This window comes from Lissotriton helveticus, chromosome 4_1 (genome assembly GCF_964261635.1).
Source record: "Lissotriton helveticus chromosome 4_1, aLisHel1.1, whole genome shotgun sequence".
Classification (NCBI taxonomy): domain Eukaryota; kingdom Metazoa; phylum Chordata; class Amphibia; order Caudata; family Salamandridae; genus Lissotriton; species Lissotriton helveticus.
In genome coordinates, this window is record NC_136063.1 from 2,140,201,604 (window position 1) to 2,140,345,782 (window position 144,179).

The window sequence follows — 144,179 nt, forward strand, 5'->3', positions numbered from 1 at the left end:
GAAGCTTTTTTTAATTTCTAGTTGTGAGAGATTGTTGAAGTGAAACAAGCGCAGAAGTATCTGCTTCCAGTATGACAGATAGTTAGCCAGAGCAAAATGTAGTTGGAACATTTTTATAGTTTATGGTCAAGTTGGGATATGTTTGGCTCATCCGTAAATAACATTAGCTACAGACATTTAACTATTCTCTGTTTTCAATTTCCAATATGTTGTACAGTGTTTAGTTGTGTTTCGCACACAGGAAAACATGACATATGGAATCCAACCCAGGTTTCTCTTCTCCTTCATTTTTTCAGTTTTGCAATATGAAATATGTACAGATTAGAAATCATTTCTGGTACCTACGGATGCAAACGTCAGTGCCATAAAACAAAATTCAGTGAACTCCTACACAATAAGGGGGGACATTTCCGAGTTTCCCACTACCTGGACTGTAGCTGCCCAACTTCCATCACACAACTTTCATCCTCCTGTTTAAGAACTCCTCGCCCCTAGACTCATCAGTTTTATTAATAATCAACTTGGAAAAAGTTGTTCACAAATGCTAGTAGTGGATTTTTTAGATTCATTGACTCAGTGTCAGGGTTCAAACTTATCAATCAATCAATCAATCACAGCATTTATATAGCGCACTACTCACCCGGAGGGTCTCAAGGCGCTGGGGGGGGGGGGGGGGGGGGGGGGGGGTCCGCTACTGCTCGAACAGCCAGGTCTTGAGCTGCTTCCTGAAGGCGAGGTGGTCTTGGGTCAGGCGGAGGTGGCTCGGAAGGGAGTTCCAGGTCTTGGCGGCCAGGTGGGATCACTTTACCAGCAGTTATTCTGACCATCACCGTAATAAATGCTTTGGAAAATTTTCCACAGATTTTAAAGCCAATTTCTTAGTCAGTATTGGTTATATTTTGATATGATGTCACTTGTATTGTGGATTTAGTGGTTCCTGACATGGACATAATTTTAAATTTAGTGGCAGTGGTGAATTTTAATAGTGCACAAGTAATATTTAAAGGCCACTGAACAAGAGATTTTGTGTTGTCTTCACATTGCCCCGGTAAAGCAGATGTTGTCAGGTTCCACATTGTTCTTATGAGAAAGTATCACCCAGTTTTCACAGCCTCTATTTATTATTTTTTATTTATTTATAAGTTTTGTATAGCGCGAACATGACCCAAGTGGGTATCAGAGCACTTTACATAAGTTTAAGAAGAAATAGACACACAGCTCAAAGAGACAAGGCAAGGTACAGGTAGGACAATGTACAACAAGAGCAAACATTACATTATGGAGGGAAATAGGGAGAAGGCTATGGTAACAAGAAGATAAGGAAAATAACCATCAAGAACAAAAGGGACATTGTGGCAGGAAACAATAAGTTGCAACAGAGGACATGCAATAGTTAGGATATCCAAAAAGTCTCGAGGTAAGAGAAGCAAAGTTTCTAGATCAGAGTATTGTTCATTAGTAGTGCTTTCACTTCCCTTTTGAAGGTAAAAGTGGATGGAATAAGCCTAATCTCCACTGGCACGGTGTTCCAGATTCTTCTGGCAGTGCCCGAGAATTTACGATTGTAGGTTTTAAGCTTATTGAATCTCTTTGACTTGAGCAGCAAGGTGCCGGTGCTCCTTGTGGGCCGGGAGCCCCCAGAAAGTTCTAGCTTATTTGCCAGGTGGAGTGTAGATCTCTATGAGTCATACAAGCAATCTTTAATTGGCTCCTTGCCACAAAAGGAAGCCAGTTGAGTGATTTCAGGTCCGGCGAGATGTGGTTATTCTTCTTGGAACCCGTGATGAGTCTCGTAGCCGCATTTAGTGAAGCTCTGATGGGGGCTAAGCTTAGTTTCGGTAGTCCGCATAAAGTAGCACTGCCATATTCTAGTCTGGAGATGACCAGTGCTTGCACTGCCGATTTGAAGTCCTCATGGGGCAGATAGGGTTTGAGTTTTCTTAGGATGCACAGCTGGAAATTTGCTCCTTTGGTAGATGCTCTGATGTGATCTTGCATGGTAAGGTTTTTATCAATCAGAATTCCCAGTGATTTTGTGGAGTCAATGAGGTGTGGTGTGCAGTCGAGCGTGGTGAGATTAGAGAGATATTTCACAACAGTGGGGGTTTGCCTAGCCGGTGCAATGAGGAGGAATTCCGTCTTGAGGGCGTTTAGTTTGAAGTGGTTGGAGGTAAGCCAGTTTAGGGTTTTGAGCAGGGCTCCGTTGAGAGCATTGATGTCTTCTGGGGAGGAAATTTTCATGTATAGTTCGGTGTCATCGGCGTACATGTGATATTGAATGTCGGAGGCTTTAAGAATTACCGTCAGTGATTCCAGGAAAAGGTTAAAAAGCGTGGGGGAGAGTGAGGACCCTTGTGGAACACCCAGCATGCAGGGACTGGGGTTGGATAGAGTCTGATTGGATTTGACTCTTTGAGTTCTATTGTTGAGGAAAGCGGCAAACCATTTAAGGACCGTGCCAGATAGTCCCATTCTGCATTCAAGGAGTTGGAGAAGATTGTCATGCTTGACAGTGTTGAATGCAGATGAGAGATCGAGAAGAATTAATAGGCAGGATTCATTCTGGTCCAGTAAATTGAGAGCGTCATCCACTATGTGAGTGATGGCCGTTTCGGTACTGTGGACAGTGCCGAAACCATATTGGAATTGGTTGTGGAGCTGGAATTGTTCAATGTGTCTGCGCAGTTGTTCATGCACACATTTCTCCAGTAGTTTAGCCAGGGTAGGAATCTTTGTGATTGGTCTGTAATTATTCAGGTCTTCTGGGTCAGCCTTTTCTACACTGTCCATTAAACAGTTGTTTTTTTTCGCATAGTTTTTATTGATCTTTATCATAGCGTAGATTTCCATCTTAATCACATATAGGTATGACTAATTTATCAATAACTTCCCCCACCCTGACTGCTCTCTGCATTTGCCTGTGTATTGCTCTATGCTCCGCCATGACCAAACCCTGTCTTTATTGAGGGCTGCCCCTTACACCCAGCGTATGTGCATAACACCCCCACCTACTCAAGTTCATAAGTCGTTGAACTGGGCAGAATCCAGCCTGTTCCTCTCCCCTTGTGATTTTAGACATTCTATCTGTCCCATCCTGTGCTGTTCAGCTGTTACATCTTCAAGGTGGCTGTGAGTTGGGGGGGGGGAGGGTCCCTTATTGCATCCATCATGCTTGTAATTCATCCTCCACCTTGTTGTCACTTCTGGTCTATTTCATATGGACTTCCTCCACCACCGCTCACTCCAATTTGTCCCTGAGCCACTCTCCTACACTGGGAAGGTCACGTGCCAACCACCTTATGGCGACTTGCTGTTTAGCCAATAATAGCCCCAAGAGTAGAAACCTCCTACTGAGTTTCCTTCGTTTCCTATTGATTTGATGTCAAGCTGTAGGTTCCACCCAGTGGCCCCATTAAGCCTATCCATGATTTCCTGCCAGGATGGATCCAGGGATCTACAAGAACAAGCAACATGTATGAAATCTGCCTCCCACTCACCGCACTGCGAACTCGCCTCCCTTGCTGAAAGTATAATACGATGTCTCTTGGGTGTAAGGTATACTTGCTGGTTGTAACTGCATTGTATCTGCTTGAAACTTGCATTGGAGGAAACTGTCCTCGCTCTTCCATGCACCTTGTCCCAGCCTGCCTCCATAAGTGATTCAGCTAATGCTTCCACCCACCTCACCTGAAGTTTAAACAGCGACTTGAGACGATCATCACGCACTGCCATATACAGGTGGGATATCAGCTTTCTACACCCCGCTAGTGCCAGGAGTGCTCCCAGGGTCTGTGACTGAAGTGGGTTTTCCAGAAAACTGGGCAACAATCCTCGTGCTGTGGCTGATAGTTTCACACACTGGAGGTATTGTCCCTGTCCCAACATAGAAGTCTTCGTCACCTCCTGTCTCATGTGGAATCGTCCGCCTGTTTACATATGCCCCAGGGTGTTACCGCTTCTCCGCTGTCTCTTCTCCATGGCCATATCCACAGCCATATTTCCACCTGGGCATGTCTTGTGCATGGCGCACCCTCTTTATCACCCTTTTTACTGCCCTTTCCCACAGTCTTCATGTGTGCCTCACCACATATGGCGTCTCTAGTGGCACTGCAGTCCCCTTCATCAGAGCATGGGCAGTTACTCCACGTTGCAGGAGCCCCTTAGCAGTGCCATCTCTCATTTGTCATTGGGATCCAGTCAGTGTACTTCATATTGGAAGTGAGCCACTGTAAAGTATGCTTCCATATCCGGCAGTTTAAGTCCTCCCGGGTTCAAGTCCATTTGAGGGTACTAAGCCCAACCCTCTCACACTTCCCGGCCCACAGCAATTCTATAGTTAGTTTGTCAATCTCCGTGAAGTAATGTTGAGGGAATTCATACAGTGAGCCTTGCAGCATGTAGAGCATCTCGGCTACAGCACCATTTTTAACAGGGCAACTCTCTGCCCATCAGGGACATAGGCAGTGTCTTCCAAAATCAAATAGTCGAGTCCAGGCTGTCTACCACCCTTTCCACGTTCAAGGATGTGGATTTTAATTCTGTTTGTCCAACTATAATTCCCAAATACCTCACACTTACAGTTTCCCAAGGGAGACTTGTTGATGGAAGCCTTTCCAGAGCTCTCCTTCTAATCTCCCTCAGCGGAAAGAGAGCGGACATGGCATGATTTACACAGAGGCCTGAGATATTACCAGATTTGCGCATTGCCCCCAGAAGGATGGGCACTAAATATTCCGTCTGTCTAAATATAACAAGGCGTCATTGGGTGGAAGAAGTTTTGTGGTTGGTGCAGCCAAGGCATGGAATTTATTTATTTATTTTAGGGTTTGTATAGCGCCAGAATTGACTCCGGGGAGTATCTATGTGCTTTGGACGCGTATCAATTACATATGCGGAAACTGTAAATCTTAAAAACAGAACAAAATGGTTTTAAGTAATTTTTTTAAAAGAAGGTGGTTCGAACATTCTCTTAAATGTAAGGGAAGTTCATTCCAGTATTGCGGGCCGAGATATGGGAGAGCTTTCCCTCCTAATCTTGCTCTCCTGATTCTGGGGACCTTCAACAAGTGTTTAGTACTAGAACGTAAGGCTCTTGAGGGATGAAAGAGGGTAAACTTTTCTGACACGTAGCTGGGGCCAAGATTAAACAATGCCTTGTGGATAGTGCAACAGATTTTAAATTTTATCCATTGACGTATGGGTAACCAGTGAAGTTTTAAAAGAAGAGGGCGGGAAGCTGATCTGGGAGGCATGTTCAGGACCAATTGTGCCACCGTATTCCGTATTCTGAACCACTTGAAGTTTACTAATCGAGGTTTCATTGGCAGAAAGCAGCAGACCATTACAATAGTCGAGGCCTGAGTCAGAGTTCTTGGAACAGAGTCTGGGAGCAAAGGAAAGACTTGTCAAAGTAGGCCAAGAGTATGGAAACATGTGCCAACTGTCTGGCCAATACATTCCTTAAAAGTAAGGGCATGGTCTAAACGAACTCCTAAGTTCTTAACGGAGGTTTTAGGGATGGGAGGCTTCCCAAGATTAATGGGCCACCAATTAGGGGACCATAGTATAGGAGCTTCTCCAAAAAGTAAAAGCTCAGTTTTCCCAACATTACATTGGAGCAAGTTATTCCTCATCCATTGTGAGATTGAATTCATGCCCAAAGAGTAGGTCTCCTGGACAGTGGGAGTGAGTTCATTGAAAGGAAAAAGTAGCTTTGTATCGTCGGCATATGTTGTTGGAATAAATCCATATTTTCTTAGAACATAGGCCAAGAGAGCCACATAGATATTAAATAAAGTAGGGCTCAGACAAGAGCCCTGTGGGACTCCCTTGGAGAGTTCCATGGGTGCTGAACGATATGGGCCTGGATTAACCATCTTAGATCGACCAGATAGGAAACTTGACATCCACTGAAAAGCGGAGTCTCTTAGTCCCATTTCCCTCAGCCTTCTGAGCAATATTTGATGGGAAACCGTGTCGAATGCGGCAGATAGGTCAAATAAAACCAGAATCATACAATGGCCCTTGTCTAGTGTCATTCTGATGTTATCTGTGTGTACTAGCAGGGTTGATTCGGTGCTATATTTAGGCCAAAGCCTGACTGAGAGGAGTCTAGGCAGCCTGAATGTTCGACATGGTTTGAGAGATGTTTGTTGACGTGTCTCTCTATTGATTTACTCAGACATGGTAAGAGCGAAATGGGACGAAGATTGGTCAGATCAGTCAGAGGGGCCTTAGTGTTCTTACGAACAAAACCTTCCTCTATTGACAGATTAAGAAGATATTCAATCAATGGAGATAGTTGAAGAATAAGGGTACTGGATACTCTAGCAGGAATCAAATCGCAAGGTGATCCGGACTTCACTTGATGCATTAGGGCCTCTACGTCTGCTGAAGTTAGTGGGGGAAAATTCTCAAGCAGTGTAGAAGGAATTGATTCTGATATGTCCGTAGTCATAGGCATCTGATGTGGGTTTCCTGAAGAGACAATTTTTTCATAAATTGATTCGATTTTTTGTGAGAAATGTAATGCAATATCATTGCATAATATTTTTGAGGGTGCTTCAACATTCTCACAGGCCTTAGGTTTTATAAATGACTGAAGAATGCTGTATAAAACCTTTGGAGCATTACCAGCCAGTATAAGTTGAGTGGAAATGTGATTTTTTCCTGCAATCTTAAAGCTACTATGATAACTTGACAAAAAAGTTAAAAACGGAGTTTTGTCACTTTCCTTATGGGTAATACGCCTTTTCCCCTAGCATTTTCTACATAGTTTTTTGTGTGTATGAAACTGGGGGAAAACCAGGCCGCTTGCGGGCTTTTAGGGTGGATGGGAGAACGTTTCAAAGGTGCAAGGCGGACAATGGTCGGGGTTAGTGTCACATTGTAGTTGGTTAGAGCTTCTTCTAAGTTGGCTGAGGGTTTATTTCATGGTACTTCTAGAGAAGCATGGAAATCCTCTGGAGAGACCTTTTGCAATGGCCTCCCGATGCCTCTTAGAACCTTGCCAAGCCTGCTTGCCTTTAGAAAGGCTTTGAAGACTTGGCTCTTTTCTGTCTAGTCTGAGGTTTTGGTTTTCACCCGTTTTCGCTCAGGACCCCTGTAGGACTTCATGTAGCGCCAGGAAACGTTCGGGTAGTAGTTTGCGCTTTTAGAGATGTCAATAACATTAACATAACATTAACATTGGCGTACAGTGAAATTACATGCCCTGTCTCACCCACCCGGATACCACCGGGTCTCATTACCCTCCTAAGGGTACTCACCATAGGCTCCATCGTAAGTGCAAAAAGGAGTTGCGAAAGTGGCCAGCCCTGTCTCTTCCCCTATGCAAATTGAATCTCTCCGATACCATCCCCCTGTCCTGACTCTCGTCCATGGTTCGTTGTACAGAAGCTTTACCCTGCCTATATACTTGTTACCCAGCCTGGCCTTGTTGAGTACCATCTCTAAGTATTCCTAATCCACCAAATCAAACGCCTGTTCAATATCCAGGAATGCCAGGGCATAGGCATCGTTGCCCAGGTGTGGGGCATGGTAGAGTGCACCAGACATTTGATATTGCAAAGTGTGTTTCGTTTTGGGATTAATCTGCACTGGTGTGAGTGGATCAGTGAGGTAATGTGGCCCAGAAGGTGTGCCCCCAGCACTCTACTATATTTATTTACATCAATGTTCAACATGGATAATGGGTAATATGATGATGTCTTAGTGAGGTCTTTACCCTGCTTTTGGCAGCATCACCACCAGTGCCTCCCGCATTGAGTCTGGCAGACGCCCCTTAATGATGGTATAGACTTCCAACAAATTGTCCGCTAGTACTCCTGCATACCTCTGGTAAAATTCTACTGGTAGTCCGTCCCCTCCTGGCGCCTTCACTGTTTTGAGGCTGCGTATTTCCATTAGTATCTCTTCTCTAGCTAGTGGTGCCTCCAGTCATTCCCTATCTTCCACCTCTAGTCTGTTCATCTGTACTCCCAACAGACAGACTCACCCTCAACATTCCCAGGCTGTGGTTGATAGATTTTTTGAAGTTGGGCCACAAAATGTGGCATTGATGGCCATTTCGGTGAAGACTAGTTTTCTTCCCTCATCCTTTACAGATAGCAGTGTGGTTTGACACACCTCTTGTTTGATCAACTGAGCCAACAGCACTCCCGCTTTATCACCCCCATGTGTATCTTATTCTAGTGGGTACCTTGCACCAGTCTAAACGACCCTTATTGATGGTGGTTGTAAAGTCAACCTTATAGACAAGCTATCCTAGTGGTAGCATGGACCAGCAGTCTTAGGCTAAAACTTCAGAGAGCATGTGAAGCCAGCTGTTTTACCATATATAATCCCTTGAATACCAAATGAAAGGACACCACACAAGGTAAATATCAAATATATATGTATTTATTACTAACACCCCTCTGCACTGTTTATGAGGTCAGAGTTCGAGATACGTTACAAGTTACTCATTACGCATACTATAAGTTGCACAAGTACAATTCTGCCCTAGGGGCCTCACGAACCATATACTAAGTAAGTGGTATAAGAACCACTTCAGGAATAGCGAATAGGCCTAGGGCCTACGGAATCGCTGTGGCTACACTACAGAACCAAAGGTTAGGAAGTAGGAAACCCACGGGAGACGCGTGCAGTGTGGGAACACAGTCGCAAGCTACCATTGACTTACAATGGGGAACGAAGTCACAAAGTTACTGATTAAGGACACTTCCGGGTGGACTACTGTGAAACCCCTTTTAACTAGGACACTTGAAGAGTCAATTGTTATTGTTATTGTTATTTGGGTCTTATATAGCGCCAAATCACCGGCAGGTCTCTAGGCGCTTATGACAAATACAATAAAAAATTAGTAAAAAGGCGAAAGTACCAGCATAACACCGGCCTAGATGGAACAGAAGGCTTCCCTAAATAAGAGCGTTTTCAAAGATTTTCTAAAAGGGAGGAGATTGATTTCTCTGCAATACCCACGGGAGCACCGGAGAACTCCGGAGAACTCGAGTTACATCACCCAGGGAAGCCGGGTGTAGAGGTGTCTTTTCGTGTCGAGTTTCGTCAATGCTTTCAATGGAGACCTGCAAAAGAAGTGCTGCAGGCAGCGGAAGGAAGAGTGTCCGGGTGGATCCAAAGGTGGATCGAGGAGCTGAAGAACCTGAAAGCAGAGGGGACAGAGTCTGGGTCACTAGCCAGTGACGAGGAAGGAACCAGGATGGAACCAGGTGATGTCGCGATGCAAACATGTGAAGAGGTGAAGCTTTTCTCTGCAGGCACGAGGACCAGGAGGCGTCGACGATGACCAGGAGCTGGATTCGAGCTGTCCAACAAAGGATCTAGTTGACTGTGGTTTCGGTATCCGGATTGGACACAACAAGCCTTGGCAACTGCAACCCATGCAGGAAGTGAAGATTGACTTCAGGTCAGACCAGCAAGGTCTGAGTAGCTTCTACTTTGCAGGTAAGCTGAAGCAAGCCTGGAGCAACCAGGAAAGCAAGATGATTTCAAAGGTTCACCTTCAGGGGGCTCACTAGCCAACAGGCTAGCAACCGGCAAGAAGCATTGAGCTGAAATGCAGGAACGGGCCCCACGCGGCACTCGTGGAGTGAGGGGGGCTGAGCTTCGGTGCAAATGGTGCTCGGGTCTGGGGCTTCTCGTGCCCCAATGCACAACTGCGAGTTACCTCAGGAGTCGATGCAGTTAGCAATTTGCAGGATGTCCAGGGAGTCTGTTCCCACGTCTCTCGTGTCTGCCATGGGTCTCAGCTTTGCTGTGGATGTGAGGTGGAGTCCAAGAAGTCTGGAAGTCCAGTCCTGAGTAGCTGAGTCTTCGGGTTCCGTCGGGAGTGTCGACAAAGCCCGACACGAAAAGACACCTATGCACCCGGCTTCCCTTGGTGATGTAACTCGAGTTCTCCGGTGCTCCCATGGGTATTGATTCTTCAAGTGTCCTAGTTAAAAGGGGTTTCACCGTAGTCCACCCGGAAGTGTCCTTAATGAGAAACTTTGTGACTTCTTCGTTCCCCATTGTAAGTCAATGGTAGCTCGCGACTGTGTTCCCACACTGCATGCGTCTCCCGTGGGTCTCCTACTTGTTATGTTAAGGGGGTATTTATAGAGCGCACTATCACCGTGGGTATCATGGCGCTGAAAGGGTACATGAGGAGGAACAGAAGGAATTTAGCTAGGTTGTGGGAAGAGCCAGGTTTTTAGAGATTTGCGAAATTGGATGAGAGAACCAGAAATCCTAACTGGGAGAGGGAGGGAGTTCCAGAGTTTGGGGCCGAGGAAGGCAAATCTTCGACCACCAGATCTACAGAGTTTAAAGGAAGGGACCACCAAGAGATGTAGGTGAAGGGATCTGAGGTTACGTGAAGGACAGTAGGGTCGAATAAGAGATTTCAGGAAAGCGGGGCAAGAACAAGAGAGAGACTTAAAAACGAGACAGCCAAGCTTAAAGGCGGCCCTTAGGCTGACAGGGAGCCAATGCAGCTTGGCAAGGAGGGGTTTGGCAGACTGCCACTTCGGTATCCCGAGGGCCAATCTCGCCGCCTGGTTCTGAATGATTTGCAGCCTGTAGATGGAACATTTGGGCAAACCATGATAGATGGAGTTCGAAAAATCCAGGCGGGAGAGGACGAGGGCCATAATGACTTGTAGCAGGGCATCGGGGGTAAGGAGGTAAGCCACCTTCCTAATCCTGCGTAGCTGGAACATGCAGGAGGAAACCACCGTCCCCACCTGCTGCCCGAGAGAGAGCCCAGCGTCAATAGTGACCCCGAGGCTTTTCACCGAGGCTACCGGGGTGGAGGGGGAGCCAAGCTCTGCCAGCCAGAAGTGTGGACCCCAGTGGACGGGGCTCTTACCCGGCAGGAGGAGCTCCGTCTTTCCTGGGTTCAATTTCAGCTGGTTCTGACACATCCACTGAAAGATATGGGACATAACTGCCTGGAAAGTGGGAATAGCAGAGGGAGAGTTTAGAGGGAAAATGAGTTGTAGGTCGTCCGCGTAGTTAAAGACGGTGACGTCCCACTGCCTCAAAGAAAAAAGAAGGGGGCGAAGATAAAGATTAAAGAGAAGAGGGGATAGAGAGGAGCCCTGGGGGACCCCACAAGGCATGTATTCCCTAGGTGCCCTAAATGTGCCTAGGCTGAGAGACTGGGATCTCCCAGTGAGGAATGATTTAACCCATGCCAGCGCCAGGCCCTGGATGCCGGCCTGTTCGACACGGTGGAGGAGGATGTTATGGTCCACCGTGTCGAAGGCGGCCGACAGATCTAATAATACCAGGGCCTGGGAGGTACCCTTGTCAGCTCCACCTCTCAAGGTATACAGAACCGCCAGGATCACAGTCTCTGTAGAATGGCCAGGGCGGAAACCGGCCTGGTTGGCCTCGAGGAAGGTGGAACTCTCGATGAACCTCGAGAGGCAGGCAGTGACATGGGCCTCCAAGATTTTAGAAAGAAAAGGTAGGAGAGAGATGGGGCGATAGTTCGCCGGGACTTCCTAACCTTTGGTTCTGGAGTGTAGCCCCAGCGATTCCCTAGGCCCTAAGCCTATTCGCTATTCCTGAAGTGGTTCTTATACCACTTACTTAGTATATGGTACATGAGGCCCCTTGGGCAGAATTGTATTTGTGCAACTTATAGTATGCTTAATGAGTAACTTGTAATGTATCTCAAACTCTGACCTCATAAAGAGTGCTGAGGGGTTGTGTTAGTAATAAATACATATATATTTGATATATACCTTGTGTGGTGTCCTTTCATTTGGTATTCAAGGGATTATATATGGTAAAACAGCTGACTTCACATGCTCCTTGAAGTTTTAGCCTAAGACTGCTGGTCCATGCTACCACTAGGATAGCTAGTCCATAAGGTTGACTTTACAACCACCATCAATAAGGGTCGTTTAGACTGGTGTAAGGTGCCCACTAGAATAGTGGACATCATATGCCAGGCTAACTTCTCACATTGGTGTGCAGCGGATGGGATAAGAGCTTGCTGTTGTTTTACCATTTAATCTTAAGATATCATTCGAAAGATCACATTAAGGTACCTGAAGGTGCATATAAATCAAGTTCTTATCATACTTAAGTTCTACTGAACTTAGTTGTTGTAGAGCAAAGGGCTTAGCACACCCTGACTACAACTCCTAGAGAGGTTCCAGTAGATAACACTTAGTGTAGGTAGGTGCACACACCACACCTCACTAGAAAATGTCCTTAAGAGGAGAGCCTAGTGTGTCTCTCCCCACAGAAGTTGACCCTCCCAGGGCACCTTCTAGATATGACACATTTACTTTTCATGAGCTGAGAAGTTTATGTACAGCCAGAAGTCTGGGACAAGGACCAACCCCCACTCTTAAGCACCTGATAGAGATACTAGTGGAATATGATGTGGAAAAAGCATCACACCCAAATCAAACAGGTAATGGAGAGGGGGAGGGGGGGGCAACCCTCAACAGAAGATTCCCATGATGACAATCTAGGGGGTGCTGATGATGAAGAGGATGATGATCAGGTCCAAGTTGGAGAACTGAACCAGGTCAACCTAAGGCTACATGGGGCTGGAGGGGAGACAATCCAAGCCAGACCCCCAAGTAGGCTTAACACGGAGCCCAGAAGGAGAAGATCACTTTCCAGTGGTTCCAACCATTCTAAGGACTCAAAAGGGTCTCATGCCTCAGCTCTAGGGAGAATGACTTCCCCTGAGAGAAGAGAACATAAGGCTAGGATGAGAGCAACCAATCTTAGAATCAGGAGGCAAGAAATTGGCCTTGAGAAAGAGACCCTGGCTCTTGAGAGAGAGAGAAAATTGTGTGGACTAGAGTCCACTGGTGGCAGCAACATCTCTAGAGATAGGGAAAGGTTATATGACCATAGAAACCTAAGTAAGATTGTCCCTCCCTACAAAAGTGGGGATGATATCCACAAATGGATAACTGCTTTGGAGAGGGCCTGTAAAGTACAACAGGTGCCCCAGAGTCATTGGGCAGCTATACTATGGCTCTCCTTTTCAGATAAAGGCAGAGATAAGCTCATCACAGTTAGTGATAAGGATGCTGATAACTACACTGTCCTGAAGAGTGCTCTGATAGATGGGGTTGGCTTAAAGACTGAGCAGTAAAAGGTTGCTGTTCAGAGACACCCAGAAGACACTGACTCAGGACTGGACTGATTTTGTATATTGTGCTACTAAGGCTCTGAAGGGCTGGTTACTGGGCAGCAAAGTACATGACTATACAGGATTGTATAATTTGATTATGAGGGAGCAGATCCTTAATAATTGTCATAACCAGCTTTTACACCAGCACCTGGTGGACTCTTATCTGACCTCAAGAATTTGGTAAGGAAGCAGACAAATGGGTCAGAACCAGGATGAGGCCTAAAAATCAGGGTGGTGACCAGAAGAAAGATTCTACAAAGCCTCAAGAGAAAGGTGGGGATACATCTAAGGACAAATCCACTACAGGGCCCTAAAACTCCTCTGAGGGGGGTGGGTCCCAAACTCCTTCCTCTAATGTTAAGAAACCTTATTGTCATATATGTAAGCAACCTGGCCATTGGAAAACTGACAGCAGTTGCCCAAAAGCCAACAATAAGGAAAATATTCCTCCAAGTAATACTCCAAAACCTCCTGTTACTGTATTAATCCCCCAGGTAATGGGAGTGCCCCAAAACTGTGAATGGGTATACTTGGGGACCTCAGGTGGACTCTGGCCTAACCAGGTCCCCTACTACAGAAACTCTAGTCTGTGAGAATGGCATGGGGTTTGCCAACTTCACTGCTTGTCCCAATGCCTTGGGCAAGTACAGACAGGGGCCCCTCATCAATGGTCAGAAAGCTGAGTCCTATAGGGACACAGGGGCTAGCATCACTATGGTAACTGAGAGACTAGTCCCCTCAAAACAGCTTTTATCTGGGTTCACATACCAGGTGATCAATATTGATCAATATTGATGGAGTGCAGAAAGATCATGCCATGGCAGTAGTACATCTTAGCATAGGGAGGTGTCACTGGCCCAAAGAGAGTGGCAGTGTCTACAAACTTGCCTGTGGATTGCTTACTGGGCAATGATCTAGAGATCTCAGCCTGGGCTGAGACAGAAAAAGAAATCCGTTCCACGATGGTAGGCCTTCCTGAAAAGGTTGGTAGGGCTGTGATGGTCACAGCCCAAACTCAAACAGATTTTTGTGTTGTTAAGCCTGAAACTATGGATCACTCCACTCAGACAGGAGTATTGGGGAGGAAGAAAAGTCTCCCTCCCACCAGACATTAGGTGAGGGTCAGCCTCCTCAGGGAACTGACCCCACCCCTTGTGAAAGAACTGCCCCAGAGGTAGTCAGGCCTGGCCTGGCAGAGCCCCTGATGTCAGTGGACCCTTCCAAGGTGGGACCCAGTCTGGAGCAGGTAACCTGCCCCTCTCTACCCTGCCTCAGTCAGCCCAGGACTGCAGAGGTCAGGGTGGCCAGTGGACCTCAGAGGAACCCCGCCATCAGCAGATTAGGGGCCCCCAGTCTAGCAGCCCTGGAAAGGTAACAATTCCTAAAACCTCTGAGGGATCTCCCTTACCCTTAAGTAGGAACCTCCCCCAGATGGACTCTGTTGGGCACAGGCAAACCTGGGACCTAGTGGCCCCAAACCTGACCTGTCCCTCCAAGGGTCCAACAAAAGGGACCCAGCCTCCAGCTGTAGGTAGCCAGAGGTTGACCCTGAGAGCACAGTGCAACTCAGTCATGGAAAGAAAGGCATACATGGTAGATAGTGATTGGAGGAAGCTGAGCCCTACATTAGTGGAGCCTCACTTCAGTACTCCATCTCAGCACCAGCCTTTTACTTTGCCAAAACACACCACAAGTAGAGATTCCCTATGGTGGAGACCCTCTGATACCCTTAGGGTGAGGGATTTCTCAGTGTACCATGAGACAGGGGGTAACCATGCTAGTGCAGGTACTTCCTTATATGGCCACTTAGGCAATATAGGCGTACCTGGTCAAGGATAGCCTTATCTCCTTTCGTTTGGGGGGGGGGGGGGTGTAGGAAGGTGGATATCTGACTATATGGTTACCCCAGCTTTTTGCCTAGTGTTTAGCTGTTTTTTTAACTTAGTTGGCCTGGGATCCTGCTATTCAGGGCCCCAGGCTATCTGCTCTCCCTGTAAAATGGACTCCATGTACTTTTGGTACATACCTAATTGGGTATTGGGTCACCTTTGTGAGCCCCTGTATAGTGTACCATAGGTACCCAGGGCATAGGTGCATCCAAGGCTTACAAGGGGCTGCAGCATGTATTATGCCACCCCTGGCTAGCCATCCAAACTGACACCACAGGCTGATCACTCAGCTTAGGTAAGGTGGTGTAATCACTTACTTAGATATAGTATATCTATATCTACCTTATATATAGACACATATGCACCTATAAGTCACTCCTATGGCAGGCCTTAACAATCCTGGAGGCAGAGTGCTTGGTTTTATGTGAGAGGGTGCCCTAGCATGAGCTGGGCCCCTCTGCAGCTTTCGGAACCATGTCCTTAAAGCTGTTCTACTATACTCTTAAGTGCATTATAATCCTCGTGGTTAATGCTAACTTTGGTTTGGCTTTATCAAAACATTTCGTGTAAGGTGTCAAACACTTTGGAATACTACCCCCCCCGCCAGTCCTGGTGGCGGGGGTAGCATTCCACCCTTCTAGAGGGAGAAGACAAGTAGTTACTGCGTTAATCGTTTAAAGTTAAACAGAGCCTCAGCATCACAAAATGGATTCTGCTGCCACAGATACGAGTCTGACCTGCAGCTGGACGAAACTCCGGCAAGGGAGGCCTGGACAATAGGTTTCCTGTCGAGGGAGGTGCTAGCACCTCCCCAGACAGCCTGTAGTGTATTGGGGCAGGGTGGGTTGAATGGAAAGATGCTTTTCCAAACACTGCCCAGGGCACACAAGGTGCTCCATGCATAGCCCGGTTCAAACCAGTTGCTGCGGCACTCCAGCCCCGCTCTGGCGTGAAACTGGACAAAGAGAAAGGGGTGTAACCACCCCCTTCTCAGGGTCCACCCATAGGAGGGACCTAGCAGGTAATCCAGCCCCTTAGATTAGTATAAAGATATGAGCTGTGTCTAGAGGCATAGATTATCCTGGAACGAAACTCTGAAATGAAACTTTTGGACCTTCGACTTTCTATACCGACTAGAAGACAGGAGACATCTCCCTTGTGGTCAAGGAGTGACCACCCTGTTCAAACAGGCACCACCAGTAACTTGCCGGTTTGGTTTGTCGACGCTTCCAACGGCACCCGAAGACTCAGCTACTCAGGGCTGGACTTCCAGACTTCTTGGACTCCGACCCACATCCACAGCAAAGCTGAGACCTGTGGCTGACACAAGAGACGTGGGACCAGACTCCCTACACATCCTGCAAGTTGCTAACTGCATCGACTCATGAGGCAACTCGCAGTTGTGCATTGGGGCACAAGAAGCCCCAGACCCGAGAACCATTAGCACCGAAGCTTAGCCCCCCTCACTCCGCGAGTGCCGCGTGGGGCCCGTTCCTGCATTTCAGCTCGACGTGTCTTCCCGGTTGCTAGCCCGTTGGCTAGTGAGCCCCCTGAAGGCAAACCTTTGAAATCATCTTGCTTTCCTGGTTGCTCCAGGCTTCAATCAATCAATCAATCAATGACATTTATAAAGCGCGCTACATACCCGTAGGGTCTCAAGGCGCTGGGGGGGGGGAAGGGGGAAGGCTTGCTCCAGCTTCCCTGCAAAGGAGAAGCTCCTCAGACCTTGCTGGTCTGACCTGAAGCCAATCTTCACTTCCTGCGTGGGTTGCAGTTGCCAAGGCTTGTTGGGTCCAATCCGGATATTGACATCGCAGTCAACTAGATCCTTTGTGGGACAGCTCGAATCCAGCTCCTGGTCATCGTCGATGCCTCCTGGTCCTCGTGCCTGCAGAGACAAGCTTCACCTCTTCACCTGTTTGCATCGTGACATCACCTGGTTCCATCCTGGTTCCTTCCTGGTCACTGGCTAGTGACCCAGACTCTGTCCTCTCTGCTTTCAGGTTCTGCAGCTCCCTGATCCACCCTTGGATCCACCTGGACACTCTTCCTTCGGCCGCCTGCAGCACTTCTTTTGCAGGTCTCCATTGAAAGCATCGACGAAACCCGACACGAAAAGACACCTATGCACCCGGATTCCCTGGGTGAGGTAACTCAAGTACTCCAGTGCTCCCATGGGTATTGACTCTTCAAGTGTCCTAGTTAAAAGGGGTTTCATTGTAGTCCACCCGGAAGTGTCCTTAATCAGTAACTTTGTGACTTCTTCGTTCCCCATTGTAAGTCAAAGGTAGATCGCGACTGTGTTCCCACACTGCACGCGTCTCCCATGGGTCTCCTACTTCCTAACCTTTGCTTCTGTAGTGTAGCCACAGCGATTCCCTAGGTCCTAGGCCTATTCACTATTTCTGAAGTGGTTCTTATACCACTTACTTAGTATATGGTTCGTGAGGCCCCTAGGGCAGAATTGTATTTGTGCAACTTATAGTATGCTTAATGAGTAACTTGTAACGTATCTCGAACTCTGACCTCATAAAGAGTTCAGAGGGGTTGTGTTAGTAATAAATACATATATATATTTGATATATACCTTGTGTGTTGTCCTTTCATTTGGTATTCAAGGGATTATATATGGTAAAACAGCTGGCTTCACATGCTCTCTGAAGTTTTAGCCTAAGACTGCTGGTCCAAGCTACCACTGGGATAGCTTGTCTATAAGGTTAACTTTACAACCACCATCAATAAGGTTCGTATAGACTGGTGCACATCATATGCCAGGCTAACTTCTCACAGCCTCCCAGTCAATTACTCTACTACCCGCACTGCCCCAGTTCTCATCAAAACAATGAGTCACTGACCATGGATGAAAAAATGGGGTCAGTCAATGCCTCTGCTCTAAGTCTCCACAGCGGTATTGGCTGTCTCCCCTGCCCAATGTGTATTCCCATCAGTATGGTGGCATGGTTAGATATATATCTGCTATTTGAAAAACAGGGGACCCCTACACATTCTAAGTTTGCTATACTTAGGGAAAGGTTATTAATAGAAAAGCAAAGAACTGTAGCAAACACTCAATCAATAAATGCCAGCTCTCTTTTAAGGTGAGACAAGACAAAGTTGCGACTTTAAATTTACAACTAAAGATATAGAATCAGATATTTTTTATATAAAAAACATTTTTATTTCATATAAATATTTTGTTTCAAAAACTTTTTTTCTCATAAATATTTCATTTTTCTTTTTCTTTTTAGATTAATCATGAAAATAGTTCTATATTCAAATTCATTTTCAGCAATTTACCTATATATATAACATACAAACATTACAGCAAAACACAATAAACCGGTCGATATTCTATTGAAGTAGGCAAAGCGGTGGATTTGACTACGCGCGTTTCGGCATTCTGCCTTCATCAGGTGACCGTCATTCGCAAACACAAGTTACACGACATACACTAAAGAGAAAATATATACAAAACATTATTATATACATTAGTCGCACATTGTTGATATACAAAATATATTAACAAGTATCACCAAGAGAGACTAGGTCAATATTTACATTTAAAAATACATAAAATCACATTATACCATTTACACACACAGCCCATTTAGCATGTTTCTCTATAACTGCAAAATTCGCCAAATGCATTTGCTTATTTTTGTAGGTAGTTACATATTTTGTAGCACATGCTCTAGTTTTACTAAATTTGGGTCGACTTGTATTTAAGAGGCATCTATTTCATATGCATGAACCTCATTTAACATAGCTGGTTATGCCTAACATGCTGCGGCTATTGCAGTATCTCATATAGAGATTTTCATTTTATTCCAGGAGTGTCCATAATTTGTTAAGAGAGAATCTTTTGTCTAACTGAAAATAGAGGTATATAGACATAGCGAAGAGAATAGAAAAAGGGATAGAAATAAGTGCTTTGGAGAGAACTTGTTCTCTTATAGAAAAGAAGAAGAGAGACTTCCAGCAATTTTTATAGTCCTAACTAGCAATTGTCATGACCTAATTCCATCATTTACCCTTTCTGTAATTCTGTATCACGTATAGCAACAGATAGGATTGTTATACTTACTGAAATTTTTAAGAAATCAATTCTAGCTACAAATATAGACAGCAGGACTTTATTATTTCTAGGTATCTCTGCAGGGCTTCTATTCTTGTCGCTTCTTGTTTGAAAGTAGATGACCTTTGGCAAGAAAGAATAAACAGAGAAAAAGCTAATTTGGCGTGAGATCTTGTTTAGTGGAGCTTACCCTCAATTTTGTCACCATACTGGCGTATTTCCTATTTGTATCGCCTAATTTTGCAGATTAGCTCTTCCCAGCTTGCACGCTTATATGTGGTAAATAGGATTTATGATTCACTCATGTTTTGGATAGTATTCTAGTCTTTTAGACACAATAGTACCGTATATTCTATTAGAATCGACTCCTTTAGTTCATTAACGCAAAGCTTTCTATTCCAGGGCAGTAGATAGTATATTTACCAATTCGTCACACTTTTCATTCAGGAACAGTATTCTATATCTGATGTCAATGTTCAGTTGCTTCAATTGCAGGTAATTGGGTACTCTTATATTTGTTCTCAAAAAAACGCACCTGGAGTAAGAATGGAATTCAAAAATATACGCGGTTCAGAAGGTTAATCTAACTGGAGGGTAGAGAATGTTATGTGGTATCGTGTTTAATTTTACCTTAATACGGTCCACACATTTCCTATTCAGATTGTGGATCGCGAAAAGCTTCTATGTTCTATTTAATGATATATGCCAAAGTTCTCATTTCGGAGGCGGTGGCTTCCTAGTATAATATCTAAATCAAAGAGTATGTAACCTTAAATCTCTTTTGGACAAATATTGGTATGCAATCGCTTTGCTATTCACGTATCAAGGTAAAAATAAAAAATAAAATGTACCTTTAAATAGCGTATTATTTCCGATGTTTGTGGGTCTATAGACTGATATTTCGGGGTTACTTCGGGCAGTGTCTTTTAATCTGGAATATAAGCAAGAACATTTACTGGTCCTATTTACACGACCAGGGAATTTTAACAAGGTATCTAGGTCCTTGGGTCGGGAGGCCTACCTTCGCATCTACAGATTGGTTCCTCTCTCGGGGGTTCTTTCTCGCCATACACGCTGGATACTCCGAATAATTGAAGAGAAAGAATTGTGGATCTATTTCCGTTTATATATACTTGGTACTCCCGCGTTTCCATTCGAAATCGCTAACACCTGTGTATGTATAAACGGCGCACTCATATTGTTGTCATTTCCGGCGCGCCCATTCCAATCTCAAGGGCATAAAGATAAACAACGGACTTCCATAGGGTGTCAAACGACGAACTGCAAAAATTGCAGATAACGTATTATATTTATTTATGGGTGCAGCTATAAACTTAAAAGGCCAAAAAGGTCTTTATCTAGAGATAATTGCTCAAAGCTAAGGCCTTCCTCTGGTACAAGGTTTAGAATTTCTTTAGAATAGATATGAAGTTAATCTAAATATATTCTCATTGAGCTCTGCGTAAATGTATAAGGCATGTGCTATCAAAAGGCTGCCAGGACCACTACATCCAATAACCTATATAATTGCTTGCTCCCATGGTATTTCTAAATTCAAGCCTTTACGAACAGTATCGAGAGTAAAAATCCAGAAGACCTTGCGTTTTCTGCGGACTTTATCAGTACATAGACCTTCTCTGGCCTCGATTTTTTTCTAGGATCATCCAACGGATGTCCTCGGGTCTGTGGTTGTTCTCTACATAATGGGCTACCAAGGGCGCATTCATTTTCAGTGTCCGTATCGCTGATTTATGTTCAGTCACTCTCGTGGATAGGGACCTTGATGATTCGCCAACATAGCCCTTTTCACAAGGGCATATCAATAGGTAAACTATGTTTTTTGTTTTGCAATTAGTCATACTCTTAGTCTGTATCCTGATCCCATTATGTAGAAATTCTTTTGTCTCAGTTGCTTGAGGACATACTTCGCATATTTATATTAGATATATATCTGGCCAGGTACATCACGTCCTGTACATTTTGTACCATTGTCCCAGAGACAAAGCAATAGTCTATCCTGCTATGTGTGCACACCGCAGGTGTATAACAGGGGTAGGTCCTCTCCTGGGGGGGTCTTTGCTGCCAGACATTCGCCAAGCCCGGTCCTGTCAATGTGTCCCTCAGTGCCCCTGTCAGTGCTGGTTTCATGTGAACTCTGGGTAGATCTTGATCCAGGAATTTGTTTAAAACACAGTTACAGTCACCTGCCAACACCAATTCCGCCAACAGATACTCAGTGGCATCTGCTAATAGCCTACCATAAAAGTGTGGACAATCCAGAATGTGGTTCATAAACATTGACACACATCCCTGTTCTCCAGGGCACCGAACAAAATCCACATACTCTCCCTCCAAATCACATTTATGGCATTTGTAACTAAATGGGACCCTCGGGCCACCCAGATCAGTGCTCCCCTTGCAAATCCGGAATAGGAGGTGGAATAGAGGTAATCCATCCATGCCTGTATGCATTCTCACCATAAATGTGTCTGCTGCAGAAAAGCTATTGAAATCAAATAACACTTCATGTATGCATAGACTCTCCGTCTCTTTTGCACCCAACCGAACCCTCTTACGGAGAACGACCTTACAACGCGGTCATTACACTGCAATAGCTTTACAACTTGGTCATTACAACGCAAGTCGTTACAGCGACTTTCGCCGGATGGTTTTCTACACTAAGGAATAGTATGAGTGACTATTCCAACACCTTCCCTACTGTTCCACACACTGGAGTTGGAATAGTAAATCATACTATTCCTAAGTCCTTGCGTTGTAACGAATGCAATGTAAACTACTGCGTTGTGAATGTACGCGATGTAACGTCATACATTCCCCTTACATTCCATGTCAGTATTTTGGTGATGTTACCTGCCATTGCTAGACTGACCTCCGTCAGCTGTAATCCCACTTCTGACTCCTGCATGACTCCCCCAGACCCCCATCTCTTCTTGCCATTTCAGACACAAGGGTGCAATCATACATGAGCAGCATAATTCCCTTAAACAGAACTCGAACCCAATGCTGCATTCAGCCAGTCCCACCCCCTCTCTAGTGCAGTTCACATACCCCTGCAACTGGCAGTTTGTGACAACTCGACCCACCGCCACAAAAATAGGGAACCCTTCACGGATTTGCGTGGCACCCTTGCGCAGGGGCCATTCTAATCTTCTCTGTATCGTTTCAGTTTTATTATATGTGCTGCCGAAGTGAGCACATCCATTTAACAGTTGTCAGTCTCCACACTGCACATTATACCAATTAAATATTGCCAGTGCTCAGTAAAGAAAATATTGACAGTTCCCATAATGGCACGGGGCAATATATATTTATGCCCAATAAGCAGATATTTCCAAATTCATTAATAATCATTAGGAAATTGCTAAGAGTTTCCAAAAGGAGTACAATGGAGCAGATGCTTTACTTTTTCACTTTTCCTGAAGATCATACACAGAGGGAGTTTACAATACCCATTAATTTGACAGGTTCCACAATAGCCTTTAAGGTGACATTGGCAGTTTCTACAGTAGTAGGTAAACAGATATTTCCAGTTACTAATATATCCCGTAAGGATATAATAACAGTTTTCACAATACCTTTGAGAAAAATATTATTTTGCACAATGCAAGGCACAAGGCAGATACTGGCAGTTTTCACATTTCCCCAGTGAAGCAGAATGTTTTATTTTCCGTACTACCACAGAAATAAAGATGTTACTGGTTTGCAGATGTCTAAATATGCAGCCATTAGAATATTTCTTCTAAAGCAGACATTGCATATTTCAGGTAAAGAATATTTTGGTAGTTTTATCATTTCCCTGGTTACATATATTGTCAGTTTCTGTGATACTCAAATAAAGTAGAGTTTCCTTTCTCAATAATAATACCTGTAAAGCATATTTCCTATTACATGCCCCATAGCTGTCTGCTGAAATTAATGTTATTTTCTTATGTCTCTGACTTAGAAGCGAATAAAAACGGCGCATCTGTATCATCTAAAAGCTTCAGCCCAATCTTGCTTTATTATTATCACCACTGAACTAGTGTTTACCACCTAAGAGCCGAATCCGATGTCATTCGGAAAAGCTGCGAATGGGATTTGGTATTGCAGAATCCGATTCGGAACCCATGTTTCAGAAACAAATCATACACATTTCCCAACGACTGATTACAATGCCCAGAAACCATTCGGGCAGTCCGAATCGGTTCCAAAAGGTATTCGGACAGCCCGAGTCGGGGCAGAATCGTACAGCTCTATGGACACGGTTTCTGAACGAGCGATTATGATGACCGATTCGGACAGTCGTTCCGTTTCGGTCTGCCTGACACAAAAATGGCTGTAAGAGTCTATGGTGGGCCGTTGCGGGCCCCCCTTGACCCGGAGAAGTCCAATTAGGGCCCGTGGGTGTACCCAAGTGACCCCTCTTCCCAACCATGCACAATGTGGTAGGCACCATTGAGTGCCTGCCACACGGGTAAAGTTTTTCTCCAATCACCCCTTTTTTCAATGGGAGCCTGTGTTCTCGCTCGGAACACAGCCTCCCATTGAAGTCAATACAAGTCCGACCTAACGATGTTAGGAACATTGTAATCGGTCGATCAGGACTTGCAGGACCCGATTCGTTCGGAAACGATTCAGAGACTGATTCGTTCAGAACAGTTTCCGAACGACATCGAAATTGACCACTAGTGTTTACTCAGTCCTACCTCTATATTTAAATCCAATAGACACCAAGACTTTCAAAAATGCGCACATCAACCACTAAGCTTATTATGATGTGATTGCCTCGTTTATTTTGCACACATTAAAATACTGTGACTGCAACAGAACTCTGCAATCTTCCTCTGCACCTCTAATCTGTCTTCAAAGATTGATGCACAGAATGAGTGGCATATGATTTTGCGCTTAAGCAATGACAACAAGAATTGGCTAAGCTAATGCATGTTGTCTTGCCCATTTTTTATCCCAACAAACATGGCAGAGAGAGGAAAGCCTCGTTCTGAGACTGTGCCTCCCCTACCAATTAAAAGTCATTGTACAAGTTGTAGGAACATCAAATTGGGATGACCACCCTGCGAAACGACCACCCGATAGCTAATTGAGCAGGAGAGTCCAGTGGACAGAAGGAAGAATATGGATCAATACTTCACATCATGTAGCTATGACCTTGAAGACAGCCACATCTCTTCCACATAATCCTGTAATCCGTGGCTACAATGCCATTGAAGCCAACACGACACATGCCTACCTGAGGAGGTAACCTGACTTCCTTAGTAAGGTTATTCATCCAGCCAGATTTCCAACTTATTCTTCATTCAATGGGAAACTGCAAGAAGTGTATCTGCAATCTCTCATAACTTCATTTGTAAATTAAATCATCCAATTCTCTTTTAAACGTTGGGAGGTCTATTTCCAAATCTGCCTGAGGGAAATCCATTTTAATATCTGCCATTAATAATTCAAACCCACTGAATATAATTGAATATTAATCTACAACATATAAAGCTGTGGCTTGTTTAGAGATCACGTCTGCTTTCTTGGCATAAAGATATGAATATGCATTCATGGGTGGAAAAAACACAAATGAGGCAATGCTAGGCAGTTGGGCGAAAGTTTTACACACTCCCTTAACTCCTAACACAGGAACACATATGAACAGGCAGGGACAACTTAGTCCATTTGCATTCAATGTGCAGTACAATGTCTATTAATATTTTAAACTTCACAGCAACAGGCTCGCGGCATGACTACACTCAGACTACATCCATTAGAGGCTGCATAGGATGAGAACGGATAGCATTTTAAATCCAGGTTTCCTCATCAGAACATAGATTTTTTGGGGTATATACGCATTTTAAAACAAGCTTATAGTGCCAGAGCCCGTGGATCAAATACCACTGTCCAGCAGAAAAATAAAATACAAAGGTTTCAAAGCATCAAGCATTGGCTAAGTCAATAAGTCTGGCATTGGCAAAGGTGCAATGTTGTTTTAAGTATGAAAGTAATACATTATAAAAATCCTGCAATTTACAGATGGCATAAAAAAACAAAGTGTTGGATGAAATGCTTGAATTAATCTCAGCCACTGTCGTATGCTTGGGCTGCATCCCAATCCATATTTTTTCGCCACCATGCCAAATCAGTTTGGACCGAGCCATATGCAAATCAGCCTCCACCCTGCTCCAAAGGGAACAGTTCAGCCCGACTGCCAAGCTAGGTCCTCCCTGAACCAGAACACAAGCAATCCAGAACTGGTTTCGCCCTTACTAAGCATTCCATCCATCACCTTGTGGTTTTTGCATGTTGATTTTGCATCTACAGATGGCATGCACATGTTTGCAAAGAAATAGGTGAAAATTACCCATTACAAAAATACATTAAACATAAACTAAAGCAGAAATAAAAGCAAAGATTTACCCACCAGCCTTGATACTGAAGTTGACAATTGTTTAGGCAGATGACACACTTGCACAGCAAAATGCCATCACTTGAAGTGAAGAAGCCTAGTGGATGATAGGATCTGACCCATTGCTGCAAGCTCTTTGCTTTGGTGGGAGAAAATATGAAAAAGAAAAATGTGAATAAGACTTGAACAGGGCAATGAATGAAGATGGCAAACCGATTATCATGTACTATATACTATGTCTATGTATATTGTTTTTGGAAAACATGATGCTTGCGAGACAGCTAAAGCTGTCTGTAGACCAGACCTAAAACATCTCAGAGTACACCTATAGGAAATCTGCCTATTCTGCATGTTTACCCTGGATTTTCCCCTTTTGCTTGACCCTATATTTTTGCTGAATTTAAAACTCTGTGCACTTTAACCCTGCTAACCAGTGGTAAAGTGCCAGTGCTGCCCCATCAAACATGGTTGAATTGATTAATCCAAACTGGTATATTTAACTTGCCTAGAAGCCCCAAGTATGTAGTACACAATGTACCTAGAGACTAGGAAGTAAATGCCATTAGTGAACATCAGCAATTATTGTGCAAGCTATTAAGGTGGCAGTGCAAACATGGCTTTAGGCCTACCATTTTAGCCTGACTATAGCAGCTTAAACACTTTAGTTTAGCCTGTCAAAATAAACTTGTTTGACAGGTCAAAACATACCTTTTAAATATCAGTAAGTCACCCCTATGTAAACTTGTAGCTCACAAGGTAAGGTACATGTTATTTAAAAGTAAGACATATAAAAGGTTAATGTCAAATATGTCCTTACAATGACAAGACATCAAGAGCGATTTACACTGTAACAGGGTTAGCTGTCCTATGTAGTAACCAAAATACAGATTAAAATCCTAATACTGTGTCTCGGTAATGGGACTAGTTAGAAAACAAATGAAACACCTATTTCTTATACTTAATAAACCTTCAGTGCAATGGTGAAGTTTCTCGAGGCTAATTTGCATTTGCTCTGCAACTTCTCCCAGCCAGCGATTAGCATTTGAATAGGTGTGAAACATTCCTCCCAGGAGCTACACAAGAGGTGACTGTGGCTGTCAGAAAGACTTGAATGGGCAGGGATGACTCTTTTTAGCTCACCAGAAGGGTGAGGGCTGTGAGCATCATATTTGGCAAATCCTGCCTGAGTGTCAAATTCTGATTTACAGGTCTGCTGGGTTCACACATACCACCTGGGGCATTCTTGAAAGTAAGGAAGATGATGCCAAGACATTTCTCGTGTATCAACCGTCTGGTTGCTGAAGAATTATTCTTTTGTCCTAACAGACTCCTGTCTTTGGGTTTATTGGGGTACTGTTGCTGCTTCATATTAGATTTAGGTGTTAAATGTAGGAGTGGACTACGATTGCCATTCAGCACTCCCCACACACACCCTCAGCCCTGAGAGCCCAAGTTTAGTGTGGTCGAAGAAGTTTGTTTACCTCATTGGTTAAGGTGTACCCAGAAGTCATTACCACCCACTAGCTTGAGTCCAAGGGTCATAAGGATGACCTCCTGCTTAAACTACAGGAATACAGTAACTACAAGAGACCTGTAACAATCTGAAGAAACGCTTGCCAAAAAAAGAAAAAGGTTAAAAACGGCATCTGTTGATCAGATCAAATGGCAACAATGCAAGTACACTTGTACAAAGTCAATCACTGCTAAACTAGGCAACCCAGTTTGCATCCCAATGAAATATGATGTTCTCATTCGGCTGTTAGACTGCTGTCTTTTGTACAATGCATTTGCAGTTGTGTGCATAGGGAGGTGGAATTGAAATTTAGTTTGTGGGATGGACACATTTGCAATGACATTTATTTAATTCTGTACCAACATTGCTAAAGGAAGCATGAGAAGCCCTCCAATACATACCCCATGCCAAACTGGTACATTGAAAGGACAGTCGTTGATAAAATGCTCCGTGAAGCCTCATGCCCTCAAACCTCTATGGACTAGACTCAAGGTAGTGCTGTGTCCTTTGTGTGGCACTGTATAACACCTGCATTTACTTTAAAGTTTAGGATGTGGAATTTAAAATATACACCAAAACAAGAGAGATAGATTTTTAAAACAATATATTTCAGGAATGTATAATTAAGAATCATAAGTATACATCACAACAATCTTTATATTACCATATAAAGCAAATAAGCTACAATTCAGTACACAATAAGGGGACTGTTCATAAAGGTACATTTGGTTATAACTTTACCTTTAAAAATTATGGGGCGCAATTCTTGGCTCGATTTCCAGTGAACAAGCTGACTTCTCAGAGTGTTGGGGGGGCGGGTTCTCTCAGACTCACTTGCACTCAGTCTTGTTCACTTGCATTCAACTTACTTTTATTCACATTTGCACTCACTTTTACTTATTCTGACTTACTCAGTCTCACTGACTCATGCAGTCTCACCCAGGCCCACTCCATTTTACTCGGTCCCACTCATTCCCACTCAGTCCCACTCATTCTCACTCATTCCTATACACTGAATCTTACTCTAACTCACACAGACCTCCTCAGTCTCACTTGTTCTTGTTCAGTCCCATCCCAGTCACAAGGACTCATTTTTACTAATTTAATCTGACTGTGACTCACTCAATGTCACTCAATCTCATTCTGACTCATTCTTTCTCACTTAATCTGACTGTGACTCGCTGATTCACACTCAATCTCATTCTGACTTGCTCAGTCTCACTCTAACTCACTCAGTCTCACTCATGTAGTATCAATCATTCGCACTAAATCTTACTCATTCTCAATCAATCTACATCTGACTCACTTAGTCTCACTCAGTCTTGCTCATTCTCATTCAGTCCCACTCATTATCAATCAATCTAACTGACTAAGCCTCACCTAGCCTCACTATGTCCCACTCATATTCACTCAGTGTTCTAATTCTCACTCATTCTTAGGCACTCAATCTCACTCTAACTCAATATCATTCATTCTAACTCACTGAATCTGACTGCGACTCACTCATTCTCACTCATCCTGACTCAGTCTCATTCTGACTCACTCAGTCTCACTCTGACTCACTTAATTTCCCCAGTCTCATTCTGACCCACTCTGACTTACTCAGTTTCACTCATTCTCACTTATTTCACTCAGTCTCACTCCGACTCACTTGGTCTCGCTCAGTCTCACTGACTCAGTCTCACTCATGCAGTGGCACTCATTCTCAACCAGTTGCACTCTGTCTCACCCATTCTAACTTTGTCTCACACGATCTAACTCATTCTCACTCATTTCCACTCATTCTCACTCATTCTCAATCAGTCTGCCTGATTCATCTAGTGTCACTCAGTATTGCTCATTCAGTCAACTCATCCTCAATCATTCTTGCTTAGTCCTGCTCATTCTCACTCATTTTGATCCACGAAGCCTCACTAAATCACACTCATTCCTACTCATTCTCACTTTGTCCCACTCATTCTCACTTATTCCCCCTTAGTCCAACTCATGCTGACTCACTCTGACTCATATTGACCCCAGTCTCACTGATTCTCTCTCACTGAGTCTCACGCATTCTCTGACTCACTCAGACTCTGACTCGCTCAGTTGAATCCTATCTCACTCAGTCACAATCTAACTCACTCAGGCGCACACACAGTAATACTCAGATACATTCACTGTCATTCTCCCTCCCTCACACATATTCAGTTTTCACTCACACTCGCGCTTCCTGTCACTTATTCTCACTCACTGCTTCGCTCGATTTCAGTCATACACACACACATAGCCACATAGACATGCTCACTAATACACATGCTCTCTAACAGAGACTCACACTGTAACTCATGCACACCCAACATTTCAAAGCTTCTTTTAGTTCTCTTGTTGCCTCTGCAGGTGCAGTTTGAACTCCTGCTGTTCATTTATCCTTGGACCACAGGGTTGAGATACCTGACTGTTTTGTTACCGGCATGGGCAGTATTTTAATATCCTGGCTAAATAAATTAGGAAACCCCCTAAAGCCAGTATATGTTCCTCTTTTCGGTACATAATTTGCACAGTAAGTATAAGAAGAAAGCCATTTAAAGGGTTCTAGAGCTGCCTTTATCATTCCTGACTGATACTTAAAGTAAACAAAGACAGAAAGGCCATGTTAAGAATGAATACAGATGATTTTCTAATAAGTTTTATTTAGGTATCATGTCCTTTGCACAATCCTAAATGTGAACAGATGGGCAGTATTTCTGTTGTTGATACCAGGTTTCAGTTTCTGCTTTTTCACCTCACCCTTTCACAACGAAGTGGGAAAGCATTGGGTAACTGGCTGGCATGTGGCACCAACACTGCAGGGCTTTATCACTTTACAGATCCGGAGGCACTGGGGGTGGGCAGGGCCCTGAAGCCAGGGCAGAGTTTTCTCCAGCCCTGGACTGTCTCTCTGATGGCTGTTGTCTTCATGCACGTATTTATAAACCCTAAAATGTAGTTGTAATCCACATTAACATTCGAAGAACTGCAAATTTGAAACAATGTAAATTCTGAATTTTGATTCAAATTGTGGTATTCAATATTCCCAATCAGACCCATTGACATTTTAAATACCAGTTGGGCATTTAGCAATGCAGCCTGTTTATAGCAATTACACATATAATGGACGTTTTCAGATTTTGTTAAATTAAATTAAGTGATTTTTATAATGTTTACCTATTTTTTAAAGTCGGTGTGGGGGAGTAGACAAGTTACAGCATCCCCAGATGTTTAAAGCATGGACTTTTTTTTCTTAGATAGGATGTATTTGATTTCCAACACTTGTTAATTTTCTTAAGATTTTCCAGGTTCTGCCTTTTTATCTTTTCAGGTATTTCATCCAGCTAATGTTTGTATTGTAACACTTCTTGCTTTGCATATTTTCATTTGTATGGAAGCAGCTAAGATGTATTTTCCAGTACTGCTCTTTAAGTGTCTTCTAAAATGTGAAGTCCTCTCTTTCGCCTTCAGGTATTTTTAAGTTCAGTATACTTTTGTACATCCTCTTTTATTCTGAGTGCTACTACTAGGCTTCTATTTGTTGAATGGGTATGCGGTCAGTCCATTTGTCTGAATTATTTTGCCCATATGTCTATTTATAAAAAAGTAGGAGCATGCTCTAAAATGCTATTGCTGCTACTACCATATGTTCTGGTACTCATGTATACACTGGAATGATTATGCCAGTAATCTATCCCAAAATAAACTTATATGGGGTAAGAATGAAATTAAGCATATACGGGCACATGCATCAACGATAATTGCATTCGCAAACGGTGCGAATCGCAATTTTCGACCGTTTGCGAATGCAATTATCAAAATTGCAATGCATCATGTATTTCTCAATTTTAGGAATCGCAATCATGTTGCGATTTCTAAAATTGCGTTTGCATTTCAGAAATCGCAATTTCAGATTTCTGAAATGCAATGCATGAACATTTTTAAATTGCGAATTTTCAATTTGGAAGGGGTAAATTAGCATGAGGTTGAACCTCGTGCTAATTTACCGAAAACCTTCAAACATGCAAAAAAAAGCATTTTTGAAAGATGCACTTTACACACACACATGTCCTTGGGACATGTGTGTGTGTGTAAATTGCAGTTAAGTTTAATTTCAGGGGTGCAGGGAGGGGTTCTTTGGACCCCCCCCTGCAGCCTTGAAATTGCATTTTCAAATTGCGATTCGCAATTTCAAAATCGCAAATTGAAAATGCCTTCCCATTGATTCCTATGGGCCTCTTGGCCCATAGGAATCAATGGGAAGGGTTTTCCTTAATTGCGATTTGCAAATTGTGAATCGCAATTAAGGAAAATTACTGAATCGCTAAAAAAAGCGAATTATTCATGCATTGCCGTTTGCGAATCCTTAATTGCGATTCCTTAATTTTCGCAATTAAGGATTCGCAAACGGCAACATTGATGCATGTGGCCGATAGTTCAATAATATACATTTCTTATCAATAATCACTGTATTCTAATTCGGTTGGCGTCTGTAATTGTCCTTTATAGTGTGCTGTAGGAACCTTTGTCCCTAGACAAAAATACATTATTTAATTAAATGTATCTTGTTCTATAAATTTGACAACTACTGGAAGAAAGTGCTTAAAGAATTCTTATTGGCCAGAATTTGAGGAATAAGGCGAATTGATAGTTATCCGCAGTCATGTCTTTCCTGTTTATTCTTGTTTTGTTTGTAAAGTGTGCACTGCACACTTCAGTTGTGCTAGGTAAGTGAAGAGTGAGAAGATCTACAACATAATTAGATGCTTTCTGAGATGACTGTTAAGTTGCTTATGGTAGAAGTTGTTTCATGATTTCATCAGTTAATGTCTTTGTCCTGTTGCATGTGTTATGTTCCTCATGTTTACAGATTTGTACCATGGTGGCTTTGTAATCTCTTGAATTTTCTCAGATTTTCTCTAGGTGCTTTAGTTCCATAGGGAGGGAGGAGGGATGGAACTCAGGAAATAACCCTTGTCTGTTCATTATTAACCTATTTGTTGCTTTACTGTGCCTTGAAACTTCTTGAGTCTAGAGTGGATTGGTTGAAAAGATGAGTTGGCCCCAAAGTCAATTAGGTTTGGCACTCTGCAAAGGCTGGTAAGGAAGTATGTCTAAAGGAGAGGGCACATGACTGACATTTGCAGTTTGTTATGGGAGTAGTTTGGATGGTAGCTTGGGAAGATAGGGCTTCTTGTTTGGTAACATGCAATATTTTTCCTACTGATAGGCCAGATGCATCAGATTGTAATGTGGATTCTGGCGTGACCTGGCAACCACTGTATGTTTCTGAGGGTGTGTCTGATTTTTGTTCTTGCATACCAAACATTAGGCGTTCGGCTGCGTTCTGGCTTTTAAAGTCTTTTTTTATTTGGTATATGGGAAGGCATGCCTATTTGGTGTTACTGTAGTCTAAGCAGGATTTGACTAGGCTGCCTTACTACGATTGGGGTTATTAATATGAATGCTTGAAGGGCAGGGTGATTTTGCATACTTGAGTAATATCAAGATTTGTGAGTTAAGACTTAGGTCAGCATGTTGTATTATTTATAGGTTGCTGCTCTTGAATGCGTGATTTTCATAGTGGTCCATATTCATAAATGTAAACTTACACATGTAGATTTACTCCTGGGCCAGAATGTAAGTTGCCATTTTTTTGCTATTTAATAGTAGACAGTTCTAGGGGTGAAGGTATCCTGGACTGGATTTACAAGTGTAAAGTCACTACTAGTAATTTGGCACATGTTGTGGGAAAAGTTTAGGGAAAACAAATATGGTTTATTGTTATTTTTTTAACAATTCTAAATATTTTAATGTAAAATATAAATGTAAAATTAAAAAATAATTATTTTTTATCTTAAGCTAATAAAATAAAATGCTAGAGTGCATTTTCAGGCACTCCCTCAGTCCATACCACATTTACTATAAAAATGTGTTCCTAGGTGAGCGGATATTTCTGCCTTATTGACGGAGATCTTCACCCTGAATAGATAGAAGAGACAAAGGTCCCTGCACATAGGTTTGTGAATAGCATTTTCTAGGACATGAGTACTTCTACCGCAGTATTACTTTATGTACTGCAAAATACAGTTTATGAATAAGCCCCGGTGCGTTGAGTTGTTTGAGGAGGTGGAATTGTCTTTCGAACAATATCTTAGTTTCTAGCCTGTTCATTATTAAGCTGTTTTGCCCTGTCCAGATTTTAATTGCTTTGAGACTTGTTTTGCAAATTTGCCTTTTTAGGTCTGAAGTGCGACAACAAATGCACAGCATGCACTCTCTCTAGCAAGAGACATTTATGCATCAAGGAATTTGGAGCTCAGCCATTGCTTACCTTTTGTTAATAATAATCCACATTTGTAAAGCGCGAACAATCACCCGTAAGGGTCTCTAGGTGCTGGGGGCTATTGGGAAGATTAAGCAAGCTATTGCCCAGAGTCACATGGTGCTAGGCTAATCTGCCGCCGGCCCCAGGGATCAAACCGTGATCCCCAGATTCCAGCGTCAGTTGCCCTGGCCTCGGCGCCACACCTCTCCCCCTTTGTTGACTTCATTGTCACTCATTTTCTGGCTCCTAAGTGAGCAGCGCTGGCAAATTCACTTCCTGTTCTTTCCTCGGGTGAATAGACCAAGTAAAGATTGATTGTCTTTGATTACTGTCCTTCCACGGCTACTTGTGTTGGGATTGAGGATTTTTATTTCTTATTCCCCTATCGTTGCTTGTCGGTTGTTAATTGCCCCGTTGTCCATGTTGCTGTTTTAACCACCCAACCTCCGTTGCCAGTGGAGCATTTTGCTTCTCCCAACCCCATTGTTCATGTTCCTTTTACCTCTCCCACCCCTGTTGTCCATGGTGCTTACACCTCTTCCCAACCATTTTGTCCATGTTGCTTTTACGCCCACCAACCCCTCTTGTCTGTGTTGCTTTTACCTCTCCCCCCCTCCACTGACTGTGTTGCTTTTACCCCTTCCATCCCTAATTGCCAGTGTTGTTGTTTTTACCTCCTCTTGCCTGTATTGCTTTTCCCCCTCCTACCCAACGTTTTTCATGTTGCTTTTACCTGCTCCCACTCCCCGTTGTCCGTGCTGCTTTTACCCCTCCCATCCCTGTTGTCCATGTTGGGTGTTCCTCTTTCCACCCCCCATTGTCCATATGGCATTTACCCCCTGCCACCCCTATGTCTGTATTACTTTCCCCCAACCCGCCCCTCCCTCTGCGTTGAAAATTACCTCGCCCACCCCTTGGTCCTTGTTGCAAATACTCTTTCTCACCCACCTTTGCTTGTGTTGGAAGTTCTCCACTCCCACCTCCCATCCAAGTTGTAAATTACCCCTCCCACACCCCCTTTGTTTGTTTAGCCCCACCCGCCCTAAGAAAAAAAAGTGCCATGTCACATCGCTTTTTTCTAACTTTACTTTTAGCCATGCTCCTATACAAAATGGCTAGATGAGGCTTATTGGCTTTGCCTGTACTTGTCGAGGCTTGTTTTAAGCTGCAATTGTTTGTCTGTTCCCATGCGTCAAGCAGGAAAATATGCATATGCCGAAAAGTCCATTTTGAACTTTAATGTGATTTCACACATGAATTATGAATAATATTTCTGTGATACAAATGGGTGTGTGAGAAACATGATTTACTTTAGTAAAAAAAACCTTATTAGAGCAAAGAAATATCAGACGGAGATATTTGTCCTCATCTTGTTTTTGTATATTTTCCTTATAACTACTTCAAATACATAATTCATTAAGTACTTTGGAAAGTCTGTGTAGTATACTGAAATAGTGAGTGTATTTTTCTGGAAGTGCCAAAATGAAAATTTGGTTTGGCTCGTGTTTATTTTTATGCAGCCTTTCTTTCTGGGGCTTGATAGCTGTACATTATTGGGTAAAAACATATATTGTGGTAACATGACCTCATTAGAATACGACGAGTTGAATCTGTAATTTAAAGATACGCTTTCGTTTTCAATACAACTAAAAGATGCTTTTTGACTGCATGAATTTAATGCTACGTTCGTAATAAAGATCCTGTTCAACTTTTCGGTTGAATTGAAACACGCTTAGAGAAGTATTGACAGTCCTTTTAAAAAATGTTCAATATGGGGAAGGAGCTTCGCGCGCATCCGAGATGGACGCGTGAGCACAGGGCTCCCGGGACCGTCGCCGCCCTCCGCATATATCCTGTAAGATATCCTGATTATGAAGACGGGTTATTGGAGATGAAACTCAGCTGATATCTTAGTTGCTTTCAAAAATTGATTTGGACTTCGGGAACCATCACAACAACGAATTGAACTTTTGAGGCCCACCCTACGGCCACACCTGGGGCTCGAGTCACTGAGACGCCCGGGAAGTAGTTGAACAAAAACGGCCCAAGGGGTTCTGCTCATTGCCCTGGAGTTAACTTTCGGTTTCGTTTTGTGTGTCTTTGGCCTCGTTCGATCACCAGACTGATTCAATTGCCCGAGGTCCAGTCAAACTCAGCAGGTCCATCGTGTGCCACTGATCGCGAGTGTCTGTGTGCTGAGCTACGCTGCCGCTACTGCCACTGGCACCCGTTTTTGAAGACTCTGGCGGGTTGACCGCGAACGGCCATTTTCACCAGGTCTCACGGGCCCCTCGGGGGCACACTGCCCAATATGGCAGGCAGGCCCGACAACGAGAAGCGGAAAACCAACACGCATCTTCGGGGGGAACTGGCCAAACGAATGTCATGGATCGATATACCCATCCCAAGGGGTCCCCCGGAGGTATGAGTAGGACCCTGGAAGAGGCTAAGGAAGACCCAGCCGCGCCGATCGACTTGACTCTACAAGACGTCATGGGCGCCATTGCCAATATGAAGACCTCCATTGGCCAGCAATATGAGGCTCTCGCCCTTAAACTCGACACTGTAGCCATTGATGTCACTTTGATTAGAGCGGACTTATCGAAGACTAATGAGAAGGTCAAATCGTTAGATCTGAAGACCTGAAGACCTACAGCCTCACGGCCGATGTGTCCGACTTGCAGACGGAGGTCGGCAACCTGCGATCCTCCAATGATCTCATGGCTCGTCGACTGGAGTAGTTGGAAAATAGGGCCCGACGCAATAACGTACGTATTATCGGGGTCCCTGAAAACTCGGAAAATCCTACTGCAGATCTCCTTGTGGAGGACCTCATCCTAAATCATCTTGCCCCCACGGGACTGAGTAAATTCTTTGCTGTGGAGCGTGCGCACCGAGTGCCGGGTGGGACACCGAAGCCGGTGCCCCTCCGAGACCGATCATAGCCAAAATTTTTAACTTCCGAGATAGAGACGCTATCCTGCAGGCATCAAGGGTGGGCGGCCCCGTAAAGTTCGAAAACACAACGGTGAGCTTTTACCCGGACTTCATCCAGTTCGTTCAGAGACAAAGGATGGGGTTCCAGGGGGTGAAGCGAAGGTTGAGAGACATGGACTTAAAATATGCGATGCTATTTCCAACTAGGCTTCGTGTCGAATATGAGGACCGGACATTTTTCTTTGATCGTCCCCAGAAAGTGAGTGACTGCTAGATACATTACCAAAGCGGAGCAACTGAACGGGGCACTTGGGTGGAGCTGAGGGTGGCGTGTCGGAACAAGAATGACAATATGGTTCCCGACTTCCGAACAATTAACAATCCGTACAGCTGGGTTCGATGACTTTCGTACTAATCTGATTTATTGTTGCATACCCGTGGGTGGCGGGGGGCGTGGGACTCTTTCCTCCTCCGGATTTCTTTTTGTAGACTAGTTTAATGTCAGGGCGACAGGCACACTGCAAGTTGGGGTGGCTTTTGAGTCTAACACAGGGGTGCAGGGTGGGGGGTATTGTAACGAGTTCAAGTTGGGGGGTGGAGGGGAGTGTTTGGGTGTGTTTTATTTTTTCTCAAGGCAACGTATTGTTTACTTATTGGATTTGGTCACTGTGTTCGCGAGGGGGTGGATTCTGCATTCATTTCCGGGATGGGGGGTAGTGGGTTGAAACTATTGTGTTGGAATGTCAATGGGTTGGGGGATAGGATAAAGCGGGGAGTAGTGCTACAGTTGTTGCGACGCCTCTCCCCTGATGTTGTGTTGTTGCAGGAGACGCACTTGATTGGAAATACTTGTCACGCCATGAATCGGATACCGTCTCGCTGTACACTCTGGGTTCACCTCTGGCTCTAGGGGCGTGGGCATCCTAGTCAAGACCTCCCTCCCCCTTGAAATAGACAAGGTGATTCTTGATGATAGGGGGTGCTATGCCGCTCTCACCGGGAGATGGGAGGGGAGGACTGTTTTGCTGAAATCTGTATATGTCCCGCCTGGTCTACAGACCTCGACCTTTGCAGATCTTGGGCGTGTGGTGTTGGGGCTTCCGGAGGGCATCCTGATAATAGGCGGGGATTTCAACTCGGTAGTCTCCGGTACCCTAGATCGCTACCCCCATAGAGATCTCACTAGGTCGCAGTCCTGGTCGAGTGAGTTTTTGGATACACTGGGGCTGGTAGATTGCTGGCAGCTGATGCACCCGGACCAGATACAATACACTTTCCACTCTGGGGCCCACGGCAGTCTTTCTAGACTTGACTATGTTTTGATGCCGTCGGAACAGGCCTCCTCTATCAGGATTATTAGACACCTGGCCCGGGGCATATCAGATCACACCCCACTATGGCTTCAAATGAACAGGTTGCTCCGATCAATCCCTGGTATCTTTGCAATCCCAAAACCCGTGCAGAGTTGATCAAGTCCCTGGATCAGTATTTTGCCGAGAATGAGGGGTCCGTGTCCTCTTCTTTATCACTGTGGGAGGCATTTAAGACGGTCATCCATGGACAGGCACTATCGTTAATCGCTGGTGCCAAGAAAAGTAAAAAGGAGGAGGTGGTCCGTTTAGAGACTGAAATAGCTGAGCTTGAAAGGGAATTGGAACTGGGAGTGACTCGTGATAAGCTTCATACCCTCAGCCTCAAACAACTAAATTACAAAGCCCTGGTTACGGATGCTGCGAAAGTCATGAGTAGAGAGCAACAGGGCAGATTGTATGATGTGGGAGATAAGGCAGGGAAATTGATTGCCTGGCTAGATAAAAAAGAGAGCGCGAGTCGTGTGGTTCCAGTGATTGAGACAGCTGATGGAGTGTGTGTGACTGATCTGACTGAGATCGTTGAGTGTTTCGCGGACCATTTCCAAACTGTATACTCCCCAGTTTCTGATAGACCTGAAGAAGACTCTCATCTGTTGCTGCGTGACTTTGTATTGCCTTGCCTGTCTGAAGCGGGCAGGGACCTAATGGACACAGCACTCTCGGCGGAAGAGGTGGCCATTGCTATTCGATCCGTGCGTTCGGGTAAAGCCATGGGTCCTAATGGTTTGCCCATCGAGCTATGCAAGTTGTGTCCCGATAAAATGGCGCCGTACCTCCGTGACATGTTTTTAGAGTCGCGGGACGTTGGCTCCCTCCCTCGTGATCAGCGTCTTGCTACCATCGTGGTGATCCATAAGGAGGGGAAACCGAGGGATCGCTGCGCGTCCTACAGACCCATTTCGCTTTTAAATGCCGAACCAAAGATTCTTGCCAAGTTGTTGGCAAACCGCTTGATAAAAGTAATCGTGACTTGATTCACCCGGATCAATCCGGTGTTATCCCACACCGCAATACTGCACTCAACCTGTGGCGTCTGCATGGTGTTCTCGCGAGGGCCGCGTTTCTGCGCGAGCCGGCCATTTTGGCTTCCTTGGACGCTACAATGGCCTTCGATACACTGGAATGGCCATATCTCTGGGCTGCTCTTATGAAATTCGGCTTTGGTCCCGGGTTCATTGGCTGGGTGAAACTCTTGTATGAGGAGCCATTGGCGCAGGTGGTAGTGAATGGTCGAGTGTCTAGACCCTTTGTCCTCGGGAGGGGCACGCGGCAGGGCTGTCCGTTGTCCCCACTTCTTTTCGCCCTGGCCCTGAAACCTCTAGCCGCCTGGTTGCGATGGGAACCTTCGATGAAGGGTATTCAATGGACCCCGGAATTCGAAGATCGCATATCGCTCTACGCAGACGACATTCTGTTGTACCTTACGTCCCCTCGAAAATTGTTGAATGTTTTGATTGATGTGCTCACCTCGTTTGGTAGAAATTCTGGCCTAGTGATCAATTGGGCCAAGTCCTGTGTATATGTGCTTTCGGGTGGTTCCCCCTCCCTGCCGCACGGGTGCCCTCTCCAGGTCTCGCACACCGTATTTAAGTATTTGGGGATTTTTATATCTTTGGATCCAATGGCTCGCTATGAACATAATCTGCTCCCTCCTCTTCAGAAGTTACAACTTGACATTGTGGGTTGGCGCAAGCTACCGCTTTCGCCACTCGGGCGCGCAGTTCTTTTTAAGATGATGTCCCTACCGCGATTTTTATACGCTCTCCAGAATACATTTGATATTATACCGGCGAGTTACTTCCGAGAGATGGAGAGTCTTCAGAGGCAATTGATCTGGGATGGACGCCCGCGTATTGCCCTTCCTAAGCTTACACTCCCCTGGTATGACGGGGGTATAGCACTTCCGGATATCAGGCGATATTACTGGGCCTCTCAGCTGGGAGCGATTAATCATGGAACGTACGCGCTGGCCTCTAACCCTGCATTTGAGATGGACAAATATTTGTTACCGGGCGGGAACTACAATAGGGTGCTTTATTCCAAAGCAGCGGGAAGGGAACTATCGGGACCCACCAGGATTGCGGTCTGAGTGTGGCACGACGCGAATGCGGCAATGGGATGGAGGGATCGTTGTATGCATCTGAAAGACTGGGATGCCTTTGGAAGACAAAAGGATTTGAAAAATGGGATATGATTGGTATCAGTAGGGTGAGTGATCTTTGGGTCAAGGGTAAAATCAAGACCTTTGGGGCATTGAAGACAGAGTATGAATTGAGTGACAGGGAATTCTTTCAGTATGCACAGATTCACCAAGCATTGACTTCGGTTTTTCCTGGGGGCACTAACGTCCCCGAATCTTCCCCACTCGAAGATCGGGTGCTTGACGGCTACGTGCCCGACAGCACTATTTCTTTGATATACAAGAAATTGATTAATGATCGGTCGGATTTGTTGGTGCGTCTCAGGGAGGTTTGGACCAGTGACGGCTTACAGTTGGACGACGAGGACTGGCAATCTGCACTATCCTCGCCTAAGGAGGTCGCGATCCCAGCCCGTCTCCAACTCGTGCAGCTCAAAATCCTACACCGTGTATATGTCACTGGCCCGCGCTTGATTCGTATGGGTTATTCCTTGGATGGGTTATGTAAGCGTGAATGTGGACTGGTCGGAACCTTCCTCCATATAATTTGGGAGTGTCCGGAAGCAGTGGTGTATGGAATCGTGTCCACACTGTGATGGAAAGGGTCACGGGAGTGGCATTACTGCCCGAGGCCAGGTGCTGCCTTTTAAATGTCTGGGAGCCAAATGATTACGATGCGGCACAGAAGCAGTGGGCGACTCTTGGGAATATGATTGCTAAGAGAGACATCGCACAGTTGTGGCGTTCCCAGCGGCCGCCCACGGTATCGGTATGGAAGGAGAACATGGACTGGTGCATGTTTAGAGAGAAGACGGTGTATGTGGCTAAGGGCAGACCTAGGAAGTGGAATAAAATTTGGAGCCAGTGGAACTCTTGCCGTGGTAACATATGTACGCCTCCATTCGTTGAGACTCCAGAGGTTCCCCTCTCACCCTGACCCGACATTCCATGTCTTGTGTAACTTATGTGACTACTGCTCTTGTTTCCTCACTGCCCCCCCCCTTGCATCAATGATTTCTGTGCTATATTGTACGACGGTTTTTCCCCCCTTTGTAGCACAAGTCCAACTGCACAATTTTATTGCCCTGTGCATAATTTCTTTTTCTTTAATAAAATAAAAATAAAAAAAATTCAATATGATTAAAATGTGATACGTATTCTATGGACTTTTTTATTTTATAAATAAGGGTTGTATTGCATTTATATTCATATGTTTCATAGTTGTTTCTTTTAAGTGACACTAACATACCTATTGATTCTTACAATATGTATTTCTGTGTTCACAGGTGATTGAATGAATCATTCTATCTGCCCGGCTGCCACAGTGGTAAGTTATGTTATAACAGAAATAATATGTATAATACGACAATCTAATGTGGAAATGAGGTGCTCATATCATAGATTTGTTTTTTTAAATATATGTATAGATATTGTTCCTGTTAAAAGTAATTTTTGGTGTGGTGTAGATCAAGTACATTTCTGTTGTACCAATTTACATTTTTTTTTATATTGTTTTTCCCTTTTTAAGTGCCAGATGTGTCTTCGCACTTTTTTTAAATTAGGCATGTGGAATTAAATTTGACACGTACTTAAAGACCTAACTTGAGTGATAATATCCTGCATAGTCAGACACCATGTTCATAGTCCCTTAATGTATCCTCACTTTGTCAAATAGTTCTGTGTATTTACTTCAACCGACCCATTTACCTCTTCTGTTAGACATTGCTAAATTCTACCAGAAGGCCTCGCTTTTGACACCATGACTCTATTCCTAATTGTTAGATCTACGTCTCAAATCATATCTTTCATGTCTGCCATCTGCTCAGTGACTGGTCATTCCTTGATTAGAACTCCAAACCCTAGCTTTAATTGTAGCCGGGGAGTACCTTGCAAACTCAAACTGCTCCTCAGCAATAGTTCTGTATTAGTTACCATCAGGTGAAAAGTTCTTATACGTCTTCAGCTACACACTCACCTCTTATCTTTAAACAGTAATATTATTGTTGCATTTGCATTTTTTGCCCAGTATGTTCAATTCCCAGTGTTGCTACTCACTGTAACAGTTTTGTGAGGAAGCAGGACTGTCCTTGCCATCTGGTTTTCAAAAGCGCCTGAAAACTCGGAATTTGTAACCCAGACTCTAGACTTTTCAGAGATTAACCTTCCAAATATTGTCCTTATCCAATATTTTATTGTATTTATTTATTTTTATTTAATGCGATTTTATATAGCGCGAACTTTACCAGAAGGTGTCAGAGCGCTTTACACAAGAACCAGTTGCAAAAAATAAGGAATAAGGATTACATGCATTACATAAAAGATACAAACAGAAAAAAATTGCAAATGTACAAGATGTAAAGTCACACAAAGAAGAGATATAAATAGAAAGAAAAATTGCAAATGTATAAATAGTAAAGTCACTCAAGGAAGAGATACGAATGGATATACTCTAAGAGTCACATAGGAATGGTAGAGAGTACAAAGGTCTACTGCATATACTAGTGATTAGAGTTATCTCTATATACATTGGGAAGGGATACGAATGGATATACTCTAAGAGTCACATAGGAATGGTAGAGAGTACAAAGGTCTACTGCATTTAGATCAGGGTTTTCCAATGTGGATCCTGGAGGGCCAGATTCATGCCAGAATTTTAAGATTACGACATTTATCTAAATGTGGCTGTGCTAGAAATCTGGCACATATCAGGCCCACCTGGATCGACACTGGAGATCACTGCTTTAGATGGTCCTAACAATTGTTTCTTTCTGTGATTGCTCTCTGTGATTGTGGTATCATCCCGGAGGACAATGAATATTGATCTACAGGGTCATGACCATATTCCCTTGTTTTGACCCTGAAGTTTCGACATAAGCTCACAAGAGAGTGTGTAGTAGAGAAAAGAAAACTCTGGGCAGGGCACCTGAGGAGGCGGGATGACCCTGAAATGGAAAGCAGAGCAGAAATATGACAGCAATGCAGATGCAAATAAGAGAGAAGGCAACAAGGGTCACATGGTCTCTCTCGGGCATGGTTAACCATCATCTCATCAGAAGAGGACATTATGAGTGTGAGTTGAAAACAATGGCCACAGCTTCCCCCATGTGGGATGTTTAAAAGACAAAACCATATATAAGCCGTAGAGCAGCCGCGCTGATGCAGCAAACAAGGGATTATCTGTCTTGGAATGAGTAATGTGGGATCCCTGCAATACACTGAATGTAAAAGGATTCATTATGACAACATCGAGAAGTTGAGCAATGATATCCACTGCTGTGTATCGATTAGTTGAACAAACTACCCCATCTGTCCCAGCATCCTGGCACGTGAGGACCCAGGGGGGCCATGCTCTTTTCTTGCAGCCAGACGGTGTTTTCTTGCAGGCGGACGGTATCTTTCATTATGTTGTCACATGGGGCTCTTAATCTTGAAGAAGAGGTGTAGTGATGCACGGATGTGATGAACCATTAACAAGTGCAGCTGTCCATGAGTGCCATGAAGCTGGAAGAGTGAGGTGTGGTGGCTTCTGTCCAGCAGCTTGAGAAGGAGAGGTAGATATTGGGATACCTGCACATGCGTAACCCTCCTCGTACAACTTCCTTCACCCCTCTCCTTCGGTCTCCCGGACTCTCGAGAAGGTCGGATGTGCCTAAGTGAGGAGTACAATATGAATGAAGAAGGGTTCTGCACTCTTGTGTTTATGCGTTTTTTTTATATATTTGAACGTTCGGTGTGCGGTACTAGATTAGTGCCTGCCCACTAGTAAATATGTATAAGGCCCAGTGTGGTGAAACACTGGGACTCTAGTACGCACAAAACAAGCAGTATACCATTAAACCATTTTAATTATTTTTTCATTTCATGATACCAAAAAAATGTTTTGAATTCGTTGTGATATTCATCAAACATATCATTAATAAACTGATGCAATATTTTTTCACAATAACATAAATTTCATGATACAATATTGTGACAACACAGGATTACAAACATAAGATTTAAGAAAAAAACAACCCAATGCATTTCGGGGCGTAATAGCCCCTTCGTCAGGGGTCTATAGAAAAGAAAATAAACAAGGAGAATGTTATTCATGGAAGATGAACTATATGGAAATCTAAGTCGTCACTAATATAAGTTGATTATTCTTACCTAAATTATAGGAGACAATGCTTATCCTGCGGTCTATTTGCTTATGTATATTGGACAAATTATCTAGGGAAGAAACCGAGTAACAGCATGTAAAAAGGGCCAGTGTTATGCTCAATAATAACCTGTTGAATATCTTATTCAGTTTGTAAGTGATAATGAAGCTTTACCTGTAAGTGCGTATTCTAGTCGCAATTCTGCATTTTAAAGGACAAAAAATGAATAAATAAACAAACGATCGACGAAATTAAGCCAACCATTCCAAAACTACATGTTCATTTCTTTGAATGAGAAAAACAAGCGGAGAGGCAAATGGCTCACCTGTGTGAAATACGAGTCTTGTTATCTCAGGAAAATAACTTGTACCGAACAAAAGATTTATATCAGTACTCTATTGTATTTGTATGCTTCCGCATAGTGATCAAAAAAATGGAGGCTTGTTTACCTGCGAGTCTACCAAATGAGCTTCGATCTCGCTGGCGTTTTTCCCGTAACAATACTAAAAAACGAAAGAATTTCAAAGACTAGTAAATTCCCACTCGCGTTTCACCGGGAATCCAAAGATTCTATTTAGAACAAATGTCAAGCAGAAGCTTACCGTTCTAAAAGTATGGGGTTCTTATCCGATATTTCTTCCGTCACCTAGCTTACAAGCTGAAAAACCTCCGGCGGGCGTCCGAGTCCTACCTCACTTTTTCATACTCTCGAGGTAATAGAGAGTGAAGATAGACAATGGCTTGTGCTTATTAACCAAAGCAATCCATAAACTTGAAACTTATGATTATGAACGTCATCTCGTCATTTTTTATGACAAGCAGTTAAATAATTTATATTTTAGATAGATAAACGCGAAAGTCACAAAAGTGATTATTACGGACGTGCCTACTCGATGAGCGGTGTCTCCCTCAATAAAGCATTTGTTTTTGAAAAAAGAAGAAAAAGAGTACTCTTGCTAGTTTCTGTTTGTGAATTGTTATTGAGATGAAGATGTATTGAATCAACCTGACCTACATCATTATAAGCATATAACACAAAGTGATTTTTTTCAACTACAATATAATGCGAACAATAAATTTCCTGCCTATTTACAATCTATATAACAGTGGTCTTTTGAATTTTATTATCAAACCATAAAGACACAGCCTATCTAAACATTCCCATGATCATTGTTATTTACATGTAGTGTGTGTGTCAGATGTATTGAATAGCTGTAAGACTTATATGTGCATGCAGATATTTACAATGGTAGTCTTATAGGAAACACGACATCTCAATTTTATCATTTAATCCTAACGGGACCATCGTTTGTAATTTCCGAATCCAAAATGTTTCTCTTTGCAAGAGTATCTTTGCATTATCCATACCGAGTCTCTGGGGTAATATTTAAATGATTTGGAAACGTAGTTGTGCAATGTTATGATTGTTTTCAATCCAATGTTGTGTGAGAGGTGACATTAAGTTTTTGTTGCGGATCCGGCTTTTATGCTCACTGAGCCTAGTTTTCATTTTTCGGTCAGTTTTGCCGATGTATAACAGCCCACATGGGCACTTGATCGAATACACAACGTGTTCAGAGTCACAACTGGAAGTGTGTCTAAGTGAAATCTTTTCGCCAGTCCTGGGATGTAGTAAGATGTTGCCTGTAATCACGTTATTGCAGTTTTTGCAATTATAACATCTCGATGTTCCTTTATGTACCAATTCTTGTTGTGATAAAGTTGATGTGTTGAGAAGTTCTTTAAGATTTTGCGCTCTCCTGTATGCAAATAGTGGTCGTTCTTCAAATAGCGTTCCAAAATCTTTTTCAGCCAACAAAATTTCCCATCTCTTTGAGATTGTTCTTTTAATGTCTCTAGATGCAGTGGAATATTTTGAAACAAAAACCATTTTAGTATTGGCAGTTTTGCTTTTCCTTTGTAGAAGTTCAATCCTGGGTGTAGTTCTGAGTTTTTCTAAGTGTGCTTCCAATAGTTTTTTCGGATAACCCCTGTCGAGGTATTTTTGCTTTTGTTCTTGTAAACTCTTTTCGCATTGTTCTGGGTTAGATGAAATACGTTTAATCCGCATAAATTGCGACACGGGCAAGTTGTTTATTAAACTAGCTGGGTGAAAGCTGGAATACAGTAAAGCTGTGTTTTTATCCGTGGCCTTTTTGTATAGTCTGGTCTCAATGGAATTGTTCTTGATTTCAACAAGAACGTCCAGAAATGGTAATGCGGTATTACTTACATTATGGGTGAATTGTATTCTAGGATCGACAAGATTTAAACTACTGATGTTGTTAAGAAGTTCAGTTGTAGGACGCTTCCAGATTAGAAATATGTCATCTATGTAACGTCGGTAATAGATTAAACCTTGCTGCCATGTGGAATCCTCTAGAATGTAGTCTGATTCGAATTTTGCCATGTATATATTCGCATATATACATGCCCCTGGGAAGCCCATAGCTGTCCCCGTCAATTGGTTGTAATACTCATCATTCCATGAAAAATAACTGTTTATTAAACAGAATTCCAAAAGTTGAAGTATTAGAATTTTTTGCTCATACGGCTTTTCTGTTCTCAATAGAGCCCACTCCATGGCTTCTAGTCCTTGTTTATGCGGTATGGACGTGTATAATGCTGTTACGTCTATTGTACATAGAGTCCATTCCATACATCCTGTTGTGTCAAGCTCTGTTAAACTTCTGAGGAAATCTGATGTGTCCTGCAGATAAGTGGGCCAATTTCGAATGAACGGTTGCATATGTGTGTCAATGTAAATGCCTAGATTTTCAAATATCGATGAACAACCAGATACTATTGGCCTGAATGGTGGGTCATTGATGTCTTTGTGTATTTTGGGGAGAAAATAGATCTTTGGTCTCCTGGGGTATTTTTGTCTGAGGTATCGCTTGGTGGTATTGTCAATCCATTGTAGTTCTTCCGCCTTATCCAAGATTTCATCCAGTCCTTGTATAATCATCGGTGTTGGGTCTTGTCCTAATTTAACATAGGTGTTAATGTCATTTACATGGTCATCTCCCTTTCTTCTGTAAAATGTTGCGTCCATGATAACCAGGCCTCCGCCCTTATCTGCTTTTTGAATCATTATTTCCTTGTTCAGTGACAGCCGTTTAAGAGTGCTCTGTTCTGCTCTAGTCAAGTTGTTCAGTTTGCGCTTATAGTTAATTTTATTCAGATCTGCCTTTACCAGAACTTCAAACGTGTCCAAACTTTTATGTGATATAGGTGCCATGAATTGACTTTTAGGTTTAAGGGGTCTGTCTGTTTCGTCAGTTTTTTCCATGGGATTTATCACTGTGAAGAAATATTTCAATCTGAGTACTCTCATAAACTTAAAAAAGGAGATTTCTGTTTCCAGCTCATTTGATTTATATGTCCTTACAAATGAAATGCCTTTGTTGAGAAGTCTTTCTTCAAAATCAGAAAGTGGATAGTTTGAAATATTGACTACAAGTTTTTTGTCTGGCTCCGCAATCCTGTTTTCTTCAATTGTTCTCTCTCTTTCTCCCTCTCTCCTTCCTTCTCCATCTCCCTTTCTTTTGCCTTTTCCTCTTCTTGTCTTATTTCTTGTTGTACAAGATATATATCCGGTGGTTTGTGTGCTGATTGGTCCTTCTCTAAAAAAGAAATGCTTTATTGAGGGAGACACCGCTCATCGAGTAGGCACGTCCGTAATAATCACTTTTGTGACTTTCGCGTTTATCTATCTAAAATATAAATTATTTAACTGCTTGTCATAAAAAATGACGAGATGACGTTCGTAATCATAAGTTTCAAGTTTATGGATTGCTTTGGTTAATAAGCACAAGCCATTGTCTATCTTCACTCTCTATTACCTCGAGAGTATGAAAAAGTGAGGTAGGACTCGGACGCCCGCCGGAGGTTTTTCAGCTTGTAAGCTAGGTGACGGAAGAAATATCGGATAAGAACCCCATACTTTTAGAACGGTAAGCTTCTGCTTGACATTTGTTCTAAATAGAATCTTTGGATTCCCGGTGAAACGCGAGTGGGAATTTACTAGTCTTTGAAATTCTTTCGTTTTTTAGTATTGTTACGGGAAAAACGCCAGCGAGATCGAAGCTCATTTGGTAGACTCGCAGGTAAACAAGCCTCCATTTTTTTGATCACTATGCGGAAGCATACAAATACAATAGAGTACTGATATAAATCTTTTGTTCGGTACAGGTTATTTTCCTGAGATAACAAGACTCGTATTTCACACAGGTGAGCCATTTGCCTCTCCGCTTGTTTTTCTCATTCAAAGAAATGAACATGTAGTTTTGGAATGGTTGGCTTAATTTCGTCGATCGTTTGTTTATTTATTCATTTTTTGTCCTTTAAAATGCAGAATTGCGACTAGAATACGCACTTACAGGTAAAGCTTCATTATCACTTACAAACTGAATAAGATATTCAACAGGTTATTATTGAGCATAACACTGGCCCTTTTTACATGCTGTTACTCGGTTTCTTCCCTAGATAATTTGTCCAATATACATAAGCAAATAGACCGCAGGATAAGCATTGTCTCCTATAATTTAGGTAAGAATAATCAACTTATATTAGTGACGACTTAGATTTCCATATAGTTCATCTTCCATGAATAACATTCTCCTTGTTTATTTTCTTTTCTATAGACCCCTGACGAAGGGGCTATTACGCCCCGAAATGCATTGGGTTGTTTTTTTCTTAAATCTTATGTTTGTAATCCTGTGTTGTCACAATATTGTATCATGAAATTTATGTTATTGTGAAAAAATATTGCATCAGTTTATTAATGATATGTTTGATGAATATCACAACGAATTCAAAAACATTTTTTGGTATCATGAAATGAAAAAATAATTAAAATGGTTTAATGGTATACTGCTTGTTTTGTGCGTACTAGAGTCCCAGTGTTTCACCACACTGGGCCTTATACATATTTACTAGTGGGCAGGCACTAATCTAGTACCGCACACCGAACGTTCAAATATATAAAAAAAACGCATAAACACAAGAGTGCAGAACCCTTCTTCATTCATATTTTACTTCCACTGCCACAAAGGGTACTAGCACCTAAATCAAAATGTCTTTTGATTCAATTGCTTCAATCACTGACAATCGAGCTAACACTAAAGCCTATACAGCAGACGAGGCAAGTCAAATCTACAAACTTATCAAAGAATCAAAAACTTTTGATACACAAGGAGGATCAGTTGAACAAAAATTAAAACAACTTGAATATCTAACCAGACGTGAGTTGAACCAACGCCTGCATGCTACAACCCTGATCCAATATCACAAGGTTAGGAGGATTCCCAGAGGATTACGACTGGCCATCAGGCCCATGTTATATAGACTCAACAATAATCCAAAATTCATGGAAAAGTGGTTTGAGATCTTGAATAAATGTTCTCTGGACTTGATCTTATTATTGGTGGAAGAACTGGCCAAAACAATTCGAGAATTAGAGGAGGAAATTTTTGCTACCAAACAAGAATTATCCGAAAGATTGGAAGAGGACCAATGGAAAAGAATCTTGGAAGACATCAACATACGGCTAGACAAATACGGCAAAGAACTGCAGGAAACAAAATTGAGAAAGTTTAAACGCGATACTATCGATTATAAACTTAACGAAACATACACGTGGGCAGAAGTCTATGCCAAAAGGAGGTTCACCGGTAGAAAACAACAGCCAACTTCCTCTGAAGAGAGTGTAGTATCAGATAGTGATTTAAATACAGCACGCAAAACGATAGTACCGCAACCATCACAACCAACAGTTCAACCATCCGGTAGCATCGAGAGCACGCCAGGGACATCATCAACCTCCGCTATTTCTTTTTTAGAGAAGGACCAATCAGCACACAAACCACCGGATATATATCTTGTACAACAAGAAATAAGACAAGAAGAGGAAAAGGCAAAAGAAAGGGAGATGGAGAAGGAAGGAGAGAGGGAGAAAGAGAGAGAACAATTGAAGAAAACAGGATTGCGGAGCCAGACAAAAAACTTGTAGTCAATATTTCAAACTATCCACTTTCTGATTTTGAAGAAAGACTTCTCAACAAAGGCATTTCATTTGTAAGGACATATAAATCAAATGAGCTGGAAACAGAAATCTCCTTTTTTAAGTTTATGAGAGTACTCAGATTGAAATATTTCTTCACAGTGATAAATCCCATGGAAAAAACTGACGAAACAGACAGACCCCTTAAACCTAAAAGTCAATTCATGGCACCTATATCACATAAAAGTTTGGACACGTTTGAAGTTCTGGTAAAGGCAGATCTGAATAAAATTAACTATAAGCGCAAACTGAACAACTTGACTAGAGCAGAACAGAGCACTCTTAAACGGCTGTCCCTGAACAAGGAAATAATGATTCAAAAAGCAGATAAGGGCGGAGGCCTGGTTATCATGGACGCAACATTTTACAGAAGAAAGGGAGATGACCATGTAAATGACATTAACACCTATGTTAAATTAAGACAAGACCCAACACCGATGATTATACAAGGACTGGATGAAATCTTGGATAAGGCGGAAGAACTACAATGGATTGACAATACCACCAAGCGATACCTCAGACAAAAATACCCCAGGAGACCAAAGATCTATTTTCTCCCCAAAATACACAAAGACATCAATGACCCACCATTCAGGCCAATAGTATCTGGTTGTTCATCGATATTTGAAAATCTAGGCATTTACATTGACACACATATGCAACCGTTCATTCGAAATTGGCCCACTTATCTGCAGGACACATCAGATTTCCTCAGAAGTTTAACAGAGCTTGACACAACAGGATGTATGGAATGGACTCTATGTACAATAGACGTAACAGCATTATACACGTCCATACCGCATAAACAAGGACTAGAAGCCATGGAGTGGGCTCTATTGAGAACAGAAAAGCCGTATGAGCAAAAAATTCTAATACTTCAACTTTTGGAATTCTGTTTAATAAACAGTTATTTTTCATGGAATGATGAGTATTACAACCAATTGACGGGGACAGCTATGGGCTTCCCAGGGGCATGTATATATGCGAATATATACATGGCAAAATTCGAATCAGACTACATTCTAGAGGATTCCACATGGCAGCAAGGTTTAATCTATTACCGACGTTACATAGATGACATATTTCTAATCTGGAAGCGTCCTACAACTGAACTTCTTAACAACATCAGTAGTTTAAATCTTGTCGATCCTAGAATACAATTCACCCATAATGTAAGTAATACCGCATTACCATTTCTGGACGTTCTAGTTGAAATCAAGAACAATTCCATTGAGACCAGACTATACAAAAAGGCCACGGATAAAAACACAGCTTTACTGTATTCCAGCTTTCACCCAGCTAGTTTAATAAACAACTTGCCCGTGTCGCAATTTATGCGGATTAAACGTATTTCATCTAACCCAGAACAATGCGAAAAGAGTTTACAAGAACAAAAGCAAAAATACCTCGACAGGGGTTATCCGAAAAAACTATTGGAAGCACACTTAGAAAAACTCAGAACTACACCCAGGATTGAACTTCTACAAAGGAAAAGCAAAACTGCCAATACTAAAATGGTTTTTGTTTCAAAATATTCCACTGCATCTAGAGACATTAAAAGAACAATCTCAAAGAGATGGGAAATTTTGTTGGCTGAAAAAGATTTTGGAACGCTATTTGAAGAACGACCACTATTTGCATACAGGAGAGCGCAAAATCTTAAAGAACTTCTCAACACATCAACTTTATCACAACAAGAATTGGTACATAAAGGAACATCGAGATGTTATAATTGCAAAAACTGCAATAACGTGATTACAGGCAACATCTTACTACATCCCAGGACTGGCGAAAAGATTTCACTTAGACACACTTCCAGTTGTGACTCTGAACACGTTGTGTATTCGATCAAGTGCCCATGTGGGCTGTTATACATCGGCAAAACTGACCGAAAAATGAAAACTAGGCTCAGTGAGCATAAAAGCCGGATCCGCAACAAAAACTTAATGTCACCTCTCACACAACATTGGATTGAAAACAATCATAACATTGCACAACTACGTTTCCAAATCATTGAAATATTACCCCAGAGACTCGGTATGGATAATGCAAAGATACTCTTGCAAAGAGAAACATTTTGGATTCGGAAATTACAAACGATGGTCCCGTTAGGATTAAATGATAAAATTGAGATGTCGTGTTTCCTATAAGACTACCATTGTAAATATCTGCATGCACATATAAGTCTTACAGCTATTCAATACATCTGACACACACACTACATGTAAATAACAATGATCATGGGAATGTTTAGATAGGCTGTGTCTTTATGGTTTGATAATAAAATTCAAAAGACCACTGTTATATAGATTGTAAATAGGCAGGAAATTTATTGTTCGCATTATATTGTAGTTGAAAAAAATCACTTTGTGTTATATGCTTATAATGATGTAGGTCAGGTTGATTCAATACATCTTCATCTCAATAACAATTCACAAACAGAAACTAGCAAGAGTACTCTTTTTCTTCTTTTTTCAAAAACAAATGCTTTATTGAGGGAGACACCGCTCATCGAGTAGGCACGTCCGTAATAATCACTTTTGTGACTTTCGCGTTTATCTATCTAAAATATAAATTATTTAACTGCTTGTCATAAAAAATGACGAGATGACGTTCGTAATCATAAGTTTCAAGTTTATGGATTGCTTTGGTTAATAAGCACAAGCCATTGTCTATCTTCACTCTCTATTACCTCGAGAGTATGAAAAAGTGAGGTAGGACTCGGACGCCCGCCGGAGGTTTTTCAGCTTGTAAGCTAGGTGACGGAAGAAATATCGGATAAGAACCCCATACTTTTAGAACGGTAAGCTTCTGCTTGACATTTGTTCTAAATAGAATCTTTGGATTCCCGGTGAAACGCGAGTGGGAATTTACTAGTCTTTGAAATTCTTTCGTTTTTTAGTATTGTTACGGGAAAAACGCCAGCGAGATCGAAGCTCATTTGGTAGACTCGCAGGTAAACAAGCCTCCATTTTTTTGATCACTATGCGGAAGCATACAAATACAATAGAGTACTGATATAAATCTTTTGTTCGGTACAGGTTATTTTCCTGAGATAACAAGACTCGTATTTCACACAGGTGAGCCATTTGCCTCTCCGCTTGTTTTTCTCATTCAAAGAAATGAACATGTAGTTTTGGAATGGTTGGCTTAATTTCGTCGATCGTTTGTTTATTTATTCATTTTTTGTCCTTTAAAATGCAGAATTGCGACTAGAATACGCACTTACAGGTAAAGCTTCATTATCACTTACAAACTGAATAAGATATTCAACAGGTTATTATTGAGCATAACACTGGCCCTTTTTACATGCTGTTACTCGGTTTCTTCCCTAGATAATTTGTCCAATATACATAAGCAAATAGACCGCAGGATAAGCATTGTCTCCTATAATTTAGGTAAGAATAATCAACTTATATTAGTGACGACTTAGATTTCCATATAGTTCATCTTCCATGAATAACATTCTCCTTGTTTATTTTCTTTTCTATAGACCCCTGACGAAGGGGCTATTACGCCCCGAAATGCATTGGGTTGTTTTTTTCTTAAATCTTATGTTTGTAATCCTGTGTTGTCACAATATTGTATCATGAAATTTATGTTATTGTGAAAAAATATTGCATCAGTTTATTAATGATATGTTTGATGAATATCACAACGAATTCAAAATAATTTTTTGGTATCATGAAATGAAAAAATAATTAAAATGGTTTAATGGTATACTGCTTGTTTTGTGCGTACTAGAGTCCCAGTGTTTCACCACACTGGGCCTTATACATAAGTGAGGAGTACAGCCATTGGGCAGTGATGAGCGTAATCCTCATGCTGCATGAAGAACCTGCACAATGTCTTTAAAGATGGTCCACTTACCTTCATCAGAGTGAAAGTGATGGGGACTTGGGTCAATAGCCACCTTGATCACTACTATTTAGTGCAACTAATCTTTCAAATCAGTTTCTTATCTGCAGTGGCTTCAGAAGCTGCAATTACAACAGTATTAAGTAATGCTTCCCTAAACATACCCAAAGTCACTTTAAAGTACAGTGCACGGTGCAAAAATGCCTTCCTGGTCATGCGTTGCCATTTCAGTAAGGCAACAATTTTGACCCTTCCTTTAGCACTGATACCAAAAGTACTTCTCATTTTGAAATCTGTTCGTAGATACTATGTGGCAGAGCAGCCATGTCCTAGGTTTTTGCAGGCCCAGAGCAAGAGACGTCATGCCAGGCCCCACAGATGACAAGCACCTGTTTCTAATTTAAACATGTCTTAGGGAAGGAGAAAATAGCACAGCGACAGTATCTTTCTCCATCATGGGAATGTAGACATGTTGGCTGCTGCGAATACACAGTGCAGCTTGCTTCAAAATCTACGGAGTCTGAGGCACAGGCGTGAGTCCCTGAAGAAGCAGTGGCCCCTCTGAGCCCCCCCCCATCTGATGGCCCTGGGCCAATGTAAACCTCATAAACTCACAGACTATCTACAATGCAGACTTTATGGCTGTCAAAGCTCCATCTAAATGTGAAGGAGTGAGTGAGTGATCAAATACACGTCCATGACTTACCATGAGCACCAGATGCCCCATGAAGATAATATACTTGTGGAAGAAATGGTGTCTTGCAGTTCACAGCAGAGCTCAGCTCCAAACATTTTACCCACTGAGCAATATCGCCTCCTTGGCTTCGGTGGTTTGCTCTTTTAATAATCATTTAGCCCGGAGCCCTGGAACGGCAATTCAGATCACGACCCTCTTTCTGACACCAAATGTCCTTTATTTGAATATTATGTGGCTGTGACGTGTGCAGTCCATTGCTGCTCCGAGGGAGTTCGTATTAACAGGGGAAGTTCGTAGCCCTTAAAATCAACACTACGGAGATATATCCAGTAAATGAAAACCTGGGGGCATATTATCAACGAATAGCCATATTTATCGCTATGTAGGACTAGCGGCAATTTTTTTATTCGCGCACATCACCGGACTTTATTGCTGAGATAATGTGCTATTAGCAACGTTTATCTCAAAAGCGATAAAATCCCCGGCAAAATCCGTGAATATCGCTGAGAATACAGCGATATTCACGCATTATCGCTAACAGGGTCTTAGCCATTATATCCACCTCCCATTGGATATAATGGCTAAGAACTGGTCTGAGCAGGAGTTCGTTTTTGGAGATATTCGCGCTTAGCGAAAATATTTCCAACGCTACGCCTGTGTTGGTAATAGGCGATAGCGAGGTTAGCGACTGCTTTCAGTCGCTAACAGGTTGGGAACGCCCACTTTGCATGTCATTAGCGATAAATATCGCTGATATGCAAAGCGGGCCCCAAACCGCTCGCTATCACCTACAAGCTGTCGCTAACTGCTATTCGCGACAGCTTGCTAATAGGGCGATAGAATTATCGCCGCTTATCGGCCGAAAACAGCCACTAAAGCGGCGATCATTTCCTATCGCCCCCCCCTTGATAATATGCCCCCTGGTCTTGTTTTCCACAAATTGTTTTGGATATGGCAGGTTAAATATTACACAGAAATGTAAGTCACCTTCAGTCCCATGGCTAAGAGTGCAGCCTAGGGGATAAAACAAACACATTATTTAATCAACCAATTTAACTATTATAAATCAGGATTTAACTCAGAAGGCCACTAATGGATTGAACTTCCAGGAGAGGAAGAATTTTCCCACAAACACCTCAGTGCAGGTTGAAAGTTGTTAAAGCAAAGCGTGTGACAAGCAACCACCATGGCTCACAAGTCTCATAGGTAGAAGTTTTGTGTCGTCCCTTGGAATGAAGTTTCCCCCCCCCCACCACCCTCCCCGGCTGACGTCTGTCCCCCGTTGACCTCAACCAAGACACACACTGGGAAATCCTCACTTCTCTGTTGATATATTATAAATGTGTTCTGTCCTCTAAGACATCATTGTAGAGTGTGTGATGTACTCCGGTGTACTCTAGGCTCTATAGGATGGATTGTGTAAGTTAGGATACTGGGAGGATGGCTGGGGCAGAGTCAGGTGGCTGTCATCAAGGGAGATGTGCCCAATGGCTGCCATGCAAAGCTGAAATAACCCACCATTGATACACACAGTGTACGGTTCTTTTTTGTCAATCCTAAGAGGAACCTGCAACACTCTTCTCTATGAAGTTTGTATTTTAGTGCTTGTTGTACATCTTTGGAATGAAACTTCTCAATCAACTTTAAGACCTAATCTTGTCATTTTAGTGCATTTTCCATCTTCCCTCTTCTTACATTTGTATGTCTTACAATACAGCGGGAAGAGTCGGCCTGTTCCTGCTTAGTACCCAACATACCCCAATGTTGGTAAGAGTGGTAAGAGTGGTGCCCGAACCAGGAACGATAACCGCTGTGACCATCATCTTATCTCCCCTCTCCATAACCCTACTGCTTGAGACGTACAAAAAACGGGGCCCTCCTATTGGTCTGTTCTGTAACCTAAGAAGCACCAATTCATGAGAAATCCAAACCTAAGAAGATAGGAGTACCTATAGCAGCGTACGTCAAAGAGGTACCACTCAGGAAGCATATAGCGTTCACCCCGGCCTGGTGCTGTCTGATCTACTAAGAGTGGGACCTCCTGCTCCATTTCCACCTGCAGGCTTAAACTATATAGTCAGAAAAATAAGATGAAAGACCTGTGTTTATTGTACTAATGTGCACCTTTTAGGTTTGGCCTGGAGACAGCTTTGACTACAGCTGTTTCGCTAGCTTTATAGTTTCCCAAAAAACTATTAATAAAAATGCATACATATATGGGTTAAGGAACTCCTTTTTGTACATTATTAGGCTAATGTAAGTCACAGAGGAGTTCTGTGACCATACAGGGGAATGAGGCCGAAGGGGGAGTTTCTTCATTAAGGTCATGGAACTACAAAGTGATGGATTAAAACAAAAATATATATTGGTTAGGTTCAATGACACAAACAGTTGTCTGGTGTAGGAACGACTTATCATTTTTTACAGTCAAAAGAGAAAATATCACACTTTATTAGTAACGCCATTGAGTCTCCGAATTCATAACTTAAAATAGTGATATCACACCACAATGATGCAAAAAAGAACAGTTTAACACCTACCACTAATTTTCTACAAAGGCCCATGTCTTATTCAGTTTCTTCACAGCTCTGACTCACTTAGAATAATTTTTTATATACTATGTTCAATGTACCATCCATTGATTAAAGGTTGGAACTTCTGATGGCCAATTACCCATGACAACAATCAACATTGTAATAAACCATCTTCTTCTTGCCCCTTTAAATGTTAACCCCAAATTGTCTTGAGCTACCCATTAATAGATCCAAAACCGTTTCCTAAAATTCTTGTAAGCCTTTACTCACCCAAATCATTTGGAGCTTTGAATCCTTCTCTCCCGTATTTTGTTTTTTTTAGGTAAGATAGCTGAGTTTTGTTTGTTTAAAAAGGCTGGAGTATGTATAATATACCTGTCATTGGGCAAACAATTGCCTACTTTTAAAGTTGACTCTCAGTAGGGCAGAAAAGTTAAATTGGCTGATTTCTTCCTAATCTTTAGGAAGAATCTGGAAAGATGTTTCAGATTGCTATTTCTGGCAATTGGCTAGTAGATGGTGGTTTCTGTGGCCCTCTTTATCTGTAGAAAGGAGACCCAGTAGCTGATCTTCAAAGGAAAGATGCTTGTTTTGGAGATAAGTCACGCTGAAGTGCTAGATTTTTCAATATCTTCCCTGCCTATATTAGGGGGAAATATTATTCAGAGCACTACACATCTGATTGAGTGTAAATTGTTGACAATTGTGCTAAAGGATGGAAGCCTCTTTCCAGTGAAGAGATCTTATCATTTGCGTCAACAGTTTCTGAAGTCTCACAGTGAGTGAGCCATTAACAGTGTGAAGTGCCCAAGATTACCATATGTTACAGTGACGCCAAGACTGAAATACGGGTTGTGTTCATTGAAATGTTCATGCTCTGTGTGTAATTGCCCAGTCTACTAGAGTACTTACTAATTTGGCCATGGAGTGCATTTAATATATGTGAAAGGAGGGGATGTATGACGTTACAACGCATGCTTTTACCACGCATGCTGTTACAACGCAAGTATTACAACGCAAACCTTTACAACGCATAACGCTTTGGGGTGCTGGATAGTGAATAGTTTAATTTACTATTCCAACTCCAGTCCCCGTGGACACTAGGGAAGGTGTTGGACAGTAAATTAAACCTATTCCCTATCCTAGAGCGCCCCCCAGCGCAATGCGTTGTAATGGTTTGCGTTGTAAAAGTTGCGTCGTAAAGGCACTGCGTGGTAAAAGTTGCGTTGTAAAGGATGTTTCCCGAAAGGAGGAGACTAAAAATATTTAAACGTGTAAGGAATGAAAGATTAGTTCTATAGAAATAAAGGTGTACTATTTCAACTGACACAGTGCATGTGTGAAATGCCCAAAATACATTATTTTTAATTTGGTAGTCTCCCGTCGAATGCATTGAGACGCAGTAGATGTATTAAATCAATAAATCAGCAGGTAGTTATGCTTAAAATGGGTAGGACAAAAATAAATGTTTCAGTTTCAAATTGTTTGGCACAGCACATTTCCATGCCTGCTTTCAAATTATGAAATGGTCTTCATACAAAGAAACATAATTGCAATGTTACGTAAAAGAGCGCTGTATTTGAAGTTCTAAAACATGCGCCACAAAATTAAGCACGAGATAGCGCAAAGGATTATTTGTTATTTGTACATTCAGGAATTCAGGTGGAAAGTTTGTGAGAGCACAAACAAGTAGTGTGAATTTGCTAATTAATTAAAATCCTGAACTAATTAATGAGAGCGTTTGTATCAAATAATGAGATCTTTGAAAGAAAACATTGTTTCTTTCCAACAGAAGTCTCACAGAAAGTGCATTCAGTTGCGGCTGCTTCCTCGTAGTGGGGTGGGGAAGGTTGGGGAAGGTGGGTAGAAAAAATATTTCTAAAAATCACTTACCTGACGGCTGGCCGACTACCGCCTCTCTTCTGTCCTCTCCGTCCTCTTCCTGGCTTCTGTTCAAACAGGAAGCAGGATAGGCTCCCCTAAGCGGTATACAGCCTTTAAAACGAAACTTTTACAAGGAACTACCATTACAACGCAACTTTTACAACGCAAACCATTACAACGCATAGCACTGGGGGGCGCTCTAGGATAGAGAATAGGTTTAATGTACTATCCAACACCTTCCCTACTATCCACGGGGACTGGAGTTGGAATAGTAAATTAAACAATTCACTATCCAGCGCCTAAAAGCATTATGCGTTGTAATGGTATGCGTTGTAAAACTTGCGATGTAAAGGTAGGCGTTGTAAAAGTATGCGTTGTAACGTCATACAACCCCCCTAAGCCAATCACAATGCTGTAATGCAGCGCTGTGATTGTTCCGAGCTTGTGGTTTGTTGCTCAGATGGACAATTGGAGCCTGGGCATGTTTTCCACCCAGGTTGTAATGCAGCCTGGGTGGAGAACATTGATGCACCTTTAGGAGGGTGCTACCACTCCTCCCCCCTGCGCAACCTAGCCCTGCCCCACAAAACTGCCCAGCACAGAAAAATAAAATGATAATAATTGCTTTATTATCATTTTATTTTTCCTTTGTTGCCGTGCTGGAAGGCAGTGGGGTGATGCTCCTCTGCCTTAGCAGAGGAGACGCCCCTGAGTGCATTAATAGGAAATAGAGAAATGTTTTCCTGTACAAATCATTCATGCATTACAGTTGCATGCGGTGCTTTTGTGCATGTGAAAACGTGCTTGCAAACACAAATACTTTCTGTGTGCAAGAAAAAAACTACATGTACTTTGTAGTCATAAATTGTGTTTAAATTTAAGGTGTAATTAAAAAAGAAACGATTAAGAATAAAGCCTGAATTCTCTGAGCAATGCAACTGTTACATTTGCTCTCTCTGTTTCCATAACAAGCATAGTAAAAATCTATTGGCACTTGAGCTGCTGTGCAACATGTAAAAAAACAGTGACAAAGTCAGTAGAATTTGCAAAGGGCGAAACCTATTAGCTTTGCTAATGCCTGTGGTTATTTCCGGGAGCATAGGCTTCACTGATGATTGGGCATAGAAGCAGAGTATCAACAAGATTCAAAATAAATGTGTACATTGAGTGATATAAATGATCAGAATGCAATCTCGCACCAGTTTAGAATCCCGCAGTGGTTGTTTTATCGCTGGTGGTTAGCTGCATCTTTGTATGATTTGGTCAAAAAGTAGTTATCATATACCATGTTCCTTATCAAGTTGTATAGACAGGGAACAAAAGCCAAGACCTTTTTATAATTATGATAACTTAAATTGGGAAAGCCTACTACTTTATCCATAGAAGTGTTTTCAGGCCAATTCATGTAGACTTCTTGTTCTAAAGAAAAGAACTAAATAGAAATTTCATGAATTACACAGGGGAGTGCAGAGAGTTGGAATGGTACTAAAAGAAGTATATTGATTATAATCATCACTGTTCTACCAGTCATAGAAGTAAGGAGATAACTCCAGCTACTCAATAGGCACCGAATATTTTATATTATTAGTTGAACTAGGTCACCTGCACAGAGTTTGAGTTTCAGTGCGCCTTAAACTATTGTCTTATTCTCCAAAGAAAGCGATACAAATGGGGATGATGGACGGAGCGTTTGAGCAAATCAAACACTCACCCCCAGTCAACTGATCTGGGTTTAATCCATCAACATTCTTTAGCTCACTCCATCACCCTAGTTCAGACATGGCCCTATGCAAATCAGTCTGACCCTGTGCCTCATGGGAAAAGTCCAGCCCGAACTGCCAAGCCATGTCTTCCCTTGACCGGAAACAAGCATCCTAGGACCGGTTTCGGGTTCATAACCCTCATCAGCCTGGCTATCTTGAATCTAGTGGCAAAGTGAGCAAGGGACTCACGTCTAAGCATACCCTGCCAACTTAGGGTGAACAAAGCGATACAAAAGGGGGTGATGGACGGAGCGTTTGAGCAAATCAAACACTCATCCCCAGTCAACTGATTTGGGTTTAATCCATCAGCATTCTTTAGCTCACTCCGCCACCCCAGTTCAGACATTGCCTCATGCAAATCAGTCTGACCCTGTGCCTCATGGGAACAGTCCAGCCCGAACTGCCAAGCCATGTCTTCCCTGGACCGGAAACAAGCATCCTGTGAACGGTTTCGGGTTCATAACCCTCATCAACCTGGCTATCTTGAATCCAGTGGCAAAGTGAGCAAGGGACTCATGTCTGAGCATATCCTGCCAACTTAGGGCGAACAAAGCGATACAAAAGGGGATGATGGACGGAGCGTTTGAGCAAATCACTCACCTCAGTCAACTGATCTGGGTTTAATCCGTCAGCATTCTTTAGCTCACTAGGCCACCCCAGTTCAGACATGGCCCTATGCAAATCAGTCTGACCTTGTGCCTCATGGGAACAGTCCAGCCGGAACTGCCAAGCCATGTCTTCCCTGGACCGGAAACAAGCATCCTGGGACCGGTTATGGGTTCATAACCCTCATCAACCAGGCTATCTTGAATCCAGTGGCAAAGTGAGCAAGGGACTCACTTCTGAGCATACCCTGCCAACATAGGGCGAACAAAGCGATACAAAAGGGGATGATGGATGGAGCGTTTGAGCAAATCAAACACTCACCCCCAGTCAACTGATCTGGGTTTAATCCATCAGCATTCTTTAGCTCACTCTGCCACCCCAGTTCAGACAATCAGTCTGACCCTGTGCCTCATGGGAACAGTCCAGCCCGAACTGCAAAGCCATGTCTTCCCTGGACCGGAAACAAGCATCCTACAACCAGTTTCGGGTTCATAACCATCATCAGCCAGGCTATCTTGAATCCAGTGGGAAAGTGAGCAAGGGACTCATGTCTGCGCATATCGTGTCAACTTAGGGCGAACAAAGCGATACAAAAGGGGATGATGGACGGAGCGTTTGAGCAAATCAAACACTCACCCCCAGTCAACTGATCTGGGTTTAATCCATCAGCATTCTTTAACTCACTCCGCCACCCCAGTTCAGACATGGCCCTATGCAAATCAGTCTGACCCTGTGCCTAATGGGAACAGTCCAGCCCGAACTGCCAAGCCATGTCTTCCCTGGACCGGAAACAAGCATCCTGGGACCGGTTTCGGGTTCATAACCCTCATCAGGCAGGCTATCCACCAGTGGCAAAGTGAGCAAGGGACTCACATCTGAGCATACCCTGCCAACTTAGGGCGAACAAAGCGATACAAAAGGGGAGGATGGACGGAGCGTTTGAGCAAATCGAACACTCACCCCCAGTCAACTGATCTGGGTTTAATCCATCAGGATTCTTTACCTCACTCCGCCACCTTAGTTCAGACATGGCCACTGGACTCAAGCTATCCTGGCTGAAGACGGCTGATAGCCAGAAACCGGTCCTAGGATGCTTGATTCCGGTCCAGGGAAGATATGGCTTGGCAGTTCGGTCTGGACTATTCCCATGAGGCACAGGGTCAAGACTGATTTGCATATGGCCATGTCTGAACTGGGGTGGCTTGGTTAGCAAAATAACCATGGATTAAACCCAGATCTGTGACTGGGGTGAATGTTTTGCTATTGTGCAACATTCCGTCCATCATCTTGTGTGTTTTACTGTTCACCCTATGTGGGAAGGGTATGCCCAGACGTGGGTCCCGTGCTCACTATGCCACTGGAGTCAAGCTATCCTGGATGAAGACGGCTGATAGCCAGAAATCGGTCCTAGGATGCTTGATTCTGGTCCAGGGAAGATATGGCTTGGCAGTTCGGTCTGGACTGTTCCCATGAGGCACAGGGTCAAGACTGATTTGCATATGGCCATGTCTGAACTGGAGTGACTTGGTGAGCAAAATAACGATGGATTAAACCCAGATCTTTGACTGGGGTGAATGTGGGAAGGGGGAGACCACAGGAGACCTACTTTGCCACGCCGCCTTGCACCAGCCTTGCACCTGCAGACGCCGCCACCGCCGAGAGTCACCACGCCATAGAGAACCGCGCCGCCGCTCCGGGAACCACATCACCCGGCAGGCCTCGCGGCGGCGCGTTGGGTGACGCGCGCAGACAGCGCACACAGCACCGAAGGGCGCCATAAAGCAGGGCGAACCCCGGCAGAGCGGGGGAGACCACAGGAGACCTACTTTGCCACGCCGCCTTGCACCAGCCTTGCACCAGCCTTGCACCAGCAGACGCCGCCACCGCCGAGAGTCACCACGCCATAGAGAACCGCGCCGCCGCTCCGGGAACCACATCACCCGGCAGGCCTCGCGGGGGCGCGTTGGGTGACGCGCGCAGACAGCGCACACAGCACCGAAGGGCGCCATAAAGCAGGGCGAACCCCGGCAGAGCGGGGGAGACCACAGGAGACCTACTTTGCCACGCCGCCTTGCACCAGCCTTGCACCAGCAGACGCCGCCACGCCGAGAGTCACCACGCCATAGAGAACCGCGCCGCCGCTCCGGGAACCACATCACCCGGCAGGCCTCGCGGCGGCGCGTTGGGTGACGCGCGCAGACAGCGCACACAGCACCGAAGGGCGCCATAAAGCAGGGCGAACCCCGGCAGAGCGGGGGAGACCACAGGAGACCTACTTTGCCACGCCGCCTTGCACCAGCCTTGCACCAGCAGACGCCGCCACCGCTGAGAGTCACCACGCCATAGAGAACCGCGCCGCCGCTCCGGGAACCACATCACCCGGCAGGCCTCGCGGCGGCGCGTTGGGTGACGCGCGCAGACAGCGCACACAGCACCGAAGGGCGCCATAAAGCAGGGCGAACCCCGGCAGAGCGGGGGAGACCACAGGAGACCTACTTTGCCACGCCGCCTTGCACCAGCCTTGCACCAGCAGACGCCGCCACCGCCGAGAGTCACCACGCCATAGAGAACCGCGCCGCCGCTCCGGGAACCACATCACCCGGCAGGCCTCGCGGCGGCGCGTTGGGTGACGCGCGCAGACAGCGCACACAGCACCGAAGGGCGCCATAAAGCAGGGCGAACCCCGGTAGAGCGGGGTAGACCACAGGAGACCTCCTTTGCCACGCCGCCTTGCACCAGCCTTGCACCAGCAGACGCCGCCACCGCCGAGAGTCACCACGCCATAGAGAACCGCGCCGCCGCTCCGGGAACCACATCACCCGGCAGGCCTCGCGGCGGCGCGTTGGGTGACGTGCGCAGACAGCGCACACAGCACCGAAGGGCGCCATAAAGCAGGGCGAACCCCGGCGGAGCGGGGGAGACCACAGGAGACCTACTTTGCCACGCCGCCTTGCACCAGCCTTGCACCAGCAGACGCCGCCACCGCCGAGAGTCACCACGCCATAGAGAACCGCGCCGCCGCTCCGGGAACCACATCACTCGGCAGGCCTCGCGGCGGCGCGTTGGGTGACGCGCGCAGACAGCGCACACAGCACCGAAGGGCGCCATAAAGCAGGGCGAACCCCGGCAGAGCGGGGGAGACCACAGGAGACCTACTTTGCCACGCCGCCTTGCACCAGCCTTGCACCAGCAGACGCCGCCACCGCCGAGAGTCACCACGCCATAGAGAACCGCGCCGCCGCTCCGGGAACCACATCACCCGGCAGGCCTCGCGGCGGCGCGTTGGGTGACGCGCACAGACAGCGCACACAGCACCGAAGGGCGCCATAAAGCAGGGCGAACCCCGGCAGAGCGGGGGAGACCACAGGAGACCTACTTTGCCACGCCGCCTTGCACCAGCCTTGCACCAGCAGACGCCGCCACCGCCGAGAGTCACCACGCCATAGAGAACCGCGCCGCCGCTCCGGGAACCACATCACCCGGCAGGCCTCGCGGTGGCGCGTTGGGTGACGCGCGCAGACAGCGCACACAGCACCGAAGGGCGCCATAAAGCAGGGCGAACCCCGGCAGAGCGGGGGAGACCACAGGAGACCTACTTTGCCACGCCGCCTTGCACCAGCCTTGCACCAGCAGACGCCGCCACCGCCGAGAGTCACCACGCCATAGAGAACCGCGCCGCCGCTCCGGGAACCACATCACCCGGCAGGCCTCGCGGCGGCGCGTTGGGTGACGCGCGCAGACAGCGCACACAGCACCGAAGGGCGCCATAAAGCAGGGCGAACCCCGGCAGAGCGGGGGAGACCACAGGAGACCTACTTTGCCACGCCGCCTTGCACCAGCCTTGCACCAGCAGACGCCGCCACCGCCGAGAGTCACCACGCCATAGAGAACCGCGCCGCCGCTCCGGGAACCACATCACCCGGCAGGCCTCGCGGCGGCGCGTTGGGTGACGCGCACAGACAGCGCACACAGCACCGAAGGGCGCCATAAAGCAGGGCGAACCCCGGCAGAGCGGGGGAGACCACAGGAGACCTACTTTGCCACGCCGCCTTGCACCAGCCTTGCACCAGCAGACGCCGCCACCGCCGAGAGTCACCACGCCATAGAGAACCGCGCCGCCGCTCCGGGAACCACATCACCCGGCAGGCCTCGCGGCGGCGCGTTGGGTGACGCGCGCAGACAGCGCACACAGCACCGAAGGGCGCCATAAAGCAGGGCGAACCCCGGCAGAGCGGGGGAGACCACAGGAGACCTACTTTGCCACGCCGCCTTGCACCAGCCTTGCACCAGCAGACGCCGCCACCGCCGAGAGTCACCACGCCATAGAGAACCGCGCCGCCGCTCCGGGAACCACATCACCCGGCAGGCCTCGCGGCGGCGCGTTGGGTGACGCGCGCAGACAGCGCACACAGCACCGAAGGGCGCCATAAAGCAGGGCGAACCCCGGCAGAGCGGGGGAGACCACAGGAGACCTACTTTGCCACGCCGCCTTGCACCAGCCTTGCACCAGCAGACGCCGCCACCGCCGAGAGTCACCACGCCATAGAGAACCGTGCCGCCGCTCCGGGAACCACATCACCCGGCAGGCCTCGCGGCGGCGCGTTGGGTGACGCGCGCAGACAGCGCACACAGCACCGAAGGGCGCCATAAAGCAGGGCGAACCCCCGCGTCGCGGGACGCGAGCGGGACGCCCGGGGCTAAGCCCGGGCAAAGGGCGGGCCCTCTACGGCCCTCATCGGCACGAGTAGGCCAGGCTAGGCCACCTCCCTAAAAATCATCATTGAGCACCAGGGATTAGTTCCAGCCAGCCCATTGCCAGTGGAAGTGTTATTGCCTTTGGTTGACCGCCTCCCAAGTCCTAGTTACCAGACGGGGGTCGGCAAATAGTCTGTACAAGCTGCCACCGAATCGCCCAGGATCTTGGAAAGAGGAGGGGGCCTTCGATGAGAAGTTGATAGCACATACAACACCACTACGAAGCAGGAAATGAGTCCGCTGGATACCTGTATAAGGCGCTGAAGTAAGACATTTGCTTTTAAACTTTGAGAGTTATACTTTGTCATTTTATTGAGTTGTGGGTACAAGACTATCACACCCCTTTGTATAATTATGCCTAAAAGAAATAATCACATGGGATCTGAAACGCCAAAGAACACCATGGAAAACTACCTTGTTCAAGTGGTCAACAAGATAAACAGTGAGCGCAGACAGTCGTTGGGACTGTCTCAGTCACCTATTTTCCCTCCCATGAGCCCACCCACTTCCTTGCAAACAAATGAGTCTTTGCTATTAGACTCTAACAATGATGCTCATGAAACAAACTCCCCAGTAAATGTCAGTACCGATACCAGTGCAGCAAATGTGGCGGATACTGAGCCACATGCGGACAATGACTTAGATGCACAGGCTGTCATTGTGGTTGAAGAAAAAGAAGAAGTGGAGGACGAACCAGCTGCAAAGCAGGCCACGAGGGCAGTTAGAGCCTGTCGTAGATTACAAAACAAACGTGGGGGGGCACGTTCTGGAAAAAATAAGGTTATGTCACCACCAAAGACAAAAAGCACTCGCCAGAACCATGAGGAGAACAATTTGAGGGAGACATCGGATGAGGACCTAATGTCAAGAATAGCAGAGCTGTTAGAAATAAAAATCCAGACACTTATCAAGCCACTTATTAGCAAGATTGACAAACTTTCTGCGGACATAAAGAAATTGGGAGGTACACAAAATGTATTAGCAGATGTGATAGGAAATGTCTTAAGTAATGTTAACAAGGGCCACGATTGTCCAAAGGAAGATAACGAATCTGGGTTAACATCAGATGTTACCCCACCAGGGCCAACTCTTCCGGAATGCCCGCAAACTGGCCCCATTAACAATGATTTGCCACTAGAAGCCCCAATTGCTCAACTAATTGATCCACCACATGTTACAGTGCCCCCTAGTTCTGAAGAAGACTCAACACAATTTGTAGTTGAAGCATCGCCATTGGTGTTAGTTCTAGCTAATACACCAACCCTATCACCGGGTCAAACCGAGTCAACACCGTCACTAATAAGTAAGGCACTATACTGGCTGTCAAATAATATGCGGATAGCACGGGGGGGTGAACAGCGGTTGGCTGACGAAATCAAAATGGCAAGGAGGGTTAGATGGATAGGAAATAAGCAAAAAAAATGGAAGGGCGACTGTGTGATATTAAATCTTTCAAATCCAGCTGCTCTTCCCGATATTCTATCCAATATTCTTCCACCACAAAGAAGAAGTAGTTCTATAATCCCCCTTACATTAGAATTCTTTTACAATGAGTCGCAAAAAGCCAATAATGATAAGTCCCTGAAGCCAGGTTGGTTAGCGAGAAATAATGGATGGGGTGGGGGACCTAAAATGTTTGACACGAACTATGCTGCTAAAAATAGGGCTGGCACATGGCAAGTTAATCAACATAACATTCCCTGTTTCACCACTCCAGGGCAAAATTGGAACTTAATGGGCAGACGAGGGCCGGGCACATCTGCTAACAATGGTGGGGCCTTAGGTAATGGCAACTACAACGGAGGATGGCCTGGTGTGCAGCAGAATTTATTATATCCTATTACCCCTGCACCCATAGGCAATGGCAACCATAACGGAGGATGGCTGGGTGCTCATCAGAATCCAGCATATCCTATTACCCCTGTACCTAGATGGAATGTACCAGCAAATGGTTGGGGTCTTGGGGCCTCCTCCTATAATTGGGGAGTTAGTACCTCAAATAGGTTTGAGGCCCTAGCTGGTCTAGCTGATTGCGATTGACTTGATGGTGGGGCTTTGGTAATGTCATGTGGCATAGAATATACACATCCTAGTTTGCATCCTGAAGTTGTACCAAAGCAGATCGCACTTGTTAAAAATTCTCAACAGCCACTGCATTATGTTGACACAATGGCACAAACACCACACTTAGATGCAAATGGGTCTATTATACAACAGCAGGTAACAGGGAAACTAGATGTTCTAGAAATAACAAAAATAATCTGTTGGAATATTGCAGGTTTGAAAAAAAACCTTTCAGATCCGGCCTGGCATGACTACCTGGCTAGTGGGGATTTAATCATGTTCCAGGAAACCTGGGGGCTCGAGAATTATTTCAAGGTTGATTATAGATCTTTTTTTATCCCCGCAGTTAACACAAATGGGGGAAGACCTTCTGGCGGCCTAACAATATGGGTGAAAATCACAGGTGGCCTGTCCTGTAAGCAAATTGATACAAATAATCCCGACCTTTTATTACTTGAGTTAAAAAACACTAAGGGTTGTAGCATTTACGTGATCAATATTTACAGTAGACCACATCGATCGTGTAAAGAATCATCAGTTGTAACCCATTTGAGTAATATTGTGGCGGGGTTTGATCAAAATGCAATAATGATTATAGGTGGTGACTTTAATAGAGGTTTCGAACCTATAATAGGCCTAGAAGACATCCACAAGGACGAGGACAGCGCCAATAATATCCCCTTGGTTGACACAAATTATAAAGCACCTTGTACAGTGAGTGCCCTACAACTATTGAATTTGACTCTCGAGTTAGGCCTACGTGCCTGCAATGGGCGGTTGCCCTCAGATTGCCCCAGTAAACCAACATTTGCCAGAGGGGCGAATCCTAGCCATTTAGATTATTTTATAGTTTCTCTGAATTCATGGCCCATGATCATCGACCTAATGGTGGATAACCGCACGGAAAGTGACCACTACCCATTGATCTTATCTGTCCAGACTCAGATCTTTAAAACCCTTGATAAAAGTGCTAAAAGTACTGTTTCCTTACCACAGGACCCTCTAGTGGCAAACAACCGTAGATCCCTGAAGTGGCCAGTGGTTTTAGGTGACACAACAATCATTAGTCAAATCTATAATGTATTTGTGAGGCACATGTCCCCTCTTTTAGGAAATAGTACTGTTACCCAAAATCCTTGTCTGATAGAATCCCATGATCATTTAATTGATCAACTTGGCGAGATCCTAACTAGGGCGGTAAAAAGACCACATAACGCCCAAAAGAGTAAACAAACAGGGATCACCTGGTACAACCAGGAATGCCGGAGAGCTAAAACAGACCTAATTACAGCAGTCAGGGGGGATTCAGCGGACATTGTGAGAATTAAGAGAGCTCAGTATAAAAGAACCCTATTAATGGCCAAAAAAGAGTGGGACGAAAGGGTTTGGCCAGATTTGTTGGACGCATGTAAGTGTAAAGACCAGACCTCCTTTTGGAGCCTCATCGCTAGAGGCACCAGGGGGGCGACTGAATGCAAAGATAAATTCTTAGAGTAGGAAATTTGGGTCAAGCATTTCACCTTGTTATATGCTTGTGAAAGTTCTGGCGAGATTGAAGGCTGGGACAGCTTGCAGCCTCTTTTGGCTGCGCATGACACACCTCTTGTCTTCTCCTTGACAGAAACAATTCTAGCAATCAAGGCAGTTAAGCCAGGGAAAGCGCCAGGCCCTGACAGAATACCAGGTGATCTTTGGAAGCACGAGAACTATATTTGGGCTCCTTATATCAATTTATTATCTAATGATATTGCTAGAGGAGCTCCTGTCCCAGAAACCTGGAAGGGGGCGGAGATTGTAACACTGTTCAAGAAGGGTGGCAGGTCAAATCCCTCGCATTATCGGCCTATCAGCTTAATTGACGTGTTGCAAAAAAATTTTGCCCGGCAAGTCCTTAGCCGGCTTTCCACTTGGATTGAAGAACACTCTATCTACACAAAATACCAGGCAGGTTTTAGATCAAAGATAAGCACTGTAGACCAGGTTTTTAGATTTTTATGTTTAGTTTGGAAATATACGATTATAAGAAGTTCCCATATATACGTGGCTTTTGTTGATTTGAAGGCAGCCTTCGATATGGTTCCAAGGGTAGCCCTATGGAAGACATTAAACAAGATGGGCGTCCCCGGGAATATCCTTCAAATTTTAATTAGACTTCACGAGAATAATTACGCACGAGTTAGATGGGGACCAAACGGAGAAGTCAGTGAGAAGATAAAAATAGCGAAAGGGGTAAGGCAAGGGTGCGTAATGGCACCTACCTTATTCTCCTTATACGTCAATGACATCCCCGACACTCTTTTGGGCTGCGAGCATGACTCTCCCAAATTGAGCGGGCAAGCCGTTCCGGCATTATTGTTTGCAGACGACACCATTTTAATCTCTCAGACACCCAGGGGGCTTCAAAACCTTTTAAATAAATTTAGCTTGTATTGTCACGACAAGGAACTAGAAATCAATTCCTCAAAAACAAAAGTTATGACAATCAACCCTCATAAAGGTTTTAGTAAAGTTTTTAAGATAAATAACGAACATATTGAAGAAGTCCCCAATTTTAAATACCTGGGTATCATTTTAGACAGTAACGTTACATGGAAAACACAATTGGAGAACTCAAAATTAAGGCTGACTCAAAATCAGTGTCCGATTTTAAAGAGGAATAAGAATAGCCATTTTAAAGCAGTCTCACCAGCCATTGAACTATTCAAGTACAAAGTGCAATCATCCTCATTTTATGGCGCGGATCTCTGGGCTTATGCTTCAAAGGATACTTTCCGAGTAAGGGAAAATTCCTTTATTAGGCAACTCTTAGGGATACCTGGGTCAACACCACTGACACCCGTACTATGGGACTTTAACTTTCGACGTACAGATGACTATGCTTCTCTCCGTTCGCTGCTCTATTGGGTCCGCTTATGGTCCACTGAGGAGCTGACCGATTACAGAGAAGCATTGAAGGAGATACTGGCTATAAGGAATATCACGCATTTGCCATGGTTAGAGTACGTCAAAAAATGGTTTGAAAAACTAGGGTTAAGTGATTTTTGGTTTGACCCTGACTCTCTCACAAATAGCTCAAAAAGGATTTTGAAACAAAGGTACTGGGACTATATTAGAGACTCAGTGCTATCAAACCCCAGAACAGGGACTCTAACCTCGAAATTTTTTGAATTTAAAGTGACTATGCAATTAGAGCCCCTTATGGATGAAATTTACCCTCCATTGGCCAAAAGCCTATACTTAAAGTTCCGGTATGGTATTTTGCAATTAAAAGAAAGGACAACTAGCTGGAACTGCAATAAGGGGTTGGCCGGGGCCGCTGGCTCCGATATATGTGAGTTTTGCGAGATGGGCTGAAAGAGGATGTGTCCCATGTTTTATTTATATGCCCAGCATACCTTAAAGCCAGGAAAAAATGGCTAAAGCCAATCTGTAAAAAGTTAGGCCTCTGACAAATTAAGGTTGGACTTAGAATTAAGGGAGACACTGCCCAACTGATTGTGTTCAGCCTGAGCCATTTCCTTTTATGCGTAGCCTTGATTAGGAGGATGAAAGACCAAAAAACTTAAGGAAATAGGCTAGTTTACCATGTTACTGAGTCACCTGTTGACTGCTAAAGTGCTGCTTGCTTTACTGTTCTGGTTTTTAACAAAACAGATGTTTAACTTATTGTTTTATTATTCTGTATATTTATTCAGTGTTCTTGTACATTAGAGGGGCCAACTAGGACCAAGCCACCCCCAAGTGGACAAACTGGGAAATGAATTGAATTCTATGTATTATATGCAAAGGAAGTGTGTCGATATTTTTATCCACCCGATATTTTTTATGTATTTAAATTGTGATATGATGTATTATGATTGAATGTATTATCTTACAAGGTTTCTAAAACCGAATAAAGATTGAAATGAAATGATTTGCATATGGCCATGTCTGAACTGGGGTGGGTTGGTTAGCAAAATAACCATGGATTAAACCCAGATCTGTGACTGGGGTGAATGTTTTGCTATTGTGCAACATTCCGTCCATCATCCTGTGTGTTTTACTGTTCACCCTATGTGGGAAGGGTATGCCCAGACGTGGGTCCCGTGCTCACTATGCCACTGGAGTCAAGCTATCCTGGATGAAGACGGCTGACAGCCAGAAATCGGTCCTTGGATGCTTGATTCTGGTCCAGGAAAGATATGGCTTGGCAGTTCGGTCTGGACTGTTCCCATGAGGCACAGGGTCAAGACTGATTTGCATATGGCCATGTCTGAACTGGAGTGACTTGGTGAGCAAAATAACGATAGATTAAACCCAGATCTTTGACTGGGGTGAATGTGGGAAGGGTATGCCCAGACCCGTGCTCACTACACCACTGGAGTCAAGCTATCCTGGCTGAAGACGGCTGATAGCCAGAAACCAGTCCTAGGATGTTTGATTCCGATCCAGGGAAGATATGGCTTGGCAGTTCAGTCTGGACTGTTCCCATGAGGCACAGAGTCAAGACTGTGTGTTTTGCTTAATCTCCAAAGAGGCTCACATAGCTATTGCCACGGTTCAATATACAAAGAAACCAGGATTAGAGATAGGGGAACCCCAGCCTAGTGCCAAGCAATATTTCAATTTTCTCTGTAGTTCTTCTATTAAGTGTAAGCAAAACAGATGCTCCAGTATAAAGTTGCAATAACATACATATCAATTGTCCCAGGGGTCCATCTTTTTCCAGTCCTGTAAACAGAAAGTTCCAGAGTACCAATTCAAATGATTTTTTTCACATCTAAAAAACTGAAATTCCCCCGGAACCTTGTTGACCGATATGTTATCAATTGCGCATACCAGAAAGGGTGTATTTGCGTAAACTTGGCGGCCTGGCAATAAAACCATTTTGATCTCTATGAATTATTTGGGATGTTACAGTTGCCAGCCTCATAGCAATTATTTTCGCAAAAATGTTACAACCCATTGTAAGTAAGGTTATTGGACGAAACTAATTTAGATTAACAGGATCCTTCCATTTTTTAGAGAAACAGCTTACATTCACTATCAAAAATGATGGTGGGATTTTGCCTCGCGATAGGATATGATTGAAAAGTTGCATCACTGGGGCCTTTACCTCCTCCATAAAAGTCTAATACCACTCAGAGACAAAGCCGTTTTCACTCCCCGCTTTACTCCTTAGGAGATTCTTGATAACCCCCATTAGTACTTCTTGTGTAATTTCCTTAATTATTCCTTCAGCTTCACCAGGGGTTATCCTTTGCAGTGTCCAGTGATATAAGTATTCAAAGATAGATGCATGTGATATGTCTCTCTTTCTCTATAAATGTTTTCGAAGTGCTTCTGGAAAAGCCTGTTTGATTTGTATTGGGTCACAAGTAAATATTTGGGTTTGAGGATCTTGAATCTTAGTGATTTCATTTTCCAGACGTTTCGCACTGTACTCACCTTCCTCATACAGCTGTTGTCCTGCTCATTTTGCATTAATCATTCTATTTTCTAATACAATTTTAGCTCTGATTTCTCCTTTTCCCACTAACAGTAATTTTCATGGTTGATGTGCTTATTCAGTGCACCTGCGGCTCCTGCTTAGTTAGTAGCTCACTATTCCGCCTGTTGTTTCTTTGGGCTTGTAAGAAATTACATCCCCTCTTAAAGGGGCTTTGTATGCTGCTCACACAGATTACAAAGAAGGTGACACAATTTCTAATAAAAAAAAAGTTTAAATCGTATTCTTAATAGCAAGTTTGCAAACATGAAGGATTAAAAAAGAATCTCTAGCACAAAATGAAACACACCAGAAAAGCAGCTAGATATTTTTTGCAAAAAGATATTAGAATCAGCATAATGTAAGCAAGACTTTAAAACGATATAGTATTGTAGAAACATACAGAGAAATTCTATATTTTCAATAAATTAAGGCGCGCAAAAGATTAACATGTTGCCATAAATATCTCCTTCGCTTGGTCTGCTGGGCAATTCTTATTTTTATATAATTCACATTTTGCAATTTTTAGATCTCCTACAGACTGCATGCTCTGTGCTCCAAGATGTATTGTTTACAGTTCAGTGGGCTTACTTTAGTTTACTTTAGTTGTTTTGTTGTCATTCTCATTTACAATCTTTTGATTGCTCGCTGTTGTAAAATGGACTGTGTGGCAGTGCCCCCACTTATCTGCTAGATCAGTGTTTCCCAAAGTGTGGTCCACGGACCACTAGGGGTCCATGACACCTTCCCAGGGGGTCCTCAGGCAGCAGTTTTAAAAGCACTGCAAATGTTCCAAGTATAATTAGATAGTTTTCCAGCAACAATAAAAGTGTCAAGATAACACCAGTGATTAATGTTCCTGCTGGAGAGAGATGAGTTTTGTCCAGTGGCACCTTGACTTATTTAATGTAGCACAGAGGGTTAATATGCCTCTTGCAAAGAAAGTGTGCCTGCGTTTTTTTAACTGTGTTTGATCTGCATAGGTCAATGGGTTACTGCTTTTGTCACGGAGATTCTTTAGTTACTGTGCAGTTTATAAGAGACAATTGTGATCTAGCACAGAGACATATAAACTGGCATCAAAAAGATGTTTGCAAACTGCATGGTGCAAGATAGTAACTTAAGTTTCTTCCAAGTCTTTCATTATCCTGATGCTACTAAAAAGGTTTATTTGAATGGAAATAAAGTTTAATTGTTAAAGTCAATGCTAAACACTGTGTTCTTCCTACCAGTATGAATGACATGTGAATCCTATAAATAGTAAGCACCTATGCCTTATGTAATTACATGTATGATTCATTGTCTCTATGTGGCAGATTTACAAGTAAAGTGACTCAGTGAGTGCTGCAAGCCAATTGGCTGCGCCACACTTAGTCACTTTCAAAGCACAGGGATGCAACATATTTACCACAGTATGTAACATATCAGTGCTCTCCCTGCGCTGGTGCACAAACTGCTGCCATGCACCGGCATAGGCACCCTTGTACCATGGTGCAAAGATGCCTGCATTGTGGGGAGATTGTTTATTATCAGGTAGTATTCCCTTTCTGCACATAAACAATCACTAGAGGGGATTTCATCTTCCTAAACAACGAGGAGAAATGAATACATTTCTTCTTGTTGCACCTCCCTACGCCTCCCTTGGGGAGGTGTAGCATTCGGACGCATTTCCAGATTCATGATTTCTCGTAAATCTGGAAATGTGTCTGGTTTCATGGGTTTTGCTTGGGAACACTCACAGCAAAACCCATGAAACGCACCTTTCAAGGAAAGTGCTGTGTGCAAAGGGGCCATATTTATGAGAACAGGAAAAGTCATGCAGGGTGGCTTCTCCTGTCCTTATAAATATGGGGCACTAAAATGCGCCGCCGGAGCGTCTCTTTCTGTGACGCACCGGTTGCGCAAGGGGCTTGTAAATCTGCCCTATATGTGTGTGTGTTGTAAAGTGCTCTGACATCCTACAATGGTATGAGAGATGCTATAAAACAAATGAAATACATGTGACAGAGGGACTATGGAAAGATGAGAGGCAGTGTTAGAGTGTGATAAAAAGGGAATCATTGAAGAACCCAAACAACGATTATCGTATCATGGTGCATAGTAAAGTCATCATCTACTATTCTTTAAAAGCTAATACAATTCAATATATAATGATAAATGGGTTGTAGAATGCACTATTGTTTCCTAAATTGTCTTGGGAGAGAGCCTCCCAAAGTCCCCTCTGCAGTGGTTCAACTCACTCACTGCACTTGGTGTGCCACCTGTGGGGACTGGTCTGAAAACATTTGCTAGGGCTGCTTTGGGTTTCCAGTCTGGCCCTGGCAGGAGCAGGAGCCTCGTAGTGTGAAATAAAACCAACCATTTAAAAGTTAGTCATGGAGATGCAGCACCAACCTTCCCAATACATTTTTTTGTTTTTTGCAGAACCTTTCAATATAAAATACTAAAATCCTTAGTAATTCGACTATTTGTTTTGTGTTCACACCTGTGTTTATTTTTTTCGAATTACTGTTTTAATGTTTCCAGTGCTGAATCAATGGGGGTCCTCAGGAGCGAAAACTTTGGGAACCACTGTGCTAGATGCTGTTGTTTCTGATCTGAAAGTATACTGGGACCTGCTAACTCGGCAAACAGTGTCTGTGCTAATTCATTTTAAAATGATAAATATGAATTGGTACACCTAGTTGGCAAGGACTTTAATACTCTACCTAGGCCCCAGTATTTGATACCTGAGGTACCCAGGGCAGGGATAGTAAAGGGGTACCAGGGCTGCATGACCTATTGTGCCACCCTGAGTGACCCAAGTAAAGTGAAAGCCTACAAGTCATGTTAGATCTGCACAATCATGTGTGACAAGGTCATTTCACAGCATTTAATATATGTCAGTCACCCCTATGGTAGACCTCCTATAGCCCAAGGGGCAGGGTGCCTTATGCCAGCTTGTACTCATTGATTGCATTATACCACTCCTATGATTGTAAATAGGACTAGGTTCTAGCTCCGTTATAAAATACAGCAACCTAACTTTTTTGGAATACTTTGAAAAAAACTGTACCACCAATTACCCCCGCGCCCCAGAAATGTTTGATATATTTTCACTGTCTTGTGTACACGTGTCTTGTGTCTAATTGTGTCTTTAGTGTTCAAACAAATCACTTTCATATTCATTCCCCCTTCCCCACCAAAAAATTTTCCCTCCTCCATGTCTTACTATGGTGACAGTCTGATGTTGTAAATATATGTACAGACATTTATATGTATAAATCTCTTCTTTGAAACGCAAAAAACAAATTAAACTACAACAAAAAGCAAAAATAAAAAAGTTCTATTTTTTACGAGAAACTTTTGACTGAAAAAGTGGTCTTTCTTGAAGCAGCGACTAGGAGCTTCTTCTTTAATTGATTGAAAACTAGTGCACAGTATTGGCATTTCTCTTGTTTACTACGTAGTGGCGCAGCCTTACTGTGCTTACCGCCAAACCCGTTAAGTTTCGTGGTAGCTTGTACTCAAGTGGCACAGTAGACTTAGTTTAACCTGTGTTCCTGTGCCTTGGCGGGCATTTTCAAAGCCTTGCCACCTAAAGAGAAATATGACCCCATGCTGGGAAGGGTGTGCCGCTTCCAGAGGTCATAGACAAGGGACCTGTGTGAGCAGGAGGTGACACCTCTGCCCACACAGAATAGCTAGTGAATTGCACCACTGTGGCGGTCAGCCTCAAAGGCTTCACTGGTGCCTGTGGACAAAGGAACTGTCTACCACTCGAGGACAAAGCCTTTCCCTTCCCAGGCACTCATTTCTTACGGGAAGGCGGGAAATTAGTTATGCAGGAGGCATCCACCTCCACAAGGCTGACCACACCTCCATGTACAAGCGGCTGAGGTGTATGACCGAAGATAGTTCTGGCCAACTTGAATTTAGGCTTAGAAACAGGTTACGACTAGGTTTAGTGACATACACCCACAGGATGTTGTCACTACTGTGGTGGATTAGCCGCAGGACTAGATGCCCATTGGCTACTAGTCCTCACACCCACTAACACCCCCTAAATCTAGGATTTAAGGGGCACCCCAGACACCATAACATCAGATTTAATGTGATACCAAGAAGAGACCCGTTTCCATGACAAGGCTGTCCTTGGTGTCGTTCGCCGACGACACCCATTTGGTGATTGCTTTTTTGAAGAAATGCAAAACCAATTTGGGTAAGTTAAAGGAGGATCTTCTGGCCATCTCAGACTGGATGGCGGGGTAACTGTTTTCAGTTAAATGCCAGTAAGTCAGAGATTTTGCTGTTCTGGAAGGACCGGGAGTCATGGTCTGAGCAGTCTGTCAGAATCTGAAATAAATAAATAAATAAACATAACGCAGGACTCCTCAAATTTAGGCGCTAAGCTCTGCACCTGTGGTAGCCACCCTGTGCCCACTGGATTTTGACTCGACTACGGGAAGAGACCAGCTCCAAAAGAAAGGTGAACCTCTCTGCAAACTCCAGATTGCAACAGAACATCTTGGGCTAGAGGAACTAGTCCCCTGCAGTTGGCAGGCACAAATTGCAAAGTCCATGTCCTTGAAGTCTTGAACCCCGAACCGCCCGACGTGACTACTCAAAGTCCTTGTGCAGGTGGCTTCTGGGAACTGTACTCCCGACCCTCAGCAATGATCAGCTTTCAATACCATTCCCCTGGTCCTCTGGATAAAGATTTCTCTCACCAGAGTGCTTGAAGGTGCCAAGGCCTGTTGGTGGTCAGTCCAAATACAACCTGATTTATTCTACGCTTTAAGAGAAGAGATTCCTCTGCTCGAATAACCAACCACTCCAGTGGCTGCATCATAAAGATCTTGCATTTGCTTTTACCCTCTCGCGGCACGTCTGCCAGCTCCTCTGGTTGTGGATCCGGTTCAGCACCACAGATAGCCAAGAGCAGCTCTGTACTCAAGTCCCCTGAGCCAGGAGATCGGATCTGCCTGGAGATTCCTGGTCCAGGGCCAGCTCCTTGCTTTAATTCCAAAGGGTTTTGCTCAACTCAGCCTGCAAATACCTTTTTGCTAATGTAACCACTTCAACACAGCAAGTCTGATTGACAGCTCCATTTGAAGCTGAAAGTGCACCTCTGCACCCTGCTCCCCTGAGCCAAGTAAAATTGTGCTAGCTGTTGTGAACTGGCTTAAAGTCTCCTGAGACCTTAACTCTGAGTGGGTTCCATTGAACTCACCCTTTAAAGTATCCATTGCATAGATGTGTTTTTACCATTGACTGAAACGTTAATGGTTTTTACATAGCAAAGTATTGATTTATTTATTGCTTGAAAATTGATAACTCTGGTTATACTGTATGTACTGATTTCATTTTGGTGTTCAAAAATATTTAAAAATCAGAGCTATTTTTATAAATTGGTGTTGGATTTCTCTCGAGTTTTGCCAATTACTAATCGTCCATGTTGGTGCTGTGAAATGTTTAACACATGTTCCTCTAAGTAGCCTATCTGCTCTTTGACACTCTACCAGGACTGAAAGAAGGTGTACTTAGAGACGACCCGGTGTCCATCTTTGTGTATTGTGTTAGTTTTACATGGTAACTAAGGTACACCTACCATACCACATAATGCTTCCACCTATTAACACTCCCATAGGCTTCCCTTCCTTTCCTATGTTAGCTCCTCCCTGGAGCATGTATTCTTCCTCGTTTTTTTGCAGCGCACTATTTTTCTAATTTTATTAGCGTTTCAGTATTATTTCTGGACGTGCAATGTACATTACTAATTTAAATATAGGCATACAGCTTCTTATTAATGATGCGTTCGCCCTAGGTGCCATCTCTATTGACGCTTTAGTAACTTACACCCATAACTGTTCTACTCTATGCAGCTCTGCTCTGTGCTACTCCACTCCTCTCTACTCCACTCTATGCCACTCTACTTCACGCCACTCTACTCCATGCCACTCTACTCCACACCACCCCACATTATGGCACTCTACTCCACACCACCCCACATTATGGCACTCTACTCCACACCACCCCACATTATGGCACTCTACTCTATGCCACTTTACACAATGCCACTCTCTTCTACGCTACTCCGCCCTATGCCACTCCCCTCTACGGCTCTATATACCACTCTACTCCACTCTACATCTTTCTACACCTTTCTACGAAACACTTCTCCCCTCAACTTTGTGACACTTCACTCCACTCTTTGCCACGCTGCTCTATGCCACTCTACACTACATCACTTCACTCTACTCTACTCTATGCCATTCTACACTGCTCTACTCTACGCCACTCTACTCTACTGCACACCACTCTACTCCATGCCACTTTACTCCACTCTACCCATATACCACTCTATGCTTGGCTACTGTATGCCATTCTACTCTATGCCACTCTACTATATGCTATTCTATGCCACTCCACCCTATACCAATCCACTCTATACGAATTTAATCTATGCCATTCTACTCTACCCCACTCTATGCCACTCCACTCAAATCTTAGCCATTCAACTCTATGCCACTTCACGACACACAATGCCACTCCACTGCACTCTACGCCACTGTACGCCACTACACTGTATGCCACTCCACTTTATGCTGGTCTACTCTACGCCTCTCTACTCTACACCATTCCAGTCTATGCCACTTTACTCTAGGTCTTTATACTCTCCTCTACATCACTGTACTCTATAACACTGTGCTCTATACCGCTGTACTGTGCACCACTGTACTTTACGCCACTCCACTGTATGCCACTCCAACCTATGCCATTCCACTCTACACCACTCCATGCCACTATACACCACTCCATGCCACTTTACTCTATGACACTCCACTCTCACTACTTTAAACCATTCCATGCCACTCCACTCTAGGCCACTCCACCCCACTCACGCTTTTGTATGCCACTCTTCGCACTTTACACAACTCCACTCTCCTCTACACCATTCTACTCTACATCACGCCACAAACTTTTAGCCATGCTGAACATCAGCCACGCATTTGTACAACATTACTAAGCCTATAGCTCTCATATAGGTGAGACCTATTAGCTTTGCCAATGCATGTTTGCATATGTGTTTAATATAAATAGTTAGCACTGCAGGCTTATCAAGGCCAACCCTAACAACTTTGCTAATGCTTGCCTTTTTTTCTAGCAAACCTTTGGGAAATTTTCAATTTTTCCTGTTGCAAAGTGTTAGAAAGGGGGGTATCTAGTTGGCAATGTAGGAACCCTTCCTTCTAGTTAGAATAAGGGGGGTACACTACTGAAATAACCCCTGTTCACCCCATTGGTAGCTTGGCACTAGCAGCCAGGCTTATCTTAGAGGCAGTGTGTAAAGCATTTGCACATAACCAACAGTAACACAGTGAAAACACTACAAAAGAACATCACACCAGTTTTAGAAAAATAACCAATATTAATCGTAAACAAGACCAAAATGAAAAAAGACCAACATACAGTAATCAAAAATAGGCACTTTGCAGAAATCACTTTAAAATTCAGTTGCTTGAAGCCAGTAACTCGTCCGGAGCTACAGCGGTGCTGAAAACAACAAAATCCAACAAGTCTGGCTTACTGCGGTGGTGCGGGCGGTTTTAGTGTCAGCAGACTTGTAAACAGTGTCTTTGGTTCCGGACGACCGCGTCATGCGGACCAGTCATGGCAACTGTCACGATTGCGATGTGAAGTGTAGTGGTGCGGTGTGCGGTGCCCTCAAGTTGCGGTACAGGCAGTGGCTTGGTGACTGTCATCCAGCGGCGTCAGTAAGAACAGGGCTGCGGTGCGAAGTGAGGAGGTGCTCGTTGAAATGCTGACAGGTCAGGGTGTAAGTGACAGTGCCAGATGATGAGAGCTGGCATCAGTCAGCCCAGACTGCGCCGCGGCTCGGGCGATGCATTGTGTAACTTACGAGCGGTACCCCCAAACCACAGTGCGGTCACAGGTGTCACGTTCAGTGGGCAGCAACGTCATTGGTAAGACCAGAACGGCGGAGTGAAGTGAGGAGGTGGGGAGTGCGGTGCCCACAGGTCACGGTGCAAGCGATGGCGAAAGTGGTCATCGTCGCCGGTGAGACCAGGGTTGCAGTGCATAGTGCGGCGGTGCCCTCTGCGGTGCCTTCAGGAAACAGAGCCTGCAGCAGTGTTGGTGACGGTGTTGGCTGCTTTCCCTCTTTGTGGCAACCGAAACCCGTGGTACCAGAGGTAAGTGAAGTCTTTGCTGTCCCTGAGACTACGTGAACATGGGGCAGTACTCCTCCTGGCAGCTCTTCCAGCTCTTCTTATTGGCACGTTCCTTGATCCAAGCCAGTTCTAAAGTTCTGGGGTCTGGGCCCCAATATTTATGCTCAGTTTCTCTTTGTTCTTTTGGGCAGAGAGTGTCTGTGCACAGTCCAAACCAGTTCGGTCTTCGCTGGCCCAGCTTCCCGGCAGGAGGAGGAGACAGCACTGTCCAAGGCAGACCAGACCCATTCAGTTGCAAGGAAATCTCCGCCCGCCACACTAAATGTGGCCCAGGTCTATTCAGCCCAGCCCTGACTCTTCCAGAAAAGGCAGGACACACCTCGCCACCCCCCACCCCCCAGTGGCTGTCTGAAGAGAACTCACATCCCCAGCCCCTGTCACTCGAAAGCCAGACAGTCAATCCACAAACCAGCAGAGGCAAACAGGATGGCTAAGCAAGAAAATACCTACTTTCTAAAAGTGGTATTTTGAAACACAGAACATAAAAATCATCTTTACTACAAGATGCATTTCTACATTCTGAGTTCAGGCATACTAAACTCCATTTCTCTATCTTGTCCCAATGGGAAGATATACTTGTAAAATGTTACCAAGTTTTCCCCATTCTAGCCTACTGGACAGACAGCCTTTCACCAGTGAAAAAACTAATTACACTGTAGTTCACTATCAGGACATGTCACACACACCAGGACATTTCCTTTCTTTCACATACACTGCACCCTGCCCATAGGGGTACCTTGGGCCTACCTGAGGGGCGACTCACGTGTAATAGAAGGGAAGGTTAGGGCTTGGCAAGTGGGTGCATTTGCCAAGTCGACATGGCAGCAAAACCTGCGCACAGACACTGCGGTGGCAGGTCTGAGAACCCTTTGAAAGGCTGCTTGTGTGGGTGGCACAATCAGTGCTGCAGGTCCACTAGAAGCATTTGATTTACAGGCACTGGCACTCTTAGCGCACTTTACTAGGGACTTACCAGTAAATCAAATATGCCAATCATAGAAACACCAATCCATAACACAATTTACAATAAGAGCCACCGCACTTTAACACTGAACAGCAGTGCACAGAGACACTAACCCTGCTAAGACAGTCAAAACCAGGAGGTCAGAAAGCAAAAAGACAAGGGAAACATGCCATAAGATGCCAAGTCTAACACAAAGGTTGCAACGTTTCTCAGCTCAACTTTTCGTTTCCTCTGCAGAGCAACAGAATTCCATCAGTGAAGTCATTTCATTTAAATCCAACCCTGGAGAGATGGAAAAGTTATGCAGAAAAATTGTCTGAAAGATTGCCTTTTGCAGACCTTTTATACTCACAAAGGCATTGAGAACAAGAACACTGGAATTTCTACTCACAAACAACTTGCTGTGACTTACTCTTGCTGTACTACTTTTGTTACCACTGAAATGCAGGCGTGCCACAGGAGTAAGTCACACCCCCTCACAGCAAACTGTGAATCAAGCGTGTGCTCTTGCCTGTGAAATATATCTTCTGCAGAACCACTTGGTTACTGTTAAATAGCATCAAGTCAACAAAACTTGTTGCAAAAGTCATGATTTTCGTGTGGATGCAGCGGAGTAAAACACATGCAACTTCTCGCATCTGCTAGCTTGCTTTAAACTAGTAAGTAGCAAAGAAAAGGGGATGCCGGTGTTAGGGTCTGGAGAGGCAAAGGGAAGCAGCTTTGGAGTCAGAAAGATGCTGGGAAAATGTACTTCACAAGTGGCATGGGCTGGACGGAGTGTGGTCAGAGTTACTTCCTGTAGGGTAGTGCCTGGCAGAGGGGTGGGCAGAAAATATGTGGCAGTGAGAGGTGGAAGGCGTTGCACATGCTCCGCGCTCTCAGCTGTCCACACAAGGGGTTGGATTTCATAAGATCACAGCAGCTCTGAAGTTTTGCCGGTGAAAGGGGGGCTGGGGGTTGTCACTGACCAGGTGCCACCAGTCCTCAAAGCGTGCCACTGGAGCACGTGTTATTTCCCGCAAATATTGGCTGCAACACGCAGGCCTTCTCGGATGCAGTTAAGGATGTGATAGTTAAGTTTCATTTTCACACTCCCGCTTCATTTGGTGATCTGCCCAGTCCTGCGGACAGGATAGCTCAGCGAGTTGAAAGGGCACATCTGAAACACGTGGTGATCTGCAGAGCACCAGCCGGAATGCCAGCAAGGCCTACTCAGCCTTTCACCCTTCCAAGGTCGAATACCACTAAGGTGTGTATAGTAACACGTGCTGTTTACAGGGTTTAAAAACAGAACAGTTGAAATGCGGTATGGAGAACTACATAAAATAAGTTATGATTAATCTAGCTTAGAAGTTGTTGGAGCTATCGTAGCATCCGAACATAAACTGTTTCTTCTTCCTAGACCTAGATGGTACAAATGTGTGTGGGGGGTGGAGAGAGGAGGGGGGTTTTACGTATATAAAGTTTCTCAGTCTCGGCAAAGAACATTACTTTTTGAACTATGTGAGAGCTAAAGTCCCTCTTACTCGGCTTAGTCTTGGGCACACACCAGCGCCAAGAAGCCCTGGAGATGTATGTATTTATGTAGAGGTTGTTTAATAGCGCCAACCTAGCAGGGTAGTAAAGGAATCATGACGTGGCGCTTTCCCAGCCGGCCCTCCTAGGTTCGCCAGGACTGGCCCTATGAGGTAAGGCACCGCTCGTAGGAAGCTGCTCCCCCGTTGTGCGACACAAGAAGCAAAGGCCAACAGTGTGTTTCCTGGTGGGTGTGGAGCGCTCCAGCATCAAAACTGTATTTTCGCTGTAGCGCTGGACAGCCGCGGACCATTCCTGGTGGACACGGAAAGCCTGCTTAGAGCTGCCTCGGGCATCACTCCCGTATTTGACTCCCTCCTCCCACGCCCTCCTTTCTCTACTTGGAAGCTGCTTCACAGCTGTGAAGAGTAACAACTCATAAAATAGGCTCATAAAAGAGTGCAGCCCCGCCCCTGCCTTACCCTCGGTGAAGGTAAGTGCTACTGACGACTAACCCTGGGCGAAGAACTACGCTCCGTTCGCGGAGCTTGCGGAGTTTTGGCAACTCCGCGTTCTACGGAGAACGCGAAGCTGTCGATTACTCCGCGATCCGGTGCGTAGCGTAGTTCTCGCGCGCTGAATAACATTATCGCGTGCGCTGGGGTAAGTTCGCGCGATATTTGACGCGATCACGCACTTTGGCAGTGCGAACGAGAAGATGAGTTCCCGAACATGTCTAACACACAGCTATCTCGAGCATGCAGGCAGCGCCCCGAACACGCGCACCGCGCTCCCGAAGACGAAAAACGGCGCGCGAACGGGTCTAGCAAGCTACTACGCATGTCCGCGGAGCTACGCGAAGGTCGCGGAGTGCAACTGCGTCTTCGCGTAGCTCCGCGGAGTGCGGCTCCGCGAACTACGCCCAGGGTTACTGACGACCTCACGTTAGTTGGAAGCAGGGTCGGATTGGTAACGCGGGCATTCGGGCAATGCCCGAGGGGCCGGTGTCTGAGGTCTGCTGTGGGCTGCTTTTTTTTTAGCAGTCTGGGGGGCTATTTGGGCGCTGTCTCTATTGTTTGAATACAACCAGCGGCCCCGTAGGTGTCTGAGTGGCCTTTCTAGTGGCAGGTGGGCGCTCATTACCTCCGTTTAGCAGAGGTGTCACTCCTTTTGTCTTGCTGGCCGGCCCATTAATGTCTGCACATACTGAGCGGGGGCAGGGGGCCTGAGTAGAAGTGGCCTAGCTTGTTTCACCAGTGTAAACTAACGCGTGCATTTTTTTTACACCCCCCCCCCCCCCAGTTTTTTTTATATGATTACACCAAAGCAGAGTGTTTATGCAAATGTGGGCCGATTTTTTTTTTGTGGGCCCGGGCCGATTTTCAGTCCCAGTCTAACCCTGGTTGGAAGGCCTTCCGTACTCTCAGGCAGATACTCTCTTTGCCTGGTCGTACTGTTTTGTTTCACTCGGTACTAATGAAGTACGGATTCTATACGTAAGTTATTCGTACACAGTGTTTGGTACATTAGTTTCGTTATATACGCTGCGGTGATACGTGGGTTAGATATACATGTTATTTCCAAGTCCAGACTCCTTGACATGCTGCTATATTGAGAACCACAAATTGATAATAACATCTGTCATTTGCTGTGTTTACAAACAGAAGTGCAGCATGAAACACGAGATAAAAGACCCTGCCATCAAGTGTCCTCATTCATTTGTTGCAAAGCCTGGTATTACCTCTGGTATGTGCACAATGCATGAAGCATACACAACGAGGATCGCCCAGCACTGTATAGATTGGAGGCTGTGTCAATAATTTTACATTGTTTTTAAGGTGATGCAAGCCTCAGGCCAGACTGTGACACTTCCGGAATCATTTCTGGCAGGTGAGCCCCATCAGTGCGTGGGGGACACACAGCATTATTATCTTGTGGATTGATTGTGTAACTCCTGTGAGGTGAAACTGACATCCATCATGCACGTGGAGACCCCCGAGTAGTAAGCATGTCTAACATAGGCTGGTAAAGTGTGCTTTGACTGTCAGCGGCTGGAGACGTGTTATAGTATGTCACACTTATGTATACCACACACACTCAGACATTCATCCTTGTAGAGCCCAGCGGGTACATGATCTTTGGTTCCATCCTATAGCGTGGCCTGGTGGTGTTGTGTCGGTATTGTAATAAGTAATAGCCAGTGTCAGGATATTTGATGGTTTCTTACCGTAACTATGTGGCCGTGCTCTAAGAACTATGTAACCTTTGTTATGATGTAACCTGTAACTATGATCTGATGTACATGTAAAGCGCTCTGATACCTCCGGGTCTAGCCAGCGCTATATAAAACTCTTGAAAATAAATCAAATAAAATACATTTCTTGTTGATCATTGGATGTGTTGTGAGTTTGTCAGATGTGACAGGCTGTTATTCCAAGGTGCTTCCTTGCTCACGGGGTTGTGTGGCTTCGCACTGCCCGGGAGGTTGTGTGTAGGTGAATTATCTGAAGGTATGGGTTGGTGTTTCCGAGCTCTGCTGTCCTTGCTGGCTCCTCTGGACTGTGTGAGGTGGGATGTCAGTTCTGTTTTGACCTGATCTGTTGTATGTTGTGCATTCATGTTGTGGGTGGAGCCTTTTGTGGACATGCTGATGTCTGCATAACTGTGATATCTGTACGTTGTTGGATGTGGGTGAGCCGTGCTGTGTAATATGTTGTGTTGGAAGGTTGTGTGCATTGCTATTTAGTGGTACTGTTTGGACAGAGTTATGTGTATTGTGTTTTGTGAGAGGTTGAGCTGGCTAAGCCATGCAATGTTATACTACATAGTTATGCTATTTTGTGTTGTTTTGTTGCGTTGCGTTATGTTGCGTTGTGTTTGTTGTATTTGGTGTGTTATGTTATGCTGTGTTATGTTCTGTTGCGTTATGTTGTCTTGTTCTGTTATGTTATGTTGCGTTGTGTTATGTTGTGTTTGTTGTATTTGGTGTGTTGTGTTATGCTGTGTTATGTTCCGTTGCGTTATTTTGGGTTGTGTAATGTTGCGCTGCGTTGTGTTATGTTGTGTTGTGTTATGGTATGTTGTTTTATGTTGTGTTATGTTGTGCTGTGTTATGCTATGTTGTGTTATGTTGTGTTGTGTTGTGTTTGTTGTATTTGGTGTGTTTGTGTTATGTTGTGTTATGCTGCGTTATATTACGTTGCGTTATGTTGTGTAATGTTGCGTTGCGTTTTGTTATTTACGTTGCGTTATGTTGTGTAATGTTGCGTTTTGTTATGTTACGTTGTGTTATGTTATGTGGTTTTAGCAGTTCTCTTGTACGTTTGAGTCCTCACAGCTGAGTGATCTGGTTCTTTTGGAAGAGGGAAGCCCCGGGTTCTTCATGGGCTCCCAACAGAGAGAGTGCAGGGGAGGGGGGGGGGGGGGATACAGGGGAGGGGGGCTGCACATTCTTCGTGCTCAGCCTGTTCAGTGTGACATGTGTCTGGAGTGACAGGACAGCTGTGTGGGGAGCACGGGCCCCTCTGAAGGGGTGGGCTTGCCACCCTTTGCCTTGGCAGACAAGCATCCGGGCCATGCTTTGAACTGCTGTCAGGGACACTGGGGGCCACAGCAGCGGCGGAAGAGGCCCGGGGGCCACAGCATCAGTGGAACTTGTGGAAAATGCACTGGGGGCCCCAACAGCGGCGGAAGTAGGCGCCGAGGGCCATCGGCCACAGCAACGGTGGAAGAGGCACAGGGGCCACAGCAGAGGCGGAAGAGGCACCGGGGCCACAGCAGCGGCGGAAGAGGCACAGGGGCCACAGCAGCGGCGGAAGAGGCACAGGGGCCACAGCAGCGGTGTGAGAGGCACCGGGGGCCACAGCAGCGGTGTGAGAGGCACAGGGGCCACAGCAGCGGTGTGAGAGGCACAGGGGCCACAGCAGCGGTGTGAGAGGCACAGGGGCCACAGCAGCGGTGTGAGAGGCACCGGGGGCCACAGCAGCGTCGGAAGAGGCGCAGGGCCCACAGCAGCGGTGGAAGAGGCACAGGGGCCACAGCAGCGGTGTGAGAGGCACCGGGGGCCACAGCAGCGGTGTGAGAGGCACAGGGGCCACAATATCGGTGGAAGAGGCACAGGGGCCCCATCAACGGTGGAAGTGGCACAGGGGCCACAGCAGCGGCGGAAGAGGCACAGGGGCCCACAGCAGCGGTGGAAGAGGCACCGGGGCCCACAGCAGCGGTGGAAGAGGCACAGGGGCCACAGCAGCGGTGTGAGAGGCACCGGGGGCCACAGCAGCGGCGGAAGAGGCACCGGGGCCACAGCAGCGGTGGAAGAGGCACCGGGGCCACAGCATCAGTGAAAGAGGCACAGGGGCCACAGCAGCGGCGGAAGAGGCACAGGGGCCACAGCAGCGGCGGAAGAGGCACAGGGGCCACAGCAGCGGCGGAAGAGGCACAGGGGCCACAGCAGCGGCGGAAGAGGCACAGGGGCCACAGCAGCGGTGTGAGAGGCACCGGGGGCCACAGCAGCGTCGGAAGAGGCACAGGGGCCACAGCAGCGGCGGAAGAGGTGCTGGGAGCTCGAGAAGTTTTCCCGCGAGGCCTATGTTTCTTCACCGTGGATAACCCAGCGCAGAGGATGTGAGCTATCACCGGCGGAGGGTGTGGAGCAGGGGCCGGCCTCGCCACCAGCTGCCTGCACTTCGGAGGGAAAGTGCCGGCTTCTTGGGTAAGTATTCGCTCGTTTGCCTCGGCTCTGGGCTAAAATGTGGTCCGTGAACCATTCCTGAGGCAAGATTGTTTAAGCAGCTGCTGACTCTAATTCACCATATACCGATATTTAAAAGAGCGCCCTATGTGCATGCCTGAAAGCTTTATTTTAACTTCCCGCTGTTGTTTGGGCGCCAAACTATAAAATGTCTCCATGCATTGATTGATTTGATACAGAGAGGGCATGCCCAGTTTTGCACATAACAAAATTATAGGGGCAGATTTATGAAGGCCCTGCGCCGCCGGTGCGTCACTTTTTCCCATGTTAAAAGTGACGCACCGGCGGCGCAAGGCCTTCATAAATCTGCCCCATAGTATGTATGGAAAAGGTTTTAACTGACTTCCAGGGAAAAGTTTAAGTGAAACTCGTTCTATATTTTTTAGTGTTTCAGCAGATATTGTCTTCACGCCAATAAAAAAATGCAGAAATCCAGACAAAAAGTTGTTAGTGCTGGACTGGTAGTTGCTAAGCTGGACTTTCCCTACTTTGCAAACTAGTTTAAAAGAAAATCACTCACTTAACGAAATGGGAACATTCTCTTTAAAATCTGAGAACATAAAAAATCCCATAAAATGTAGATTTTCTTTGAGAATAAAACTTACAAAATCTGCATTTTTGTAGGAATACTGTAAAACATCTCACACATTTTTTTTTAGTAAATAGTGTCTGCAAGAGAGGTTTTGAGAAGGTGCAACGTTTTTCGCCTTGACAAAACTTTACAGATGGAATCACACTTTTGAACTTCTAGTTATATCAAATGCTGTACTAAAATGTGGTTAGACTTAAATGTTCCTAGTAGCACAGTTTTACATGAGGCAGGTGCTTGTAACAATTTGTGCTTTCAACCACTGGAAAGGAGTTGTGATTGGCATCTGAATAATGTAAATAAGCAAATGTACCATCTGTTTCATGTCACTTTGTTAGAATGTAATTAGTGCAGGAATATTGTATACTTCAGTGTATGGATCCCATACTCCTGAGGATCCACCAAGCAAATTTCAAATCCAGTAGTAATTGAAAATAGTTATTTACTGAATTGTAAGTCCCATGTGAGTGTGATATTGGGCAACGCGTGAAAGGCAGATCCAAACCATATATGTCAATTGTAAATTAGAATGTTGAAGGAACGCCTATGCACATAATGGGACAGTTCATAGGACAGTGTAATGTGCCCATCACACAAAGCCACTAACATCCACACACGTTGTTTGTGTGAACACTGACATTGTCTGACTGATTTTCTTAGCAACTACAGGAGAACCTGCCCAAATACCCTTTTTGTGACTTATGCTCCTAGATCCTAGACCTATTGGTCACATTGTTGTGCTATATTCGCTTTTACCTTCCCCTCTCACTTACTCCCATATGCCAATTGTGTGTGTGCGCGCGCACGCAGTGTTTTAGAATGTTCATGGGATAAGTGTAGGGGCACTTTGGGAATGGTTGGGTACATTCTTTCTGTACGTGATGTGTCTTGCGCCTAAAATGATTCTACGTTGCTGTTACTGAGCACGTGTGTCTTCACTATAAATTAATTGAGACAAAGGGATGGGGTGAGGGGTATGCGATCTCCCTGCATAAGAGGATGAAGCAAATGAGGAGCTATGGGCTTCTGAGCGCTATGAGACTTAAAGGAAAAGAAATGAAATGAAATGAAATGAAAATAATATTTATAAAGCGCAGCAGTTGCCCTGAGGCGTCCAGGCGCTAACACTGAAACAGAAGGTACCCACAAGAGGTTACTGTTTGCTAAAGAGGAAAGTTTTAAGTTGTTTCCGGAAGCTGGTTAGATTGGGGTTTTCTCGCATCTGTCGAGGGAGGGTGTTCCAAAGTTTGGAAACATTATACGAGAAAGAGCGTCCTCCTGCTCTGGCTCTAAGGATTCTGGGGATTTTGGCTAGTGAGGCGGGGTTAGAGTAATAAAATATTGGCCTAGAGCAGAGGTTTTCAAGCGTTTTTGCTCTTTGTTCTGGGACCCACCAAGCAAAATGTTTTGAAGTCGGGCCCCCTCCAAAACTTTATGCCAAGGTCTGAGGAAGTGGGAAGGGTAGGGCTGAATGCAATGGGTGGTGCTTATGAGGTCATTTTAGGGATACCTTTTCTTTAGCTCACAATCCTTCCTAAATGCAAGACATAAAAGAGCTTGTGTTATGCTACATTACAAAAATGACACGAGCTATGCCATCTTAATTAAAATTTTGCCCTGGCCTGGAATAACACTGCCTGACTCAGCCTAGTATCTGCGGGCTGGTAGCAATGTTGCAGATTGGACACCGATTAAATAGGCTATGGCCTGTGTAAGCCTTAGAATTTAATTGGTCATCCAAGGAGAAGTATCCCTTTCTTTTTCGGCTAAAGTATAAGTATGTAGCGGTTAAGTGCATCTACACCTGGGGTGAAAACTCCTCAAAATAACATTTTGGATAGGCTCAACCCAGAATATTAATTTACAATTTTTCTTATGTTTAAATGAGCCCAGAGGACATAAAATACTAATCTGGTTATATTTGTTCTATTTCATGTACGTTATGGTATTTTGTTGAGCCAGCCCTCATGGGTTTCTGGTTTTCAAGTGCCCTGGTGGACCAAGTTAACTACTCTGCTGGCCAGCTGGCAACTCAAAGCCTCGCCCGAACAATAGGCCCACTTGGGGGCGAATCAGCTTTCTGACAGATGAAGGGTTGATAGAAGAGTCTGCATAGGATGATCAGCTGACATTTACTGACAAGGGTGGACATGCTCTTCTCGCAGGTACAGTGGTGGAACAGACCAAACCAAGGCAGAAGTCACAGTGGGTTCCCTTTGAAGTGCTGGAGCGAAGGAGCCAGTTTTGCTCTGTCAGCGAGAGGTGAGTAAAGTATGGAGAGAAGTCTTGCAGACCACAGCTTACTTTCTTGAAAAATCAAAGGATGATTTGCAGAAGGGTGGTTCAGTCTTTGGACTGATACAAGGATATTTAGGTTTGGGGAGGGATGTGTCCCCTTTTAAGTTTGACAGACACACCCACCTTTTAAAACTTTCCAACTCCACTTTTAAAACCCTGCACAGAAGTGGTGACTATGAGAAAAGAGTAAACAACAGAATGAAGGTGGTGGGCTGACCGTGTGCATACACCTCTGTCAGTAGGAGAGAGATACTGTCAACTAGTATCCTTTGACCATGGACACTGCTACTCCAGGGCCAGAGGCACTAGCCTCCCCACTCCTTCTGAGGGATGGTGTGGGGGTCCTTAGAGAAGAGGGTTCCCTGGTTCATCTGTGAACTGGCCATCTGTTGATGCCTCCGGAGGAGGTCTCTCTAACTCCTTCGGGACACACAGGCACCCTCCAAGTGTCCAGGAGGCTATGGAGCCTGAGGAGTACAGGCAGAGAGTGCAAGATGCCTTAATGGCCACGGAGGGCTGCTGCCGAGAGTCCATGGGCCAGGAGGTTACCAGGAGTTGGAGGCTGGAGACAGGGACATGTCACTCATCCTCAAGTAGGGAAAAGCAATCTTAAAATAAAGCTCCTGAAACAAAGCTCACAAGAGAAACATGCCATCAATTCAGATGCCAGGGGGACTTAGCATTAAACCCCTTTTGGCTGCAGTCAGTGCACCACAGAGCAAGAAGCTGAAATACTTGCTCACAAAAGGCCCATCTGAGCCAGCGGTATCAACATCTGGTGCAGCACTGGAATACGTTGCAATGGTGCCCTGGAGGTTGGGGGCACCCCCGCGTGTTATTAGATCTTGGGGGGTATCTACTTAGAACCCTCAGGTGTCTGTGTCCTGTTGGGTCTCACTGGGGACCGGCAGGCCTCAGCCGCCTCTCACTCCTTCTAACATCTTTTCCCCCAGTAGGCGTAGGGAAGCTCAACCAGCACCGTTGACTGTGCTCAGGGTGCCCATGGGCCTGATCTCCATGGCCTTGTGATGAGAGGGGCTCCACGTGAGCAAAGCCATGCATTGCATCCGTTCCCCCACTACCCGCAAGCGTGGAGCAGCAGGGACTTCAGGCCTACACTCCCAGCACCCAGGGAGTGAGTGCTGGATGGGTGAGGAGCTTACCTGGACCTTGCAGCTCAAGAGATGGCATTCAGTCCATGTGCCCGGCAGTGGCACGGGTGGTCCCAGAAATGATGCAGAGAATCTGCTTACCACCAGCTGGGCGGGCACTCACAGAGGAAAGATGCAAACACACAGGCAGGTGCACCAAATGACATTTGTTAATAAGCATTCCAAAAGGCAGGGGTTTCCAAATTGTATGCAAATCTTTTTATTCTGTAAATTGTTTCAGAATTCTTGTGGGAAAGATATATGTGACAGCTGTAACTGTGTGTTTACATATTTATAATCCTTAAATTGGACCGCACCTTGACAGCAGGTGTTCATATTGAGTGCACATATCAAGTATATTTTATGTTTGATTATTTGGGGATATATAGGTTAGGCAGGGCTTTAAGTGGGTCGGGTCTCAGCACCGGCTGTTTTTTCAAGGAGGCCTTGATACGGGTCTCTATTGGGCTTTGTTTTGGGCTCTGCTTTGTGCCCTGGCACAGGCAGTCCTTTTTTTTCTCCGGATTGCAGTGACAGCAGGCACATGGATGTGCGCTGCTCACACTGCTCACTTCTCACTAGTGGAGAAGTGACGGCATGACGTCATGCCAGGCGAGCGTTGTAGGGGAAGTGAAATCCTTTAAAGAGAGTCATTTTCGCTCTGGATTTCCCTTCTCTTTCTGAAACCCAGGAGCAGCAACATTGTCGTGGTGTCACCAGGGCTTTAAGTGGAAGTGTTTTCAATATTATATACAAGCCATAGTTTCTGCTTATTTATCTTATGCAACTAACAACCATTGACAAAGCCAATAGTCCTGACTTGTTCTATTTTTGATGTCATTTGTTGCATCATATGGCTGGATGCAGTGAAAGAAACAGCATAATACAAGTCGGGCGGCACACTATGCTAAGCACAGATTTTTAGCTTATGTGTTTTTAAGCCACGCCCTTAATTACATTGGCCACGCCCCTTTGAGCGACCCAGCCAATTTTTGTATCCCACTTAAAGCCCTGGGTTTGGTGCGATTGGTGCTAGTGGGTCCGCTGTCGTGTTCATGTTTGAGAGGAAAGATGCCATCTTAACCGCATGGGCTTAGGCTCCTAGAAATATTTACTGGCTGCAAAGTCAGGTAGCTGAAGCCAGGGGCAGCACAAATCCAAGTAAGCCACCACGAGGGTCCTGGGAAAATTAGCATGTTTGCCTTGCAGTGGCCCAACCGGGCATGAGCACTGCAGGGAAGGCACAGCTGAGCTTGGGGCCACCCAAAGGCAGCGGTGGCCCATGTAAGACCCATCCGCTTTGAAAATGCCACTCTAAACCCCCTGAGTCACTAAAAGAGTGGCCCCAGGAACAGTGTACACCATTTGCAATAACTTCTGGAATTAGGGCTTTTGTTCAGAGGATGTGGGTTGCATGGGCTATTATTAGGTTCTCTGCGGTTACTAGGCAACCCTGTCCAATGTAGAAATAAGACTGTCATGGCATTTGCGCTGTTGTAATGGCTTATTTGCAAATGTTCAAAACCAATGTATATTTCTGTTATAATTGAAAGCGAACATTTGTGCATATTTCTGAGGGTTTCAAGGGTAGAGGCGTGCTTTACAAATCTTTTAGCATAACATAAAGTAAGTTAACAACAAAATGTGTTTTGGAATGTTTTGTAAACATTGAGAGTTTATGTTCTACTGTTGAGTTATAGGTCACACCAAGACACACCCAGTTGCCCTGCCTTTGTCCCAACACATTGCCCTCAGTTGTTCTATGCACACGGGCGGGTATTGTGTTTTGGGATTAGGGTCTTCTGCTGTGTAGAATGGATGAAGTACCACCTGTATAAGGGCTTCAGGGTACATTTAGGGCTTACCTGACTTTTGTGTCATGTCTTTCCTTGTGGACCCTATAGGATGTGAGGGCCTTTAATGGGTATCCACATGAAATAATTTCCACCTGCCAGCCTGTATATTATTATTAATCTGAATGTAGTATTTAATTTTGTGTTTAATAAAGAATGTTTTCTTTTTAAAAGTAAAAGCATTGTCTGGACAGGGATTTATGAAATGTTTTCGTTGCATTGCTGAGTTGAGCGTCTTCGGAAGCCTACAGCACATCTCTTGAGTAAGCCTTGGGCGGCTCTGCCTTGCTATCCTGAGAGTCGGTACTGAAAACAGTACTTGGTTCCCAGTTTGGGGGACTGCAGTACGGGGGTCCAAGGACACCAACAGCAGGAGGTGAAGGAAGCTTTGCAAATTGCTTTCACAATCAGAAAAGGTGGCTCCAGGGCTGGGGGTGCAATGTCACGTCTCCTTGCACCAGCTCTTTGTGGCAATGCTGAGAGCCAGGTAGGATCTGCAGTGACAAAGAAGGAATGTAAAGTGACAAAATGGAAGGATCAACTGGAGGTCCCATGGATCCCTCTTGAGCAGCTGTTTCATCTTCAAGAATGGCATTGCTAAGATAAGACAGGCAGATAGGAACCAGCACTCCCTACTCGGCAGTCTCAGAACATACAGCCATTGAATTAGTAGATCAGAACAGAGGCAGAGCCTTGCTTGCCAGCAGCCACGTCTTCCACTGCACTGCCCTGAAAGGCATCCTTCTGGAGCACATGATTCAACAAGTATTGGCAACGCTAATAGGCCTCGCTTTTAGAATGTGAGTGCCAAGCTGTTAGCTTTGCCAATGCTTGTTTGAAACCATTGTTTAAAAAAGCAAAAGAAAAACATTTCAAAATGCTGGAGTGAAGCAAACACTTATTTTAAGATATCTTAGAACGATAGATTGAACTCAATATTTTGAATCTTAATAAGTGCCATAATTTATTTAGCAAATAATTTTTACTGAGGAAATTCTTAAAAGAATTTAAAGAGAATAAGGAAGTCTTAGAATCTAAATGAAAACACTTCCCAAGGTCTAATTTACTTTCCACAAGACTCAGAAATTAAACAAATGTCAACTTGGGGAGTGCAGCATCTGGGCCTTTTGCTGGTGTCATGAAAATCTGCGCGTGCCAAGGCCGGTGCGCCTATGCAAATTGTGGCATGGAGGAGATAAACAAACACATCCCTAAAAGACTGCTTTTTAGTCATACCTTCGCAAAATATACCTATTTATGTGCTTTTACAGGCAAGTTTGACACGGTGGAGGGTAACACCGACAGCAGAGGGATAGACATTGGAGGGTGAAGGGGGGGGGTGGAGGGGGGGGGGGTTAGCAGAACATGGGGTAGAAAGCAAGAAAACGCAAGCACTCATGCTGAGTGTTGAATGAAACCGAAAGTGAGGTCCCTGAATGTGACCCTTGAAAGTATACAGGTCATCCAGGATAAAGGATGGCTAAGAAGCCATGCTCCAGGGGAGGTACAGACAGAAAAAGTAGAAGGAAAGCCCTCCAATAAGAAGCAAGTAAATACGAATGAGTGACAAGAAAGCTAACCAATGGTAAGCAACTGAATGGCACAAAGCCCAGTGTCATTTTTTATGTGGTCCATAAGAGGTCAACAACAGACAGGTGAGCTCTCCCACACTTCCATAAGGATCTGAAGACTCGTCTTCAAATAGCTTGTCTGTAAGTGATTCAAGCCATTGCAACCCCTATTTGATGCCTCATGAAGAGTGCCCCCACTCTGTACAGTGCTCCTTTTCTTTATAGCTCAGCTTGGATAATGCAAGTAAAGACACATACATACATCAATTTTTAGGTTTCTGTCTGCTGTAATGTATATCTTTTCTCATCTGGGTTAATCCACTAATGTTAACTCTAATTTTCACTTACTGCCATTTTCATGTCAAGGCCATACATTTAATTAAGCATCCCCTTTTAAAGTGTATTTGAGAGGACATCATGAGAGATAAAGGAAACAATCTCTACCCTGAGAAGCCCAGGCAGCATGATTGATTTTGCATAATAGAAAAGATGCTAATTAGCTCTGTCATCACTGCTCCCCACAAAGATGCATTTCCTGCTTTGCTTCAACACCAGAGTAAGCTTTTAGGAGATTTGGGTCTCTTGATATTTAAAGCATCATGCCCTTTCTATAATCACGGTAATGAAGAGAGTGGATGTGTTAAATGAGGCATTGCTCTCCTCGTCGCCATGTAGATGGATTGCTCCCGCGATGAACAGCCTCTTGTTTCTGTCGCTGAAGTTCTTTAGCCAGCCGGCTAAGCCTGCTCTCTATGTTGGTACACCAAGGGTGGTCAAAAGTGTGCCTCTTTAACACTGGACACATTATCATCAAAATCTTCATTATTTATTGTGATCGACTTTGATGGCTTTATTAGGCATTTGCAGGAGCAACCTTTGAATTTTGGTTTGATTTAGGATATTTTGAGGGTGTAAACTCAGTCTGGAAGGCAGCAGGGCACTGTTCATTGGACAGATGGCTACTTCATATAGACAGCTGGTTACAGAGTGCAGCTTCTCTGAGTTAGAGGGCATACTTGGAAGAGAATTACAAATACTTTCCTTCACCAAAGCTCTCTCTGGGGATGGTCTCTCATCCCCACTCACCATTGCCAATGCTTCCCTCACCATTAGGCTCTTCCTAGAGGTTCTCTTGGCAGGCCAGCTCCATCCACTCCTAAAGAAACAGACTAGATCCTGATGACTTTGTCAACTACCTTCCCACCATGCACCTACCATTCGTCGATAAGATCACTGGAAATGCACTCAATGTTCATCTCCAATATGAGATTGTTAACCACCATCTGCACAACTGCAGTTCTAGCTTCAGATGATGCTACAAGTGTACTGATACACATGATAGAAAATGGCCCCCTGACCACAGATGTAGAGGATTATGCCTCCTGATCCTGCTGGAGCTCTCCGCTACCTCCAACACAGTTGATCATCAGACCCTCATATGCACCATGGAGTCTTGAATGGGATTCAGTCCTTCACTGGTTCTCTTCCTACCTTTGCACCTGACACCAGCTTGTTCGCATGAGCACCTCCAAGCTCTTAAGGATCCCAGTCATTTAAGAGTCTCCCGGGGTTCCATACTGCCCCAGTTATCTTCACCATCTACACGGAGGCGCGTGGCGCTCTACGATCAGATAACAGCATCAAGATTCACCAACGTGCTAATGGCACTCAACTCTACTTGAATGTCTCCTCTGTTTCAGACATCCAAAGCCTCGAACACTGTCTGCACACCACTCACACCTGGATTCCAACACCTACCTGAAGCACAAACCAACAAAGACAGAACTTGAGTTATTTGCCGGGAAAAACGAGCAAGAAACAGTGCAAACCTGATTCAGTGACATGAACCTTGACACCCAAATTTCACCCAATGCCAAGTCACTTGGATTCTCTCTGGATGCCAGCCTCACGCTCCAGGAACCCATTCCCAAACACACAAAGACAGCCTGGTACCGGCTCTTTCTTCTAACTTAAGTTTCTTCCATAAAGAAACTTGAGATCTGCTTTTCAAGCCCTTGTACTCTCACATTTATATTGTAATGCTTTGCTCCATGGTCTCACAAACTCCACACTGGCACCATTGAGGGCCTCATACTTGCTTCCGTGCTTCTCATCAGGCGTCTGAAGAAATATGATCACATCACTCCGATCCTGATTGAACTCCACTGGCTCCCCTTCCTGTCCTGCACCATATTTAAAGCCAGATGCACCATTTGGAAAGTCATCATAACCAGTAGCCCTCCTTATCTTGCAGACAAGTTCTCCATCTTTGATGGTTTTCGGCACATCCACAGCCAGTGCACCATCAAAATGCAGACTAAGTGTAAAAAAGAAGAAAAAAAGAAGGCACAAGACCTTTTCCACCTATGCACCCATGATCTAAAACATTAATACTCAAAGTACGGACCGGGGGCCACATACTGCCCCCTTGACCTTTACATGCAACTCCCTGGTTAATAGGTGGACTTGGCTGCTGTTTACTCACCACAGCACTTACATTAAAAGATGTTACCTAGACAGGCAAGCATTTATTTGAAGTTTAGTGGTGTTAAAGAAAGTGCAACTGGGGAGTCCTGCACTTAACTTTTGAAAAACACCTTCATTTTTGAAGATATCTTGCAGCAAAAGTGTAAAAATATGACAGTCTCTTCAAAATTCAAAAGTGTATTTAATTAACACGCAGAACTGTTTCACCTTAGTATAATTGACTATATTAGTGCATTGAGAAGTGTTGATTTAAAAGTGAGTTGTCAAACATGAATTTAGAAACATTAATTCTTCCGCCTACCATAAAGATAATGCCAATAGTGAACTAAAGATGCAAGTCAGCTGTTATGTGCACTCTTTGGTTGGCCTGGGTTCCTATTATACAAGTAAAACATGATAGTTTATTAAATCAAACATATCGATCAGTCAATCAATCAATGCATTTGTATAGCGCGCTACTCACCCGGAGGGGTCTCAAGGCGCTGGGGGAGAGGGTCCGTTACTGCTCGAAAAGCCAGGTCTTAAGTTGCTTCCTGAAGGAGAGGTGGTCTTGGGTCAGCCGGAGGTGGATGGGGAGGGAGTTCCATGTCTTGGCTGCCAGGTAGGAGAAGGATCTCCCTCCGGTGGTGGCTCTGCGGATGAGTGGAATGGCGGCGAGGGCGAGGCTGGTCGATCGTAGCTGGCGGGTGGGGGTGTAGAAGGTCAGGCGGTTGTTGAGGTACTTGGGGCCCAGGTCGTGGAGAGCCTTGTGTGCGTGGGTGAGGAGTCTGAACGTGATCCTCTTGCTGACAGGGAGCCAGTGCAACTCTCTCAGGTGGCCGGAGATGTGGCTGTGTCGGGGGAAGTCCAGGACGAGTCGTGCGGAGGCGTTCTGGATGCTTTGGAGTCTTTTCTGAAGTTTGGCTGTGGTTCCGGCGTAGAGGGTGTTTCCGTAGTCCAGTCGGCTGGTGACGAGTGCCTGGGTGACCGTCTTCCTGGTTTCGGTGGGGATCCACCGGAAGATCTTTCGGAGCAAGCGCAGGGTGTTGAACCACGATGATGAGACGGCGTTGACTTGTCTGGTCATCGAGAGGGAGGAGTCCAGGATGAAGCCCAGGTTACGTGCGTGGTCCGTTGGCTTTGGAGTGGTGCCCAGGGCAGGGGGCCACCAGGAGTCGTCCCAAGTGGAGGGCGATGATCCCAGGATGAGGACTTCCGTCTTGTCAGAGTTGTTTCAGGCGGCTGTTCTTCATCCACTCGGCAACATAAGAGAAGGCTTTGTACAGCGCACACCCTGAAATCATGTGTTTCGAAGTCCCCTTATAAGTAATAATGAAGAAAAAAAGGAGGAAAAGTGAAATTAAACAATTGCCTAGGATCACACAGTATGGTAAAGTAGTGGAAGCCAGGATTAATCCCAGGTTTTCTGGTTTCATATTGTTCAATTCAGCCGGATGTCTATTCTTTGTTTTGCCTACACCCACCTTACTACTGATATGCCCACCTTCCTCACCCGACTGCCACCCCGCTGACATCAATGAGGCCCTTCGGCACACCACAGACCAAATGTTTTGGCCCCTGCAAAAATTGTTACGAGTACCCGTGATGTAGAACAACTTCTTCATAGCCTTAAGGGCCATCACAATGATGTTCCAGTTTAAGAAATAGTTAATGACTCAGGGCCATATGTATCAATCAAATTTGCATTCGCAAACGCTGAAATTCTGCGAATTTCGGCATTTGCGAATGCGAATTTGCAAAATGATATGTATTAAGGAAAACTGGTGCAAAATAAGGAATCACAAAATTTGCGATTCCTTATTTTGCAATTGCGTTTAAAGAATTGCAAATTTTGCGATTCCTTAAATACAATGTATGAAGCAAAAAAATGCAAATTGTGCTTAAGGAATCGCAAATTACCACCAACTTCAAGTTGGTGGTAATTTGAGAATTCCTTGAAAAATGCACATTTTAGCATTTTTTAAAGTGCCATGTGATGCACATACATGCCCTTAGGGCATGTATGTGCGTCACATGTGCATGTGCATGTGCATGTATGTGCGTCACATGTGCACCAATGCTTATTTCAGGGGTGCAACAGGGTGTCCTTTGGACACCCCTGCACCCTTGAAATTATTCTCAATTTGCGATTCTCAAATTGCGAATCGCAAATTGAGAATAACTTCCCATTCTATGGGCCTCCTGGCCCATAGAAATGAATGGGAAATGATTCCTTAATTGCGATTTTCAATTTGCTAATCGCAATTAAGGAATTTGAAGAAATCGCAAAAAAAATTGATTTTCTACATACATACCAATTTGCAAATCTCAAATAGCGATTTCTAACAAATCGCTATTTAAGATTCGCAAATGGGTACCTTCATGCATATGGCCCTCAGTTCTTTAAACAAGTACAGTATTACAGTGCTTTAACAGCCTGCAAATCAGCTACCTTTCTTATCACTTATTAATGTTATGCTTGTCTTTGACCCTGTACATCGCTCTGCTGCCTCGTTGCTAAATTTGATTCACACTACCTACATACATGTATGTTATGTTATGTTATGTTAAGCTGTTTTATAGCGCGCACAATTACTGCCGGAGTATCCTGGCGCGAATGTATCTATGTATACATACATAGATACTAATGTGCTCTAAGGCTTCAGCCCTAGGGTGCCTCTTAATGGTTGTGTCAAATTACACCCAAGGGCCCAGAGAATGGCCTTTTTTTTAGTTTGTGTGGAGCCCTCCATGAGGTGAAATGCTATTTTACCTGGAATTTTGAAAATTCTTTCACCGTTACTCATTACCTAGTGCTGTGTCTCATGAGGTAATATACTTATCGAACAAAGTGGGGTAGAGAAACATTGCACAACTGCATGGTTATGTTATGTTATGTTATGTTATGTTATGTTGTGTTAAAAAGAATGTATATAGCGTGCGTACACCGGGCCGGTTTCATGGTGCTACCCTGATACATACATGTGCCCCAGGGGTTACTCATAAGCCTGTCGAAACAGCCAGGTTTTAAGAAGTTTCCTAAAACCTAGGAGGTCAGTGCAAAAGTGAATTTCAGAAGGAAGAGAATTCCAAACTTTAGGGACCAGGACAGCAAACCTTGCACCCCCTACACGCTTCAATTTATTTGAGGGAGTAGACAGGAATTGCTTTTGGGCCGAGCGCAAGTTGCGTGTGGGTTCATGCCGTATAATCAGGCTGTTCAAAAATGTACGACTTCTTCCATTTAGAGATTTGAAAATGAGGCAGCAGACTTTGACGGCGCAGCGTTGAGTAATCGGAAGCCAGTGTAGCTTCCTCAGGAGCGGAGTGACATGATGGTTCCTGGGTTGATGGAAAATCAGGCGTGCAGCTTGGTTCTGTACCAGCTGCAAACGTTTTGTTAAATATAAAGGGATGCCAAAAGACGAGTTGGCGTAGTCGGTATGGGACATAACCATGGCAAGAGTCACCTGAATCAGAGATTCCTGATCCAATGAGATGTGGTCTAACCAAAGCTGAGAAAGCTTTTGTTGAAGCAGACATTTTATGAAGAAATCTTGTGACTTTTTATTTTATTTAATTTTTTTAGTTAATATACGTTTTACTAGAATCTGAACCAGACCCCCAAGAGAATACCTTACAGAGGGATTAGTAAGCAACTGGCTTTATACATAATAACACACAGCTTACGTTAGTACAATTAAAAAATGTGCATCTACCTAACCTGCTATGGATAAATGGAACATTATTTTCATTCAAGGTCATCTCCATTCATGATAACCTAATGCTCCAGTCTCCTACATAGAATCGTGTGTTTCACATTTTTGTGTATGTTCTAGCTTACACTTTTGCACTGCTTGAAACATGTGTCAAGTTGGCTCCATATAAATAGTTCGCTTTAGCGAAGGACTATATTTTTCGTTTTGTTTTCCTGTACTACAATTATAGGCCCATAACATTCCCTTTTGGTTGGTATTTTTGCATCCTGCATACTACTGTCCAGAAGTCTCCATAAAGAAGTGGGATGCCTGGCTGGCCTTGTATGCGCTTTATAAATCTGGAAATAAACACATTATCGATAATCAAGAACCTTTGAATAGTACAGAGAACTGTTTGGCAATCGACGAGACCCGGTCCCGAGGGCTGAATAGGTGTACCTGCAGGAGACGGGCGTCGTGGGCGATGTGCCAAATGCGCCGTCCCCTCCCTCCCGCGGTCTATGGGGTGGATTTTCATCCCTGGTGAAGTGCTTTTTATTTTTTGTCTCTAAACTTTAGAGACAGGAGGTGTGTGCGTCCTACCTTCGGGTGGTGAAGCCCGCCCCCTTTGTTTTTTGCACTTCACAGACTTTTTAACTTTCAAGTCCTCTGGTTGGGTGGGCCTTAGAGTGCCCATACCGCCGAGGTTTACACTCTAGGTCCTGACGAATGCCAGGTTAATTATACCACACCGGCTGAAACATGTTCATGTTGACCATTCACGTTGTCACTTAATGTTAGTGGGAGTAGACCATTCAATTAGTTGGCCCTACTCACCATCACATTTTTTAACTTTGTCCTTGATGATCTTTGATTAAATTAATTTTTTGATACATACAAGGCAATTTTAAGTCACCACTTCACACTATTCACGTAATTTTTCACATAGCCCTCCCACCCTCACAAGACCAGCTCCGCAGTAATTCTGGCGTCGCAGCACACCGGGGTGACATTCGGTCACACCCGGTGGGGCCCGATGATGAAGCAAGTCACCGACCAGGTCGGTGAGTGAGGGCTTTCCTAACAAACTAAATGGGCTTTGTTGGTTCCTTGTGCTCTGTGCTTTTTTCCACCTCAAACAGAACAGGAACACTCTTTTGTTGTTGATGTCTAAGGAGGTATATTAGACAGTGCAGCTGCAAGGTATGTACAATATAAAGGTGCTTGTGAGAGTGGTTTAGGCCTGGGCACAGTAGTGACCTGCATTGCTGTTACCTGCTTAGACCAAACCAGGGGAACATGCAGGGAGGGTCTGGCTGCAATTAGAAGTATTGGGTTTCAGGCAGGCTTGTCAAAAGATAGTGTAACCCTCGGGTCAAAGCTTAATTTGAGGCCCTCTATATGACTGTACCCTCTTTCCAGGTGTCATAAGGACCCCTTTCTAGAGATTAAAACACATATTCTGGTGGGAAAGGGAAACTATGGCGTCTCGCACCATCACCAGCTAGAGGTTGGCCATGTAATCTGCCTCATTCTTAATGAAGACAACAGGCTCACTTGCTCTACAAACTTTATAAATAAGTGTTGCTTGAGGAGCGCAGGGCCCTGGAAAGTGCTGGGCTTGGGGCTTAATGAACCTTCTACTCCCCTCTGCCATCTGCTGCCACACTGCCTGCGATCTCCCCTTCCCTGCGGGTACCCCACTTTCTTATAACTTTACCCTGTATAAGTCATGTTCGTTAAACTCCTGAACCCCTCTTCCTTGCCTGGTTACTTATGTTAACTTATTTTATCGACCTCTTGGTGAAGTGGGTGTTTTTATGACTTTCTTTAAGGAAGGAGGAATACATTTTTGACTTTCTCACAATTATCTTTTAACTTTTCGAGTGGTTAACTTGTTATGTTAAGTTGTACAGATTTGTAGAGTGCACTAACACCTGGAAGGGTATCCTGGCGCTGAGCAGGTGTGAGTCTAGCCAACTCTCTGGCCTATTTGGACCACTCAAAAAGCCAGGCCTTCAGCTTCTTGCGGAATTGTAGAAGTGAGGAGGAGGCTCTTATGTGTAGCGGCAGGTCGTTCCACGCTTTAGGGGTGATGTAGGAGAAGGCTCGTCCCGCTAGATCGGGTTTTCCGTATGTGTGGGATGTGTGCAGATAGGAGTCTTGACAAGGGTAGGTGTCTGGAATGTTTGTGAAAGCAGATGCTTTTATTGATGTCAGCTGGGCCAGTGTAATGTAGTGCCTTGAAGGTGTGAGTGAGGAGTTTGAATTGTGCTCATTTGTGTATGGGGGGTGAAGCTCCTTCAGGTGTGATGTGAGTGCGGCATGGGAGGTTTAGAGTGATTCTGGACACCGAGTTCAGAATGGCCTGCAGCCTTCAGGTGAGTTTTTTGTTGATCCCTGCATAGAGGGTATGCCTGTAGTCCAGCATGATTGCAACAAGGGCGTGTGCGATGGTTTTCTGGCTGCTGATTCAGAGCCATTTGAAAATCTTCCTCAGCAGTCTCAAGATATGGAAGCATCAGGCGGTGACAGCATTGACTTGGACGGTCATGTTGAGTTTGCTGTTGATGACAATCCTGAGGTTCTTGGCGTGGGTGGTGGGTGTTGGTCTTAGCTCTGTTGGCCAAGAGGTGGAGTTTCCAAAGATCACAATTTTGGTTTTGTCTGTGTTCAGCTTCAGACCGTTGGTCGTCATCCAGAGGGCGATTTCACTCATACATGTATTGAACTTGATTTGAGTATAGGGCGTCTTGTCCTTGGGGGAGTGAATGAGCTGTGTGTCGCTGGGATAGGAGAGGACTTTGATGTTGTAAGAACATATGATGCTGGCTAGAGGGATCATGTATGCGTTGAAGAGGGTCGGGCTCAGGGAGGCATCTTGCAGAGCTCTGCAGATCAGGTTGCAGACATCTAAGGTGTACAGTTCCAGACCAACTGACTGGGTCCTTCCAGAGTGTGTGTCCTTGGAGTCCGATGTTGTGTAGGTGTTTGATAAGGATGGGGTGGGAGATCGTCTCACTGAATACCTTGGGGGGGGATTCACCCTCCCCAACGATCCCTCTGGTGCCCCGCTACCCCCTCCAAACTCAGCTCAGCCCACTCGGCTGCACCATCTCGGGGTCCAGGATCAGGGCCACTCAAGCCTTGTCAGCAAGATCCGCGTGGCCGCCGCCAGCTTGTGGTGCTCCTCATAGGCCTTGCCCAACCTCTTCTCCTTGGCCTGACATAGCCTCTTGTGCTGTGCCACTACAGGGTCCCCGGATTCAGGGCCGCTTACTTCTTTTCTCCTTGACAGTCTATCTGGTTGGGGGATCAACCAGAGACCATTGGGCACTATGTCTTGCTGCAATCCCATCAGGCCACCACTTAACTATTGGGGCCAAACCCAAGCTTCATGCCCAAACCGCCACACCTCGGGCCAGTGCCACGACCGGGCAGGCACAAGTGCCCTCAACATGGTTAGCAGGGTGCAAGTTCAGGGAGGATTATAAAAGGATATTTTGGGCAGTGCAGAGCTCACTTGGCTTGTGACCACCATCTTTGGCCACCAAGCCACGCCTCAGTGTCCAACTTTTTTAATACAATGCACCCTACTCTATTCGCTGTTTCAGGCCTACCTTAGGGATGACCTATCTATATCTATACTACTATTATAAAGGAAGAACTTTGAACCTTTGAGGCGGGTAAACTCGGGAACCACAGCGCCAATCCACACACCCGATACATCGTTGTAATCGTCAGGGTGTGCAGATGGACATAGGCTATATAAAGTTAAAAAATATACGTTATTTAAAAAATTTTGCGAAAAAAAGTAGTCCCGTGGAAGAAGCGCCAGCCGCGACCTGCGTGCTGACGTCAGGAGCGCGGGGAGGAGCGGCGTCCAGGAGCGCGAGGAGGAGCGGCGGACATGGCGTGGGAAGGAGCGGCAGACAAGCGAGGAGGAGCGGTGAGGAGCGGCGGACAGGCGGTGAGGAGCGGCGGACAGGCGGGGAGGAGCAGTGACGAGCGGCGAGGAGCGGCTGAGCGGTGAACTGAGGAGCGTGGTGAACTGAGGAGCACGGGGGAGGAGCGGCGGCTGAGGCAAGGCTCCGGGGGACCCACGGACAATGTCGGGGCAGGCGGGTGTCGGGGCAAGCGGGGGCCGGGGAGGGCGGGGGCCCTGAACACTCATGGCGAGGGACGGGGCGGGCGGGGGCCCTGAACACTCATTTCCGGACCGGCTGCTATGTCGGGGCGGGCGGGGATCGGGGAAGGCTGATTGCTCCCGGACAAGGTCGGGGCGGGCTGATAGTTTCTAATAAAAAGGGAGTTTTAGGTTTGACAAAGGGGTTATTTTGTCAAGTCAAATTGGCAGTTTAAAACTGCATACAGGCTGCAATCACAGGCCTCAGGCATGTTTTAAGGGGCTACTTAAGTGGGAGGAGCAATAAGTCCTGGAGGCCTACACAGTAGCATTTAATTTACCTGCCCTGGATATATGGTATACCACTTTACTAGGTTCATAAACATAAATTAAATATGCCCATCACGGAAAGCCAAGTGGCAAAGTGCACAAAGTCCTATGGCCAATAAAAATATAATCAGAAAAACAGGAGGGGGAAGGCAAAAATTATGGCTGACAGATCTAACATTCACATTAGCAGGGTACCCACCAATCAGGCTCCTTGATGAATGGTGGAAAGGACTTGACCACAATGAGGAGTCTGATGAGGATAGTGCCGGATGATGGATAACTCAGGCAGTGAGCGAAGGATCACAAAATGATGGAGAGATGCCTATCAATTAGTGATGGCTTTAGTTCTTTTATAAAGGTGGTACAAAATCTGGTATGGCTGGGGGGTGGTTAGAGAAGGATTAGGACAGAGTTTTCTGTTCACGGAATCTTGGAGTTTCCAGTGGGTGGGCACCTTTGCTTTGAGAGTACTGTGGTTTCCAGTGAGAAATCATTTTTTATTAGTTACTTTTGTTGAGAACAATTATTAGCTGTAGGTGAGAGGGGTGAGTCTTAAAGATGTGGGGAGTTGGTCCTGGAATCTGGTTGCATGCACAGAGAAGGCTTGTTTCATAATTGCTCCTCAAATCGTGCCAGACAAAACGCAATGTGGCCGGTGACAACCAGAGTGCATTAATCAGACAGGGCAGCTTCTGCTGGTTAATCACCTTAAATGTTATAAACTAGGTTTGAATGTGATGCTTTTGGTGAGAGGGAGACTAGGTTATAACTGCACTTCAGAAGAGGCAGCATGGGAAAGATCATGCCCTATTGTTAGGTGGAAGCCTGCGTTGCAGCGCATGCGCTGCTGAAGGCGAGAGTTCTTGTAAACAAGAAGGGGCATGAAACCACGCCCCTTCTGCCATTGGCCGGCCTCGCGAAATGGAGGTCTGCCATTGGACAATGCCCCTGTTTGGATGATTTGTCCGCTATACTCCCTCCTTTTCCGGACTCCGTGACCTGACTTCTGGTGTCGCAAGCCGATTTCCAGAAACATTGCTATGGCAACCACGAGGCCGGTCACGGAGTCCTGGAGGGGAGGGATTCAGTAGCTGTTTCCGCCCCCCTTTTTTTTTGTGCGTGCGGTTTTCGTCATTGTTGCCTCGTTCTCCTTGCTGGAAGGAGGCATTGCAGTGGTTATATATACATATTATTAAGACCCAGGCTCCGTAGTCAAACTTCTCGGACCCGTTAAGCGCTTAGGCGGCTGGCCCATCGGATTGTCTTACCTTGTAACCAACCATGGTCCCCCAAAACCCACCGAAGGCTCCATCAGCCTTCCAGTTAAATAATGTGCTCGTAAAAACTAAAAACAGCAGCAAAGTATCACCCCAGGCACCATCCTTGCACAACGCGGAGATATCTTTTGTATGGGGGACGACAACTAGACAACTCATCTTCCCCGGCGGACCGCAGGCCCCCACTGTGCAGTCGATGCCATCTGGTTAACTTCGGTGCGCGTGCAGCTTAATACCCCGCAAAACATATCTCTCCGGAGCACCCCTAAGCTACCTTTTTCTATGTGCAGCAGACCTTTGCCTGAATGCAGCAGACTCCCTCCTATGCGGCCGGTCCAGAATTATGTACCCCCCCCCCCCCCCCCGGGTGTCCTTAGGTCTGCATGTATCGGGAAACAAGCTTAAACTAACAGCGGGCCTACTCTATTAGGCCCCTAGGCAACTGTTTGCACGTTTTGGGAGCAACCTGGTGCGTGGGATTGTGGAAAGTGATGCATCGGACCTGTGGGATCTGCAAACATGGCCGTCAGGAAGCAAGGTAAGCAGAAGACAAGTTTACCCTTTGGTGTTGTGCATACTCCGTGGGTATCTCTGATTGCAGCATGTATGCGTGATTGCAGCGGCTCCATAACTTCTGGTGTAGTTTGTTGTTTTGAGCTCACAACCATCCCTTTCTTGGCCCCTTGACAGCTGCTTAGAGGCTTTGCAGTCCTACATAAGCATTTGCCATCTCTCCCCCAAGTAAGAAAGTTGAAAGCCAAAGTGTACTCGTGGCTGCTTGAGGAGGGGCAGACTCTTAGTATGCGAGATACTACGACAATGTGCGCCCGTGCATTCCTGTGGGCTGTGGAATCCGCTTCTGGATTGAGAGCGCCTAGTTGGAATTCCTGAGCATTAATCGGCACGATGCCTCCTGCATGCTTATTCCCCGTGTTTAATGCTTCCAAAATGTCTAATTTCAAGCCCATTCCTGTTGTTTTCCTCTCCACTCTGGTACTCTTAGTTTCTTTTTTCCACGATACAGGCGGGGCTACAAGTACCACAAAAAAAATCTTAAATTACATTAAAATAGGAGTTCCCAATTCTACTTAGTCCACGTGCGTAGGATTTCCAGCCCATGTTTTACTTTTGCCTTCTGGGTCTTGTAGCCCCATTATAAAACAGAACGACCAAATCCATTTTCTTTTTGTTGATTTCTTGGTCTTGTAGCCTTCAGGGGAACGGGTCTGGCAAACTTAAAAGTTCTGCAAGATCAAACAAGCTTCACACACTCCACAACATGAGGGTTTTATGTAGCGGTGTTTGAGCTGCATACATTTTGTGTGTTTAAGGCAGTAACCTCACTCAATGTCGCCTCTGACAGTTTCATGTTTTGGAATTTTCACCCACAGGCCATTGATATCAGGTTCGTTTACCCTAATTATTAAATAAAAACAAAGGTTACATCACCCAGGATGCCTTTGATTGTCAGGTGAAAGTCCAAGACTGAAGAGAAACTGTTCTTGATGACATGGAGTCAGACGGAGAATAGATACAGATGAGGAAAAGGGAGTAACATTTCAGGACAGACAATGAATTGAACAAGAAAATCCGGGGATATACTGACATAGATGGGGAATCATAAGGTGGTGCTTCAATAAACACTCATAAAGCAGCAGGTGTGGAGCCAGCCATAATTGTTTGTAGAGCGTTCCATATCAGAGGCATTTTCAGAGAAGGTTCTGGTGTACTTGGGTGTGTGTATGTGTGTGTGTTTTCATTTAACCGGGGGGGACATTTCCTGTGGAGTTCTCTCTTCTTGTAGGGTTCATGAGACTGCCAGCTTTGTTTGGTTTTGGCACGTCGTGGGGTCACTTTAAATTTAATATATGATTGTACCAGGGATTGGTTTAACATTTGTAAGCTCATCTTTGGTAATGGATGACCTGAATTGTCTCAGGAGTTAGTGGAAGTCATGTCTGGGAACAATTTTGAAATAAGACTCAAGTTTGAGGGTTCTTGTCTAATACAAAATAAGATGGCCTAAAAACATGTAAGCTAAAAATCTGTGCTTAGCATAGTGTGACCCCCGACAGTTTTTTTTGCTGCTTCAGTTATTACATCCAGATGTATACTACAACAAATAACATTACACCTACAAGCCAGAACTATTGGCTTTGCCAGTGGTTGTTAGTTGTGTACGATAAATAAGCAACAACTTGCGCCTCACAGCGTTTGCTCCACCGGCCAAGAACAAGGATTCCAGCAGTTTCCTCTTTGCAACTTAAAAAACAGCAAGGGTATCTGTTTGAAGTCTGTATTGCCATTGTAAATACCAATGCCGTTTATTTATGTTTCCAAAAAGAAAGAAAAAAGATATTGTCATTTACAATGTCAATAACTCAAACTAATGTCAATGCGAGACCTAGTGCATTCCCAATGCTTGTTTTTTTTTACCTCTTTCGGCCACAAGCCTTATGCATGGGTGGTTGGTGGTGGCTGGAATGCCAGTACAAAACAACAGCAAAACTATGTTTGTCTGTAGTTGCAGTGACATGAAGAGGTGTGGCGCCGCGGCCAGGGCGACTGACGCTGGAATCTGGGGACCACGGTTCGATCCCCGGCTCCGGCGGCAGGTTAGCCCAGCACCATGTGACTCTGGGCAATAGCTCGCTTAATCTTCCCGACGGCCCCCCAGCGCCTAGAGACCCTTACGGGTGATCGTGCGCTTTACAAATGTGGACTTTACTTTTACTTTACATGAACAGTACAGCTAAAATGACTTTTCTGAACTATAAAAGCTTATCTTCTAAACATGCTCTTTGAGAAATGGTGGCGGAGAGGCAGAGATCATTTTGAGCATCTCCCACTAGGTAATTTGTAGCCAGCAGGCATTAGCTTTTGTCGGCAAAGGAAGATGGGATTTCTATCCCCCTCCGCCTCCTGCTGTGCTTCCGCAACAGTCTAAATTCTTCTGAAATGTCTCTGAACTGTGCCCAGGAAGAAAAGTCTGCAGCTCTCCTTTGATGTGCTTAGTGCAGCAAGGTTGCCATTTTTCTTAACCGTACAAGTCCAATTGTAGGTGACATATGAGAGATCCCTACAGGCACTGTTGTACCCTTTTTGCAAAACTCTTTTGGCTCTGCAGTTCCTCAGTAGTACTCAAGTGTGGGACTACCCATAATGAGCAGATCGTGCAGAACCACACAATTATACATATCTTGTGTTGCAACATTGTAGGTCTGGGTATGGGTCCCCTAGGAGTTGTGTGTGCACCTTCTGACCAGTATGTAAAGGTTCGCAGTTTTTGGTCCTTTGGTGATGTCATCATGGAAGGGGTTCACTGCAAGTTGGAATAGCGCACTCACTTTTCCTTGGCTCTGTCATAATCCATTGTTTCCCTTGCTCAGATCAGAGGCTACTCTGTGGCCCACTTCCCCCCATTTGTGGTCAGAAGTCAGGCCAGGCTAATTTTTCTGAAAGGTGCATGCCAGGTTGGAGCACCGTGAGCGGACTTTGCTTGAAATTAAATTGAGCCTGAAAAGGGTGCACCCGTTGCCCTGCTTTCCATCTGGAGACGGAGTAGAAGCTCAGAAGCTTCCATCCCTGGCATCCCATCTCCCTCGGACACATCCCGCCTTCTATCAGCGTTTCTGGTGGACCCGCTGTCCCTAGCTTTTTGGCTGGGGTCTCTTGAGCTCCTCAGATTAGATAATGTAATTTATTGCCTAACAAAATTGGTGCTCATCGGTCGATCGCTGGAAGGATGAAATGTTTAGTGAACCCCCAAGTTGAGTCTTGAACTCGTCATCATGCTGAGTCCTCTTCGCTTATTGGTTCTCATGTGTGTGGGCGGTGGAGGTTTAGGGTCTTATCATCCCAGACGCAAGAAGAACATGGTTCCTGACACTGAGGATGACTTTGTTTATAACTGAAAGGAAGTCCTCCATTGATTCGGAACCTCTAGAGCATTTGGGGGCGCTATTCAGACTACATGCCATGAAGGAAACACCAAGTGTGGAAGCGATGCAAGAGAATGCGGTCCTTCTGCATTGGTGATTGGAATGTGTCCCACTAGACTTTGGCTGCGGGACATGGGTGTTTATTTTTTGAAAAATGTTCTTTCCCGCCACTGGTCAGACTGCCTTGGGGTGTGGCCAGTGAACCCCATCCTGGGGGATCATCAGCAGAGTGGAGCCTGTTCCCGTCAGCAACTTTAGGCAACCTGAATATTCTATGCTCCCGTGGAATATCCATTGATGCCAAACCTAGTGTGGACACCCGATCAAGACATCCACAGCTGCCCTGAATTCCTAGATGCAAGTTAAACATTTTTTTAACTCCCACTGCTGTCTTAGTTCTTTTTTGATCTGATACCATTTTTAAGGGGTGACAGTAGTGGGGTACTGGTTGTCTTTATCATCAGAGGTGAATTACTGTGGGGATAAGTAGCTGGAATTATTATTACCTATTCTTATTTACTGCGGGGTCTATTTTACTACAAATTTTGGCTCTGTGGTTGCGTGAAGGTGCCACCTCTCCACACTGTCCTCCCTCCTTGCTAGGGTTGTAGCTCTGGTGCCTGTTGTCCTGGGTTCCCTATCAGTGGTTGCTGCTGCCATGTGCTCGCTCAATTACTTGATCCCTGCTGCAGTTGTGTGGCGAACTGTAGACCTCCTTGCGACTGAGGGTATGCTATGTTCTCATTACCCTGTGCTTGGTTCTGAGGAGGGACGTTAACCATATCCTGTTGCATGGTGTTTTGTGGCAGCTGGCCTCTATTCTCTAACCTCTTCTGCTTTTTCTGCTCAATGTCTGGTTGCTGCCAGCCTCCCTGCCCTCCACCATAACCTGTTTGGAACCCCATTGAGACTGGCACCATCTGTGCGGCTGCGGCCATTACTTTTCCCTCAAGGGAAGTCTTTTTCAGCTTATGCTGAACTAATTTTACTGTGTCTTTTTGGATCTGTTCCTACTTCTCTCTATCCTTTTCTTGGTTTTTCTAATGGTAGTGGAGTTTATGAGCTTGAATTTCCTGCCAGGTATTGGTATCTAAGCCACCTACGCTGTCCCGCTCGTTCTGTATCTCAGTAGGTACCCCTTTCTTCAAAATATTATAGGAAAATGTGACTTGCGGGCCCCTGTTGGACCATGGCTGTCCGGATTCCTGTCCCCATCTTTCCCTCATTCTAATTTGGAAATAGTGTATTCTTTCCTCTGGCTTCATGACCTCTGCCATTAAACCTCCTACATCTGGGCGATCAGGGAATATTTCTGTCGGGCGGTCCATATCGGTGACTGCAAAAAATTAAATGCAGCCCTGTGATGCTAGGTATCTGTTAACGTGATTGCTGTAATCCGAGCTTGGGTGAACACTGTGTTTGTCTGCTACCCAATTAGGCTGCTTAATGTCACCTATCGCTAGAGTGATACCTTCGATGTTCTTCTCGAAGCATGCAATCCATTTCCCTGCTATTTGAGCAATAACAGTAACTTTGTTCTCAACCCATTTTTGTCCATCTATATAATCCCTGCTGAAGATGGGTGGTTCGAGACAAGAAGTCTTGAAAAAAACGGGCGCACAGCTGTGTGAAGGTTGCCTTTCTAAATCAGAATGTTAACATACATGAATGCAACTTCATTCAATGTTAGAACAGACACAAGCACACATGACATTTTTTGTTTAAACAAAACTTCATTGATTGATTCACAGGTTGTTGAATCTGATTAACTACTTAGATCATTACTTCATGACACAATTAATTTACACCTTATGTGTAATCTTTACAATGTACATAACATTGGTTCATGATAGTGACTTGATAATTATATCAATGATGATTGCTGCAGTTCAGCCCGATGCATTTCGGGACCTCCTGTCGCTTCCTAGGGGCCACTAGAAATAAATAAATAAATAATCTCTAGGGACGTGGGCTGCGCTGGAGGCATCTGGATTTGCTTGCTTTTGGTTCTCTCAGGCTTAGACCTAACTGTTCTTTTTTCAGTAGGGGGCTTGTCGGCTTCTACTTCTGGCTGAATTTGATTATTCTAATGCAAGGGGAGTTGGTTTTAGTACATTCATCCATGCATATGGTGGAGAGGCGCCAACACTTTGCTTGCTATCGCCATTGTGGGGTTATCGGTATTAGCTTCTTCAAAGATGGTCCATAATTCTAATATTGACTCTCTTTTGACCTGTATATTTTGTTTTGATATGTGTTTTTGTATGCTCAACTATATTTGTGTAAAATGTTCCCTTCTTAGGCCAGGAAAATGTGTGTGTTGTTGTGTGTAAATGGCACTCTTGGCAAAACTTATCAATTCTCTTCATCTGTTTGGGCAACCTAGTTTCCATATGCTTTGATGGGGAAGCGTTGGTAATTGTATGAAATATGGATGAAATGCAGCTCAAATAACGTTTTGGAGTTTTGTTTGTCTAATCATAGAGACAATCGTACGTGAGGCACTCTTACAAATTACGTACTAGGAGCGCCGCGCTTTTACAATAATGCATCAAACAATTTGACTGAACATTTCAATAAACCCAAGATAAAAATGCATATGTAGTATTACAACATTGGGAAAATATACGATATATTAGAACAACATCTGCAATATCTCAGTTTTTGCATAAAATACAGTTTGCAATTAATAATCAGCACAACATAATCACATACACAATACAATTCAATAACAGTTGACAGAAAAAATTACTTAGTCAAAAAATGTGTACATTCAGCACAGGTTATCCTATAAACAGAGATGGTTTGCATGGAACACGTTTCTCAGTGAGCTGGATAGTCTGCCGATATCTGCTTGTAGACAAAGGTGGTACTCATAGTCTCTGTATTGTAATAACTCTGGAATAACAGGCCTCTATTGGCCACACACAAGTTACACCCAGTTTCCTGGGGCCAATTTGTTCCCTGTACCTGAATTTCACTCTGTTAAACACCCAGGGTAAACATCCAAGCTAGATGCACCTCCCACACTCTTTCCAGACACCAAAAATGTTGAGAAACCTGTTAGCACTGAGAAATCGTTGAATGTAAAAAACTATGAGACTGAGGTAGTACCTCCGCCCAATCAGGGTAGCTGTAGCATGCAAATTAGCATTCTGGGAGTTATCAAGGGCTATCTTCACCTTCTCTAGCGTGGTCAACTATCGAGACAAGGTGACTTCCGTGGGAACGCCTCCAAGGCCGCCTTACGACTGCTACAGTTAGGACATATAAAATAGGTAATATGCGAGATCCTGTCAGTGGCAGGGAGCTTACGTAGAACTTTTTACCCTTCACCCTAGTTTATCATACGCCAAATGCTTTAAACTATGTTTTAGATTCTGTTGTAGTCTCTTACCCTCTGAGACGGCTGCTTCAGTATGGATCAACGCCCTGGGGATTTAGCAGTACTTCCAATCAAATGCGATGTCTGCCCACCTTTCTTGTTTGTGCAATTGTGTATCCATTTGGGCAAGTTCTCCTTCCTTCGGCTACAGTCGGAATCAAGGTCCCAATCAGCTCCAATGGTGGCTCGCCAAAATGTTGCTAGAGTTGGAAATCTTTAAAAAAAACAGAAAACAAGAGGCGTTTGGCACAACAGGAACAGTTTGTTTAATTAAACATTATGGCCGGAAGAACAGTTACAGGCACAAGGTCTTAGAACTGTCTCAATTTACAATCTGTAGGTTTCCTTCTGATGTACAAAACTTGTTGGGCTGTAAATGTTTCCTTCGATACATATATGGTGAGTAATGTTGGTTGCTGCCTTTGGAGTCATAAATGAATTGTCCAATGTTTACCACTGGTGGGTCTCTACCAAGAGTTTCTTGCACGTGTGTTAGCCTGCCAGCTGCTCACCCTCCCACTTGTGGCCTATCCCAGGCCTTGGTCTGAGAGCGTGCTAGAATATATATTTGCAAGTCAGAGTTGATGTAGAGTTCACAACAATGATTCTGTTAATAAAGACAAGACATCATTTTTTGTGATAAATGCATCACTTTCCATATTAACAAAGCATATTGGAGGCATGTCAGATTTGAGTGTCTTTTACTATCTGACTTTGACATTGCAGTTTTTCCTTTCTCAGGCTGTTCTTGCAGATGGAGGCTTGTGAGCGAAAATTCCTCTCTTGCCTGTGAATTGCTATTTACAGTGATTTTATTGTCCCCTTTCAAGCCCTTGCTAACTTTTTGAGAGATACTGTTAATTTCTTTGTTGAGAAAAAATGTGCTCAGCAGATGTTTTAATAAATCAGTCATGGATTTTCAAGAGCCTTCTATTGTAGAGTGAGAGGTGGGCCTTAGAAAGATAATTACTTACGCTGCTTCCAGGTTTACAATGCTTTTTTGCTAAGAACACATTGAGACCAATGAAGATCTTTATAACCTGACTAATACATGGTATCCTTAGACTTTTTAAAATAGCTTGTGACACAAACAAGGTGATACACTCTCTCCAATGGAGGCCAAATCTTTTGTTCCCAAATAAATTCTCAAACGTCTTCCCCAAAAAACTAAACCAACACAAATTTCGTTTAAGACAATATTATACTTTGCAAGATGTCTCGATTACTGGTCATGAATTTCCTACCTTTTCAATGGTGAAGATCCTTTACAATAAATACCAAAATTGACCTCTCTGCAATGCATATATGAACTAAACTAGTTTGTATCTCCCTCCATGCGTCTGTCCTGAGATTTAAAGCCAAGCAGGAAGTTCGGATCCCATAGAAGGCACATAGGATTCTTGAATCCGTCATCCCTATATCTAATCTTGTGGTCACAGCCGGGCTCCTCTTAGCTGGTGCATTAGCCATCTACTTGCCCAATATGCATTGAGGGTCAAATCTTTTTTGTCTGTGGTTGCACATTAGAACTTCTTCAGAGTAGACACTTGTCTAACTTGTCATGCCAATAAAGTACTTTCGGTTACATCATATTGTGTATACTTTGAGTAGCATCAACGTTTGCTCAGTGCTGAAAATGGAAAACATTTTTATTTATTTATTTGAACAGTTTTATATAGCGCTGGCTAGAGCCAAAGGTATCAGAGCGCTTTACAAGGGTTGAAAGAGGAACAAATTGCAACATAAAATTAGTGTGAAAGGGTAAGATGCAAGACAATAAGAACAATATGCAAACAACCGTAATTACATGAACAAGAAAATAAGGCGTACATTCAGGCCGAAACCGGCAATTAATAGTTAAGCTAGTGTGGGTGGTCAGGGACGTAGGGGGACAGTGTGGAGGTAGGGGGGGAGTGAGGCGGGTGGTGGGAGAGGTGATAACATGCGGGAGTAGGCAGTGAATATACAGTGGCGTAACGAAACTTGAGGGACCCCCCTGCAAACTACATGGAGGCCCCCCCCCCCTATCTCCGTGCCATTCTAGAGCTCTCAGGCCAGCGACCCGCCATACTGCAGGGGATGCGGGGCTATTGTTACGCCACTGTCATCAATGCAGCCGTTATAAGTAACACTGGATGGTGGAGTTAAAGGTTGGGCTTAGTCTCCCAGCAGGTTATCATAGGTGTTGGTCCATTCATTACAGGGTCCCTGCCATCAGTAGGCCGGGGACGTTTGCCCAATTTGAGGTGGGTTTCCTGATGCAGACTCCTGTCATGATATACAACATCGGGCCCACTCATCATTCAGTTTTGACAAAAGTGCATCCACTGCTCCTTCTAGTTTCCGTTTTAAAACATTAGACAATGCGACAATGCAGTATTTCAAAAGCAGATGTAACTACAAAGAGCACATTTTGATAATACATTTTTATTAGTAGACAATAGCAATCTTAAGAGGCATCGCATAGCTTCATACACACTTTGACCGCAATTCCACCACAGTCTCTCTCTCTCTCTCTCTCTCAGTCAGTCAGTCTCTCTCTTTCAGTCAGTCAGTCTCTCTCTATCTCTCTCTCTCTCTCAGTCAGTCAGTCTATCTCTCTCTGTCATTCAGTCTCTCTCAGTCAGTCAGTCTCTCTCAGTCAGTCAGTCTGTCAGTCAGTCAGTCTCTCTCTCTCTGTCAGTCTGTCAGTCAGTCGGTCTCTCTCTCTCTCTCTCTCTCTCAGTCTCTCTAGCTCTCTATTTCTGTCAGTCTGTCAGTGACAGTCAGTCTCTCTCTCTCAGGCAGTCAGTCTCTCTCTCTCAGTCAGTCAGTCTATCTCTCTCTGTCATTCAGTCTCTCTCAGTCAGTCAGTCTCTCTCAGTCAGTCTGTCAGTCAGTCAGGCTCTCTCTCTCTCTCTGTCAGTCTGTCAGTCAGTCTCTCTCTTAGTCTCACTCTCTCAGTCAGTCTCTCCCCCTATCTGTCAGTCCCTCTGTCTGTCTGTCTGTCAGTCTCTCTCTCTATCTCTCTCTTTCTGTCAGTCTCTCTCTTTCTGATGGTCAGTCTCTCCCTTTCTGTCAGTCAGTCTCTCACAGTCTCTCTCTGTCAGTTTCTCTCAGTCAGTCAGTCTCTCTCTGTCAGTCAGTCAGTCTCTCTGTCAGTCTCTCGCTCTCTTATTCTCTCTCTCTCTCAGTCAGTCTCTCTCTCTCTGTCAGTCAGTCTCTCTCTCGGTCAGAGTCCCAGTCTCTCTCTCTCTCTCTCTCTCTCTCTCTCTGTCAGTTTCTCTCTCTCAGTCAGTCTCGCTCTCAGTCAGTCTCTCTCTCAGTCAGTCTCTCTCTCTCGCTTAGTGAGTCAGTCTTTCTCTTAGTCAGTCTCTCTCTCTGTCAGTCCCTCTCTCTGTCAGTCCCTCTCTCTGTCAGTCTGTCAGTTTCTCTCTCTCAGCCGCTCTCTCTCAGTCTCTCTCGCTCAGTCAGTCAGTCTTCCAGACATTCTCTCTCACCCTCTGTCAGTCTCTCTCAGTCAGTCATTCTCTCTCTCTCGCAGTCAGCCACTCTCTCTCTCCACTCTCTCTCTCTCTACTCTCTCTCCACTGTCTCTCTCCCTCCCCCTTGCACTCTTCTCCCCCTCCCCATTGTACTCCACTCCACCTCCACCTTGCGCCCTTTTCTACCTTGCACCATTCTCCCCTCTGCCTTGCACCATTCTCCCCTCTGCCTTGCACCCTTCTCCCCTCTGCCTTGCACCCTTCTCCTCTCTGCCTTGCACCCTTCTCCCCTCTGCATTGCACCCTTCTCCTCTCTGCCTTGCACCCTTCTCCGCTCTGCCTTGCACCCTTCTCCTCTCTGCCTTGCACCCTTCTCTCCTCTGCCTTGCACCCTTCTCCCCCTCCGCCTTGCACCCTTCTCTACCTTGCACCCTTCTCCTCTCTGCCTTGCACCCTTCTCTACCTTGCACCCTTCTCCTCTCTGTCTTGCACCCTTCTCCCCTCTGCCTTGCACCCTTCTCCCCCTCTGCCTTGCACCCTTCTCTACCTTGCACCCTTCTCCTCTCTGCCTTGCACCCTTCTCTACCTTGCACCCTTCTCCTCTCTGCCTTGCACCCTTCTCCCCTCTGCCTTGCACCCTTGTCCTTTCTGCCTTGCACCCTTCTCCCCTCTGCCTTGTACCCTTCTCCCCTCCGCCTTGGACCCTTCTCCCATCTGCCTTGCACCATTCTCCCCTCTGCCTTGCACCCTTCTCCCCTCTGCCTTACACCCTTCCCCCCTCTGCCTTGCACCCTTCTCCCCTCCCTGTTGCACCCTTCTCCTCTCCGCCTTGCACCCTTCCCCCCTTCGCCTTGCACCCTTCTCCCCCTCCCCGTTGCACCATTCTCCCCTCTGCCTTGCACCCTTCTCCTCTCCACCTTGCACCCTTCTCTCCTCCGCCTTGCACCCTGCTCCCCCTCCCCATTGCACCATTCTTCCCTCTGCCTTGCACCCTTCTCCTCTCCACCTTGCACCCTTCTCCTCTCTGCCTTGCACCCTTCTCCTCTCTGCCTTGCATCCTTCTCCCCTTTGCTTTGCACCCTTCTCCTCTCTACCTTGCACCCTTTTCCCCTCTGCCTTGCACCCTTCTCCCCTCTGCCTTGCAACCTTCTCCTCTCTGCCTTGCAACCTTCTCCTCTCTGCCTTGCACCCTGCAGACAGCCTGCACCTGCTTGAGAGGGAGCGCAAAGCTCTCTCACAGCTCTCACCAAAGAGCTGAGGGGGCCCCCTTCATTTACTGAAGAGAGTGGGGGCCCCCCGCACCGCGGGGGGCTGCGAGGGCATTTTGTTAAGGTCGGTGGGGCCGGCAGTAGCATTTTTGAGGGTAGGAGTGATTTGGCCAAGCTGGAGGGAAACAGGGACACACTCTGTAGCCAAGGAGGAGTTGATGATGGTGGTCCAATAGAGTATAATTATATGTTTTAAATCTTGAACTAGGTTAGCGGGTCCAGGGTATGAGAGCATGATTTAAGCTTGCTGATGATGTTGAGGACTTCACGCTATGTAACTGGGGTGAAGTTAAGCCAAGATGCATTATTTTTTGGTAGTGGGCTGGTGAGGAAATGTTCAGGAGGGGAGAATGCGGGAGGGAGATGAACAGGGTCAGGCAGGGGCAAAGGTGTAAGAGAAGACTTGGATGGGAGGTCAATGAGAGGTGAAGAGCAGTGTGGTGGGAGGGATAAGGCAAAGGATTGGTCAATCTTGGTGATTTTTTCGGAAAAGAAGTTAGCAATTTCATTGCATCTTTCGATAGTCGCCAACAATTTGGGAGAGGGGGGCAGAAGCTTTTTGATTTTTGATAATGCTGAATAGTTCCCTGGGTCGATTTTTTGCCCGGTCATGTTGAGCGTGGAAGAAGGCAGCCTTTTCGTTGAGGATGTGCTTTTTGTAGTCAGCCCTTGCAGTTCTGAGAGGGCAAAATTTGGGGGGAGGGGTGTTGCCTCCAGCGTTTGACCAGCCTAAGTGAGCATCTCTCATTGTGGAGATCAGCATTAAACCAGGATTTGGCTGGATTGTTTTAGTGCAGTTTTAATTTGGCTGGGGCAATATGGTCAAGGACTTCGATAAAGGATTTGTAGTGTTCGGTGAGGTCTTTGCTAGTAATGATAGCGTCAAGAGTAGCCTCTTTGGAATGATTTGGTAAATGGCAGAGTTGATTCAAGTCAGTAACGTTGAGTAGGTCATTGAGGAGATTAACCGAGGGATCATCCTTACTGTTCCAATGAACATTAACTCCACAGAGGAAGAGGTTTTTGGAGTTGGATATCGAGGCTTGGGAAAGCATGTCAGACAATTCCTCCACGAAGGGCAAAGGGTCACCAGTGGGATGGTAGATATTATGTAGTCGATCCTGTGGGATCCCATACATTGGGGGATAAAAAGCTTGCAGGAGAGCACATTCAGCATGTTTCACTGGGGCCTTCCCTGATTCAGATCAATGGCTGCTGCCTGGTTTGGGATCCGGCTAGATACCCCACTATTCCAATACTGTTTCTACTATAGAGAAAGGAAGAGAGAGAGAGGTAGCAAGAGTGAAATAATGGTCAAAGGTCATGCCTGTGTGTCCTCTGAGTCCCCCAGAGTGAACCGGAACCTAATTTGTTTTTCACCAGGTTATTACACACAGTATTCTATTTTGCAGGTAGCGTTGTGGTTTTACTGGCACCTGCCATGAGTGGTTGGCAGCACCCTGATATTAGCATTCATACCCAGTGTTACAGAGGGCACTCAGGCTTTACTGGCAGGATCAAGTTCTGGTGACCACCCACCACCCATCAGTTTAGCCAGAACATTTTTAGGTTTTTTTTATGTGCAATTTTGTCTGACAAATTATTCAGGCAAATTAGTGATATTAACAAGACATATGGTCGTAACTGATGAGCTAATGATGTTGCACTTGAAACAATTTGACTATTTTGCTTAGAAGTATGATTAATAATGTAGTATAGTTATGCCACATTTTGATATGAGACACCATTTATTTGAAATGGATGCAGTTTCTTGTGCTCTGCTCATCTTGCTCCTACTCATTCTCCCTCCCAGACAGTGACACCCTGTGAGTCATCTCTCCCCACTTTTTCCGTGGAGCACAGAGTGCTATGACGCCAAAGGGCTATTGTATTAGAAAGCGTGTATTGTGAATGAAACTTTCCATTGTGTCCTTGATATATCATTTCGAAGGCTTCCCGCTGCAAGTTCAATTGCAGAGGTGCAGAAGAACATATTTCTATGAGCTATTGTTTGAGAAATGCTTCTATTATGTTGTACATCTCCAGAGTGCAGTAGCTGACGAAGCAAGCGAAAGATTTATGTTAAAGGTTTTTATAATTACTAAGCTGTTTTTGATTTGCTGATATGACCTAACCATGACCATACTATGCTGAATCTGCGGTTTTATTAATTGCTATGCTTAAATTGTGTATAAAAACTCTGGTTTTGCAGGATCAGGGCGACTTCTAACTTTCCTCTCAAGATGCTGTCCAATTATTTTGAGACTTTCTTTTCCTCCCTTAGAATGCTGCCAGTTTTCTTTATGATTTTTGACACTTAAAAACTAGAGAGATTTTATTGTCTAAATAGATATTTTACTATGATTTATGATTCTTTGTTTTATAGCTGAGCCTACATGGGACACTTATGCGTGTATCTGTATCGTTTTTGTAATAATTCCGTAATACATCTTTCAACCTCTATTTTTGATCTAGAACTCAGTTATTAAATGGTCCCAGTTTTTTTATTTAGACTTTTTCTCTGCTAAATTAATGTTTCACTGATGGGGAGGGTAGTCTCTTACTGCTAGATTAATTAGGGATATATATACTTGGGAGAGGGGTTGGCATAACGGCTAAGGCGCTCGACCTCGGACCTGGGGAACTTGGTTCGAGTCTCGGTAACGACGCCAAAAACCCCCTGTGATTCTGGGCAAATCACTTAATCTCCCCGTGCCTAAAAAAAAAAAAAAAAAAAATGAAAGTGTGTTCTCATGTAACGTAACTGGTGCTATGTAAAGCGCTCTGATAACTGATTCGGTTCGGTTCAAGTTCGCGCTATATAAAACTCTCTAAAAAAAAAAAAATATATATATATATATATTACCTACTAGGTAGTTATAGTTAGGACCTACTTTCCATAGGAAATCCACAACATTCTATTTGGAATAACTTTGACGCTGGTGGACGAATCTTCGCGAATTTCTCCAAGAAAATGGCCTGCTCCGTTCAGCTCCTGCCCTGAAAGATTGGGGGTGTTTCGTCAAGTGGGGGCTGAGAAAAAAGGGGGGTCCCAAATTGTGTTTTCCCCATGCAATTTTCCATAGGGACCTTTAGCCAGGGCTACAGCCCGAACGGCTGAACGCAATTACACCAAATTTGGCAGAGAGGTAGAGTTCGGTTCGCAGATTGTGCTTTTTGTTAAATGGTGTAAATCCGTTCAGTAGTTCCTGAGAAAATCAAAAGTAAAATCATAGTGATATCTAGAGACGAAGTATGGCACACGTACGGAAATCCGTACAATTACGAGCACGAGCTGCATGCTGATTGGTCTGTCAACACTCCAAACCAGGAAGTGTTGGCAGCCATCCTGTGCCTCGGTAGCACTGAGTCACAAGAAAACTGTAACAGAAAGTTGAAAAACAAGAAAAGGGGCAGGGTAGAAACATGTTGACCCTCTAGGCCTGCTCAGGGGGTCCCACATGGATCTTTAGGCCCAAATTTTTATTTATTTTTTTAAATTAAAAAAACGCGGTGGTACTCATACGCGGTGGAAAAGGAAGAAAAAAACTAGGAGTCCGTTTTATTCTTAATTAGCTCCCGGGGCAATTTTTTTCTATAATGGGGGGCTTGTAAGAAGCCCCGGGGAACGCCACGCCCGGGGGTTTTATTTTGAAGTATGCGGGGGGCTCACGGCCCCCCACATGCCCCGGGGACCTTCATGGGGCAGTAATATTTAAAGAGGGGGTCCGTGACGGCACGGACCCCCCAACCCCAGAGACCACCACCTCTCGGGGCTTTTTAATGTTGGGAGGGGGTTGCACGGCATCCCACCTGGGGCTCTCGATGGCCCTGGGGTCCGATACCTCACCTCCTGCAGTGTCCAGGGGTGCCTACCCCCGGGACACTGCTGTTTTCTATGGTAGGGCGGGAGCGTCGCAGCTTCCACTTTAGAACAGCAAACCGCTTTCCTATTTGAAAGAGAGAGCAAGTTAATATGCTGTCTTTTTTAAGTAGGAAAGCAGATTGCTTTTTGTTAGAGAGAGGAGCATATAAACTGCTCTCTCTGACAAAGCAATGCCGGCTCTCGAACGACGCGGGGAGCTGGCTGGGACCGTGGAGGTATTGGGGTTCCCCACACGGTCCCAAATGTTATTTTTTGAGTCCCGGGGATGGGGTCCCTTTGCAGCTCCTTGAACATTTGTGTGGCGACGCGCACTTGTTTACCAGGGCGTGCGCCCAGTGCATTCTGGTAACGTAGGCGTCCACGTAAGTTGCCGCAAGTCTAGCAATGGGCAAGTAGCGTTCCCGGCGCTCGGGACATTAAATCCTCACATTCTTAACTCCGTGACCGTGTGGTTATTAGGAGCAGATCGTTATAATTCTGTTTTTTTGTGTTTTTAGTTTTCTATTTTTTTTGTGTTTTGTCAACAAGTTTTTTTTAAAACCAAAAAAATTGAACTGGAACTCAAAAAGTGTCCAACAGGAACAAAAGAATGAGGAACAAAAAACTAATGTCGAGGACAGCTGTTCTCCTGCTTCCTGTGTTTTATCAGGTCAATAGACTGTTCCCCAATAAATGCATGGCATTTTAACTTTAGCAAAATTAGGATCAATTTGTGGGTGTGGACTGCTTGCTGAAAATGCTGGTGCAGCAGTTGATGTGCTTGGTGCAGCAGCAGGTGGGTTGTCCTGCAACCTCCGTGTTGCAGCTCGAACAAAGTTGTTGGGGTGCAAGTTCTTTACGTGTCGCTCCATATTTGCTGTGCCAAAGGAGGATTTTTTAGATGGATCACCCCTTGAAAGAGTTGTTTGGCAAATTTTACAGGTTACTTTTGGAGCATTAACCTTTTTTTGCCCTTCTGGAGCAGTAAAAAACTGCCAAATTAGAGCTTCTTTCCTCTTCTTTGGAGGTTCTTCAGGAATAAAATATTCCTCTTAAGAATGGCTGGAAGATGAGTCCATTGCTGTTATTATGGTAATCTTCCTTCTATTTGACAAGATTCACAGAAGAGATGCTTCTTCTTAGATAGTCAAAGTAGAATGATACAATGGGACGGAAATTTCAGCAGTTGGAATAGGAAGTGTTATGAACCAATCAAATCTCTTCTTTTAACGTCACATGGCTTTGCGTACGCTTACGCTGTGCTTACGGTGCTCTTACGATGCGAGTACGCATGACGTTCCACCGTGATTTGTGTAATTGCTTTTAAAAGTAATATACGATTGTTCAAAGTTTAAAAAAACTATTTTCATAACTACCCTATATAATGTATTCTGTTAGTATGTTCATTAAATACATAAATATATGTTTTTAAACAATTAAAAACATTTGCGTCTTTCGCGTACGGGGCGCCGTACATGACGTCACACGGAAGCTTTGATGCCACGCGTAACGTGAAAGTGTATTCGTAGAGTATGCTGAGAATGATTAACAGTACAAACTATTGTGCGATCGCTCTCTCATTTCAAATCAGAGCACAGGGCGCGCTATGAGAATGGTTACAAGTGGTCACTTTGGAGATCCGACTCAGCTGTGTGGCTTATCCACGGTATCATAACGTTACCTTTTTGCCTGTTTAAGTTTGAGGTTTGCATGAAATACTATGCTATAGGCAGATATGGATCTTTAGGCAGCGCTTATCTCCATGAAGCTTAGTTATTACCATTTACATATAGGTGCCTGAGGGACGGAAAAGAAGTTTATCTGAATGGCGAGGATTGCACAATAGCACCACACATACAATTGCATGGCTTTTGTAATCAAGATGAGCCTAATTTGGCCTGAGTTTTGAAAGGCTCTCCAACACCTGCTATCATGACAACGTTCAGTTTACTGGCAAACAGGAGTTATTTACGTTGAAATAATGCAGATTGTTGTGCGATGTTACCAGGCATTGCTTACATGATTACGGTATTTGAGCGTGTGGTTTGCTATAAAAAAGTTGTGTTTACTCCTCTGCATGGGAAGCTGGATGTTTCCATCTGGCCGACGATTCCGACCTTGAAAGCAGAGTCAACCAAATGAGCTGTATAAGAGCGCTATTGTCTCAAAAAGAGGTTGCTCTTACATCTGCTAGAGAAACATTTGTCCTTCATGTAGCAAACACCCGCACAGAAGTGCATCATTTATTAAATACAGACGTGCCCCTGCATTTTGGGGAGTTAATTCAGACTATCTTTATTGTGTCCTCGACTACGGGGTTACCTTACTTTTTTAAAGTTAGAAGGAGTGGCCTTGTGACTTCTTTTCAAACTATATTTGGTGTCTTCTCAGCATTTTTTCATTTGATTTTTTCCAGCATCTTTGGTGGATTCCCCTTGATACTCGCATTAGTTGCCGGTGTGCTTCTATTAATTTGTTTACTTAAATATAGATGCAGATCCTGCAGCACACAACAATATTTCTCGGCTGTTGCTGCTCCGTAACCGAATGCTTAGTTATTACGGAGCGCTGCCTCTGGCTACATTGAGTGCAGCTTATGGACTATCGTTTCGATTTTCCTTTCTCACATGCTTTCAACCTGTCTTCCATTGCCCGAGCTGCGATTTCGACTGGGCCCTGGATTTGTGTCTCTGCAGTACAGTGTCTCCCAACGCGGATTATGACCAGCTGATGAGCCCCTTAGTGGTTCATGACTTGCTCTGTTCTGGTGGCGGGATTATGGCTTTAGCAGCAATACGTGGAATAAGGGATGTTGGAATGTTTTTGCAGCGGCGCATGACTTCTTGGCACGGAGTTACATTGAAGATGACCCGAGTTTTCCTCCGATGGTGATAGAGGCCCCGGTCATAGAGGGAACATGTATGTTCATTCCCACTATTGAATTGGATGGCTGAAATGTTTTCAGATGAGAACAATGACTTCCTCTTGGAGGCTGTTGCTACATACTGTGCTTATACCCTGTAGGAATAAGACTCTTCGATTTTTCAACCTATTCTTTAATATTTAGTTACTGCTTTCTATGAAACAGCGAATAGTTTTTTTGCAAATTTGAACTTGACTCTGCTTTTCAGGCATGGACTCTGCGATCGTAATTCACCGGCGTTTATATCACGTTCTTCAATAAAGGAAGGGTGCCGTGTGGCTGAGCCTTGCACTCACACTGTGTTAAGTTAGTATGGGTTTATTAGAAGCTTAAACGCCATTTTTGCTTTCCTGCTCTGCTTTGCCCACGACACGCACTTGCGATATTGTTTAGAGAAGGCTGAGTATTTTGCTTCACATGAGAATAATTTGTTATGCTACATTTGTAGACTGCCTCGCTAGTTTAGTGTGCAGAGTGAGAGCATGGAACATCAAGGTTATCTTGGACACTGTGTCTGTTATTCGGAATGATCCTCGCACGTTCGAGCCATAACACATATAAAGCTGTGGCCACCTCTGATACTGGCGCGTTTAGTAATGAACTGTGCAGGCATGATTACACACAGTTGGAGAACATTTGTATCCTGACAGTTTGTGCAGAACTCAATGTGATCCACTACTGCTGAGTACCAGAGGTATGGGTCCGCCCATGTAATCCTATGAGACCTTCTGTAGTTATCAACTAACCTGCTAGGTAGGGAGGGTGAAATCTAGGTATATTTTAAATCTGTTTCCCTTTAGCATTATAAGATGCTTTCTCCCTTTGTATTTTATGGAATAGTAACAATGCATATTAATATAGTATTATCTAAGGTACTGCGCATGAGATTACGGCGTTAGAAATAAACATTTCAAACTTGCACCCGTCTTGATTTACTCCTTGTTTTGGACTGGTGTAAGACTATAACGAAAGAGTGCTCTTGTTATCCACCTTACTTGAGGTAATCTAAGTCGCATGTTCTGGGTTGACTAGTCATTGGTGTTTTTGCTATAGGATGAAGAACCAATTAGTCACTGATTGCTAATCTGTTAGGGGGTTTGGGTACTAAGGTGGGTTTTGGAACACCGTAATTCACTGAGGTCCCAAGTCTTTATGCACAGTTCTGTGTAGGAGCAGAATCCCTGCAACAGTAGTTACAACAAAAAGGCTCGATAAAGGGCTTTGAGTTTGAAACAGAATATGAAATTGAAGAATAATTGATTACCCCAGCCAAGAAAGGGAGCAAGTGTGCAAATTTCACTGTGCCTTCGGCCGGGGTAGTTGTTACAATAAAAAGGCTCGATAAAGGCCTGCACTTTGAATAGAAATATGAAATAGAAGAATAGTTGATAATCGCAGCTAAGGAATGCAGCAAGTAGTTGTGTGTATGTGTGGATGATGTGTTGATTGAGTGGAAGATGAAAAAGGTGAAAAATAAGAAAGGCTGGAGACACGCAAACTACCCACTGCCTTGTCAGTGAAGTGGATCTTTGGATTTCCAGCTCATTACACAGATAGGGTGTTGGATTCCGCAGTGGGAGCAAGAGAAATGAGTACCACATCTAAGGAAGCAAGCTAGTGCACAAAGTACACACAGTGTGCTGTAGAAATTATGCAAGAAAGGACGCAAGTGTGCAAATTACCCACTGCCGTTCACGGGTAGTAGTTACCAAGAAGGCTGAATAAAGGGCTTGCACTTTGAATTTGAAATAAAGAAGAATAATTGATAACCCCAGCCAAGAAAGGCAGCAAGTAGGTGTGTGTATATGTGGATGATGTGTTGATTGAGCGGAAGATGAATAAGGTGAAAAATAAGAAAGGCTGCAGACATGCAAACTTTCCACTTCTTTGTAAGTGGGTGTTTAGTTTTCCAGTGCATATATATATATTCACTGAAAAAACCCGACGCTCTCGGGGAAAGAAAGCAGTACTCCCTGCGCAACATGAAATCACGCCAATAGAAGATGCCAATCTTATTATTAATTTATCAGACTATGTTTTGACAGAAGAAGAACAAAAACTCCTGAATAAAGGACTAACTTTTTGTCCAGAGAGACATTTTGATTATACCAACACCAAAATTGATATGTACAAATATGTGAGAAAACTTCTAACTAAAACTCACATAAATTGCCCCAAAAATATCCAACCAGCTAGTACCAGTCAAGAGACTCAATAGCTCCAAGCCTACCAAGCCGTGCGCCTTGGTCCCTTCACTGCAACCAAATCTCCCATCACTTGCGGTGTTCCCCAGGGTTCTTCACTCTCCCCGTTATTATTTAATCTTTATTTGCGTCCTTTAATTTCCTCCCTTCACAACTGGGACGTCAGCGTCTTCAATTACGCTGACGATTTGCAGCTCGTCTTTCCACTTGATTCTCTTCAGGCGACTAACAACTTCCACGCCGCTATGATCCATATCCATCAATGGATGAATGAGAATCAATTGAAACTCAATCCTGGAAAGACTGAGCTACTCCTTCCTGGTGCTAGTGCCGCTTTCTGGGGCCCGCAGTTTTGGCCTCCTGACTTGGGCTCCCCCCCGACACCTCTCAAGTCCGTCAGGAGTCTGGGGGTGATAATCGATGCCGAACTGTCACTCAAGGCTCAAGTGGGTGCCACGATTTCTTCGTGTATGTTTCAACTCCGAAAAATCCGGAAGATCAGGCACCTACTTCCACACGCGGCCCTGTGTCAGGTCGTTTTGTCCCTTGTCATATCGCGCCTGGATTTTTCTAATTCCCTTTACCATGCACTCCCACGTTTCCTTTTACACCGTCTTCAGGTGGTCCAAAACCAGGCAGCCCGCCTCATATTTAAGATCCCTAAGTGGCAATCGGCAAGGCCCCTGCTTCGCAGGCTCCATTGGTTGCCAGTGAAGGAGAGAGCGGCCTTCAAGATGGGCTGCCTGGCATTCAAATCCCTTCACTGTCCTTGTCCTGCTTTTCTGAAATCCCGGATTACCCTGTATCAACCTGCCCGCTCCCTTCGTTCAGCCTCCCATCACTTGCTTGTCATCCCCAAATTTAAACTTCATAAATTTGGAGGCCGTCGTTTTGCTTTTCTTGCCCCCAGGTTCTGGAACTCCCTTCCTCTGACTATTAAATCCAGCAATTCCCTTTTTCAGTTCAGGAAACTCCTTAAGACTCTTCTGTTCACCCTTTCTGAATAAATTATTTTCTGTTCATTCACATGTCTCTCCAGTCAGCGCCAAGAAACCTTCGGGTGTTAGTGCGCTCAAAAAGCCTCAATTAACATAACATAACATAACATACTAACTATTGAACAGATTCCGGATCTTAAAAAACTTTTTGATCTGATGTACACCTTAGAAGACAATGCTACCACTGAAAGCTGAGTGCTAACTGAGCTGGGCAAAGAGACAACCAGCCGTACACCGAGAGGTTTTAGGAATAAATCAAAATATTGCCCGCAACTATCACCGAGAAACAAACTAGACCAATTTTCAGGGGCAATAATAAATGAGCTGGACAAACTACAGAAGATATGCAACTGTGGGAAAAAAGAAAATCTGTCCACTAAAAAGCGTACAGCAATCAAAACACTGATGGACAATAGTGAGATAATTATCAAGCTTGCGGATAAAGGTTGCAATATAGTCATACAAAATAGAACAGACTATGTTGCAGAGGCTCACAGACAATTGGGAGACACAACCAAATATCACAAACTACAAGATAATCTAATCAATGGACTGACAGAGAATTGGGGAAGAGCCTTGAAGCTTGGAGAGAGGAGGGTCTAATAAATTAAATGGAATTTCAATTTTTATGGAAGAAACATCCTACTATACCAAAAATGTATTTTCTTCCTAAGATCCATAAAACTCTAAATAGCCCTCCTGGACATCCCATTGTGTCTACGTGTGATTAGTTGTATGAAAATGTGTCCATATATGTGGACCATTACTTGGCACCAATGGTACAGAATCTCAGGTCATACTTGAAGGATACTGGAAATTTCCTTGGGATCTTAGCTCACACATCTTGGAATGCCAACTACATCATGACCATAATTAATGTTGTATCATTGTACACATCTATACAACACAAGATTGGACTGCAAGCATGTGCGTACTTTCTTAAACAACGGAATATCCAAGATCTACAACATTCAGCCATGCTCCCTACAATGATTGAGCTGTGTCTCATCTTTTTGTTTGATCGAGATTTGTACAGACAACACTGTGGGACTGCCATTTGCTTTTCCTTCACACCGAATTATGCAAATCTCACAATGGGGTGGTGGGAGAAGGAGATCGCCTGGGGACCTGAATATCAAGATGAGCTGGACAAAACAGTTCTGTGGGTATGGTACATCGATGATTTATTTGTCATTTGGAATGGTGACAAAGAGGAATTTTTGTCCTATTTCAACAAACTAAACCACAATGACATTGGGCTGGCATTCACTTGTTCAATCAGCAACACTTCTGGATATTACGGTCTACATAAACTGGGTCAGCGTCAGATACAAACCACATTATTCAGGAAACCTACCGCGATGAACAGCATCTTGCATAGGACAAGTTTCCATCCTAAGTCTCTCAAAAATAGCATCCCGTATGGAGAGTTTGTACGGGTAAAAAGGAACTGTTCAAAGAATGAAGAGGCTAGCAGTAAAATCTTAGAAAGTGCAAACAGATTGCATAAAAAAGGTTACAGAGCCCGAGATCTGAATAGGAGTCTACAGAAAATTGGAACGGTGACCGGCACTGATGCTCTTATTCCTAAAACCAAAAAACAGAAAGCTTTTATCACTTCAGGGAGTAATATTCCTAGGCTCATCCTAACATACAGAAAGGAGAGCCCGGGGATTATTCAGATCATGCAAAAATATAGGCATCTGTTAAGTAATGATCAGGACATTGGTAGTATGATGGGTGACAGACTAAAGTTGACATATAGGAAGGCACCTTCATTACAGGATACTCTAGTCCAGAGTCACTACCAAAACAAAGTAAAAACATGTTGGCTGGATGAGAAACAGCTGGGCTATAAGAAATGCAATAAATGCAAGGCATGAAAGTTACAGTTAACAAAACAGAGTACAAGGATTATGAAGGCCGAACCATCAAAATGAATCACAGAATTACCTGGCTGGCCAGTCAGAATACTTATGGGTGTGTTGATTATGGAGTAACAGCTAGGTGTGTCATAACCACCCGAACCTGGCTCCAGTATAGAATAGACCAACATATTCATCTTTGCATCCTTAAGTTATGTAATGGCCCCAAGGCCCATCGTGGCCAGCCTGCCTCGCCTGGTAGAGATTTGTGAGAGTGTATATGCTTGCTTCATTTTTAGTATGTTAGGCAGAATTTTCTACATTTTACCGATATGCCTCATTACTGGAGTCTTGAATCTTATTTATTTATTCTTTTTAAAGAAATTGTATAGTGCGAACATGACCCTACCGGGTATCAGAGTGCTTTACAGAATTGCGACAAACAAAAGGGAGACAATTGTGGCAAAACAGCAGCAAAACACAAAAATAAAAAATAAAAACAGGTACTTAATTCAATAATAATGGAGGGAATCAGAATAGCAACAATGTAGATATCATAAGCAGAAGAGCATGACAAGGAAGGCAGAAGAACACGTATGTTGAATACAGCAAGACGAGTCGTTGTGACAACAGATGAGGTGGAGCAGACCGATGGGCTAGGAGGACCAGCCAGAGCTAGGCTGATATGACAATAGGCCGTGGCTAAACTTCTAACTCAGAAAAGTACTCATCAGTAAAGCTTTCACTTCCTTTTTGAAGGACACTGTTGATGGAATCAGTCTAGTTTCCATAGGTAGAGAGTTCCAGATTCTTGGGGCAATACCTGAGATGGACCGATTGCAAGTTTTCATTAAAAAAAAATGTTGGGGGTTGAAGCAGCAAGGTACTGGAGCTCCTGGAGGATTGAGCACTACCCGAAAGCTCTAGCATTTTTGCGAGGTACAGAGGAGTGTTGAAATGAAGGGCTTTATGGGTCATGCAGGCAAGTTTTAGTTGTATCCTTGCCTCGAAAGGTAACCAATATAGAGATTTCAAATCCGGGGAGATGTGGTTACTTTTCTTGGAGCCTCTGATGAGCCTGGCAGCCGCATTCAGAGAAGCCCTAAAAGGGGCCAGTCTGTACTTCGGTAGACCGCGTTGGGTTGCACTGCCATATTCCAGCCATGAGATGACTAATGCTTGCACAGCAGACTTGAAGCCATCGGGGGTAAGGAAGGTTTTTAATTTCCTTAGGATGCTCAATTGGAAGTTTGCTCCTTTGGTAGATGCGCCGATGTGATCCTGCATGTTCAAGTTCTTATCCAGCACTATTCCCAGAGATCTCGTAGAGTCTATGATATGTGGTGTGCAGTTGAGAGCGGATAGATTTTTCATATATTTCTCTACGTTAGGGGATTGCTTGGGTGGAGAGATAATTCCGTTTTTAGGGCGTTCATTTTGAGATGGTTGGCGGTTGACCAGTTTTGGGTTTTGTGCAGGGTTCCGTTGAGTGTCTTGATATCATCAGGAGAAGAGATTTTCATGTACAACTGGGTGTCATTCGCATACATGTGATACTGGATGTTCGATGCTTTGAGGATTTCAGTAAATTCAATGAATAGGTTGATAAGTGTGGGTGACAGAGAGGACCCCTGGGAAATCCCCAAGAGTGCAAGGACTGGGAGAGGGTTTGATTGATTTTAAATCTCTGTGTTCTGTTATGGAGAAACGAGGCAAACCATTTTAGTACTGAGCCCGAGAGCCTCCTCCTATGTTCCAGAAAGCGCTGGAGATTGTCTTGTTTGACAGGGTCAAAAGCTGATGAGAGGTCGAGTAGGATTAATAGGCAGGAATCGTTCCGATCAAGCATTGTAAGAGCGCCATCGACTATATGAGTGATGGCTGTTTCGGTGCTGTGACCCTGACGGAAGCCCGTTTGGAATTGATCAAGAAGCTGGAATGCCTCAATGTGGTTACACTGTTATACATGAACACATTTCTCAAGGAGCTTTGCCAGAGTCGGGATGTTAGTGATTGGTCAGATGTTATTAAGGTCCTCTGGATCAGCTGTAGGTTTTTTGAAAATGGGCAAAATCTGACCAGACTTTAAGCAGTCAGGTAACTCACCTTGAAGTAGGGAGGCATTAACAATCTTGGTCCAGAGTGGAACTAGGGACCTTATCATCTCTTTAAAGAAATTGGAGGGAAGGGGATTGTTGAAGTGATTTGAGTGTTTCAGGGTAGAAAGAATGTTGATAATGGAAGTATTGTTGAAGGTTGAAAAGTTACTCCAAAGAGCTTTGTTTTTAATGGCGTGACATGCTGCAAGATGGGGTTGCAGGGGCAGTGGGAGTCTGGTAAGAGCGATAGATGGATCAGGGCAGACCTTAGATCAGATTCGATCCTATTAGACATTCCAAGGAAGAAGGAAGCACAGTCCTCACAGTTTCTTTGCGGCCTGGAGATGAATGGCGATTGAATGGGAGTGTTATTGGATTGAAGTTGAATCAGATCAAACAGCATTTTGGGGCGATTTCTGGCTTTGTTCAGTTGGCTTCTGAAGAAGGTCGCTTTCACAGTTCTGATGTGTTTGTTGTACAGACTCCTTCTCAATCTCAAAAGCTTAAGGAGTACAATAGATGGCGAGGATCTCCATGAACGTTCAGCTAGTCTCAGGGTGCATCTGTCTGAGTTTAAGCTATCATTGAACCATGGTTTGGAGTCTTTGTTGGACTTTCTTTTCAGTTGTAGGGAGGCAATTGCATCAAGAACTTTCAACGTGGAGTTGTTGTAGTGCTCAGTGAGTTCATGGACGTCAGACATGAACGTAGGAGGAGGCAGAGACAAATTGTGACGGGCTAGAGTTCATTCACATTTGCATTTTGCAATGATCTTTTCCAGTGTCTCTATTTCTTGGGTTAGAATCTTTTGGTGTTCCATCATTCGAGGATGACGAAGGTGATATAGTGCTGATCCCACCAGTCACAAGGGGCAATCGATTCCAGCTGAATGGAGTTGGGATTGGAGATGATTAGATCAAGGGTCGAGCCCAAGTTGTGCGTTTGGCTGTCACAAAATTGAGTTAGGTTGAGGTCAGCTAGGAAGTTTTTAAGACCATTCACAGCCTGATCATTTGGGTCATTCCAATGCAGATTGAAGTCTCCCAGGAAGATCTGGGGACATCTTGTGCCCCATTACTGCTGTATTCTGCAGATATCTACATAATAAATAACCTGAAACCACTTCTTATCCTACTTGCCTCCACATTGTCCACTATATACATTAGTGTACTGAAAGGTTTACGTTAATGCTACATGTACACCATGTCCCCGGTTCATAAGCAGTAGACAAGCTAAGTGCTCGAGGCACAAACACTATGTGTCACTCACTTTTTAAAAAAGTGTTGTGCAGTCCAGTTTAATAGTACAACATTATGTTTATTTCATGATATAACGGAACTGTTATAACTTTAATATACTTACAGACGAATATATGAAGCTACATTGCGGTGTTTACACCACGATACCTTTACAACGCAGGCATTACAACGCAAGTCGTTACAACGACTTGCGTTGGAGGGCACTGGACTTAGGAGTAGTATGATTTACTATTCCAACTCCAGTCTACTTACAGTAGAGAAGGTGTTGAATAGTAAATCATACTATTCCTTAGGTTAGAGCGCCATCCAGCGCAAGTCATTGTAATGACTTTCGTTGTAATACCCGCATTGCAAAGGTATTGCGGTGTAAACACCGCAATATAACTGATGTTTCCCCTTACAGACATTTTCTTCTGTCGCTTAGTATGCCAAACCTTATGCATAAAGTCGCCTGTTTCTATTCGGCCAAAATGCCGTTCATAATACCACTTGTCAACATCTTAGGCTGGCTGTCATCTAGGACAGACTGTCGAGTGCAAGTACCGTATAGATACAATAAAAAATCCCGTTGTCCCATGCTATTGAGGAAAGCAGTACAAAAGGGGGTGGCTCAAACGCTCCGTCCATCATCCCCTTTTGTATCGCTTTGTTCGCCCTAAGTGTGGCAGGGTATGCTCAGACGTGAGTCCCTTGCTCACTTGGCCACTGGATTCAAGATAGCCTGGCTGATGAGGATTATGAATCCGAAACCGGTCCCAGGATGCTTGTTTCCGGTCCATGGAAGAAATGGCTTGGCAGTTCGGGCTGGACTGTTCCCATGAGGCACAGGGTCAGACTGATTTGCATATAGCCATGTCTGAAATGGGGTGGCTGAGTGGGCTGAAGAATGGTGATGGATTAAACCCAGATCAGTTGACTGGGAGTGAGTGTTTGATTTGCTCAAACGGTCCGTCCATCATCCCCTTTTGTATCGCTTTGTTCGCCCTAAGTGTGGCAGGGTATGCTCAGAGGTGAGTCCCTTGCTCACTTGGCCACTGGATTCAAGATAGCCTGGCTGATGAGGATTATGAATCCGAAACCCGTCCCAGGATGCTTGTTTCCGGTCCATGGAAGACATGGCTTAGCAGTTCGGGTTGGACTGTTCCCATGAGGCACAGGGTCAGACTGATTTGCATATAGCCATGTCTGAAATGGGGTGGCTGAGTGGGCTAAAGAATGGTGATGGATTAAACCCAGATCAGTTGACTGGGGGTGAGTGTTTGATTTGCTCAAACGCTCTGTCCATCATCCCCTTTTGTATCGCTTTGTTCGCCCTAAGTGTGGCAGGGTATGCTCAGACGTGAGTCCCTTGCTCACTTGGCCACTGGATTCAAGATAGCCTGGCTGATAAGGATTATGAATCCGAAACCGGTCCCAGGATGCTTGTTTCCGGTCCATGGAAGACATGGATTGGCAGTTCGGGCTGGACTGTTCCCATGAGGCACAGGGTCAGACTGATTTGCATATAGCCATGTCTGAAATGGCTATATGAGTCAAAAACAAAGAAGGGAGGTAGAGCGAAGCGACTGGATTCTTGCTCCACTGGGATACTTAGATAAACACAGAGAATCCAACCAAGAAAGGGAAGGGAGGGGAGTGTTTTCAACGTGTGTTGAAGCACTCAGTGTTTTGAAAAATACCCCTCACACACCAAAAGGCCCCTTGGTGTCATGCTTCATCATCGGGGTCTTCGCACCCCTCTATCGGGATGCGGCGTGCTGCGACCTACGACTACGCGGGAGCACTAATAGTGAAGACTATGTGTGGTGTTGGTGTGTGGGGTGTCTTAGGTTAAGTGAGTGGTGGGATGTGGTGAAAAAATTAAAAAATACCTGGCGCATGAGTTTTGAGGAAAAATTTATTCTGAACTCTGGCTGGTATTATTAAAAGAAGTGCAAAATGAGGTCAGGGCTGTTATATTAGGAAACAGGACCTCTGGTGTGCGTTTGTCGACATGTTTCGGAGCCAAGCTCCTTCTTCAGGACGGGGGCACAACCTCCCCACCTTACTCACGTTTTTCTAAAATTAAAAAGTGTATTATACAGAAAAGTGACGAAAAAATAGGCTAAGTGTGCCTACAGCGGTCTGCTACAAGTACAATGACCTGCAGAAAGACAAAAAGGAGAAAACAACATTGGTTACCCTTGTAGCGGGTAGTTCAAGCAGGTGCAGTCACCTGGAACCTCACCATTATGCTTGTTTTAAAGCCTGTGGAAGGAAAAAGACTCACAAAACTCACAACATAGAACACACATGTACTGGTACTTAGAGTTATTATTGGTCCTACTTTTGAAGCTTGCTTTTTTGCCTCATGAGCATAGAGAACGTCTGGGGTGTTGCTATTTTTGCAATCTGTTGGGAAGAATGATGTAAGATTTAATAACTCATTCTTACTCACTTTGGTTTTAGGAGGGTGGTCTTAATTGATCAGTAATCATTTTTACAGCATCCCGAAAATTCATAAAAACCTCACCAATCCCCCTGGAAGACCGATAGTATCAGGGATCGGTTCTATCCTAGAACCACTGTCAAAATTCGCGGACGCTTTCCTGCGCCCTCTAGTACAATCTACAAACACCTACCTCAAAGACACAAAAGCGGTATTACAACTCCTACAGGACATACCCTTTGACCCGGGCAGTCAACTCTTAATTAGCCTGGACGTCGAAAGTCTTTATACCAGCCTTCCCCATGACGAAACACTCATGATCATTGAAGAAGTTTTGTTCTCAACACAATGGAAGTACCAAACACCACGAGGACTGGTTCTAGAGTGCATCTCACTGGCCCTAGAAAAAAACTTCTTTCAATACAAGACCACGATCTACCAACAGTGCCATGGAACCAGCATGGGTAGTACCTTTGCGCCGAGCCTGGCGGGGCTCTATGTACATCACCTAGAGACCACAAAAATTCTCAATGAACGAAATCCATACAGAGCAAACATAAAATGCTGGAGGAGGTACATAGATGACGTCCTAGTCATCTGGGAAGGTGACCGACAATCTGCGGAGGAATTCCAAATATGGCTGAACAACCAAAATGCCTTCCTCAAATTCACCAGTACCATGTCATCCAACCTACTAGTCTTCCTTGATCTAAATATTTATGCAGAAGATGGGGGCTTGAAAACCACTACCCATTTCAAGCCAACATCGAGAAACTGTCTGCTAAGATACGACAGCTTTCACCCCAGGCACTTGCGTGAAAATTTGCCTTATGGACAATTTTTACGTCTGAGACGTAACTGTACAAATGTGTCCAATTTCAAATCACAGGCGAAAGACCTGAGTGAGAAGCTAAAGCAACGAGAGTACCCCAAGAGAATCATTGCAAAAGGACTAAAAAGAGCTACGAATAACAATAGAGAGGCCCTACTGGAGGACCGAACCACAGAAACTAGGGAGAATAAAAGACCTATATGTGTGACAACTTTTAACACCATGTCCAACGAAGTATCAAAAATTGTGAATAAACACTGGCGGATACTAACCTGTGGCAACCTGAACTTTGAAAAACCTATGTTTGCTCACCGAAGAGGGCGTAACCTAAGAGACATATTGGTACACACAAGACCAAAATCAACAACAACTGTTACGCAACCATCTGTTGACGTCCAAGGCCACTTTCCCTGTGGAAACTGCAGTAGCTGCCACCTGACCAAGAAAAGCAAAAAACTTTTCTTCCGTAATGGAACCACTTGGGAGCAAAGGAAATTCACAAATTGCAATACTAAAAACGTAGTATATCTGATCAAATGTCCCTGCAACCTTGAGTATGTTGGTATGACAACGAGGGCCGTTAAAACAAGAATGAACGAGCATAAGAGCAATGTACGCTGCAAAAAGAGCACAACGAAAATGGCAACTCACTACCTAACTGCTGGACACTGCGTAAATGACCTAAACTGGACAATTATTGAGCAACTACCCTCTGAAGCTGGGCTCTTCCAGAAGGAACAGAGATGGGTTTTCAGGCTTGGAACCCATAAAATTGGGCTTAACGATGATTTACCGTGGACCCAATTGACCAATGACCAATGACCGGTGTAACGGTCCTTCCAGTATGTCAAAAAATAGAACTTCAATTAATAAATATCTCTGAAATTGAAGACTATTATAACTAATCGGATAAATACAGCGCGACCACAATCATATGTCTGAAGTTACTCAATCAGGATACTGCTGAGACCAAAAAACTGAAGTTCTTTATAAACCGGCTTCAACAAGAAAGAAATCGCCCCATTGAAAGCGCAGACAGTACTGAAAGGACCGCTGGAATCCAAGAAGCGCATGCGCGATAATCAGTGTCTGTCAGAAATGACAATAGCAATCGCGCATGCGCCATTTATCACTGGCGTGCGCATGCGCGAGTGATCAGTTACCATGCGCCTACGGGGAGAATCACCAGACGTCTATGCCATGTCATTACATGACGGAGAGACATGCGCGAGGCAAATTAGCGGACGTTCCTAACATGGGCATCTGTCAATTAACATGGAGCGGAACACCCATGTTAGGAAACACAGACACTTCCGCCCATTAAGAAACAGGGTATAAATAGCATGACCACTGGTATACCATTCAGAACCAGCGGAGCAGCGTGTGGGGGTAGACGGTGTCCATAGCGTCCCGTAATCGTGAGTAATCCACAGACTGATCAATTAAGACCACCCTCCTAAAACCAAAGTGAGTAAGAATGAGTTATTAAATCTTACATCATTCTTCCCAACAGATTGCAAAAATAGCAACACCCCAGACGTTCTCTATGCTCATGAGGCAAAAAAGCAAGCTTCAAAAGTAGGACCAATAATAACTCTAAGTACCAGTACATGTGTGTTCTATGTTGTGAGTTTTGTGAGTCTTTTTCCTTCCACAGGCTTTAAAACAAGCATAATGGTGAGGTTCCAGGTGACTGCACCTGCTTGAACTACCCGCTACAAGGGTAACCAATGTTGTTTTCTCCTTTTTGTCTTTCTGCAGGTCATTGTACTTGTAGCAGACCGCTGTAGGCACACTTAGCCTATTTTTTCGTCACTTTTCTGTATAATACACTTTTTAATTTTAGAAAAACGTGAGTAAGGTGGGGAGGTTGTGCCCCCGTCCTGAAGAAGGAGCTTGGCTCCGAAACATGTCGACAAACGCACACCAGAGGTCCTGTTCCCTAATATAACAGCCCTGACCTCATTTTGCACTTCTTTTAATAATACCAGCCAGAGTTCAGAATAAATTTTTCCTCAAAACTCATGCGCCAGGTATTTTTTAATTTTTTCACCACATCCCACCACTCACTTAACCTAAGACACCCCACACACCAACACCACACATAGTCTTCACTATTAGTGCTCCCGCGTAGTCGTAGGTCGCAGCACGCCGCATCCCGATAGAGGGGTGCGAAGACCCCGATGATGAAGCATGACACCAAGGGGCCTTTTGGTGTGTGAGGGGTATTTTTCAAAACACTGAGTGCTTCAACACACGTTGAAAACACTCCCCTCCCTTCCCTTTCTTGGTTGGATTCTCTGTGTTTATCTATGAAATGGCTATATGCAATCACAAACTGAATTATCCTATGGGAATTTATTGACCTTTAGGGTGTGCACGTAACACACTTTTTGATATATGTGAATGGTTTCATTGGCCAGGCAGACCGCTGAGTCGCATTGTCTTCTCTAGGCATTTCTTTGAATGATCTCATTGGCCAGGCATGTCTGTGAATGGTCTCATTGGCCAGGCTGGCTGTGCAGTGGAAATGGTGTACAAATAGCCATGTGTGACAGGATATGGGAGTACTTCCTGTTCCTGATGTATTTTAGGGCTCGGTGTTGGTAGACAAGGCTACCCTTAAGGACTGATTGGTGTGATGTGCATTTATTATCAGCCAAGTAAGAGCAGGTACCACACTTTTTTGATGACTTTTACTTTGCAAGAATTCTGCTGTTGAGTGGAGTAAGCAGCATGTTTGAATCTGGGTCACAGCAATCTATACTTTCCCTAGGGAAGCTGTAGAAGCCCGGTGAACTGACTGTGTGTGTCTAATGTACATAATGTTTTCACTATGGTCTGAAAAACAATTATTATACTAATAAGGACGCACTTCACTTATAGTCATATTGACATGTGTCCATCTTGTGAATGAAACAATAACTCTGCGTCATCTTGTCCAGGAGCATAAATAATCCTATCACTTTCATGAGGCGTCACCTGACATTTTCTAGTATTCTCTCTGTAAGGCTTGTCGGAAGCATTTGTGGGGTACGGGTCACATGAGGCCCTTGTCTGGTTTTTTGGGCGACACTTAGTGGTGATTATTGAGAATAGATTACAGCAGAAAAGCATGGCTGTTTTTGTGATACATAAACAAGCCTCAGGGAGCTTCAAGGGGCCTTGAAAAAAGTTCAGTCTGCAGTGCTTAATTTGTAACAAAATAAGTGCCACTGCCCTCATCAGGAGGCCACTACATCTTGCACCACCCATTGCCCCTGCCAGCAAGGTCAATGATAATACCAACACAACTACTAACCATCAAACTCCTACAAGTGTGACAATACAGACTACTCTGAGACCCCCAAAGCAATAAGAATGGCTTGGGCAGCGAGTATTATTCATTATTAATGTATATTGAATCAATAAACAGCTGTAGTTGTGCCCAACTCTAAATTAAGAAAACATTGCCACCATGTGTCAGACTGTCATAAATGCTGATGTTGACAGTTAAATGTTAGTGCCGAGCACTGGAAACCACCGGCTCAAATTAAGAATTGGCAGTCTAAGTATATGGGCCCAGATGCGCCTCCTTTTGATGGACCTGCTCTCCAGCATAGTTGAACAGCCCAATTTTGCACCAATTATTGGGCTCATTTGTATATACTGTCATTAATGCTTGTCGATGACTCTATGCGGAGGCAGAAGCAAATAGCAAAGCAAAGCAAAATATACTATTAAATTATTGTGGCAGAAATGATATAAAGAGATGGCAAGCAGACTGGAGAAGTGAGCCTGAAAGTGGACAATTATGATTAGATAATTGGAATGTTGAGTGCTCCATTGTAGACAATGGAGTGCTTTGGGCTTCTACTGGTTGGTAGAAGCCCTGTTGCTGTGAACAAAGGCCTCTTGGATTTAAACCCCCTTGGGCTCCGAGAGGCCTTCGTTTTTACAAATTAAAACATTCTGCCACCTAGGGGCAGAATGTTCTAATAGCGTAAGTGCTCTCCGTAGCGGGCTCTACCGGCCATTAAATGCCCGGTCCCTTGTTAAATGCCCTTGCCTTCAGCTTGGGCCTTTAATGCTGGAGAGAGCCTTTAATGGCCGGTAGAGCCCGCTACGGAGAGCTCCTAGGCTATTAGAACATTGGAATGTTGAGAGCTCCATTGAAGACAATGGAGCAGCAGTGGCATACATGAACAGCGGGCTACAGCCTTTTATTTACCCTGCCTCTCAAAAATATATTAATTAGGCAGAGGAAAAAGAAAGGCAGAGGTCATTCAGGAGGACACAAGCAGCCTTCACCATTCCCTCCTCCTGTGCTCAGTGGTACTAGGGCTTCAGATGGAGGAAGGGGTGAATGTTGCTCAGCTCCTGAGTCTCCCTAGCGTGGCAGAACTGCAAAAAGCAGTTTAGCCAAGCCGTGGAGAACCAGGGACTGACTTCAGCCCCTTTTCACTGCTCTTGCTGTGAATGTTAAAAAGCTATTTAATGCCCGGTGTTGCCCGCTACGGCGGGCTTTAAAGCTACATTAGAACATTGGAATGTTGAGAGCGCCACTGAAGACAATTAAATGGCTCAAGGCTAATAATGACTGGTAGAAGCCTTCAGCTCCAACATTTCAATGCTTGTCTTTCTGTTTCTCCCTTTTTAATTCAGAACATTGTACCCTCAATGGGTGGAATGTTATAATAGCCTTATGGCCCTTAAGCCTTGGGCTATGCAGGTTGTTTAAGGCCCTCCCTCGTTAAAGGCTTGAGTCAGCGAAAGGCCAGGATGAATATTTCACAATCACCAACATTTTCAAATGGGCCCATATACATGTTCATGTTTTCCTGGCTGTTTCACTGGGGGTCAAGTTTTATATTCACTTTGATCTTAATTAGTCAATGTCTAACTAATCTTCATAGATCAACACTCTTCCTTTGGTCAATTGCCCATTAGTTGAATAGTTGATGGTGATATTAACAATTAACTAACTAACTTACAGATCTTAATGAAATAACCACATTATTCAAAGGGCAATGTAGCATGCTGCCCAGGGCCGAACTGGCTACCGGGCATTTTAGCATTCTGCAGAGCTGGGGGCTGATGTCACTGAGGTGGGGGCTAATTTAGTAGATGGACGAACTCGGCCCCCAGCTCTGCAGAATGCTAAAATGCCCGGTA

General features: G+C 44.7%; 1 long non-coding RNA gene and 1 other non-coding gene across 2 annotated transcripts; both read right to left on the reverse strand.

Annotated features, from left to right (window-relative positions):
• Positions 1 to 18,382: 18,382 nt before the first annotated feature.
• LOC144827816 (uncharacterized) lies at positions 18,383 to 115,916 on the reverse strand. The gene is made up of 4 exons (XR_013610392.1): positions 115,833 to 115,916; positions 25,557 to 25,680; positions 19,145 to 19,258; positions 18,383 to 18,511 (listed from the first exon to the last, which is right to left on the reverse strand). It is a non-coding gene; the product is annotated as an uncharacterized LOC144827816 (long non-coding RNA).
• On the reverse strand, positions 22,246 to 22,352 carry LOC144829870 (U6 spliceosomal RNA). Its single transcript, XR_013610859.1, has one exon. It is a non-coding gene; the product is annotated as a U6 spliceosomal RNA (small nuclear RNA).
• Positions 115,917 to 144,179: the final 28,263 nt, after the last annotated feature.